The following is a 144,179-nucleotide window of genomic DNA, read 5'->3' as shown; positions in this document are numbered from 1 at the left end:
GAGTGTATTAATGCTGGCAAAGCACAGCAAAGCATCTGTGCACAATGTAGGCAATCACCACTAACACAGACAGATAAAGCTGGAGTAGTACAGCTCCCTTCATACCTCCACCTACACATTACCCACTACTCCTCCTAACATGATACGATATGGTTTTATGTGAAATAAGCTCTGAACCTGCATCATTGTGTTCCTCTCACAAGCTGATGTACAGATTCATAATTCATGCAGAATGTGCCAAATAGTAACACGTAAATTAAGCTCATGCAGGCCGCTAAGTTCAAAACCAAGTCTCTATGTATGAAACTTGGTATGTGTTTCAGGTTTTTCCAAAGCTGGGGTAGGAGCTGGCCGTATTAATATGTGGAAAACCAGCATGAAGAGCAAGAGCATTAACCTGTAGAGTCTCAGGTATTAGTCGAGGGAATCTCAATGATTATTCAAATGGTTGTGTGAGTCGGAAAAGGAAAAGGAAGAACTGGAAAGAAGGGGAAAGAAGCAGTGTTTGCTTTTGGAGGCCTGCTAACATTTGGCCCCTCTTTCTCTTTTCATCAGACCATGTTATTGTCAGTCCATAGCCAAGGTTACCCAGAGTTGCCAGGGACTGGGAGCGACTGTGTTACGCGTGTAATTTATTTGAGAGGGAAAAGCTCTGCCTCGGCAAACGTGATGCTAATTTGAACTGGTAGAGGTGAAGGTGGCAGTTGCGTAATAACAAGTACAGGCCAGAAATTACAATGTCAGGATTTTTGGTTAACATTGAGTTGACTTAACTGCATTAGATGAATCTCAAGAAGATGTTAAGTGAAACTTATTTCAGATTGTTTCAGCTTGTCCTGGTCTTAGAAAAAACACACCAGGATTAAGTAACTACAGTGCATAACAGCCCTAAAACTAAATCGGTCATATTAACAGGGCTGTAACTATACGTTTTCATTATCAATTGATTTTTCTGACTAATTGACTAATCCTTAACTCGATAAAATGCCAGGAAGAACTGGTGAAACATTTTCTGTTGATCGCACATTATCTCTATCTATTGTGAGGAACAAAAAGCAACCAATGTCTCCCATCTACTACACACATGAACACAACCATTATCTATCTAACCATTATCAACACCTGATCAGTTTAACAGAGCCAGTGGGTAAACACACGGAGGCTGGATTCAATTATTAAATCCAGAAGCTCAAATGACCACAAGCAATCTCACTGGACAGCACACCGACACACAGGTGCATCGTGCCCATTTTCCTATCTGAATTATTCACAACGGACACTCAAGCCAACTGTCCTCGCTGAAGAAGAAAGGAATTATGGGTAGGCTGGGGAGGCCTGTTTTGGAGTCCCTTTTGTTGAGTGCAGGCTGTGTGAAGGGAATGTGTGCTTGAATTTGGACTCAATTAGCTGCTTCACCTCAAACAAGAACTTCACACCTAGCTGGCTGCTCTGTGGTTCCTGTCGTGGCGGAGCGGCCGTCTAGTGTTAAACAACACCGGACCAAATGGGATAACGCTGAGGCCACTGACATTATCGCAAGCTTCATAAATGAACTAATTCAAACTATCATATACATTAGCTGACCTCGCTCATTACAGAGACGTGGATTGTGGGTTCGGTGTAGGGTTCAAACCAGAGATATCAGGGGCTGTTGCATACTGGCTCATTAAAACAAACCCAATAAAAGTTTCATTTCCAAAAATATCTAAATAAAACGGAAGCAATGACCCATTAAGAGTTCCTGTCCTAAGCTAAAACAAAACAGTGAGATAAAGCAGGAGAAATATTGTGGAGAAAGATAGCAGCACACACAACATCATGCAGCAACAACACACGTGCACGGCCATATCTGTGCACAGAAATATCTCACTAAATCTCTCTATATGTTGAAAGCCAAGGCAATTGAAGAGGATGACGATAAGCAGCAGGAGTGATTCACACGTGCACATTATAACCATCTAATAGACAGCCGTCTGTTAATGAAAGCCAGCAACGGGAGGGCAGTGACGTCAAAGCTACTCACCATAGGAGACGGGGACAGGGCTATGTTGCCTATGGAGGCTTTGAGCTCGTCGACCGAGGGCACAGACGCTACGCGATCGGACTTCAGCGGCTTGATCTTGACTTTGAATTTTTTCCTGTGGTCCTCCTCTCCTTCCGACTCATCCGAGGAAAAGAAGTGGGGCTTCTTGATGGTAGGCGGTAGTGCAGCGTCAAGGTTTCCAACCTTAAATCAATGTTGTCCAGGATTTGCAAAACTTAAAATGTGGTGCACGCCTAGCAACAGAATCAAGTTAGAAACAGGGATATTTGATTATATAGATTTTTTTTTTTGCACTGATTTGGCAGACTCAGCTGAATTTGAGAGGGGATTAAATACATTCCCCTGAGAATGACATCACATACAAACTGATCTCCTTTCAGTGTGCACCAATTTAACAAATCCTTTACTGGATTTGGAAGCAATCCGTGTTTTGGTGAGCCGAGGTAACTTAGCAGAGAAAAACAAGACATGAATCCTGTCAAATGACAAATCAATCAGTGCAGAGGATATCTCCCTCTTCGGACTCCTCCTCAGGTCTGAGGCTGTAGCCTTCATCATCCACCTCAGGAGAGTTCTGGAACACAAATAGTGACCGTGTGTGAATATCTTTAAATGTTTGTCTGATGTCATCAGTAACACACGACTGTGATATTAGTTGTATGCCAATAAAATGCTCACAGACAAAAATGATCACAAATGTGCCAATAGCACACACATTTTTCAATGAAATGGATCAATATACACTCATTCAATGCAGATGAAAACAGGGCGACAAAGCTGAATCACTGTTTAAAAATCAACATAAAATAATAATCCTATCACTCACATATCTGTCCCAGTCGATATCTCCGTAGAAGCCATTAGGGGCCCCGTTGGTCTTCTTCTGAGACTGAGAGGAGAGAGACACTTTGATTAAAATCCCATCAGACAGTGAAGGTACAGTATATCCTGCTCTACCGCTGGATGTGTTTCTATGTTAGCTACCGTCACACAGATCCATATTTTCCTCTCACAGGCCCTTATTTGTTCTCTGTTTTCGCCGCTTGGTCACTAATGATTGGATAATGATGATGATCATTGTTATTATCCCAACATGCTGCTAATCGTCCATCAGTGCTGGATAATATTTCAAGATTTAAAGCTCTTCAAGCTTCTCCAAAAGGACTAAGGGGAGATATCCTGTTGCCCCTTTCCCCCCCTCAAAGCCTCCTCAGAGAGACTGCTAATGAAACTATAGCTGAAACAGCAACACTGGAGGCTGACTGATGAGTTGAAGAACGTAGTGTGATGTCTATAAGCAGTCTAAACTCTCGACTATATACTAACTATTCTAGAGACTAATCTAAAAAGGACTAGGGATTAGAGGTCAGTACCGATTCAACCTCTTGGGGTTCCTGGCAAGTAAAAAGAACACAGGAAATAAATAATGAACTCAAAATCACCAGTCTTGATTTCCTCTAGTTACACACATGTAGAGTGAATAGTAATTTACAAATGAAATAATTGGCTGTTATTGAATATCTTCGGTTACTTACACCGCTGTCTCTGTCTGGGGACCCCCTGTGAGGATTTAAAGAAGCAGAGAGAAGAAAGGACAGCATGAAATTCACTTAACGTGTGAGCTCTTCATTTCAAATCAAGTGCTTTGCTAATTATTCAAGCCAAAAATATTTTAAAAGGGGGTATTCAGGGGAAACCTTTTCACGGCACGCTAGCATACCCACACATTCATTCACTCATATGTCACAGCACACAAAGAAAGCGTCTCATGCACACTTACAAATTGGCTAAACATCCCTGGAAAACTATCACCATCACAGAGAATCTGCAAGCTGACCAAGTACTTGATAAGTGATCTAACTGATCAATTAAGTCTTATTTTGATCCTGCTGTATTTGCATAATTTCAGAACATTTCTGCCATGATTTAACAGAAATAACATTGGCTGTGTGCAAACAAGCAATGTCACAAGCACTGGATATTATATGCTCGTTGTGTGTACGTATGTATGGAATCAGCTCTGATCCACTGTTATTTGACTAGACTACCAGCAACACTTTCCACCTTATATACGTTATCTTTCTCCTGAAAATACATTTTTAATTTAGATGTTTCTGTTTGGATTTTTCCGGACACCAGGAAAAGGGACGAGGACTTACGTTGAGTCATTATCTTTCTCTTTCTTCCGTATCCCAAAGGCCTTCCTGGTACGCTTTTTCAATCCTGAGGAAAAGAAAAAGGGGGAATCATTGCACAAAGAGACACCAAAGGGATAACTAAAAGGCGGTGTCTGTGGGTGGGTTAAAGGGCAGATGGGGTCAGCTGTGCTGCATCTATCATCCGGGAGATTAAAGACAATGTTTTTATGTATTATTGAGTGACTGGCTGCATCGCGTGAAGGCACACACCGTCTTTCCAATCTGAAAATGTGTTCATGGTCATCGCAAACAGACAGACAGCCTTGCAATCCACAAGGCGTCTTTTTGGAATGAAAAAATCATTAGAGCTGTGAAAATCAATGAGCCTAGAATTTGACAAGAATAGCTGAAGCGAGCCGATGAGGAACCCGTTATAGGTCACACGGTTGATAATATACAAAACTTCAATAAATAATGGTACAGAAAGCGTGGGAGATCTCTTATGTACCCATTCAACAAGGCTCACCAAGGCAACGGATCAACAGCTGCTCTAATGGAGCTGCTCACTGACCAACAATACAAATGATGACTGTGTTGTTAAAGCAACAAGTAAGTGTGTTTTAGCCTTAAGTCAACAAACTGTGTAGTGTTCAGCACAGATTTGCAGATATGGTTTGTGTGTCCTTGCTTGCCAAATTGTCTTATTCAACAACAACTCAAGCTTCGCAGCTCTATCAGGGTGTACTCCAGACGGCATCGACAACAGTTGTTTACAGCAAATGGTTTGTCAAAAAAAATCAACTCCAATGCCATTGTATTGAACTACAGGATGGCACTATAGTACCGTTTGATATGATACACTTCTCCTAAAGACCTAATTCCAGCTTTGATAGAGATCTAGTATGTTTCATTTGATCAATCGTACTGTACAATTATCCCAACCAAACACAACCCAAATGCTCCCGGCTTATTCTTACCCCATATGAAAGCCCAGTTGTCCCCCTCCATTTCTTTCCTGATAATTCCTCGACTCTCATTCTTCCTCGTCCGGTCGTGAACTCACCACATCATCTCATGACCGATCTCTTCCTCATACCACATGCAGGGACACACTGAGCCTCAGAGCAGGAACCTGATGCTACATCTTGCTAGCACACGAGGTATCATGATCCTGTTCCTAATCTGTCTGGTACTCAAATTCAACACCACTGACTTCACTCATTAATTAATTAAAGACAAATGTCATCACTTGTACCAACTGATGAATTCTCTTTACTACTTTAATATTTGGATCAGCACGGCTGCAGATAAAGTGGCAAAATCGATCCAGAGTGGCCTGCTGGCCATGAGGAGTCTCACCCGGAACCATCGTCTCATTGATCCCGCTCCCTTATTCCATCGTGCATCCTGTAGACGGCTATTGTCACAGCTCAAATAAAAGTCCAACTTCAGAGGAAAAGCACTCGCATACATACAAACATGCACACAGAATGATTAAATATTCACAAATACAAAGGATTGGCCCTAGAAGGTAGACTCACATCTCCCTGCAGCTATTTTAAAAGCATATGCAGAGACATGCAAACACCTCGAGAAAGAGAGCTTGATGAATATTCAAGGGCACTATAGGCGATCAGCAAGTGTTTCTATAAAAGCCTCACTAGAGACGGTGGGTAAAATTAAATAAACGTATATGTGAGATGCATAAAAACATGGTTTCCTTGTGTGTGTAATTGAGGGTGGAAAACACTTGCTTTATAAGAAGCTGTTCTTTTTTTTGTGAGAAAATCTTGACGGCCAAATGGCCCCTTCAGATTTATTCATGATCAGAAACAATCAATTCAGTTTCAATTCAGTTTGCAAATTGTCCGAGGTCATGTTTCAAGATTCTGGATCACTCTCTACGTTTTATCTTTAGGTTAACACCATTTCCTATAGTGATATGTCAGTGCAACACTTTGAAATATCAATAATAAAATGAAGAGCAAATGTGGCCTTAAGCAAGGCAATGCAAAACAAGGAGCAATACTTGTTTTCAGTATCTTTTTAAGAACAATACACGTGTGGCGAGGGTGCTTGAACTGGGTGCTTGTGAGTAAAAGTATGTGTTGTTTGGTCATTCTGTTCGATTTTACAGACACAAATTAAATGTGCTCACGTGCAGACACCTCCTCCCGATAACTGAGATCAAGTTTTATCCCCAAAGTACTGAAGGTTCCATTTTTGTGAAGCCGGACGAAAGGTTTGTCCTTTCATTATGTGGCTTGACTGATCGTGGTGAGGCATCTGATGGAAGTCGCAGCGTGAGGACAGTGTGCTTTCTCGGCCTATGGGACGGGAGCTTTAATTGTTCCTTCAACAGCTGTTCTGCAAAGCGAACGAAGTTTCATCACTTCAGTTACAGTTATTTATTGTGATGCCAGTCAGAAGTGCAAACTTTTCCTTGTTAGTGCCACCTGGTATCTGGTTCTTCCAGATTATCCATCCATTAAAGCAACTTGCGCAATGGCAGCGTATTCTTTTTCACAACTCATTGCCTATTTTTTGTAATTTGTCAGAAGCAAAAATAAATTCCATTTTTTTCCCCATTGACATTTTGTTTCAGGCTTGGGTTGATCTTCAGTCTTTATTAAATAGCTTTCAAGATTTCTTGCCCCTCTACGGAACCTCTCTTCTTTATTTTTTGTCTTCTTCAGGTCATGTTTCCCTCTCCTGTAAATCCAGCATTGCCCCCAAGCAAGAGCTGACAGCTTTATAGATGTGCTAATGAAAGAGCATTTTGTTCAGACGGGACAGTGCTCACATGGCAGCTGTGCCCCGTCTACAGAAAGTATGCGTTCTGCATTAGTTGAGATTAAAACCTGAATTATTATTTCACTTTTTACTTTTCAATTTTACTATTTACAACAATTTCTTCTTTTTCTCCCATAATATATATATATTATATATTAAAATAATGTAATACATGTATGTAATAGACTACAAGCCCGTGTTTAAAGTACAGCAGGACCCAAATCTGTGTGGATGACGATGTGAAAGATTACACGAATGTGTATGGCAGGGGTTAATTAACGGAGAAGGAAAGAACACAGCGAGTGGCACACACTGTTTAATGACTTAATGGCTTCCGTTCCGAGGGATGCTAGCACAAGTGCTAACATAATTAGTGGTCTCTTCTCAAGACACAGTAATGTGATTCTCGGACAAGCCAAAGGACATGAAGCAAAACAAGACAGGACACTGCCAAACCTAAACAAAAGAGATAAATACATGACAACTGAAGAGCAACAGCACACTGACCAGAGCTAGACATTCAAACGTTTTGCTCTGGAAGGAAAAAAGGTTATTTTTCTAGCCAAAATAATGTGTATGTGGTCTCTTAAAAGAGTTCAGGATAATCTTGGAGGAGTTGGAAGCTAACTTTAGAAAAGGTCCCGAGAAGTGGAAACAAACTCACAACAGGAGGAACACCACCCAAAGCAGCACTGTGTGTTATTTGTATAACTCAGTGAGGTCCACCCTTCAACCTACAGAAAGAGGCTGGCTTTAATAAAAAGGTCCACTTTGAAACACAGCAATTACAGAATACCTTTCTCCCATTATTAAATTGAGCACAAGTCCACAAGAGCTCATTCCAAGCCAGAGAAAAATAACTTACACTGCACTCCTCTGATTACAAAGCTTTTAAAGAAATACTTAAAACCTAGGCTGTCTAGGCCATCTGTCAACCACGGAACTCAAATAAGACCTTTAGATGTCCTATATTGTAGCATGTCCATCTGTGTTTGGTGGTTAATTCTGTCATTATAGATCCATTGATGAACAAAGCAGCAGTTGGTTATCTCTGAGAAACCAAAAACTAAATTGAACACTGCAATCCCATATAAAGATTCGATTTTCGAGGTAAACTATTCTAAAATCTCAAGTCTCATCAAGTTAAACTTCCTGCAGCATCTCTCGAATGAATCAACTAATGTTGTTTTCCTATTGCTTTAAATCAGTCAAGTCTTAAACTAAGAGCTGCGCTTGCGTCTCTGCACTGCAGCTATTGTGTGATTGTGATTTTAGTGTGGGCTTGCCTATGTCTGCTTCTGCCAGGGATAGCCATTGCATTAGCCTATAAGCTACATTAGCCTCAGAGCCAGAGAACTAAACTGGAAGGGACACCTTGCTCTAGACACATACGCACAAAAACGTGCATCACACACCCATTTTGGTAAAAATTGTGATGTTCATGGCTATAAAATACTATGTTAGGTATGAAAGCATCAGATTAACTTCCAGATTTTGTGACCGATTGTAAACTCTCATTTGTTGTAATATTACAAGTGAATCTAAGAGAGCTAAACACACTTTCTAAATCTAATTCAGTGCCTGTATAATCTATATTTCACTCTAAAAGTGGATGAAAAAGCGTTTATTATCCCGTCTAGTATGCATGTCAGAGCACGCTCAGGTGGGAGAACGGCATGAGAGAATTAAAAAGTGTGAAGACGGTGCGTTGGGTTGTTATGGGTGTTGAGTCAAGCTGTTGACTAAGCTCGAGGAGAAGCATGTGGATCCACTGACAGGCACGCAGACAAGGAGTCAAGTAATTAGTAGAACAGGACGAAGGCTGGCGGGCACATAAACAAGCAGATATTTAAAAAAAGAAACGCAGACAGACAGGGTGTGAGAAACAGTACAGTAAGTAGACAAGGAGACAGCACGCACTGAGACAGGCATACTGACATCCTGTCGACAAACAGAGAGTTAGACAGACATATTGCAAACGCAAGGTTTAAAAGGCTTTTTCGTTGGAATGACTCATCCAATCCTGCTGGCCTTGAGAGGCAGGAGGAGGAGGCAGGTGAGCAGAGAAAAGCTGCTCAGGACTGCCAGATACACTAACAATGACCTCCCAATGCCGCAACGATGCTGAGACAGAAAAATGCTCTAATTTCACGAGGAGACACGTGATGTGCAGCCTCCATCTTATGTTATGCACTGTTTCTGCAGACCTGCGTCTCAAAAACTGAAGTTTATCGTTAAAAGAGGCTGCAAAAAAAACATAAGCTTCTATACAGCAGCTACAGTGAGACACACTCACAACAAGCCTTTCAATATGAAGCTACGATTTCATTCATGTAGAGAGATGTCAGCTAATTTCATAAAGACAAACACAGTTTCATGGAATGCAACACAAACAAGGCAATGGGAGTCACAACATATCTCTACTGGCACAGGAAGGAAGAAAGTAATTTAGTCAACCTCTCCCACCTACATGTTCTATACTAGTCACCACTTCTCAAACCTTTCTGTCCCTAAGCTAAATATGGAGGAAGAATTTGACAGAAGAGGCCGAGAGGAGAGAACCCCCCCCCCCCCCCCCCCCCCCCATTGTCTCATTACCTGGCAGCACAAACAGAAAGCTAGGCCATGGACCGCCATTACCTTCAGCCTCACTGTGTGTTTCAGTGAAAGAGTCTGTGTCAGTGTGGCAGAGGAAAGACAAAGAGAGGGTGTCAGTTTGCGTTTGTGCTTGTGGATGCTAAAATTAGGCCTCGACTGTACTGTCCAGGTGGCTGCACTGTGAGCCATCAACTGTAACAACGTGCCCATCGCATACACAAACACACACACAACGAATTAGATGGTACATGTCGGTTTTGATGCACAGATGCACCCTTTGGAAAAATAGAAAGAAAAAAAAAAGAGAGATGTTTCATCAAGTGACGTCACCATCCTCTTAAGGAAAGTGGGTCAGGGCCAGAAACCATATAGCAGCGTGCCGACAGTGCAGAGATGAACAAAAGATGTTTGAGAATGAAGATGATGCATCAATCTGTGCATTCTATACCTACAATTTCATCTATTTAAGCTTTTTTTGTTTTCCATGGACAGATAAATAAATAGAAGTATTTAATGAACTAATATATATTTGATTAATTATCTAGCCGGTGAAGTGGAAATAGTAAAAGCTGCAACCACAGGTTCACAGAGCCCAATCTGATAATTTCAGATTGCTTGTTTTTTTCTGACTAAAATAGAGAAGTCAGTTGAAAAAAGGTTGTTCTGCAACAATTTTAATTATTGATTAATTAAGTCATTTTGAAACAATAATAGCAAAATACACAAACCACCATTTTTCAATGAGAATCTTTGATAGTTTTCTACATTTTCTGTAATAGCGAACGCAACAATTTGGTTATTTTGATTGGAGAAAAAAAAGCTATTTAAATACGTCAGTTTGGGCTTTGGCAAAGTGTGTTTGGTATATTTCACAGTTTTAGGATTAACAAGCAATTCATCCGTTAATCGTGAAATTCATTGGCAGATTAATCAATAATGACAATAACTTATAGTTGCAAGCCTGGCAGGAACCACTCAATATTTGGCTTTTGTGATTGACAACTGATATTAACTATTAATTTAATACCAGAATTGTCCCATAATCACAAAATGATTGTATTGCTGCTTCAGAGTAATGTCCCATATTATAGCATGCCGTAAGATTATACGCTGCACTCTCTTGTTCCACCCCCCCCCCCCCCCCCCCCCCCCCCCCCCCCCCCCGATCATTGTGTATCATCTCACCCTCCCTCACTTCTGGCTCTATAAACAGCCAGCACTCACGGTTCCCATCCCCCAGCTCCAAATAGCATCCACCAAGGCCTGTGTGGCAAATGACCCTGCTGCCAAGCCAACAAAGTGGCTTTTAACATGGATTTTTGGCACAAAGACACAAGGAGAAGATTTTTTTTCCACCATGTCCATTTATCGACACAAGATTTTCATAGATCAGAGAGGCAGATATGGGAACCAAGTGGCCTCTCCGCCTCCAGCTGGTGCTCAAAGCGCTCCCCCTCATGTCACAGTTTGATACTGCTATGATTTCCTAAAACTCGTCACATATAAACATCAAATGAATCGTTATTTCTTACTGGATGAAGTGATTCATAATGAAGCAATGTGTTCAATGCGTGACAGTTTGCAAGATTGAATTAAAGATACACGCTGTGAAAGTTTAGGCATATTTCTCAGAGCATTAGCAAATCACAAATTTAGGCTCTTGAGAACCAGCGGGCAGTATTGCTCCAAGCGCTTTTAAAAACACCCATAGTTCAATGTTTTGCCATTTATAGTGCAATGTTTTCTATATCAACTAAAAAGTAGTTTGAAACGTCTAAACTTTACACTAACCACAATTTGATGGTGGCACATTGTTGGTGGGCAACAGTTTTTTTTGTAATACAAGCTCCTTCAAGTGTCTCCGGGTTGTCAAAAAACCCTATTGGGCCTCCAACTCTCCCCTGGAGACAAGTCCCCAGCTATTTCAGTCATGTCCTCCTATCAAAACATATCACCACTGAGGGGCGAAAATAAAATGTGAAAAAACCCTCCCTTCTTCTTTCATCTGCATTAATATGACAGTACCCAGAAATGTCATTTGCCAGATACATAACCATAGGAAGATGAAAATGGCAAGGCGAGAAAGGCTTTTTTTTTTTTATGCATGCTGCATTTTATAGCCTGCACATTGCACTGCACATTACCTGCACATTGGTTTAGGTTTGGAGTAGCGTTTATCACTTTGTATAGGGCAGCAGCCATTCAACAGACGCTGTAGAGAAATAAGGCCATTAGTCATGTATGGGTGACTTTTCCCAAATACAGACTGGCCTCTATCGCCAGCATGCTGTGTGCTCGCTAAATGGACCTGCTGTCCCTTATTCCTCATGAGTTTCCACAAAGATGCACAATACTAACATGGCAAAGATTTTGAGTATTCAGAAATGCACTTACTAAATAAATACACGACCCTTTCTTGCACAATCCAACATCATGAAATGAGTAGAAAAATACTTTGATGGTTACCAGTAAGGTGGGAGACTGGCTAAAGATCAGCCTTCAAAAGATCATTTGCCAGAAAAGTTTTCTTGCCTCATACAACCAAACTTTTATCATTACACAAAACGCAAGACTGCTACAATTAATTCATTGCATGAATAAGATGGACTGTGGCTCCAAATTCACCTAAAAGTTAACTGTTGACCTTCAAGCTAATTCAATTGAATGTGTCTTTTTTATGCTGTAGATATACCTTCAAGTTTTCTGACTTAAACCTTGCTCTCTAGCATGAGCCTCTGCAGACGACGCGCGAGCTCCGAGCCTGAACGCCTTTACACTCTATGCGCTGCATTATTCTCCAAAACGCCAGAGGGCGTACAAACAAAATGAACTGTGGGGAATCAAAAAGACAATGAGTGTAACCCATAGATATGCCCCTAGATTAGGTGTAACCGGCAAAACGCCATAAACTAACCTCCCCAATGACGAGGAGGGTTTGTAATTATCTGTCAACACATATCTTATTCACCCGAGCCCAGTTACACAAATTCAGAGGTGCAGGGCCAAGCGCCGCGAAAACTACGAATCCCACGTGCCGGCCATGATTACCTAATTTTCTGGCACGCGCACCTCGCGCCGGCTAAGGCGACTATAAACTAAACTGAGTTCATAGTGATTCAGCCTGGCTTAGTTATAATCACATATCGATCAAGAGTCCCCTGGATGTAGTTTTCTAAGGTCAAGTGCACAATATAATCTACATTAAAGGGACTAGATCGCTGCATAGAGGACAGTACAGTATATGGTAAAGTAAGGAGATGCAACTACAACGACAGCACAACTCAGACTGCTGAGTGCTAACAGTAAACCACACAAACTTTGCTAATACTGCTGATCTCACTGACGGAATCAATGGCCCAGAATGTAGCTCCATGGTGTTTTCGACAACATACAACACTAAAGTTTGGATTAACAACCCTCAAAATATACCACCACAATACTGGTTCATATAAATTTGGTGTATATATTTACATAATATTGAAGTAAAAACCTATTTTTCCACTACTTGTGTAGATTATCTATGATATGTCTAGTATTTACCTTTATTTGTCCAGCTCTGTTATCCTTGTCCCTATAGCTGTGCAGTAGATCAAGATAGATGCAAAAAACTGAATCAAATTCCTTGAGTATGCACATGTACTTTTCAAATAAAGTATTAAACACTACGGGTCACCTTGATTCACAGAATGCAATCTAAGACCGTGGAAAAGCAGATATGCTAAATATATAAAATGACTCAGCTGAGATTTTTTTCCCCATTTTAATATCAAATGCAGTGATTCAAAGTAAATGAGCCAAAAGCCAAAATACATTGTGGGTGTAAAATGAAGTGTGATTCACAGATAAGAGGATGGATTTCTTTTTCTTCAAATCTGTGATCTGTGTTTGCACCGAGTATGAACTCTCTATTGTATTGAGAAGGAGATGGAGGAGGAAGGATGGAGGATCTGTGGTGAGAAAACATTTCTCTCTCTCACACACACACACACACACACGCACACACACACACCTACACTTACATACGAAGCAAACACAAGCCCACATTTGATATGAGTCACTGGTTAATCAATTTTACAGAGCAGACTGGCGAATAATGATTAAGAATAAACAGCTACTAAACAGAGCCGTTCACACACTTTCATGAAATAATATAAGGATGTTTCGTACATCTTGCAGTCTGAAAGTGTTGGGCAACATTTCAAGTTTGTCCTGAGGGTGGATGGTCTATAGGTTCAGAAGGATAGGCCATAATGTGTTCTCCTGTATCTCCTGGAGAGCATCTTTGTCCTCTGAAAATGGCCCAAAAAACTGGTGACATATTTGTGCATGTTGTCATGACGAAGAAGACTTAACATGAATGTGCAATGGCAGTATCCATCCATTATCCATAACAGCTTATCGTATTCAGGGTCGCGGGAGGGGGGATCCCAGCTGGGCGAAGGCACCCTGGACAGGTGGCCAGACTATCACAGGGCCCGACACATAGAGATAGACAACCATTCACATTCACACCTAAAGGCAATTTAGAGTCATCAATTATCCTAAGATGCATGTTTATGGACTGTGGGAGGAACCCGGTGAAAACCCACACTGACCCGGGGCAATAGCAATATGTGTATTGGGCCTGGGTAGTTTGGCAAGATGAAACGTCAGAGGGACACTGAAATCATCCTTTGGGGAATATGAATACCAGATTTAGAGTTTATCTGGCCTGCAGTTATTGTACCCAAGTGCTGAATGCACAGACTACCTGAACCAATGACCTTTCTGAGGCGTCACCACTACTGTAGTAAAAAGAGTAGAATAAGGTAAACGCAAAGAGCTTGAGTATGTTCATACAAGCTTATTGGTGAGTTTTGTCACAAAACACTATGAAGCCCCAGTGGAGTATGTCGCTGGCCACATTAACAACAGTATACAGATTAGAACACACAGTGGGGAGAGCAAGGAACACCAAGCAATCCTATGGAGATATTGTGCCATTTACGGAGCATTAGCATCAAATATCGAGTTTCCTTACCAACATCGATAAATGTTATCAAGTAGAGAAGCTGCAACTTGTTGCATCAATTACATCAGTATTATGCATCAGTCTCCACCCACTGTACGAATGGATCAACCTGAGTAAATACTGCAGTTTGAGTATTCTTTGCCCACCTTCACTGCTCCGATTGTAAAACTTGTCCGTTATGGTGCGACTTGACATAAAAAAACAAGCCCGCATTTTACAATAGCGAAACAGTAGGTTCTGCTCCAGAAACTCTGCTTCCACTCTAAGTTACACCCATTGAACATTTCCTGTTTGATCCCCAGCACAGCTTTATATTAAAGTTCCATAAAGTAGGTATATGTGTGTGTGACTTGGTAGATATAATCCTGGGAATTTGTCTTGCCAGTGTACTGTACGGGCAGCCTTCTCAATGCCAAATGCCTTTTCTGTCAGCCAATGTACCAAGTAACCAATCCAGTTAACGGCTTTGAGTACACCTGATAAACTCTTGCAAAAACTGGAGCTGGGAATTGACTTATAACAGAGGGATGAACTGATCATTCATTAAATCACACATGTTGCAAAGAAGTTTAGCAACCTTTTCACTTAACTCTCTCCAACCTGCCCTTTTTGATTCCTGCTTTCCTGTTCCCTTTATTCTTCTACTCGATGTGTTTGCCTGTCTATAGGTGTGCACATGCAAGTGATGGGAAAGCAGAGTTTATTTAATTAACTGCCTCTCCTCCCACAAGTCCCGTTAGTAAGACAAGCCCATTCACTAAAGCTCCTCATAGGTCAGCACTGCTGCAATACTCTGCAAAGAGCAGATCGACTGAGCACTTCAGAGTCTCTAGAGACACACTCCTTAAAGCCCACTCACCAAATTTCACTTTCTGTATGGACAATTTGTTTTGACGACAAAATATTTGCTGGTTACAGCTTCTCTTATTCAAGAGGAAATTCGGCTCGGATGTTCGAGTAAAAGGACACTTTTGGCTTTGGTAGCTTAGTTGGGATGATTGGTATCTGCCAATTTTTGTTGACATTTTAGGACCACTTGCACAATTAACTGCCGGAACAGTGACAGTGAGTCCCAGTGTTTGTGCCCCACAGGGGGCGCTGCTACCACCGTTAGCTGTTAGCACCGTTAGCTATTAGCACCGTTAGCTGTTAGCCACCAGCTCAGCAGTAGCCATGTTGAGAGCCATGAGGAGACAATCCCTCAATCATAAATATGCTCTGAATTCCAAATTTAGCACCTTCAGGTGTTTATGGGAGATCCAATATGTTCAAGGAACCCTCAACAACTGGTGCTGCTACTACCGGGGATCTTTCCAGCAACTTTCCAATTGCTTCACAGGATTATTCATTTTCTGTCTCCCCGAATGCTTTGTGTGGGTTAGTTCAATACAAAGTCCTTGTACTTCGAGAGACAAAGGGGAGAGAGTACAGCAGGATTACAACTAAAAAAAGATGAATGAGGCTGTAACTGAGAGAGACATAGCAGAGGGACGTGGACAGACTCCGGCAACACTTTCCTCTGGGCACTGCTTTCTCAGACATCTTTTCAATGACCATACCAGCTATATCATTCTGCTACAACTATGCTCTGTTTGCTAGTGAGAAAGACATGTGAATAGGTGTACATGTGATGTGAGAGAGAGGGAACGAAACACAGGCACAGAGGAGACAGTAGATTGGCAGTCAGATTATGAAAATGCCAAGAATGAAAAGTTTCCACATTTGTGTGTGTGTGTGTGTGTGTGTGTGTGTGTGTGTGTGTGTGTGTGTGTGTGTGTGTGTGTGGGGGGGGGGGTCTTGTCCAGAGGAGGCTTGATGGAAAATTGATATGTATCAGAAGCTCAGATGCAGCTTGGACTCGTCCTGCTTCCTTGTGCCTCGGGGGAGCACAGGAAATTACTTTGTTTGAAGAAAAAAAAAAATTATTTAAATGAGGACAGAAAAAGGAGGATGGAATGAGAGAAGGAAACATAAAACAGTGTCAACGCTGCACACTCTGGAGAGACACAGAAGTGACCAGCCTTATGTGAAAATGGATGAGATCAGCAACAAATGTTTTATCTTCGTCTCCATCTCTTGTTTCTCTCATTGAGGTAGGATCAAAAAAAAAAAAAACCTAACCCTGGCCCAAATTCCTGTGGATTACATCAGCCTTATTCCCTCCCAAAAATCTAATCTCAGTTCATTTTGGTTAAGGCAGGCCGCTGGCTCCACCCCTGCCCTTTTCACACCCAGATTATAGGTTTGGTCAGCTTCTGGTTGCCAAAGGAATGTCCTGACTGTCAATGGTTGTGTATGGTTCTATCTATGGGCTTATTAAAAACCTCTGACTCCATCTTCTCACGGTCACAGGCCTCAAATAAAGAACCACTGACATCATCAAAAGGTGGAGTGCTGTTTGTCTGTAAAAGGAGAGGAGGGGTAGCGAAAGTGAGAGTGACACTCAGAAGATGAGAGGCAGAAAGAGAGAGGGGATGTGGAGAAACACGATGAACCACGAGATCTGGAACCACTTTGAGAGAACACACCATCAATTCCAGTGTCACTATAATAGCCAGCGATCTGGTGTTATGGAAAATCTTACATAACCTGCGGGTTGACAAAAGCTACAGACTGTATCTACCCTCATGGTGTAGGTAGATACAGTCTGCTCCTGAAGATATAATCTCAATATGTTATGTCTGGTTGTGTCAACACACCACGTGCAGCATATGTAAAGGCACAACTTTAAATTATGACTCATGAACTGTTTTTCTCTCATCCTTATCCTGCCATTTTTGACAGTATAGGAACATGCAAAAAGTCACAGAAATAGGTTCAAGATAACGATAAATGGTAAAAGAATACAAATGTTCAAACACATATTTTCCTTCATTTAGTGAAGCTTACAGATTGTGCAGCACCTGCTCTGTACATGTCTCAATTGGGACAACATATCTTTGCCAGTATGTGCTGCTAACCTTGTGTACACATGTCGCATGGTGCAAAAGGTACTGGGGGGAAAAAAGACATTGTTCCTCGTGACTGCATTTTATGTAACACGCTGGTACTTCTAATACAACAAAAGGGGGCCATTGCAGAAGAATCCTGCTCCAGCTGCTGCACCAAAGTAATGCAAAATGGAGGACTTTGTGACTCTACTGTATTTCAAGCAGCTGTACTGAAGCAGTCGCATGCATGCGCGCGCACACACACACACACACACACACACACACACACACACACACACACACACACACACACACAATAATGGCACAGAAGCTGCAGAATTGACGTGCTCCAATGAGACAGTATAGGGATCAGAACAGCTGGATTACACACTGCTGCCCACTCCCTCTCTGGCTCACACTGTGATTAAAAATAATCTGAAACACCCTGTGTCGTATTGCTGATGTTTTGGAAGAGTTTCAATTTTAGCTCAAAGAAACGATGCAGAAGGCATGCTTTCTAAATATTTTATTGAGGAACGAAAGAGATGATTATAGCTTTGCAGATAGCCTTCATGTATTTGTGTTAAATGCAAATCAACGTCAAACAACTTTAAAGACGACACGTTCTTTTGATGTCTAAAGGTCTTTTTTTAGAAAGCCCAAGCTCGATTCATGAGAAATGAGACAGGAAGGGATTCTTATTCCTGCATCCAGTTTTATTTATTTCTCCCTCCTCTCTTACTGTTGATTTCTCCTGTACTGTCTGGCAAAGCACCACAGTGTCAAGTAATGTTGGTTTCCAGGTTATTTTGGTAATTCTTCAACCTGAGTAAACAGTGCTGTGTAAACTGATGTATTTTGAAGTACATTGATATCAATCTGTCTTGTTTTTGTCTCTAGTCTATTGTTGTTTGTTACTTCATCAGTCTGTCACTTCTCCAATCTGTCTACAAAGGTCCTATATATGACATTCAGAACATTCATATAGCTGCAAATAAGCCATGTAAAGATATAGAGAGAATATACGGTTGTCGTTGTTGAACCGTTCGTGCCGTATGAACCTTAAGCTGCTTTGCTCCTTTAAAACAATGCAACTATCTGATGAAACAGAATAAAAAATGGACTCTGGGATGACATCAATGGAGCGTTGCAGGGATGAGTTATTTTTTGGAAATCAACCCCAGAAGTTAGCATCCCATTGGTTCCCTCCACAACAAGCCAATGGGATTTTTCTATTGGATTTTGGGGTATAATATACTCTCTGGCAAACACATGTTTATGATACTTAAACTTAAACAAATGAACACCACTGATATCATTTTTCAAGCGTAAATGCAATCACCAGAAATGAAGAGTTAACGCTATAAAAAAAAAAAACGCACCACGGCTGCATGAGCGCACACAAATAAGTCTGTAAAGGCGGACTAGTCGGCATGTTTTGTAGACTCATTTAGCCACTTGTTAGAAACTGCCTTTCATAGGATTTAAAATTCACAAGAGGGGTATTTACTGACATATCTTATATTGTAGAACAAAAACTTAAAATCTCTTAAGCTTCTGTTAACAGCACTCCTTATTTCAGTCATCTAACCAAAAACCAAAAACTCAAATCTGGGTTTAATGACTCGTTCCTGCAGCACTCAATGTGTACAAAGACAAAACATTAGAAGGCATTACTAATGTCATATCACACTACACGATCCACTCTGTCTTTTGACGTCACATGACACAGCATGGCTATGAGGTAGTTCACCCTCAACTGGAGGGACACTTAAAAACACTGACATTATTGAGTCACTTGAAGGCTGCACTTACAACCGACGTTTAGCTTTTTCCCTATTACTCCTATCAATACTTCCAGGCAGACAGAATTAATTCTTCCACTTATCACATAGTAGAAATGAATCAGTTTGAGCTTTTTGTTCATGACAGTGCTTAGTTATTATACAACCACACAAAGAATACAAGTAATTGGAATCATGACAGGTTAGAGGAACAGTCTGGGGGTGAAAGTGGAGGAACTCCTCCGAGGTTGTTTTCACGGCAAGCTGTGAAAACAATTACTGCTCAGACAAACTGTAACACTGTATGTCAAAGACCAAAAACACCACAGCTGAGGTGCAGCGGGGTTACAAAGTGCACCCCCCATAAGAGCAACAGTTCTCAGGACAAAAGTCCAGAAGAGAAGACTTCCTCTCGATCCTCCCCTGTTGGGAATATCAAAAATCCTTTGCGGCCATCTTCCACTATAGACACAGTTCAGTACTCCTCAGCAGTGTCTTACAGTGGGACCACAGATGACAGGTGCTTTGTGCCGTGTGGTTTAGTTTCACTGATGTGCAGTTTTCCCTCTGTACCTCTAACTCCCATGTCTCCCTGCCTCCCTTTTCTCTCCCCCTCTGCCTCTCTCTCTCGCTGATCTGGTGAAAATCAATGGCTCCTCTATTCGGTGGAAGGTCTGACGTCTGCTAATGAAATCCTATCTGCTTTGAGTCAACCATCTGATAGCTTAATGTATCTCCCACACACACACACAAACATGCACACCTTTATGGACACAACACATTTCTGTAAACATAAATGTGTTGTGTGCAGAAGTAAACCCTGATAATTGTGGTCACATTCAAATTAAACTGCACATATTAAATTGACAGCAAAACACACGCATTCCGTCAGTGAATGGAGTGGCTGGTTGGCTGGTTTGCTTACTTAAAAATTGTACACTTATGGACACATCAAAGTAACATTTTTATTTGTCAAAAACGGCATAGTACTCATGTAAAATATGTAAAATAAAAAAAGGAGTTGAGATTAATTGACTGCGGAATGTCCGTAACTCGCGTGAGCCATCACATCACCTCACCAGCGTTTCATTTACCGTTTCTGAGACAGAGCAGAGTCAGGGACGACAAACTTGTCACCCACGACCCATATGCACACATGATCAAAACGACTGCTTAATACTCCAAGATACAAGTTACATAGGTAGAGGACCAGTGATCGTCTAGTGATGTCTTAAAGGTCAATGACAATGACCGTAACATGAACCTAACACAGTCACACTAATTGGTGCATGCTATTGTTAACACATTGAATTCCAAAGTATTAAAATACTCTTGCAGGCAAGAATACAGAGGGATTTTTCTTCAGCTCTTTCACACAAGCCTGAATGTTAACCAGGCCTGCAGCAGCCTAATGTACACAGAGAGTACAGACACGTAAAGCCGCACACCAACACAAACAGAAACTGTCCACGCAAACAGCGCGAGCCCGAAAACATGCCACGCACAGCTGGCGAGAGACGTCTACAAATGCTGCACTCCTCTCTTTAATCACATCCTCAAAACACTCAGTGCATCCCTCTTTCACAAATCACATTTCTCTTTCCCTTAATACCTCCATCTCTCTTTTTGTCTCTCTCTCTCTCTCTCTCGGCAACATTTCAATCCCTCCCTCATGACAACATCTCTCAACCCAACCAGTATCAATCCATACGCTGCTAATCTCTTCCTGTAGCTGGGTCTCTGCGTCACTGTGCAAGTGCATCCTCTGCTGATTTGAACTGACATCTGTTTGCACTGGTCTGGCTTGTAGCCATGCAGTACAAACACGCACACACACAGAGTGCTAGATCCAGACACATCCACAGATATGGCAAAGAGGGGATTTGTCTCACACACACACATGGACAAATACAACGCCAAATTCCCTATTAAAACTAGTGCTGAAAGATAATATTTATGAAATGGAAGGAAGTAATGAAGGGACATGAAAACTGAAGCCTAAGCCTCTTGTATTTCATGGCCTGTTTTGTTCTACCCACTCTGTCTTTCTTACTCCTACAGATGGCCAGGTTGAAAATACTTCAGCTAAAACATCCATGCAGGTTTTAATGTCAATTTCTTTCTTTAGTCAAAATCTAGGATGAAACTGAGTTAAAATAAAAAGATGAGATGCTATTTTCTTCACCTAGAAATGCAATGTAGACAAGACTTGTTATGGTTTGAGAAACAGGGAAATAATACTCAATTTATCATTCATCTGCATTTTGTACTCTTCTAATTCTGCCTCACAGTATTTTCACATGTAACCCATCGTAGAACTAACTAAAGGTAGATGATGGGCATCTCATTCGAAAGCATATGGTAAGTCAGTGTAACTATTTTCCAGCCACATGTGCTGTTTTGTATTACATTAAATGTTTTAAGATCCTAATATCACTACTAGTTACAACAAGTCATTGCGACAGCACCAAGAACTCAGTTCACAACTTTTGAATAGGTAAAGAAAATGTCTGGTTTTAAATAATGAAAACAATGCTGATTCAACATCATACTCGACTGTCTGTATGTCATTAAATATATTACATAAACGCATGTTTTCTTTTTCCTCATATTCTCTTTCAGTATACAAGACATCAAGAAGATGACATCCTGAGAGACCTGAAGATATCCACCATGTGAATACACGTCATCAACAACGAGGGTGGAGAAGCTGGACGTTATGATGACAATGACATTAATGCTGAAGGAGTAATCGTTCAACATTGGATCCGTAGCCCGAGCTCGTTACAATGAGGCCAGGAGTCACCTATGCAGTATACACGTGAATTCATTCAGAAAGTGCTCTTGCTTTCCCCCAAAGCACTCGGAGCAAAGACCAAAATCAGTGGTGGACGGGTGGATGTCTTGTTAAGCTGCATTATTATTTCTGGTTTGGGGGTGACATAGAACATTTACTATGATGTGAAATGCAGCTTGAGGAGATGTTGCAAGCTGAAGAAAGTGTGTTGGACTGTAGTATTAACACTAGTGTGAACCCCGGACATACATGCTTGTTTTTGTGAGACTCTGGGTATTGTTTTCACTCAATGCATCCTTTTGATGTACATGTTCGCTGTCTTGCAGCTATGGTACTGGCGCATGTTTTTTTTATTATAGCAATGGCTATGTGAGTAAATGTCCTGCATTCAAAGCCTTACTTAAGTAAAAGTGTTATTGTGTTATTCGCATCAAAATGTACTTAAAGTAAGTACAAGTATTGATTATGCAGTAAAATGTTCCCGGTCAGTGTTTTACGATCATATATGATGTGTCTGGATTAATACTACTGCTGCTTTAATGCATATATTGCATTTTACTGCTGTAGATGTTTTGAACTCCTTTAATCTACAGCAACACAACATATTCTATAAGATCATCAGATGGTTGTAGTGCAAGTTCAAAACATAAATTTTTTTAGATAAAGTTGAAAATTATTTGTTTGCTTCATTTGTGTAAACATGGAATTTATTGAAAGTTAAGATACTAATAGCTAAAAATGTTTAATTAAATCAAACCTAATTTTAGTTTGTAGAAATTAAACCATTAAATTGATTTGATGAACAAAAAAAGGTTAATAATAATAATGCATTTTAGTATCCTGAACATGAGTCAACTTTACTCAAAATAGTTGAGGAAAAATTAGGAATATAAATCAACTGAATTAACTTAAAAAATGAATTAAAGTCAACTTAAAAAATATATCTGGATTTAGATAATTCAATTGCGTGCACTTACCTAAATAAAATTAATTAAATACAACAAATCATTGTTTGTGTGTGAGTGGGTACTCTAAAATGTGTGTTCTGATTTTTAGTCACACAAATAAAGAAGAAAAAGACCACACAAATGTAATCCATATTAATAAGATATTCATGTTACTTCATTAATCAAGTAGAGTTGAATGAGATTAAGCCAAGCACTAACAATCATCTTGGGAGCTGAATACATTAGGCAGCGAAGCACATTAATATTATATGGCCAAATAAATTCAACTTCCCTCGGGGGTTTCCCTGCCACCGCGTCTATCCACGCCTCCTTCCATAATGTAAAAGAAAGTGCTGGAGGACAAGGTGCAGGAAAGGACAAAAGGACGGGACATAAAAAACAAAACTCAGGGGATGAAAAGAGAGAAGGAACTTTTAGGAAAGAAAGGTACTCGGGTGGAGAAGGGTGGCATGAGGCAGAAGATGGTGGGAACAGCAGACGTAGAAAAGAGACGCTGTGTGATGGTAAAATGGATCTATGTGGCATCATACATGCATGCACCTCAACAGCACGACACAACTTGGCATCAGCAAAGCAGTGCATTTAGTAAACCATCCCCCAAGCAGTTGATTTTGTTTACCTGTACACACAAGACTGTTGACAGAAATGAGGATGTGCCTAAGGCTGCCATTTTGAACATAGATTCACATCCAGACACAGAAAAGAAAAGACACGGGGTAGAATAAAATCATAACAAAACAAAAATAAACCTAGGACTCCAAGTCTACGCAGCCCCCATTAATAATTTATTAATCCCCCTTCCCACCACATGAGCGGATCAAACTCCATAAATGCCACAATCGAGGAAGTGACTCAACAAAATACATGATTGTACTGTGCTGCCCTCTCACTCCGGGGCTCTGACACACATTGCTGCTCTCTGTGTATCTCTTCCTCTCTCACGCTATCCTACTTGGACATTTTAACTCACTTCATCTCCCTTTCTATCTCCACCCCTCCTCATTTTGTTTATCTGCTTCTTCCTGCCAATGGCTGTCTAGGGGATTCTTCGCTCTCCCAGCTTGTGTCAGCATCTTTCTCTGTGTGTCTCTCTCTCTCTTTGTCTGTCTCCTCTAATTGGGTACTGTACATTGCTCTCCTTGTTGCACTGCTATGAACTCTGTTCAAGACACTTTTATGAAAGCAGTATTTTCTTTATGTGCGTGTGCCTCAGGACTTGGAGAGAAAGACAGGGAGACCTTGTAATACTCAAAGTTAGGCTCACAGAGGATCTAGGCTGTGACCTGAATTCATTCTTGTGGTGTGTGTGAAAGGACACACAGATGATGAATCGGTCAAACAGCCGCAAGACAAGTCCGTCTCTTACGTTAAAACTAGAGCCACTGATTAAATCAGACCACACATCTTTGACAGCAAATCACCGACTGTTCTGACAGCAGGCTCCTCTAATCTCTGCGTAGGCCTTGTCAGGGTGAAAAAAGCATCCCTAGTCTGTTAGCCAACAGTGTGTGCTACCTTCAGTTTGTTATTATTGTGCTATGTGTAACATTTCAATTTAACTAAACCAGTAGGCACCGATGGGATATGAAGCAACTGCTGCATGGAAAAATATTTTCAAAAGTATGAAAACATTGTTTAGTCAAGGAAAAATGCTCTGCCGAATAACGTGCGGTGCACCGATTTACTATATAGTGCTTTTCATTTTTAATTCCTCTACACCATTAAAGCATGATCCTTTACAAACGTACAAATACGGTTTAAACAGTCCTTCTTTATCTGATGACATTTCAGCGAAGACATTTTTCAAAATGAATCCACTTCATACTTCATTCAAGAAAGACGTTTGATTACGCTGTAGGATAACCTCATCTTCCCCCAGCTGCCACTAGATTACACAAACATGTCTGTTTATCTGGCTTTGAATCTTGGGCATCATTACATAGGCTTATCGATGTGTGTGTGCGCGTGTGTGTCCACAAAAAGCAAAAGATGGGATTTGGAGGGCTGTTGTGAGGATGTTGTTGTGCTTCTGTGTTCATGAATGAATATGGTGTTAGGAGGACCGTGAACGAGACCGAGCGGATTGATTTTGATGGCATTCCCTTTGTCTTCTCCTCTCCTGTCTCTGTCCCTGCATGTCTTTGTTGTGGGAAAGTTCATTTGGGTCTCTGTCAAACTTATTGTCAAGCAGAGTCACAACGGACACATTCTATTGCAACATATTCAACATAGAAGACACACAAAAACATGCACTTTGATGACTGAACAGACATCTACAGGCACACGTTTTTCATGCGAGCATTGTCCGATGTTGGCGTTAACATCTGTGCACAGACTTACGTTATTATTAGGAACCGCCAGTGACTCAGCCTTCTCACTTCACTCAGTTATACGAACTAATGTCAGAAGTAGGCTCGTCTATCACCGCTCTATCCTTTATACGGATTTCAATCAACACAGTCTCACATTAGTTTGTACACAGCTGAAAATCATGAAGGCATTTCATTATTATATTTTATGTTATACATCAATGGTTTGGCTGTCTTAGTCTTCAAAATAGGAACAAACTCTGTTGAAGCTCCGTTTTCACCTACTGGTGCTATCCTTACTGACCATCAGCACCTGCTCGTATTGAGGGTCAGCTCAAAAGGCCCCAAACATCTTTTACATGTGGAATGATTGTCCTTTGTTCCATCTGCTACTTGTTTTTTAAACAAAATAGAACTCTGGATGTCATGTCACTCATTGCATCTTGTTCCTTCATGTTTTATGGTGACAAGGTAGGCGATATGGATTTTGCACTGTGTTGTGTTTGATGTATTGTGTGTATTTGTTTGGACTACTGATTGTAAAGAATTGCCTCGGGGCCATTAACGTTTATTACAACCTGACACACACATGTACTACAATCACAATCACATGTTATCAAAGCAGCAACATGCCAGTCTTACTGCGCTCCATTGAAGGGATTTCCACAAATATACAGAATGAGTGTATTGAGAGGGGACCCCTATGAACCCTTTGCACCCTTGGTTATACCTTCATAACACAACAATTGATAACCCACAACTAGCTCTCTTCAAAAACACCATGGCACACAATAAACACGTAAACAATTTGTAAGACTAATAATTGTACATTTTCAAATTTAAACTGCCCAACAGCATGCTGGGTAACGTTATAGCTGCCAGCTAGTAGCATAAGAGTCTGTTTACAGCTGGGAGAGGCTCCGTTGCTACTGCTTATACAAAACAGAAAAGAGAGATGGAGGATGAAGAAAAAGAGACAGCGATGCGCCAGAAATTGTGCCCAAGACAGAGAACTGTCTGTTGTTTGGAAGTTTTTGCATTCTGATTTCTTCATATATTGCATAATATTGTGAAGCCAAGCAAATCCTATCGGGAGGCGAAGTCCCGCCCCTTCCGGTGCCCCCCATGTGACCCAATTTAGGAAAAACTAGGCAATGACGATAGACGAATATTTTTTCGATCCCGTTTGAATTGTGCCATGGATTACACATATGATGTTTGTCAATTTAAAAGATAATTTTGCAAGTCAAGAAACTCGCAGTTTGTCATAGATTTGTATCATTACATTTTCTGTAAAACGACTCCGTGAACTAGTCTCACACAACTGTGTCCCCAACACTGCCGTTACCTTGGCTTGCTAGGTAGCTTAGCTATGTTCCATGCATAAATGTAACGTTACTCTTTTTATCGTCCAATAAGTGAAAGAACGAGCATTGTTTCAATTGACTAACATTAAATGTGTACTCCGTGGCACAATTCAAACGGGATCAAAAAGTTATTCTTTGAGGTTGACTTGAGGTACATATTTTTTCCAAAATGAGGTGCCATGGTGGTTCTTCGCCTCTCTATAGTAATCAAAGCCTTCAATACATGATGGCATTAAAATGTTTTATATACTCCTGACGGTAGAATAAGCCAATATAAACCCATACAAAGGCCAAGTCATGCAAAACTAAATAAATATGATATACCGTGAAACCGCCAGTATATTAAAAGGTTTTATGATACAAATTTGTGGTCATACTATCCAGCACTAAGACTGTGCATGGCTGTGTCTATGGAGAACCAGATTAAAACCAATACCAGGAGAAGCCTTTCATATTCACAGACGGCGCTCTGCTTCATTCCAGCCTGAGATTTCTGCTTGGCCACTAAGGGCTTTGTGCAAGGCATCAGTCCACATGAGTTATGTGTTTGGGCCAATGGCAAGACATTAAATTACTCATTTGGGTCTGCAACGGGAGCAGCGTACTATCATTACATAGAGGTCTTCATGAGGAAACAAATACCATCAACAATGTTTTCACAAACGTGTACAGACCTGGTGCAACATCCTTCAGGCTTTTGTGCCCACATCAACCCACCAAAAACCTATTTATTCACAAATCAATGAAAATGTGCACTTGGGAGTCTCTGCCCAGCTCATTACCAAAACAGACATGAGTCAGCCTCGTGGTTGTTACCCAGGAAACCATATGGCAGCAGGGTCCTGAGTCAGACCAGAGATGTGACTATTTGACATCACTGATCATTCTCCAAGGCTTCTCCAAGTCATAGGGTAATGTTTTTGAGGTAATACAAAGACACTGGAAGGCTAGAACAGTTGCATGTTTTTGTATGATCTGCCTGAACTAAATATCACCTCCACATTCCACTAAAGTAAAATGACTTTGACAACATTTCAGATGTTTGAAATGTTTGAAATGTTATGAATGAGTGAGTTTGTGTTGCAGACAAGAACATCCCCCTGATGCAGCTCATGACTTTGTAAGAGATACATTGGAAGATATACTATGAACCCCAACCCTATTTTGCTAAAGCCAGCAGGCCTTAAGCAAAAGAAGTTGATAATGGTGATGGGTTAATGTTGAACTGTAGTCCAAGTGCTGACACTGGACCTATAAGAAACACACACTGGTACACTCCACAGAGATCTCAGCAGCAGTATCACAGCATATCAGCTTTCATTACAACTCGTTTGAATGAGATGATCTTTTATGTTGAGATGCTTTTGACAAGCTGAGTCAGTGGATATGACCCTGCATGCTTGTATGCCATGAGCTGAGCCAGATAGACAGGGAATTTAGAACTCAATTGAGTTTTAGTTTTATCATAACAAAAAACATATAATCGTACCGATACAATTAGATTGGATCAAATAAGCAAATGATCATCACGTTTCATATCAAGTCAGGTAATAGACCGTTAAAGAAAAGAAGTGAAGTTCATCATATGGCCTTGCGTCCTCTCAGCATTCCAGTCAAGGGTTTATCCAAGTTTCAGCCAGGCAAGCTCTAAGTACTGGGCCTCCCTGTGACAGTCCGATTCCTACGAGGATTAACAAGACTACAAATCTGAAGCCCTGCGAGTGGCCCGCGAGAGGCTGCAGTGTTCATTACAACCCACGAAACACTAAAGAAATACTAACTTAGAGCTTTGTCACTGCCGGGACTACGATGTTAACTTTCTCCTTATGATGGTGCTACAGGAAATACCATGGGATCATTAAAATCAAAAGAGTTTTCCCCATTGGGAGCATCAGTGTGCACAGCTAATTATATTTATGAGGGTTTTTTTGTGCACATAGTGTATAATTTGGCCTGAAGGTATAACAATAGGTAATGTCCAAAATGCAAAATGTCATGGCAGTCCTTCTGTCACAGTTAGATCTCGTATTATTGTGCAAAGGGAAGTTTAAGCTTGTTGCTTCAGTGCTAGATAAAATGTCAGAGGGTCACTAAAGCATTACTGGACATTAAGAAAGAGTAGTCACTGTCACCCTATTTTGTTTATAAGAGATACACTCTTATACATTTAGAAATGTAATCTATTTAAACGTCACTATTTAAACGTCTGTGCCTCCTCCATGTAGCTCCTACACTCAAAGTCAAATGGGATCAGAAATCCCATCCTGCACCAGTGTGATTACCATGAGGAGAGTAAATTACTGGTGAAACCACACAAGTGCAGGAGTAGAGAAATCCATACTGGAGATTTGTTACATAAAAGGACATATTTCTAGTAATGATGTATACACTGTGCACAACATTCATAGCAAGTGATCATGGTAAGTGCTGGTAGATCGTTATGTAAATTATAGGGGGGGGGGGGGGGGGGGGGGGGGCTTTCAAAGAAAAACACGGCACAGAAAGCAAAAATGTTGATGTTTTATTTTCAGATTTACTGTAGGTAATTTGCCTTATTATGATCAATTATCTGGAGGTCACAGTTCAGCACAACATCCCCGTTTGTATTCACTATAGTGTGTCTAGAGGGAAGGGGGTTGTCATCACCAATACTAATACTACCTCTCTCCATTTGAACTAAAATTAGGAATTGACCCCATGTCTACTTCCCTGTGCATTACCCAGGGACAGCCATGCTGGCCATGAAATGGGGCTTTAAAAAGCAGAGCTGACCAGGATTAGCATCCAATTTTAACACCTGACTGTAATCCTGCCCTCCCACAGTCCATGCTAAGCCTGTGCTAGCCATGCTAATGGACGCTATTTTTTTCTTCTGAACTGTTACCCAACAACTTGGCTCGTGACAAACGCAGTGAATGACAGGACAGCACACTTGCAGTGGAGGGGGGGGGGGGGGGGGGGAGCAGCAGATCAGCTCTTCATTTCTTACTGTTGAAGTGAAGTTGGAGAATTCTTGACACTGAAAAAAATACTTATTGCTGGATCAATATGTTCTGTGGCAGTACCGTTATAGTTATATAAAACTAATAAAACAACACTGTACCTAGATTACCAATCAACACATTGTTAGACCAGACCCCTATCAGTATTACTGATCAACTCTGTACAGCTAAGGTTTGCCATCAAGACAAATACTGAGTCATAAACCAAATAGCAAAGGTAAAACACTGAATCACTTTGGGTTAATCATTAACTACTGACTTTAGTGTTATCTGATATGATCACCCTGTGAGATCCTTTATTCACATTTATCTATGGTGCATCTGTACCTGCAGTCACCATGAGCATATTAGACATTATTGTGCATACGGTGGCTCCTTACTACAAATACAGCTTGGCAGAAAGGGTGCAGCCTGTCAGTTATCATCGAAATTATAACCTACTGAGCAGTTTATAGTTTGTACAATGACGTGTTTGTAACAGCGACGCTGTTATGGTTGCGGTCACTACAACCTGTTACAGACCGTCAGGCAGACTGTTGCCTTCTTCATCATATACTGTACATACTGTTATAAAAACATAGTGTATCAGCCCCTTCAACTGATCAAAATGTAATTCATTCAATTTAAATACAGATCTCTGACTTCACATAGCAGGTCAGTGATCACAGACCTTTATTTAGCGTGCTTGGGCAGTTAACAATGGGAACAGACATGAAGAATGCTTCAAGTCATTGTCTCCAACCAACAAGAACATAATAATGAGACCTGTGAGATGGTCTACACTCCTCCACTAGCTGGCATGGTCGTAATGATATCATTACAGCCAATACTGTAAAACTTGGAGATGTTGTCCAAAAAACACAAGATCACATCACCCTCTATGACATCTTTACAGAAACATGCACATTGCTTCAGGCCAGTAGGCTCAGCATTTGATATAAACAAAACTGGATTAGTAATCTGAATTATACATTATACTGTTGGAAACGTACAATCTGAGAGCCGTCACCTCATAATCAATATATAGGTTCCAGCCTGCCCTTCAAATCCACTCCTACCTTGATGACATGGCACCATGTTACTATGACATGATACAACATTCTCTGGTGTGAGATCGCCAACAGCCCACAACACATGACTGGGCAGCAGTAACATCATTCCTTTCCAAAAAACACCGATAGAAAGACACACACACATACACAAACAACCAAATGAGATTGAGCTAATGTGATTCTTCCTCAGCAGCAGACAGACACACCGGCATGGAGTTAATTTGCTAAATGCACCGGAATAAAAATAAATGCTCGAGTGACATCGTGAAGCTGTTTTGGAGCATGGACAAAAACTATCCACTCTAAGGAAACGAACGAAACTGCAGAGGGTAAATATTGTAAGCAATAATGACCTACACATATTTCCCCATGTTCACTGCCTCAAAACGTTGCCTGTGTATCATCGCGGGCTATGGGAGCTTACATAATCCAAGGTTGATTTAGTAAGAGTCAACGTATTTAGGTTGTTCTGGTCAAACAAATGGCAAGTGGTCGTTCACATAGGACGCCTGAACCACTTTAACGATAAGAAATAAGAGATATCGTATGAAACAGACGGATGGATGGAGGCTTTCGTGTGCCAGCTGCAGAGCTGTAGGGATTCATCCCTCAATCACTGGCCTTCCCCCCGGATGATGTCATCAATTAAAGGGACATGAAACTAAAACAATCATCAGTTCTCTTCTTCCTCACTACACTCAACCCGACAGAGGTGGATCAGTGCAGCTATGGGTGGGTGTGAATGTGTGTACGCACCCACCGGTACAGATGTACAATCCACACGCGAGTGCCGGGTAAAAATGGCAATGTAGTGTGAGCAGATACACAGCAGAGTCATACGGTGCCGTGAGTGTGTATGCGTGTGTGTCAGTGCATGTGTTTCAGGGAACACCATACAAAGAGAATTTATACAAGTGAGCCAGCTGGGCACATAAGCCCTCCTGCACAATAAATCCAAATAATCCTTTACCATGGGAAGCGGGAAAAAGGGGGGTGGGGGGGTACTCATACATACACACACTCACAAAAGGTATACACGGTTCAATTAGCCTCGCCATTGTGCCTCTGTGGTAGACATTCAGTGGCTGTGCCCTTTTCCTAAGAATAACATGCAAGTCACCAGAATGTATGCACTCAAAATAGCAGGGCAGCTCATGACATTTGAACCTCTCAAAGACACACACGCTTGCCAGTGGATGAAGCGCTGTTGGACAAGGACATGAAGGGGGATTACCCTGAATAACAACAGAAAAGGGGACAGCATAAGAATAAAATAAAAAAATGAAATCATCTTACCTTCCATCATGGTTGCAGATTTGCATTCCTCTATCTCCAAAGAGCCTGAAATGAAAGCAGGAGGCGTGGGGAGGGGGTGAAGACAAGAAGCCCCCGGTTACCAGAGAGATACAGTAGAATTGATGGGCAGCAGAGCTGCCGTGTGCATGTGGCTAACGCCCTAGCTAACTGTGAGCCTCCGACACCCCCAGACGTCGCCTGTCAACTAGCCCAGGAAGGAGAGAGAGAGAGAGAGAGATACAGAGAGAGATAGAAAGAGAGAGACAGGAGAGAGGAGGGGTAGGGGCCTGGCCGGGCTAGCTGCCGATCAGAGCTGGGGCTTAAGCCATGGATGCTGCTGCTGCGGCGGCTCTAACCTACACATTCAGTGGAGGATGCTGAGAGGTGTGTGTGGGGGGGGCAAAGCTAACTGGAGGAAAAAAAAATAATAGAGGCAGGGAGGCGGAGAGACAGAGGGAGGGAGGGTTATGTGTGTGTATGTGTGTTTGTATGTGCAGGGGGAGGTGGTAGTGTTGAGGAGAGGCGGAGTCAGTTTGCTGAGGTCAGAGATGGTCTCAGCCAATCCCTGCAGCACTTTGTGGCGTCACATGGCTTACAGCTTGAATCTCCTGACACCATGGCCCAAGAGAACTATACATTAGTAACCGCCTTTGCTTGACAAATACTCGTGCGCATACACTCAATACACAAAGGTGTTTACACATCCAAATAGAGGCACAGAAAAAGCCAGCGGACATGTCCAGAGTAAAAACACACACACACACACACACACACACACACACACCCCTCCCCTGCACCCTACCTTATGTCGGTGCAGTATGAGTCGAGCCTGCTCAGCGGTGAATGACATTAATTTTTTGCTCGAGAAGAGAGTAACGTGCAGGTGTGAGCCAAGTGACAGCCCATGCTGAGGACATACACAGACTCTATAACAAGCACTGCACAAAATGTTTTGCCCTGTACCCTCCTGCAGAGTGACTATTCCTGTAGTAGCTGTTTGTGTGTGGCTGCCTGTGATCCGCCCTCCTTGGAATAAGGTGTAGTTTCCCTCTGCCCTCCCTCTCTCGTCCCACCTTCCCCTCTCTCTCTCTCTCTCTCTCTCTCTCTCTGCCAGTCTGTTTCACTCCGCTGCCCTTTTCTGCCTCTGTGCTTTCCCACTGCACCGGGACCGGGATCGATCAGCGTGACGTCATGTCAACGCAGGCTGCAACTGCAACCAGCGAGCAGGAAGGGCCGATGACAGAGCAGCCTCTGGAGAGGGGTGTGCGCTTGTGTTTGTGTGTGTGTGTGTGTGCTGATTAATTTTCTATGAGAGGGTGCAGAGAGAGAGAGAAAGAGAGGGAGGGAGGGAGGGAGGGGGTGAATGTTTATGTGGAGAAACCAAAGAGCAGAGGAGACTGACAATTAGGCAAACCTACAACAACAACAACAACAACAACAAATGAAACACTAAAGTGATACTTTACAAAACTAGTAATCAGGAAATGGAATAGGAATGATGCAGCAAGGGATTTGATTGTTATTGGTATTAGTTCTCTATTATATAGTATATTATTTGTATTGTTTTTTTTATAGTAGTAGTCATCTCAGTATTGTGTATTAGTATTAAGGGGCAGTACACCAATTTTAGATACTTTAGATACACATTACATTTACATTATGGGGCAGGCTACTCCTCCCAAAACATATAAGCCTATACCTCATTTGGAGACAATAAACATTGTCTCCAAATACATTTTTGTATTTATATATATATATATATATATATATATATATATATATATATGCTTCTGTTTTGAGTGGAGAATCCCTTTCAATTTTGTAATATCATAATATAATACCATCATTGCTGTCAGGATTTTTCAGTACTTTCAGTAATTTACATTTATATTAAGTAACAAATATTCTTTTTATGTATTAAGACAAACATAAGTTTCCTCATATTAAAATCCAATGTATTTATTCTGTTTTGCAAGGTCAGACAAATAATACAAAATGTAAGATTAAATAAAGAATAAAAAGCAAAAGGTAAGTACAAAAAACAACTATATATATAATAATGTAAACTATAATTACATTTTTAAAAATAAATCATGTGTGTGTGTCGGGGGAATGTTATGGGGTTATTTTTTAGGAAGTCCATCTTCAGGAACTCCTTATCTACTTGAAGTCTATGGGTTTTCCTGAAATTGTAAATGTAATGTAATATTTTCCACAGAAAGAAAACTTATTAGTAGTAATTTTCAGCAATAGCTGAGATTTGGTAATTGTGAATTGTTTCCTAATATTACCCAGTAAGTCTGATCTGCAAGCGACCATATATAGAGAACGTGACTTTTCACTGCTGGTTGATAAGGACTTTCTAAAGCCACTGCTCTGTGTATTCCTTTCTCAGGAGGAGTGAGATTGTCAATTTGTGTGACTGTGCCAAAAGTCGGGTGAACATTCCCATGGACGCCCAGTATTCAGCGGGTCTGTCTGTCTGTAGTCATGCTGTAAGACTCTCCGTGCTCAATGAATCCTCCCAGTTATCTTTAAGCCCATGTGATGGTGACTCCCTCCCTCCAAATCTGGCTCTCTCTCATTCATCACTTCTTCCCTTTTCATGTACCGATTTCTCCCTTTTCCCTTTTTGTTTTGTCAAGCTGCCTCTATGTGGCTCATTCTGTCACTTGCCTCCTCCCTCCTTTCATCCCTCTGTCTTTCCTTGCCCAGCTCCTCGGTTTTAACAGCCAGCAGATGCTCCCCAAAGAGAGGGTACCCCGCCCTCCCACCCTGCCTGCTGCTTTAACTCCCTTCCCCCTTGTCCATGCCTCTCCCCCTCACTCCAGAGCTGTATTTTGTGACTTCCCTGCCCTCTCACCCTTTTGATTATTTCCTGCCGCCTCCCCTTCTTTTGTCTTCTTATCTACCTCATCTTTTTTGTTCTCTCCACATCTCTATTTCCCATCACTTTCCCTCTCCTACATTCTTCTACATTACTTGTCTCACACCTTGCTCACTCCCTTGGCTGCAAGACAACAAGCATCTTCTCCTGCACTGCCATCTAGTGTCCACTGAGAATCATGAAAGATATTTACCATTGTGCTGGTCTTGAGGCCTTACTGCTGAGGAGTTAATATATTGTGGATATTTGCTCAGTGTACTGTAGTACCATCAATATACTGTACTGGGCACATCTGTGGCAAGTAGGCTGATATTTGACCGTACAAATAAAAAGATCTGTAAATTGATTGTGCAGCTGACAGATGCTGCCATGCCAGCTAGTGTAGAATAAAGGAGGAGGAAGGGAGGCGGATTTGCTATATAAAGCCTAATACTCTGTAAGCTCTGTTTTGGAGCTGCCTGAATAAAGACACACTTATGTCATTTACTATGGAGAGGATTGGACAGTTACACCCTCACTACGGTACTGCGGGTAAAAAGGACATTTTCTGCATAATTACCAGAGAGGTGCCATTTAGGACCACCTGCATGAGGTTTTTACAACGCTCTTTAAAAAAAGGTATACATCCCATTCATATGCATGTCGATATTGTCCAAACTGCAAAAATCCAATTATATTTAAATATACTACAAAATACCTCCATTGATACAATGTTTGGTCTGCGTCACTGTATGTGAAAGCACCTTAACAAATGCAAAAAACATTCACCTTTTGAGAAAAAAATGAACATGTGGTATCTTGAGGGTTGTGATTAAACTTTATATTTAACTTTATAATTTATAAATAAAAAAATATAAAGAAAATGACATCAATGGTGTGTAATAGGGTTCAGTTAACATTTCTTGAATTATAAGATTTTAACATACAAACATAAAGATAATATCTAAGAGGTGTATCTAAAGTAGTACATTTTAAAATCAACAGGTTATATTCAGCCTTTGCTTTTACTTTAAGTACATTTTGTTACATACAGGCACAGATTTATAAAGAAAAATGGTCAAATTTAGTACACCATTGCTATATCGCTCTTTGTGTTTTATGTCGGCATATTTTCAGTTTTGTTTATAATAAAGAAAAGAAAAAAAGTTGATTTGCTTTAACAATGAATGAGGGTTCATAACATGTGCTATTGTGAGTGATTTATGGAATAATGGGGTGAGATGGATGAAAATATAATGATAAATAAAATAACTTCAACTTTGAACTACAGTGAAATGGCATTAAACAGAATGCAGCCACAACCAAAATTCTTGTCAGTGCACCTCAACTAACATAAATGTCATATGACACTTACTATTAACCCCTGAACTCAGAGTCAGAAGTTCAAAAACTACAAATCGGGAAACATCTCTCTTTATGTCACTAAGTAAAAATGAACATTAATATATCCTCACAAAACTTCAGGCTGCCTGTCTCTCTTGTTCTATCTAAATGACAAGTTGTGTATCAGAATGTCCCTGATGCACCTTCTGAGAGGACACACTGCACAGTAAACATGCAAACACACAGCATACACACAAAGGCGTAAAAAGCACACAAACAACCATATCCACATGTTATGGCTATAAAATATCAGTCAGGTCAAGAGAAAATCAAAGGGTTAATGGCTACATATAGTGCATGCAGCCAAATGTACACACTTACTTCTAGTAAAAGTCCATACACTCACACAAAACACATTTCACCACAGGGATCAGATAATCTAGAGCAAACCCCTTGAGAAAAACTGGGAAAGAAAAGTGACCTATATCTCTTATTTTCAGGTACGCTGACAATCTCTGTTCTCATTGCTGAGGAGTTGCTATACTGTACTGACTTGTCAAGAAAAGGGTTTTACCTGCTGTACCTGCAATGATGCGAAACCAGCCGGTACACAACTCCTCGGCCATTGAAAGCTCTGTCCATGGACTCCCTCGCTCTCACCCCAGCCAGACTGAGGGATGAAGGGAGAAGACGAACAGAGGACGAAGATGATTCACTGGAAATTATCAACGGGGGAGACGAGAACGAGGAGCAACCCCGGACGCTGTCGGACTGAGCTGCACAGAGGACATGCACGTATACACTGATGCCAGCGCATAAATTAAGAACTGCAAGTGCACCGGCGAAGGCATGCATACGACCACACGGGATCACAACATGTGTCACAGTAGGCCAAATCAGCCATTGAAAGTCAACATGTCCTTTACTGCAGTACAGGCACGTGCACACACACACGCACGCACGCACACACTTTTACAAGTGTTTACCAAAACTGAGTAAGCATGGGTGCCATTTTTAGTCACCTTATATTTTGAGTAATTAAGATGCAGTTAAATGTTACAACAAAAATGAATTGAAAATGAATCGGAGTGCTTCAGTGTATTTCTCACCACTGACGTTTGCTATCCTGAATGATCCACTGTGTTTGATTAAGTATTATTTTTTTTAATATAAGATAGTACACTAATCATTAGATGTCATACATGACATTTAACACTGGCAATTACAGGTGAACTGGACCAAAAATGAGTTGATATATTTCCCAACAAGAACCCAAAAATGACGCGCTGTTGGCGCCATCTACTGCTCTGTTTAACACAGTGCACTTCTCCCTCCTACACGGTGTACCTCTCCCACGCCTCCATCTCTGATCCATTTCTACAGCTGCTCTCAGCATCCTTTTCCAACAACAGCAAAGCATAACTGTCTCAAGCATCAGCAGTACCACATAGACACAAACACGTGTTCATTCAACACAGAGAAAGGAAGGAATCCAGGTAATCTACATGATCTATTTTTGAGTTCCCACTATCCAGATGCAGCATCTGCACAATCACATTCAATTCTTTGGATTTCAATTTTATTTGAATAGCCCAATATAGCAAATTACAAATTTGCCTCAGAGGGCTTTACAATCTGTACAACATTCAGACCGGTTCACTGCAATGCTAATCCCAGTGTACGCTGTGACAGTCAGGTCGTTAAACTATGAGCACGATACCTGCAGTGGCACCAACGACATTTCACTTCATTGTCATATTCAAGCGCTTTGCTCCCCGTTCTCTCGTCCTTATCTCAGTGAGACACTCTCTCCTAAGAGCAGCGCAGTCTCCCTGGCATTTAGACAGACACTTACTATTCAGAAATAGACTATGGGCAAGGATGCCCTTATTTCTGGCACATTTCATACGCTTCCCAGATGGCAGAAACTTGTGAAAAGCGAGCCTGTTTACTTCAAAAACAGCAGATAAAAAAAAAAGACAAAGCATATCTTCTTTCTCTGTCCCTAAGCCATCCACCTCTCTTGTTCCCTCTCTCCCACCCTGCTCATGCCTTTCGCCTGTGGGGTGCAGTGTTGCTCTAGGCTGGCAACAGTTCTTCAGTGATGTCTCTCCGCATCTGCTTGCGGGTCCACAATTGTTTTCACCACCAGCAAAAACCCGCAGCACAAACTCAAATGGGTCATCACTCTGCTACTGTGGAAATGCAGCTAAGAAGGCAACGCTGCATCTAGCAGCAAACTGCCGTTATCATCTGGCAAGTGAAGAAGCACTGGGAGTGGAGGAGGAGGTAGTGATGCCTCTACATTCATCAAATGTGGCTAGAATTCCCTCCTCGGTTTCTACATAAAAATAGCAAACTTGCAAAAACTGTGCTCTTGCCTTTGCACCAGTAACAGCTGCCAGTCTGTTGATCAATTGATGAGACAAATCAGCAAAATAAAATAAATAAATGGCAATTGCGATACACGACTACTTATCAAATGAAAGTATCAAACCTTTCCTGTGTCAAAATGTGCTGCTTTAAATGAACTACCGTACGTTTTCTGGCTCATGGTCAGAAAAAAATAAGTAAGCTGGATACAAAGTTGGGCTTTAGGAATGACAGTTTAAAGACCAAACCATTAACACGTCATATACACAATAATCAAAAGATACGGTATTTTATCCTTACGCAGGTGATCATAGGCTGCAGGCCAAAACAGGACTAGTTAAACAAAAAGGGATGCAGCAATGCAGTTCCATCTCTTGCCACAGATGCTGAGGTAAACATGATGATGACCCTAAATCAGTGCTACAGGTGCAAAGCACTGAGCAGCAGGGAAAGCTCAGGTAAACCACATCCCAAGTCTCTTAATTCTCATTTCCTCGCTCCTCGCTTGAACCGGAAGTTGTTCTGCGCCGCCATATTGACGGCCGTCCCAAAGCTCTTATTTAGCTCTGAGGATCGAGGATGGAGGAGGGAGGAGGGATCTCTGAGGAGCCATGAGCGAGGACCCACAAGAACAGACTTACAGGAAGTCTTTTAACGGCCGACACGCCCCCTCATTGTTCATCAGTCATGTGATTGGACGCTGCAGCCGATCGGACTGATGAGATTTTTTTCAACATGTAAACAGTGAAGACGGATCACAGATTAAACTCAAGCTTTATATTTGATTCGTTTTCTGATTCAACATCTGGTTTAAATAAATGTTCATTGTAGACTGAACAACAAAAGGACCACAAACAATTTTCTTCATTTATTCGAAAGATTTGTGTTTTCATGATCTGAACTTTTATTATGGAAACAATTAAAGTCAGAGGGAACTGGAGAGACAAAACACACACACATATATATATATATATATATATATATATATATATATATATATATATATATATATATAGAGAGAGAGAGAGAGAGAGAGAGAGAGAGAGACAGAGACAGAGAGCTGGAGAGGCGAAACACTTTTTACATCATTTATCATCATTTTATTCAGTCACGTGAGGCTGTTCATTCCTGATTGTCGGGTTTGATGAGTTTTATCATTTAAGAGAAACAATAATCATATTCTGGGTTATTTAATATCGACGTCACAATCTGAATTTCAAAACGTACAGACGCAAATAATTCATAAATAAGACGATCACATTCCGCCGGTAGAAATCGATCCTGCGCTTATGAACAGAACACAGGACACAGTTTGTTAACAGACTACAGAGAGAAACACCTCTACAGTGGTGATTACTGTGTCTTTATTAGTTATTAGTAATATTAGTTACTATTATTAAGCACAGTGATCATGTGTACAGACACAAACTTATCAAAAGTCTCTCCAGCTGTTAAAGCCGACTGACAGCTGATCCAGCTGTGATCAGCTGATCCTCCGTCATCAGAAACAGACGTCGCTTCACGTGACACAACTGAGGAAAGGACGTCTCATGTATCTTAAAACATATTTCCTCGTTCCTCTCTCCTCGCATGGTTTCCTCCATGCATCCCTGGTGGGAGGGACTAAGACGCAAGGAAAGGACCCAAGTGAGGGAAACGGGGATGCAATTAAGAGACTTGGGATGTACCCCATGACCTGGTGTGAACCAAGCCAACAGGAAGAGAGCGGATCATCAGGTTCACTCGCAGCTAGCCAACACACTGACACACCCGCTAGCAGTAAATATGTTATTGATTCATGCCCTTCTCTTATGTTTTGTCATCTTTCACTAAACACCATCTATTATTATCATTATTGGATTCATGATGAATCAATATTGTGTCTAAACTGGGTTTTAACGGATGCATTCATGCCATTAGTTTGACTTCCATAGGGCATGTTTTTGCATTGATGCCTTGCTATTGTTTCCTTTGTCAAGTAAACCCTTACATGTGACTCACAACCTTGAGGTATATCAACACGGCGAATGACTTTTACCGATATGAAGCCTCTCATTAAACGTCATCTCTATATTGGGACGTCCCTGGGCTCATGTTGCAGTGGTCACGTCTCATGTCCCAAGGCTTCATGCCATTTCCTGCATACTGCCGAAGCAACATCCTCCACCCTGCTCCAATTCTCTCCACCCCCAAAGCGCCTTGATGAGGGACGCTGATTAAGCAGCGGTACTTAAATGTACACAAACAGCCACCCACAGATTAGCCAGCAGTGAGTGCAGTCAAACCAAAACAACTCGCTCTCCACTCAGCGGTAGGGGAAGGCACGCCGGGCGGTAAGGAGTGGCTGTGGCAGCGTGCCATGTCGAGAGCCTACGTGCCATCCAGCCACTCATGATACTCTGTCTGTTAGTACTGCCAGGCAGACACACTGTTCTCTGTCAGTACCCCACTTACTGCCCTGCCCCGGGGGCGCAGGCACGCACAGACACACTACATCAAGCATCGAGGTTTTCTGTGTACCGGTAATTAGCACCCACTTCCTAATTACTTGATGCTGCTGAGGAGGCTGGCTGTCCGCTCAGAGGTGGATTTGGATTTACTCTGATTCCACTGGGGGGATTATTTGGATTCATAGCTTTATGTTCTCATAGCAAGAGATGGGAGTTGGTAGGGACAATATAATCAGGGCAAATAGTACTGCTGTGTTACATTTCAGGTGCCAGGTCAGGCATTGGGCCAGTGGTCAGTTAGTTAGCTACATATCAAGTGTTGTAGCAGCATAGCATATATAGACCATAGCATAGGTCACATTGGAAGCTATTCAGTCAGACTTTGTACCGGCCATCCTAAACCAGTTAAAAGTGGGCTGGTCATTGTATGACTACATTCACATTCCCCATTACCTCCCTGCCCTGTAGCACCAATTTAATAACAAATACGGTCAAGCTGGACTATTCCCTGACCTCAAACCCCATCCAGAGTCAAACCCTGTAAAAAAGCCCCCTCTGAAAAACCAGGTCCTCCAGGGGATGGAAAAGATGAGCTCATCCCTCTGATACTGGGCCGGTCTGGTCTGTGGTCTCCCTAATGGTCTCCAGGATGTCAACACCGGTCCAATAAGTCCCACTTACTCACTCAAATTAATTACCATTTCCACATGGGGTCCAAGCCTAAATAAACGGAGCCCAAACTTGCTATACAATCAGCTATAAACAGTGGAGAAGTTTAAATTAGGCCATTCCCAAGAGTACCGGCCTTTGCTTGGACAGCGTGGCTGAGACGATGGAGCCAGATGAACTCACTGCAGGGAGTTTCAAAGGAGTATTTTAAAGACGACACAAATAGCACAGGCACGGGTTCTACAGTGCCAAATAGCTCCTCCGTATAATTCAAACACACAATAGTAATACTATGATAGATATGTTTAACTTGATATTATTTTTTGGGGACAGTTTGACTTTGTTTATCTGGTATAAAGAACACATTAAGCTGAATGAGCTAAGGTGGGAACAGAAAACCCCATATCGGAGTTAGTTTTGGACAAAATTGGAGAATAACTTGCCTCGCTTACTGGCAAGCTCTTGGTTGGCTGGACACCCACGAGAATGTTGCTAATATAGGTTATGTGTGTGTGTGTGCGCGCTATGACGTGCCAGTAGGAGCCCAGATAGGCCTCCCAATGACGCATTTAATACTGAACCCATAATTAATGAGGCATCTTAAAATAGGAGTGTAGATATTTAAGATGTGCTCTGACAAGCAGTGAGAACAATGAAGCTGCTTCTGACATAATACAGAAGGTCATGAGGCAGATTCAAGTCGTGTTGTAGGATGTTTAGGTTGTCTTTACTATGATTCACAAAATGACCATGTGATCATGGTTTACCTGTTCCGGTTGGTTACTGTTCTCCCTCTCTTTACAGGCTTTGAAACTAAATGCAGTGAACCCAAATAAAACCGGGCACAATTCATTAACTCACCACACTCCCTGAGTCAGGAGGGTAGAGGATCGGTGACGCAACAGGAATCTTCCAAGGCGGCGCAAAATATGTGAAAGTGTGTTTTTGCATAATGCGAGTGTAATGTGTGGGAGTTGATGGGTAAGCCTTGAAGTAGACAGCGATTCTTTTAGCATATTTTAGCTCAGTGTTTACTGTCATTTCAATAGATCGGTAACACTGAGCGCCTCACTTAAGATGAGTGCAATTAATCAGTTACAGTTATGGGAATCACGCGAATACTCCCACAATAGCCCCAAAATACTAAATGGTTTTGAGATGTAATAACTGGTACCTCTGAGCTCTGCAACTAATGATTGTTTTATTGTGTTACAGTACATGTAGCATAGCAACATTGCGCTCTAGTGTGTATGTATATACACATATATATAGACTGCAATGTGGCCTTCTGGTCTGCGCTATGTTGAGGTGTACTAAGAGGACCCACTTGGGAGTATGTGCATGTAGGGCATGCCCACATATGCCAACACATAAAATATTGGAGCTGACACATCAAAGGCCTTCCCACCATGCTGGAGCTGACTCTTCTCCCGAATGCAGTAGCAGCAGCGGATAATATACAAATATATATCCAATATCAATGTGCATGTACATACAAGTAGAAGCATCACTACTACACATAAGGCACAACATGCCTTGCTCTCTGTTAGTCATTGCTGACTTCTTTCACACCGTCTCCTCAGCGTCATATAATAAAGCATATGTTCTCACCCACATACACACTGCTCACGCAAATCCCTCACACACTTCCAGTAAACTCTCTGCCTTAAAATCAGCAGCCTTCATGGCGCTGACGGACGCAAAAATACTACACTTCATTTTGTAATTCCTTTTTTTTTACTTCGGCAAATTACATATTGATTTTCTAATCACACCTACCTCAAAGTGAAAAATTAAATATTGATATCATCTGATGAAGGAAATTGTAGTCCCAAGATGTTCTGCCCTTTCCCTTTAGGACCTTTAGCCAGCTACTGTTGCACAGTTAAGTCCATTTGTGACCTGCAACACACAAAAAACATAATGTCTTCAACTTAAAACATGAAAGGGTTGGCTGGCCAAGTGGTTGGTGTTTTCCTGAGCATGCAGACAGGCCTGAATGACTGATACTCTGAGGAAATACTTTAAATACATTAGCACATACTGCGAGGCTTCCCCCATGAACAATCCAAGGCAAAAGAAAAAAGCAGCATGAATGACTCACCCCGTCTCCAACAGCAATAACAACACATTCTTTATTTAACCATGTGAGTCGGCTGAGGATAGATTCTTACCTCTAGACTTATTTCCATTTGCTCAAACATTCAGGGGAGATTTGGGGCCCAGGGAGATAATACACAAAAGACTATCACACTTGCTGTAGGTGTGGATGTGTGCTGCAGGTGTCTCTGGGTGACATCTATTCAATTTCATGACACAGATGAGTCCCAAAAGGTAGACTCTATGTCAGCATTGGCCTTTCAAGGTTCAGGGCTGATTTTAGAAAGTAGATGGCGTTTTGAGCCATTTTACAACCATGAAATGCAGATTTTTAGAAATGTCAGTATTAACACCCGTATTGATATGTTGCATATGTGATATCATTTAGTTTAAAGCTCACAAAACAGGTTTAAGTGCAGACTTCAACAGGTCTGTGCTCACTGCATGTCTCCCCCCACACTAGGGCAAAACAACAGCTGAATATGTTTTATAGTATTCATAGAAGTAAATGTTAAATGTATTGTAAAAAGTTAAATGTGGAATACTTAATTCTTATCAAAGGCTCTGCTAGTTTACAGATTTGATACAATTTTTTAATAATTTGTCTCCAATGTGTCCCCCCGTGCTGCAGAGTGATACGAGACACAGTACTATCTGCATGGGGAGAGTCCAGAATTCATTGTCTAATGATGCTGCATTTGAGGGTTTTCACAGCTCAACACAGGAAACAAGGATCAGAAACTTTCCCAGGCTGAATTCCCAGACAAAGTAAAACTGAGACCTCATTCCTCACTCATCACTCTCAGGCTTGGCAATCCTTCCTCTCCCCCACAGCTTTTCCCATATATTACGAACCTCTACATAAACTCACTCTACTTGAACTCTCACACGTGCAATAGGCCTCTGGGATATAATAGTTGTTCCAACACAATACCCCCAAGCCCAGAGCTACGTCTAATATCTGTACTGAGCTTTTGTAAACTGTAAAGTCTGTCTTAAAAGAATTGTCAGGGGTAAATTTGTACTAAAAACACTGCAACTTTGGAAGATATCTACTTGTTAGACAATGTTGGAATGGAAGCCAGACTCAACTCAGGTGCAGCGCCATGTGAATCATCACATGCAACAACACGGGTTTGATTTAACTAACACAATTAAAGGACTATATTCTGATTGGGCACAACCATCACATGCTGATGTGGCAGTCTGGCCACTGATCTTTTGAATCAACCCTCCCCAGGCATCAATGCCACAGTTCATAGAAAACATACTCCGTGTAATTAATCAAACTGATTATTAATTTCCCAAACATATGATCATTATTGTTCCATGGTGCCAAACATCATGATGCAGTGAGCTTTGCCTATGGACCTAAATTAATTGACTTGAATACACTTGCGTCAAAACATAATTTCTCAGCTGTTTCAGATGACAAAAGCTGATTACCGTAGTCTTGTATCCCCGACTCGTTCCCCTACTCCCTACTCCAGCCCTCGGTTGCGTAATAAACTTAAATTTGCTGGTTCGTTGTCTTCATTGTGTTTTCAGTATTGTCAAGGGTTCCATGATTTGAGGCTGCCTGTGTTAGGATGACTTGTGTACCCAAAAGCATTCTTTCATAAAAACCATGAAGACTGATCAGAAACCAATGTTGTACATTTGGAGTCCATGATCGTGATTTTAAAGCCACGTGTAAATATCAATAGTGTTATACTGATTGGGCTGATTCATACACCTGCACATCCCCCCAAATAGCGACAAATAGCACTCATAATTATCCGGATCCCCATTTTAATCAAAAATGTGCTTGTCTGAATCCCAAGATATTCAATTTACTATATAGAAAGCTAAGAAAATCAACACATTTTCACATGAGAAAGCTTGAATTTTTACATTTTTCACCATTTTATTTCAAGATGACTTGTCAATTGATATATACCAACACTGTTGCAAATTAAAATACTCTTCATCAACTTAATTGAGTTATCGTTTCAGTCCTAATAATATATGATATGTTTGGATTGTGTTGCCAAAACACTCACACACAGGCCTGATAACATACTACCTAAAGCTGGGTACCTTGAGAGCAATAATAGTAGCTTAGTGAGTATACTGTATTTAAGTTATAAACTTTAGCAGCATGAATTTGTGCGTCTGAGAGTGTGTGTGTGTGTGTCTGTACCTGCTGTACGAGACGTTGGCGATCTTATACAGCGAAATGTCTCCAAATTGTTTCTCAGTATTCATCTCAAGCACAGTTGCCATGGTAACCTGTTCGACAGAGGCAACTTGGTCATCCCTGTGATAGGATGTGAGAGGAAAAACCCTGTCACAATCCTACTTCACTGCATCTCCTGTTTGCTGCCTCTCTCTCTCTCTCTCTCTCTCTCTCTCTCTCTCTCTCTCTCTCTCTCTCTCTCTCTCTTATATTCTCACTTACACACATGAACTCACCCTAATCGATTTGTTAGGGATCACCATGGAGCAGCTTAATTGCAGTAAAGTTTGCCTGATTAACGAGAGAAATCTATGACAATCTTTAACGTCTTTAAGTACAAATCCACAAGATCCTAATTTGTTTATTTTATTTATATTTATCTTTTGGAGGGGGTGGGGGTCTTTTTGCTATACAGTTATTGCTGTTTCTTCCTGCTTCATCTTTCACTTACCTCTTGTCAATCAAGCAGTGTGGTCCATATTGAGATGTACTTTTACTTAAATTTTGAGTTTGAGTTCCTCTTTTCTTTAACTCAGAACTATGATGATACATGAAACTCACCACTTCATGCTGTGCCCCGCAGTGAGGATTGATCCATCATGTCCACGATGTCTTGACTTGACCCACAACCTTTACCCAGGTTAGTTTGTTTGTTAACATTTGCTCTTCTCCTCTCATCGGTGAGGCCAGACCAGGCCACTGCACATCGTCAGTCCTACCTGTCGGAACAAATCAGAGCTGAGTTAGATAATTGTGGCAAAGGAAGGGGGGCAGAAATAATACATAATATGAGAAAAGAAGATATAGCACACGTTTGGGGTGCAAGAAGTAGAGGGAAAAAAGGAGTCATAGGCAGCCAAACATAGACCTAAATGCATTTTGTTGTCTTGAGTTTATTTCACTCTCATATTGTTATAGCATGTATGACAATAACATAGATCTACAGACACACTATCTGAAAATATTAGCATGGAACACAAAACCCAAAAATATACCAGCGACATTTGTAGCACTGATACTTTGGAGTTTATTGTTGAAATTCTATTGTATTTGTTGTTCTGTGTGGCCTGCAAGTGACACCTATTGCATGTTTTTCTGTCCTGGACTCTGTTGCACTTCCTGATATTTTTCCTCATTTACTTTTCCCGTAAAAGTGTTAAAGTCCATTTGATAGAGAGTGTCGCTGGCAACACCAGCCTTCTATATTGGTTGTAATACATTTAAAAAACATCAAAAATATTATTTTAGATGTGTTCTTAAACAAGATGATCCAGGTTCAAGCCCTGTAGCTGACCTGAGTGTGTGTATCATCTAATATAAATGCTCTGAATCACAGGAGATTACTGGAACGGCATTATAGTGCAGGAGAACAAGTGAAGGACACACGCATGTGTGTGTCATCACACAAGCTAGCACGCAAGTCAAAGAATTGTTCCCATGTGCCGCAGACCTCTGGTTTGGGAAGAGTGCGTGAGAGCAACAAATGATTTATAAAGTTTAGAGTAATAGTACCAAAGGGCTTAGTGACACAGCTGTGGAAGAAGCAGAGAAAAGGGAAACAGAAACGACTGTTAAATTGGTCACGCTACGGAAAATAACACATTCCTCACTCTAGCTGTCAGTAAGGTTGTTTTTTTACTCTACTTGTTTCTACGGAGTGAGCAATTGAGACGATTACTCACTGTGGTTTATGTTTGTTCATGTCACTGATTCAGAGAAAGAGTTTTAATAGTTATTTTCAATGGACTTGTCCGGGGCAGGCAGGTCACACTGCTTTTAACTTCTTCCACTGGGTTGAAGTTGGTCACAGTCAGTGCTTTTTATTTAGGTCATGAATCTGTGGAAGCATAAAGGGCTGTTGATGTCACTTGCGGTGCTAGAATGTCTCTTAACATACTTAGTAGTTTGTGTGTGTGAATGTCCTCGTTGGGTTTGTGGCGTATGTCTGTGGCCTGTGTCTTAACATTCAGCACTGAGCAAATCCGATCATCAATGGTTTCAATCATTCATCTTTGCCCTGGCTGTTCCCAGAGGTGTATAAACCTTTGACTGATTGATTTAAGCTAAACTGGACTTTATAATACCTGTGCTGCAGTGAGACGTTTAGTAAACTGATGACCCTGTCTCGACACTATGTTGTTGTGTGCAAACTGTAACTGTTTCCTCGGATCATGATGACCACACAAAGCTTTTCCAGGAAGGGAGAACATGTTTCTCTCAGTAACAAGGTGTTGGCTGTGGAGCTCTCAACCCCAACCTCCACCACCCCCCTGCTCCAGACTGGGTAAAATGAGATCCCTATTTATCCAGTGTAATCTTGGATGTACTGCGGCATGTTTGTGAGCACCACTGACTGTCTCTGCAGACATTACCAGTGCTCTGGTTACATATAGAAGTGGTGGCTTATTTCCCTGAAGCGCTTCCAGCTGTGTCCACCTGTTCTCGGACTCGCCAAGGTTCTTTAAACAGGCTATCAGTGGTGTTTCTCTGCACCCTCAGCCACTACATCATCTCTCCTTTAATTAGCTCAGGGGATATAATTAGCCACATGTATCCATCATAAGACTGATTTACTTGCTGCAGCCTCGAGGGACCCAAGAGAGACGTCATGTTGCCTTTAACCTGGAAAACCACTGTAACAACAATTTTATTTGTTCCTCATTATCAAAAGTGGTCTCATTTTGAAAAATACTAATAGTAATATTTTTCTTAACAAAATGATCTGGCAGTCCCGTCAGCCCGATAACTCTTAATGCAAATCAAAATCATTGCCAAGCATGTCATTTTTACCTCTGGGAGGAGCAGCGTCACTATTTAACCCAGTTGGCCCTACAGTCGGCTATAAAACCACAATGACGCAAAAGCTGGAGCCACATAATTTGCCTTAAAAGAGAGGATAACTAACCCTTTGTGGCCATAAGAAATGAAGGATGTTACATTAAGCTTACACAGAAAAAAATGGATACTGAAGATTGAATGTAGGCTATTGTGTGATCTCTCACTTCGATCAGATTCCTTAATTTAGCCACTCTATGTCAAGCTATAGAATCAGTGCAAGGTGTGAATTCCTGCACACAGACAGCAGTGGGTCCCCTTGTTGTTAATGCAGGTTGATGCAGGACTTTTTCTTAGTTTACATGCCTAATGACTTGACATCAAAGAAAGGAAAAGTTCAATGTTAATGTAGCCCCATACTTACATGCCCCATACAAGTGTATATCCAGTATGCATCATCTTACATCTTACATGTTGTTTTTATTGGCAGGTTTTCATATCACCGTGGGCTGTCATTCTACAGATAGCTTTAAAACGCTATTAACATGAGAAGAATGAAACCCAGTTTAATTGATGCACATACCCTTATATAATGACATTCATATTGACACCCAAATTTTCATCAGATTTATTTTATTTATTGCGAGCCGCTCACCCAGCTCGTGTTCACGGTTGACATAGCTCAGTGACCATCCAGTGTGTTTTTGCTTTTGGAGTTGGTTTACCACTAAATATTGGGAGGAGAAAATTTGCTTTGTAACGTCCCCCAACTGCAATTAAGCGCTTGAAGCTTTTAAAGTAGTAGAAAACAGTTCACATGCAAAGCATCTTGCTTTGTCTTGAGATAGGAAAATAAGTTTCACTTTTGTTTAAGCAAAGATGTCTTTTAGGCTGAAAATACCAGCACAGTTCTTCGTAGCTTCACAGAATAAAGACTCTAAGAAATCCGCATTTGTCACTGCACCATTGTCAAATAACAATGTGTGGGCTCAGAAACCTTAAATTTGAATTAACTGACATCTCAATGAGGCTTTGGTCTATTCAGCAGGAGTTATATCAGCTGCACTCCACCTCTGCCTCTATCTCCTCCATGCGTCTCTCTGTCCTCTTGTCAAATTATCAAACTTTAAATGTGCCCTAATTGTTACACCAGGTTCAAATCTGACTGCACAAAACGTTTACCTGTGTTTTTAAGACTTGGTAAAAAGAACCACACTCTTATAAATAAGAGTGCAATTAGTGTAAAATACATTTTCTCCGGTGTGGAGAGATAAGACTCTTATTTCAAGAATTTGCAAGAAAGGAGTGGCTGTATCTTACAGCTATGGTTGATCATTAACCTGGGAAATATTTAAGAGGGAGTTTGTATTGGAAAGAGGTCAAATGCTCTCCACACTGGCATATTTGTTGGCTTATTTTTCAAAAGAAATGAATATGTGGAGATGAGTGATTCATGAAGGGCACACACCCACACCTTTCTTTCCCATCTCTCTCATTCATTCCCCATTGTAATAGATACAATGGGGAATTTTTCAACCTTAAGCCAATTCCCTATTTTCTCCCAAGCTAACCATTTCCTTTCCTTGACTGAAAATATCCCCCATCTACTTTGTGCCACACAGGGGACGAGTTAAGTGGTGTCATTTTCCTCGACTAGTGGGAAATGCTTTGCTCTTTTTTTAGTGTCATTAGATAACTTAGACATCCCCGTGGACCTCCATGCCTCTGTAATGGAGTGACAAGGGAGGCCACCTGTCCCATAGTCTCTCTCTGTCTCTTTCTTCCATCTATCTTTCCTTCGTCATATGCTCGCAAGTAGTTTCATCGAATCAAATCTTTTGCTTTTACTAGGTTATGTCAGAGGCAAGATGAGATGAGACAGTGGGATGTGAGTAGGACATAGAGATGTAGGGAATAAGAGGAGTTTGGAAAATATTTGAGTAGAGGAGGCATGTAAATAAAGATACAACCTAAAAGATGAGAATATTAAATGAGAGGACCACAAAGAGGGGGAATAAGATGATAGACTCTTCACTCATGAGGCTCTTTTACATCAAGGTGGATACAAGGGTTAGACAGCCTCAGAGCTCTTATCGTGTGTCAAAATGAAATCAGATATGAAGGGTCATGGATTGAAATGACACAAGCCTCTTACTATGTCGTTAAGATTTTTTTAAATGACATTTGAATGATCCCTTTCCAGACAGCAGTTTACAAATAGCCACTAAGGAGTTTGGAGAAGGAACCCAACATTAATTATGTTTGGGATATTCTAATATACTAATTTGTTATTACCTAAATACTCATATCCAGTTTTTAAACTGCGTCTCTAAACTCTTTCGCTAAAAAGCCAACAGAAATTTTATTAGACTGTAACACCTGCGATCACTTTGCAAAAATAGCCTCATTACGTTTTTTTTATAGACGGAAGTTGCTGCGGTAAAGACGGTAAATAGGCAATTACTGGCATTAGCATTAGCAATAAATGTTGTTTTCCATGGGATTTTCCCCAAAGACTATTAGAGCCTATAAACCCTCCAGTCAAACCAGTTATTTGTGGAAAATGACGGGCTAACAGAATATTCCTGGAAATATTGCTTCATCCAGCCTTTTTGCCTTCTCATGCTGGACTAATAAGCATAATAAACCAACTTAATGTTGGAGCAATAAAACAACTATCAGCATCTGCATCCTTCCTGAGGAATCACTAGGAGGTACTGTAAAAGAACAGGAGTCAGTTGAGGTTGAAACCAGAAAGCATTCACAAAGTTCATACATTTACTGGGGATGCTCTCCTAAATTTATTATTTACATTTTTACTCTGGATCTGGAGTAGCGTCAAAATACACCTGGAGATTCATAATCATGCTAATTGGCAAAGATTTACGGTTTGGAGGATACCTAAATCGAAAAGGAATATTAAAGCCTTGTATTAATTATTTTGCGTACCATTTCAGTTGAGTCAGACTCATGACCACTGAGTTATGTTTAGTTATTTAAATGTGTGCTGCTGTTGCACCACTGGAAGGTGCATTGCCATAACATTTCGCAAGAATTGATCTGCACCACATTTAATTAGTTTCTACTTAGCTGATGGTCACAGCTTGTGCCTGTAGAAATATAATAGGAGTAGAGTAGGTTTTGAGATATTGTGCAAGTAACTCACAAATATGCAGCGACTGAAAGCATGAACTCCTTGGTAGAGGTCATCAATTTTAAAGTTTGTATCTTGTATTTTTTTCAAAACATTTCTGGTCTGTCTCGCTTGATTTGCTTGTAATTCAGGTAGTCTGTAGTGTGTGTGTGTGTGTGTGTGTGTGTGTACCTTCAACACATGCAAAAATGAGCGCTATGTTTATTTGCGTTTTTTGAGTGTATGAAGGCAGTTTGTCTCATCAGAGTGTGGGCAGTGGTGGTGAGTCTGTGTCAAACTGTGTTCCCGTCTCAGCACATTGGAGCTGCGACCTCTGTGATGATGCAGGAAATGCAGTGACACCAAAAAGAATAGAGTAGTCTATAGCTCAGATGTACTAATATCAATTAATTCTACTTTAGTTTCCAGCAACGTCCTGAGGTTTGAGGTTGATGGGTTTTATTTTGTCTCACAGGATGGGTCAGGGTCCACTGACTAAGTCAGCCTCTTGTTTGTTTGATGTAACTGATGTAGAAACTTTAAATGGTGTTATGTTGCAGCCAAATATCTTAGTTGTTACTTTGCATATGTTTGCAGTGTTGTTTGGTCTGTAAATTAGTTAACAGCTCTTTGATCAGGTTGGACGTCAGCAGCAGCACAGACCTCTAGCAGGGATTTTAGCCTACTTTTAATCTTTTTTCAACACAGAAAACAGGTGCTCAGTCTACAGTTTCGTATTGGGACACAGCCTTATGAAACATTACAAACATGTGGGAACCCACCAGAAGAAGAAATACATTTTTCATCCCCAGAGAAAAGAAAACTAGGCTGTGAGGGAGAAAAAACCACAGAAACCGAAGAAATACATTCATGCCTTTCTTTATAAAAAAGGTACTTTTAGATTTATTTTTTTAACCCAACATACAATATATTGCCATATGTGCGTGTGTACATAATAGCCCAAGTCATGAGCTAATCCGATCCTTGGTGTACCTGAAAGATAATAGTGTTTGATCAGACACCGTGCAAAAGTCATGTAGAATAGCATGTCATCGAAAAGATAAGAAAAATACAAGTTTTACTGAAATTATCTAATTTGGATGAATTTGAGTGTGAATGCTGCCTCTTCTTGGTATTGGAGATTAAAGGTGTTGAAAATACTGCAGCAAGCCACAAAAGAAGGTGCGCTGGATCCCCTGGCATATGACATGAACCTCAAGGCATGACTATCCAGCACTGATTACCGCTTTCTGACATTTCACCTGAAACTCAATGGGTTTTTCAGTTCATATTTGTTTAAAGTGTTGAAAAATAAATTAGCTTCATGAATAAAATTATTTTGCCACATATATTACTGGTTGAGAAACCTTTTTTTTTTTTTTTTTTTATATCTAATTTGAATTCTGTCCATCTGTACCCTCCCTGATTACCATCACTGAGGTGCCCTTGAGCAAGGCTCTTAACCTGGAGGAGCCGGAGTTGCTCAGTAGCCAGCAGATGTGACTGTGGTTGTACTGGAAAGCTTCCAGATGTCAATGTGTATGTGATCAGGGTGTCCGCGCTCCTAAAAAAGAGAGCGTTGCCCTCAGTGAAACTTCATCCTCAATAGATAAAAGGTGAAAAAAAATACCAATGGTCGCACAGAAAAATGCAGAGAGGTGACGTTTTTATTATTACAGAATATTAATGTGATTTGAGAATTTGTGCATCTTGTTTGGCTATAGTTGCAGAGAGCAGTCCACTTGCAAAAACAGATATCTCCAGTTGCGCTCTATAATCAATATATCTTTTTTCAGATAATAGCAGTCAAAAACATTGGATGGCTAGAAAATAAGCGTGCCTTAAATTAACCATAACCAGCTTTCACAGGCGTCTTAATGGGACTTCAACTGGTGAAGTGACATCCATAGAGTGTAAAAAGTTTACAGTGTCAAGACATTATTATGATTCAATAATTTACTGGCAAAATGCATGTGTCCACATGTCATGCAGTTATTCAAATAAGTTCCTTGTGTTGTCTGAATAATAGGTTGTCTTCCCAGAATATACTGCATTATACTGTTTAGTTGTTCTGTTAAAACCCTGTCAATGAGTGCAATTTAACATTTGTTTTGTGTTTTGTGTTGACAGTATCTATTTAAAAATAATAGGTTGTTACTGTTGAAATCCTGCTGTTAATTGACTGCAATAATTTACAGTGTGCTATGAGGGAGAAAAATAAAGCAGAAACAGAAGCAATATATTCATGCTTTGCTTTTAATCACTTAATAGAAAAAGTATTTCAGATGTATTTTGGAACACAATATACAATATAATACCATACATCGTGTGAAACATTTAATAACCTACCAATTGGCAGACTTGAACATATTATTGACAATAAAATAAAAAAAAAACACCTCTCATGCAGATAGTGCTAAATCTGGCTAACCATTTGGACACAACTAGGACCAAAAAAAGCTTGAACATAGATAAACAATGTTAATACTGACAAATTTGAATTTCAAAACTGCTAACAAGTTTGGTCAGAAAGACTTCACACATTAGCACAATCAATTACATACGATCATGTTTTGTTGTTAACTTCAGAACGATTCACGTCAGTGCCGGGCGTATTGTAGCATGCTACCAATACCGTCCCTGTGTTATCTACTTTTACATGAAGTGCGTTAAGTGTAAAAGGAGTGCTTTGTGTTTGTCCGTCGTATCCTGTATCTATCTGGCCTCATATATCAGCAATCTGCATTCAAATGCTGGATGGAGAAGCTTAAGTTGTGACAAGCCTCTGAGAGAAGGCTTCTGTGTTACTTAGCTAGCTTGCACGTATCCTATATCCAAGCCTATGCAGTTTAACATGTCCTCTATGTTGCCTCTGGGTTACCAAATTGCTGTTGTCAGATGGAAATCTTGTAGCTTCAAAAACTCAGTTGGACCAAAATAGTCTTCCATAAGAAAAAAGATCCAAGAAACAAAATGAGGACATTCCATGTCCTCGTTTCAAATTCTGGCTATTATCTCAGAAATGTAAGATGAAATTGAATTGAGAGAAACTTACATTTTCAGAAATGCAAAAAAAATATTGTGATATTAATTAAGATTTCAAAGTGATGCCAAAGAGAGAACGTTTTTGGTTTAATATTCATGCATAATAAGCTGAATATAATGTTTTTCATTTTCTTGTGAAAATTTAAAAAAGGCTATTTTGGAGTTACAAGGTTCTAATGTGACAACAACACCATGTCTCTTTAGCTGCTGCTCTGCTGGGCACTCAAAACATTGTGCGGGTATATACTTAGATATATTTATATATATATTTATATATATATATATATAAAAACAATATATAATACATATATAAAAAGACTCTAATCCAGAGTCTTCTACACATTAGACACCACCACTTCCAGGTAATGCAAGTGCATATAAATTAAAATATATTTTACACTGAACCAGTATTTCTTATTTACAAGCTTAAAGTATAGAATAAATACACACTGTTATAAACAGCAAAAAGGACCAGCTTGAGCTCCTAGCAACAAACAGTAGAGACAAAGGCGTGGAGTGATGGGGGTAAGGCCTGATGACAAAGTCAACACATCCAAACGCACACACAAACACAAAACCTTCCATACATACATACTGCACACAAACGATTGCCACTTAAGCATGCTGGAGTGAAATTAGATGAAGTACCTTCGAGTATATCAGTAAACCAATATGAAAATGGAGAGGTGTGATTATAGATGCAACTAAAACATCCACAAAAAATTGTTGTGGAAATGTGAGGTCTGCACACCATTTTCCAACTATCTTCAGAAACAATAATAGTTTTTTTTTTGGTTTTGTTTTAAAACTAGAGCACCTAATTATTCCTCTTTTTTTCCAAAGCGTACAGTCTGCCATGCTGAATCCAGCAATTCCACCAGACCCCAATAACCCGACTGTCCTCGAAACCCAATACAGTCTAGGGGGAGGGGGAAGAATTCAAATGACGTCAATGAGCTGAGGCAGCACTTGAGGGATTTTTTTATGGTGAGGACGAAATAGCCGACCTGATTGTTTTGGGGTGGGTCCGTGGAGCCCAGAAGGGTTTGTAAACCATGTGAATAGTGGTGCTGATGAGGGTCTGAGAGCGCCTTTCAGACAGGCAGCTGTAAGAGGACCTTTAATCATCTGGCCTGATTGCAGAGGGGCAGGGGGGGGGGCGTTACATCAGACGGGTCCGGGGTCGGGACCTGTTCCATATAACAGGATTATTAAGACTGCAGCATACCTATGGGCTAAAAATAGACTCACCACTGGTGTGCATTTTGTCCTTGGCAGACTTCATTTCTGACTTTATCATGGATCTAGGCAGCAGCTTGGTGTCATAGGCTTTTTTCTTATATTTCTGCTGATTTTATCTGGTCTTACATGGTAGGTTATCAGGGTTTGAACTTGAATAACTTATTGTACAAATCAAATGTCCCAATGAGTTTACACTGAAATTCTAGAGTGAATATCTGACCACACAGTTCCATTTCTATGGTTGAGCATTTAGCATTAAAAGTCAAGTTTTGGTGTGAAAAGGTAGGAAGCCCAAAATGGTCTGCAGACCATTCCAATGGAAAAGAGAAAAGGTGATGTATGAAGGGATGGAGTATGAAAATAGATGCTGTATTTCAGTGTGACAATCATTGACCGACATCTGAAATAGAAAGCAACATGTAACATGAACCTTGAGTGAACATAAGCGTTTGAAATCCACATGTAAAACATTGTGCTCGGGTTGAATAACAAATGTGACAAAATGTGCGTATAATGTGTGTGTTTATGTTTCTCTATTCAGATGAGTTTGTCCAAGAGTTGTTTGTCGACGTTTGTTTGGATTTCTCTATTGCCCAATACATGGAAGACTGTTCTCTTTTTAACATACAAAAAAGATTTTGCTCCTTCAGATAAAAAAAAAAACATTTCACAGATATACTAGAGTGTTCAATAAATAAAAAAACTATTATAAAGACAATAGTAAAAAAGGCACACGAAAGTCCTTTGACAAATGGTACAGGAAAAAAGTAAACACTTTCTCTTGCTATACAAATGTGTCCCCGTCAGTAGATCTTACTCTATGCTACTTCTAGATCATATCATATTTGTAAAAAAAGCCTTAAGGTACAAAACTTCTCTCAGTAGTGTCAATGTCCATTTATTAATGCCAGTCCAGAAAAGAAAAGTAACCATTTTCCAAACTGGCCAAAATCCTTCAAGTTCCACCCTCAGTCTCGCCTGTCCACCAAGACTAAAATGTTCGCAGTAACTATTTCCTGAGAACTCTGAAGCCGCCTCACCGAAACTGTCCGTCCGTGTCTAGCTTCAAACACCCAAGTGCAAGACGCCCCTGTGCGGGACCTAACTAAGCCCTTGCTTCTGTGGGCTTATTAAAAAGCACAGCTGCAAGAGGATCTCCCCTCTTTTGCCAAAAACTTTCAAATCACCATGTGAGCCTGATGAAGAAAGCCCTATGTGTCTGTGGGCGACGCCTCGTGTGTCACGATCTCTATTGCTGGCTCCATCATGCGGCCTTCCTCGAGCTCCTGACCGTCCAAATAGTCCAGGGGAGGAGAATGAGAATCTCCTAGACTGTCCTCCTCCTCTTCTAACTCTTCCTCGTCGTCTTCCTCCCCTTCGCCATTTTTCTCTATTCCATTCAAGTCCTCCTCCTCCAAGGTGAGCTCAAATTGAAACTTTTCCCCGCCTCCCTGCCCTCCAGTCCCTCCACTGTGTCCGTGCGTACCCTGGTCGTAGAAGGGCGGGGAGGGACTCTGGGGGATCATGCTTTGGTACCAGTTCCTGTTGTCCTCCAGCGTGTCCAGAATGTCCTGGGCGTCAGGGTGAACCAGATCGGCCCAGGTCTCCCACAGAGGGTGCACGATGTAGTCGATGAAACCCACCTGGAAAGGAGTAAGGAGTCAAATAAGAACTGGAGATTCTTTTAACGTATTGATACAAACATAATGCCCATATTTCTTTCTATGTCCTTTATTGCCTACCTGGCTCTTCTCCACTGATGCTGTGTGTTTATCACACATAGGACTGATCTCCATTCCCCTCTCCCTCTCTCTGTCTCCCTGGTGGAAGAACTCATCCATTATCCGATCAGTCCACTGACGATACAGCTCCAGGGACTTGGTGGGGTTACTCAGGTCAGCACAGTGTACCATGTTACGCAGCACCTACAAATAATACAGAATTGCAATTTATGAAATACTCATTTGCTTCTTATTTGGCGCATCATTTTCAGCTTTTGTTATTTCCCCAAGAAATCTTTAAATTTAGGAGAAATTAAATTCCCGTAGAACCGGCATTTGAGGCTAATTCTATAATGTCCTTTGTTATGAAAGGAGGTCAGTCTACACAACAGTCTAATAAAAAAGAAATCCAAGAAATACCATTAGAGGGGAAGTGCAGAGGGAGCACTTAAAGGTGAAAAAGAAGATGGATGGGGTGAAAAAAGGAGTGACAGTGGGGAGCAAAGGTCAGCTATGTAGGAGGCCGGCTAATGGCCATTGGCTGAGTAACCTCTGCCAGCACTGGCTATTGATCAGAGCTATTAAAAGCTGGGAAATGAGAGCTGGCGGGCTTACAGTATGTCCAATAACAAACTCACAGTCCATATAATATAAATACATTAATTAAGTTTTTTTGTTGTGACTGCTTACTCTTTTTTTAAGATGTTAAGAAATTGTTTTGCAAAAACCAAAACCTACCTGTATCCTGTCGGTGTAATTGTCCAGCAGCAGCACTCCAGAGCTCGTCACCTTCTTGGTCTCCACCATGGTCTTCAGATCAGCCAGCAGACTCATGTGTTTGGACATGTCCGTGGCCAAAACCTGAATCAAATAGAGAGGAAAACCCCATTCTCCGCATTAGGATAATTTGGAAAGGTTATGTTTTAAATTAAGATAACATTAGAGGAGCGGAGAATATGAATCAGGATATCTTACCATGTCGATGACCATCTTGCGGAGGGACTGTCGCTGCTTCTTAGAGAGGTTCTGGAAGATATCACAGTTGTCTTCCTGTAGTAGCTTGAATCCCACAGCTAAGTGATGGTTCTCCAGCACAGACTCATCGTTGTACATCAGCGCCAGCTCCGAGTCTGCAGAGGCATTACAAAGAGATTTGAGTGTTTTAGTCTTTGTCATGACTACTTCTATCTGGTTGTTTAATGCAACAATTTATATATTTTTAAAGAAGGCAACAAATGAACCGACTAAGTTCCGCGTTGAGTGATGTTTTGACTTACTGGTATTGATTAGGAATTGGTTTGATACTCCAGGATGGTCAACATCATGGATAGCTGCAGCAAAGATGGCTGCTAGGATCTCAAGATCTGTGAAGACCGCCTGTGAAAAAGAGAGAGAGGGAGGAAAAAAAGAACATTAAACTAATTAGAAGATAGAAAAAGCACCAGAAAGGACAACAGGATATGTATTAACTAACAAACTAAAGAGTATGGTGGAACAGATAACAGACCCGACCCAAGGTTTTACATGGCAACCTTCCAGAGTAGATTTAACCTTAATTTGACTCAAGAAATTAGGTTTCTGTTCCTGTCACGTTTTGCCTTTAAGAAACAGAGCAAACAATCCAGCTCCCACAATGCCAGTGAAGTGTTATTACAGATTTTTTTTTCCTCAACCAAATGACAAGCTGTCTGCCTTTCTGTAAATCTTCACTGTATCTGCTGGCTTCAGTAGCCAAAAAGATAGAGAGCCAAAAAGAGTAAATCCTGATCTGAAGACTGGGGCGTTCTGACCTGACTCTACCTCGTCAGCTACTCCAACCTGAGGAGAACTGTGAGATAATGCATGCGGGGAAAGTCTACCAAATAAGGCATGGAGGCACAAGTGTTGGAGGAAAGAAGGGAAGTTCCCAGAGTAAAGGGGGAAAAAGATGATTCAATGGAAAGAAGTTGAGCTCTTCAAAGCCGAGGTGTGGCGATCCAGGAAAGTGGCACACGGGGTTATGTAAGAGCTCACTTCTCAAGTTTAGTTGCCCCTTATTTCTGTGGATGCACACTGCTGCCCGAGTCAGAGTTGAAGGATGTACGCCACTTAGTTTTTAGTACCTCAGATCAGGGTCTTGTTACATTATCAGAGTGTCAATACTTTATAAAATGACTTACATCCAGGGCTGGAGTGGAGAGCAGGATGTGTGTGGACTGGGCTACGTCAGCAGCATGCAGGCTGTTATGGTAGGCCACATCTGAATGGTAGTGATCTTCCAATGTCATCATGTAGGCCACGAACGTATCCATGGGGATCATAAATGTCTTTAACAGGTCTCGTTCCTAGAGAAACAAACAACACCGTGATATAATTAGGATCAAGCGTGGATCATTTTAGTAGTGATCAAACAACATTTGAGTGAGTGAAGAAGAATGCACAATTCCAGACACTTCATACCTGGAAGATGGCGTACATGATGCAGGTGAGAGGCCGGTTGTGGGAGTACTCCGAAACAGTGAAGATGTTCAGACCCCACTTGTTGAGGTCCTCCAGCTCCTTGGACAACAGCTCCTCCTTGTCGGTCTTGACACCGAAGCGCGAGATACTGCTAGTGGAGAGCGAGGGCCCATGGGAGACCTTCTTGACTCCACTGATCTGCGTCATCAGCTGCTGCTTCTGCTGCTGCTTCTTCTTCTCTCGCGTCTTGGATGTCGGCGACGGGATCTCCATATCATTCTGTTTGTCTGAGGGAGGGCAAGAAATAAAGTGTCAACGTTGTGAGGAAGAAGCAGGTAACATTTCCATTTGACCTCATACAGCACGAGTCTAATAATTGTATGTGCTTCTCAATAAAAAAACGACTTCAATGCGTAGGCTGCCTGAGGACCCACTATAGAAACACCTGCAGCGGGTTAGCTCCCGAGGGATTTACTGATTCACTTATTCATTCATCATCTGTGCCTCCATTCATTTGTTCATTCATGCTGCCCTGTCCTCCACCTGCAGTTTTTCGTTCTCTCTCTCTGAGCTCCTACTGTTCATTCATCTCCGTCCCTATGCACTCCTCCCCCCCTCCCCCGTCTCTCAGCAGGTGGCTCACATTTCATCTCCTGCTCCTTTCACTCCCATAGGTCAGTCCATTGACAGACTGAGAGCTGGGGCTCCTACACAGTTAAGGCCGTTCCATAAAGACTGCCATTCAATAAGCTGCCGCATCTTTCACAGCTTTATCAAATCACTTAGTGTAGAGTGGGATTTTTACATTTGGTAATAAGTCTATTCAAACACAATTGTTCTAAAGTGAGTAAGAAGTCCAACAATACACAGAACACCTGCAAGGCCTTCATGTAATTCAAAAAAAAAAGTGTGAATACAGTTGATCTAAAAAAAAAAAACACACAGGAAACATGCCACGTTTCTTGTAATAAGAACCAGGCCCTTGTGTTTACTGCAATCACAGAAGAATTGAATGAAATCCTGCAGGGACTGGCTATCGGCACGAATGTGAGCTGCGCAGTCATCTATCAAGCCTCGGCTCAGCTCATCGCTGGCCTATCAGCCTTCCCCTGTGGAGGGTTATTCAATTACCAGCTGTAATTCAAATAATCACTTTCTCTCTCACGCACTCCCTCTTTCTCACAGTTTTCTCTGTTTTCTCTGTCTCGCTCTCTCCTCAGTCCTCCAGTGGTAATTGAGAATGGGCAATTAAGCGCTCTCAGACATGTGCTGCGTGGGAAACAAGGGGAAGAGCAATATATTGCCCTCTAATTTATTACAAGCCATCATTACCACCACTGCTGTGTCGTGTTTGTGTGGCCTATACGAGATCAGATTGTGAGACATGTCAAGTCTCCATTTTCATTCCTATCATCAATTGCTGTATCAGTAATAGCAAATGTGTAAACGCCATGCACTCTGTTACATAGATGATTTGATATGACTGATAAACTGCTCAGGGTTTTTTTTTAGCACAGTCAACATGATATCCATATATCACCAAATTATGTCTCTCTGTCGCATTTTGACCTGCAACGTGTCAACCAGTCACATTGACAGTCCTTTTTGTGTATTTTTTCTTCCCTCTGTTTACACTTTCTCTCATCTTATCATTTTTTTTCTTCTCTTTGTAGAGACTGATTTACAAAAGAAATGAAGCAGCTGAAGTAAGAATCTGTTGTTTTTTTTTGCTGTGTTCTTTCTCTCCTATTCTTCCTTCTATTTCCTGCTACTCTGTCACCTCCCACGTTCGTTTCGATTTCTTCTTCATCCTCCTCCATATGCTCTTCTGTGAGAAACGCAGGTGCAGTAGGGAGGGTGGGGGCTTTTTGGGGCCATTTTTCCCCCTCAGTGTATTGCTGCTGGCCGATCAAAGGGAATTATGACAGAATTATACTGCTAGGACAGCTGTGCTGGGGGTCAGGCACACGTCAATAGCCAGCAAGCAGTCGGCCAACAATCCTGAATGGAAAGTCAGAAATCCTGGTCTGAAATCAGCTGAAAATTAAAAACCCAGATAGTCTACAAGAATAAACGGATTGTGATTTGCGGTGGATCTAGGCTTGACCTCTGCAGAACCAGGGATATGGCAGGAAAACTTAGTTTCTCTGAGCCTGAATGGATCCTTTTTTATACTAATCTTAATAGATGGAAGGATTAAACAGTATGGCTGGTCAGCTGAGGCCAAAGCAGGCCAGCTGTGCTGTGTGCCACCTCCCCCCCCCCCCCACTCTTCATTAATGTTCACTTGTTCGTTCTTTATACCACCAGCAGGGTAATCCTGATTTCTTTATCAAAGCGATAGTCTGGATTCTTGGGGCAGCGAGATGGGGAGGGAGAGGTGGAGGGACAACAAGGTGTCCCCGCCGACAAAGATGCATTAAGACCGGGATGAGTCACCAAATCTGCCGAGCTCATCTCGCTGCCAGCAAAGGGGGTTCCTCGGTCTGTACCTCTATTTTCTCCCTCACTGCAGTCAGCTCCTCCCTCGTTTGCTTCTTCTCTGTCTCCCCTCAACCCTCCTCTCACTCTCTATGATCCGGCGGTGAGGGATCCACCAACAAACTGGATCAGGATGCCAATCGATTGGTCTATAAATATGGTCTTAACAACCTTTAAGTGCATCCTGTCTGCCTTCTTGTATCCTCTTTGTTTGTCAGTCTATATTTCTTTTAAACCATTCACTTGTCTATTAACTTTGTGCATCTGTCCTCTAGATATCATCACGCTTCTGTGGAAATATCACATTTACCAAAAGCCAACCTTTAACCCATTTGTAGAAATTGGTTGATTGTCCCGCTACAGTGACTTAAACACGTGGTTTGGGACCAGAGTTATGAAACATGTTGTGCATGTGGGTGACAAAAAAACAGAAGAAGCAATGTCTCTAAACACAAATATAAATACATATATATATTTACCTATCGCCATCTATTCTCGGATCTCGAATGTGCAACCCATGCTGACAACATCCAGTTCCAATCCACTTACTCTGATTCTGGCTAACAAGCTCCCATGTCAGTCAAATGGTACTTTTTACAGAAGCCAGCCACTTTAAACACACCTTTCTCTCTTTGAATGTACATTTCTTACTGAAATTTTTATGGCTATTTTGATCCCGATGCCATAAACATCTAGACAAAGCTTTATGGCGCAGCGTTTTATGGTACGCCCCCACAGAAAAGCCTGCAAGAGCAACTTGCACAGCAACATCATGTGCTGAACCTCCATTGCAGCAAAACAGAGAAGTGGGGATCTGTGTGAGCCACTAAATATTATGTATATTTGTATTTTTGTAATTCACTTCTAAGATTACATTTTAGTCTGTGGTTATTAAGTGTGGTTTATTAAAACCAAATTGGTGGATTTATTAGTGGGTTTTTGAGTGCATGTACACAAGACTTTCATTTACCTAGGAAGGTGTTGGAGATGAATTCAGAAACCTGATTCCCAGACCGACTCATCTCAGATAGGTGCGTCAACTCCCGATTCAACATTCTCTTGAACTGCAAGAGAGAAATAGGAAGAGGAGGGGGGAGAGAGAAAATAAATGTCGTCAGTTTCCACTGAGGGAAAACCTGGAAGAAATTATGGCAAAAGATTACATGGAAAATACAGGAGTATCCAGTTTTATACCACCAGCCCTAGAATATTATTTAACAACAGCGTGAAATCTGGGTGGGGGACACATGTTATTACCCCCCACATTTTCCCTGAAATCAATTAGGCTGCGGATTATTATTTGTTTTACCAGTGGGGAAGCCATCACCTTTTCATACTCCTCAATTCACCCCGGGCAACCAATTTACAGTTTTATTACACTGAATCACATTTCTTGGCCTATTCAGCTGTTTCATTTGCATCAGTGTGCAAGAATTTCAATTATGTCAACAGGAAAATTTGCACACAGCTCCTTACATTCATCTTTGTAACAACATATGACGATTTTCATGTAGTTTTCAATCATTATGAACCGTTTTAAAACGATGAAATAGTTCTGCGAGACTGATGCATTTAACAGTACACGGAGACCCAAGCACTGCAGTAGCAGCTGCTTATGACAGGCATGCGCGTACACACACACATACAGACTAACACACATATACAGACACACAGAGCTCTGCAGAGGGCTCAAGATGGAGACCGAGCCACAAAACACCATTCTGTCAGACCACCCTCATCATGATGGAAATAACTTTTGGTGCAGTTAGGACAGCCACTGTAAGCTCCACAAAACCATTAATAAAATAATAAAAAATTGAAAATTGAATTTCTATGGAACTGGCCCTTAATGCAACAGAAGCACAGCACAGAGAGGTACAACGAAATGGGAACGTTATTCCGACAAGCTACGTAGATAAGCGCCACACACCTTAATGTAACCCCAAGACACCGACAGCAGGTAATTGGCTTCAGGCATTTTGGACCCCGTTTTCTCGTTCCTACACAAAGCCAGAACTGTAATCCAATGGAAATAAAAAGAGGGAGGCGAACAGGAATATTTCAGCGCCAAAAAGGACAAAAGATCCCTTCTTCTCTCCTCTTGTTATTCACTTCTCAGCAGCTAAGAGAGCAGCTTGATGATGTCTTACTCTCCCTCTCGGCAGCAGAAAAAGGCCAGCTCTGAGTCTCCATGTCTGGGGATGGATGCAAGGGTAGATGGATAGATAGATGTAGGAAAAAGTAAGCGCTGTAGCCAGGCTAGGAGAGGAGGAGATCCAACAGACTCGGTGGTTCGGCTGGAGCAGCAGCAGCTGGAGCCGTGAGCTGGGGACTCTCAGTGCACTGATGAATTATAGAGGAGCGAGGAAGGGAGGAGGGGCAAATAACAACGATGGAGACAGGAGAAGGAGGAGAAGGAGGAGGGAGTGAGGCAACGATGTTCATCTGACTGGAGGGGGGGTTCCTCCACTGGATTTGTCTTGCTTTGCTGCTCTCACCGTAGCGCTCACTCCCCCCCTCCTACCCTGCTTCTCTCTCTTCGTCTCTTTTTGGTTCCCTCCCTCCTCCGTCTCTCCTTCCCCTGCTGTAGTCTGCCAGCCCCAGCAACGCGCTCTATTCAGAACACACGATTTGACAGAAAGTGGGGAGAAGGGGGGGAGCCCTAATTACAGCTGGGCATATATACATGAGGTTGTGGAGGGATGTTTGAGTGGCTGACATATAATATTCATACTTGGATTCCAGATGTAACATTTCCTCTCTTCTCTTGTTTTCCAGCTCTGCCACCACTGCATATCCATCCAATCATCTTTATTTCTCAGCCCCTGTAATTCCCTCTTAAAGGCATTTTATTTTATAAAGTCAGCCAATGTGAAGGAATGTCATGGAGCCATACAGCTATGCCGTCCCTCTACAGTAAAACAATGAGGGTGGATAGAGGGGATGGGGCACGTTTTAAAGAGTGTGAATGAGACTGTATTTCTATGGCCATTATCTCTATTATCATCCTCTCCCTCTTTTGAGTATTCTGTTGTCTCCTGACATCCCAAGTGTGGCGACCATTGTGGAGAACTCATAAGCCTGTTCATTATCCGCACCCCATAATATTATTAGATGCTATCAGGGTGTCTGTGGAAGGCAATTTTTAACTGCGAGACAACCAGAGAGTGGTAAGGAGGAAAAAAGAAAAAGGACAGATGGGAGATAATTGCATCCTTCCCCAATTTAGGTGACAACAGCTCACGTTTTTTTTCTCTCTCTGCCTGTAAGTTAGAGTGTGTATGCCAATTACCAGAACACCGCAACGCCATGGCAACAGCATCAGCCAGCCAGGGCTGTTTTGAAAGGAGAAGGAGAGAGAAGAGAGGAGAGGCTTCCCCTTTCCCTTCCCAGGCAGACATGCAGTGAAGCTGCTGAGCTGTCACGAGGACACACCACACACATCGCCTCTGCTCGCATCCACCGATCCCCCCCCCCCCCCCCCCCCCTCCTCTCCCCTCTCCTCCTCTCCTCCTCTCCACTCCGTCTCTCCCTCACTCTCGACCACTTACATGTCAATTTCTCTCTCGGCTGCCACTTGCCAACACAGTCATCAATCTCTCTCTCTGTCTGCCTCGCTGGCAGAATCAATGGGCTGTCCTTGGAGCAGGTGTTGATACTGCTGCAGTGTACAAGGCTAGGGCCACCTGACTGGAATGTACTGTTACATCAGTACCAACGGCCAATTGCGATGGCGCCATATGTGATTTTTGTCAATTTTGTCACGACTTTTGTTTGTGAAACCCCTCGAGGATGGCTGCAAGGCTTTGCTAATGAGAAAATATCCATAGTTCTTGTCGCTTCAGAGCCAATCCATGGGAAACTGTAAACAGAAGTTCCCAGAGAACCTCTCAGTCTGATGTGTTTGTGTGCGTGTACGAGTTCGGAAAGATGAGGGGGAGATCAAAGCTTCCCTGAGAGGATCCCGGATTATCCTCCCACTGAAGGAAAGAACCAGAAGCAGGGAGGTGGGATGCAGGAAATGAAGGAAAAAAATAAAAAGAGAAACCGAGGAGGCAGCTCTTTATATAATAGCTCACTGCATAATATATAAAGAAACCAGAAATAACAGGAGGGGATGTCTCTCTGCAATGTGTTGAAGAGCTATGCTTCCCCAGAGGCTAGAAGAAATGCCTCAGTGCGCACACACACACACACACACACACACACACACACACACACACATACACACACACACACACACACACACACACACACACACACACACACACACACACACACACACACAGCAGCAGCAGCCTACGAATGCTATTATCAACATTTAAGCACAGTTGATGCTCACTTGTCACATGCATGTTTTACACACTCATTCCCATATGTTTCCTTATGATTGTGTTATTACCATTGTGTACTTAATTTATTCTTCATTCAGGGGCAGAGGGGAATCCTCTTTACCTCCTACTGACACTGTGGCGCTGGAGGAATATCGGTCTCTCGGAGCTCTGTGGGTGTCTCTTTCCAACATACTGTATTATTTCACCCATTCGCTTCTTACCATCCTCGAGCGGTTCTGTTTTTTCTCTGCGTCAAAGATTTAACAGTTTTTAACCTCATGTGGTAGATTTTTCGCATTTCTAAATTGCCACTGTTGGAAATGCTTTAAATGACTAAAATTGCCAAATAAGGCCTGAATCATAAGTCCAGAGTCTAAATTCTTCGCTTCAAATAACATCCATCTGGAGTGGTTGAGTTTGAAGTTGTGCCTTTAAGCCACTAGTGGGTGCACTACGCTCTGTCTGCTGTAGATCAGCCTGCTCAGTTTTCAGAGAGTATTGACCTCTTAACCCTGCAGCAACAGAAATGCACAACTTGGATAAACCTGATTAAATCCAATTTTACTATCAAATGCAAACAAATGTTATCAGGAAGTCTTAACGAATGATGGAAGTGTGAATGATAGAAGTTTTGAAGAACAAAGGAATTACACTATGAGGCCACATCATCGTTATATCAATTGATCAAGATAATCACATATTTGCGGTACGCAGCGTAGCTGACTGTGACCTACGTAATCCTTCCTTCTAAACCAGCAAACTTGCAGTGCTTGTGGTTTATCTCTAGCAATGATATGACGCAGGCTGGTAACATCGATGCAATGGCAAAGACCCACAGTGACATACCTCTGTAAAGATCAGCGAACCTAACTACGTATGAACCGTACGTTGGATGAAGCTACAGACAACTCTGAGAGACGGTCTGACAACCTCTCTTTTCCTCTGACTCACTCGCTCATGCTAGTGTGTGTCTGTATGAGAAAGACTGCATTCACGTGTCTCTGAACCTTCGCAGTAGGATGTTAAAAAAAAAAAGAACTGTCAGCTTTAAAAACCAGAGACAAAAAAAAGGGAGAGATAAAAGTAAGAAAACTATTTCTCAGCTGAACGATTCACTCCCATCACTCCCAGCTGTGCAAGGCCTCAGAGTCAGATGTGGTGTACCACACCATTTTTTGGCTTGAGGAGAACAGTGAGCAGGCTGCGCAACTGTGCTTACTTAAGCTCTGGTTGCTTCGAAAGCAGAAGCGCCCCGTGTAAAATACCACAGAATCAGTGTTACACCAACAAACATGAAATTATTGTATCACCAAAACCTCTACTACATTATCCAACACTCAAATGAATGCACAAACCATATGGAAAGCAACATTTTATCATATTAATAATAGTAGTGGCATGTTTCCCCCTAAACTTGGGGAAAAATTCCATACAAGATTTGCCTTACTCTGCGTCCCATTAAGCAGCATCTAATGACTTTGCCACTACCTTACTGTCACCTATAGGTCACTTAATAACCTGGGATGAAATCAGTTATACATTGTTCCAAGAGGAACAAACCAGCAGCTGCAATAGATAGTCTCTAGAATATCCATATTTTCCTTCGATCTGCACACCCTGGGAGAAAAGTTAAAGTAATCCCACAAACTAAAGTAGTAACTGGACAAAAAGACAACCGAACAATCCAGAAACAAACATTCCATATATTCTGCACTGAAATAAACTTTGATCTTTAGGGCAAAGGATGACAAGAGGTCTCACAATACAACCACATATCTGTGTAGTCACATCTGAATTCAGCATCACATGGACAAAGATTCTCAAAAGCAAAAAATGAATGCACCACTGCCTCTTGCACGAAGTGGTGCAAGCAACTAAAAAAAATCAACAAGTAAAAGAGGACATAGCTCTTAACATTAAAAACATACACTTCGGTATTAAACAGCAAAAGAAACTCAACATCACATGCTGTGAAAAGGAAGAAAATCCTAAAGCACACTTTCAGCATCAGCAGTTTAAATTCCTCTGACGATGACCACTTTAAACAACACCAAAGGACAAAAAGGAGCAACTGAAACTTTGTGTTTAACAAAAACTTTACCCACAGCATGTGAAATTCACACCATGTTAAACTTCTGTGGCTAAACAAGCCACAGAAGTTTAGCACTCAAAGTCTACACACAACAAAGAATCCTAAAGTCCATTAAGATACCAAAAAAGTAAAACTCTTAATGTCTAACTACAAAACAAATCAAAGAAAACTCACCTTTCTCCAACCATTTAGCTTCCCTAACTTCCTCTCTTTCTTGTCAAAGCAGCAGGCTCCCATGTTGCTGTGTGAAGAGTGCAGAGCAGAGTGGGGCTGTCGTCCGTTAAAGTGTCTGTCTCAGTCTGACTGCAGCATGAGTAAAAGGACCAAGCCTTGGCTCTCTGATGCTGGGAAACGGCGAAGTTCTAGTGACTCACTTTGGTCTTCAAAGTCTGACTAGGCTTTACCTCACACCCTGTGTATGTGGAGCAATGACTGATAGAGAGTGTGTGTGCGTGTGTGTGTGTGTGAGACAACTCTGCCTCATACACACTCCCTCTCGGGGGTAGTCCCGCCTCTTGCGCCTCTTTGCTTGCTGTTCTGCAGCCAGTAATCACAGCTCTGAGGTTTACACTGTCAATATCACGCTGATAACTCTGATGGGTACAACACTTCCTGTTTTGATGAGCACAGTGGATTTTCTTGAAGTTAGTAGTCAGTCGCAGATGTGTTGTTTTTTTTGTATTCGTACACACGCTATGTGGAAACAAGGCCTCAATGTGGTGTTCTACAAACAGTCCCGAACCCTAAGATAAAAAAGCTGCAGATCCTCTCATTCAGAAGCTGGGACCATCAGTTATTTCCACTGATTGTTTATTCTGTTGATTATTTTAGATTAATACATTTTTTGCCTAGTTTACAATAGTGAAAAATAACTTCTCGAATTCCAAAATCCAAGGTGTGATCAAATAGTCCCAAATTCCAAAAGATATACATTATGCCATGATATAAAACAGTGATTTTTAAAAGCCGAAAATCTTCACGTTTGATAAACTGGCAGCAGTGGATATATATTTTTGCTTGATTAATGACTTCAGCAATTAATGTTTCCAAAATGTTTCTGCTAATTGACCAATGGATTACTTAACAGATGGTCTACAACCTCGACAGAGAGGAATAATCCAACTGGCCTTGACTCGGCTTCGTCAGCCATATATACAGGGAGGACAGCCACGTACTGTAACCCTCAGCAGCGACAGCCTGGACTTCACCTTGAAGGTTCAGCAGCAGCCTCTCGAATCTTCCCTCCCTTCATACTCTTGCCACAGCTTGAATAACAGTTTTTCCATCCTAAACACAACAGGTAGTCAAGGGATCACAATGACTGATTGGCATGTTCTTGTTAATAAAAAACAGGTTGAGTGTAACACGTCACATGGCAAAGAGGCAGCAGTTGCGTAATGTTTTAGTTTATGGTGAAAACAAGGCTAGGTGCAATATTGCCTAGACATGAATGGTATTAACCTATTGTTAATATGGGCACGTGGTCACATACGCACTCGAACACACGCAGACACAGACAGCTCATGCATACAAGACAGACATGTTTGATGGAGGAGTCCTTATCAGATGATTACGTGTCAGGACGCATTCATCCACTTGCCAAAGTTACATTAGTGGGAGAGGGTCATGACACACCATAAGCAGATTGTGCCACCTGATAATGATTCACTGTAGATCAGTCACTCCTAACCTCTCTCAACAAAAACTCACATGACGACTGGCTGCATCTTTAAAGAAAGAAATCGGCGTTTACATTATTCTTTCAGGTCAAATGGTTTGAGATATTCTGTTTTCTAAGTAGAAGAATAGAAAAATCAATCTGCCAAAGTCAAACTACTGTCAACCGCTAATGGAGGTGAGTCCTATACTGTATTTAGATAGAACTGTGCTTTTATTAGTCCATAGTTGGGAAATTTTGGAATTTCTCAAGTTGGGGAGGCTCATAAAATCACCTGCAGATAAGGTTTTGCTCAATCCTGCCAATTCTTTCTGTGATTGCACGAGTGCTAAAATTACAGTCTTAAGTGACATCATTTGTCCCACAAGTCCACAAATGTAGGGTTGATATAAGCCAGCAGCTTTATCCCATTTATGAACATAGTACAAAAGATTTGTGACTTTTTATTATTTTAGGAAACCCTTAGACTCATTCTATTGTAACAGATATACTGTCGTACTGTTTCCTCTCTCTAATCTCTGTCTCTCTCCCGAGTTCTGCCGTCCTCTAGCCTCATCGACTTTTAAATGTCTGTTTGTTTAAGTGGTTAATAGTATTTATTCAGTGGTACTCGTATGTCTGAACTGAAACCAGGCCAGCTGACTGTCAACGCTCCATGTGTGTCCAGATGACGACAGCAATGGGAAAAATAAACACGACCATTAACCATCCAAACGGACATGATGGGATGTCTATTGTCGTCTGGAGAGAGAACGGGGGATCAGGAAGGAGACAGGAAAAGAGAGTCACTCTGCCCAGGGGTCTGCATGGATCCCTCACACACACACACACACACACACACACACACACACACACACACACACACACACACACACACACACACACACACACATTCTCTCTCTTCCTAGTTTATTGTTTTTGACCCACTGCGGGATCCCTCGCATCCTGTTGTCCAATTTTATGAGAAATAACAAGCTTATCCTCTTGGCTTGCTTGACTAACTGTTTTCAGGCTCTCTTACAGCTGCCACTCACGCTAGCTTTCCGTATATTTCATTGCCACAGGCAAATCATACCAAGTTCAAGTATTGAAAGTTTTGAGTCAACAAAAAAGGTGAAATCTGTGGCTTCCTATAAACTGTCCCATTCTACAGCAGTCTAAGGTATCATTTCAAATGTGAGCTATAACAAAGATGGTCGTGCATCCAGTCTCATGGGAAGTCATTTTACTGTTATAGTAAAGGATATATTATAGGAACTGCACACAGGACTTTCAAGATGGTATCCAGCTACTTGAATGAGAATTGTTCGCTCAGTGCTTTTGTATTATACATTTTTAAAGTAGACCATGAATATTTAATATTTGCCGAACTTTGCTTTCGCCAACTTCTGGTTCTAACATAAAAAAGCAGGAACTAGACCTGGTGCACATCACATACAATCGGCAACAGAATAAATAGAATAACCAGTGGGCAGTGAAAAGTTCTTTGACAGGAACGATGGAAAGAGCGCAACAAAAACCACTAGCGACACCAAACCATTTCCTCTTGTCCAATTGACCATTTTTGCATTTCAAAATGTAAAAAGAAAATTCAGATAGCTGTAACAGTGCCACCATCAGGAAGTGTGTTCACATTATATATCCTGCAGCATAGTGGGTGAGACTGGACAGAATGTTTTTTAGTAGTGAGAGAAAACAAAAAAAATAAACTTATCATGCAGATTAGGGAATTAGCAATTCTTAGATATGTGTACAGATAAGGAGTTATAGTACAAAGACAGCAGAGTCAATCAAGTGATAAGTATTAATCAGCCAAATATTGTTGTGTATTACGATCTGTCAGTGAGTAATATGGTGTCACTAAAAGAAAGAACCAGGAACTGAGCCTTGGTGCACATCACTCACAATGAACGACGCAGACGCAACAGAATAACCAGTGGACAGTGAAAAGTTGTTGAAGATGAAAGGAGGGCCACAGCGGGCCAAGACACTAAAAACACAGTTCCATTTGTCCGACCATTTTTGCACAAAGAGAAGAAAGAAACATAGCAGACATTAATGGAGTTGGGTGATGGTTTAATCAGCTGACGAGTATCATCCAGTCTTTCTAACCTGACAGTGTTCATGCCAACACGTCTTACTGCTGCAGCAGCTAACAAACCAACCTCTTCTTTCTGTGCATGTGAGGACTTTTTTCCAGGTCATGCTAAGTTCATGTATGTTTACAGCTTCAGTGTCTCTGGATTGTGAACACTGTCGTTCATGTGTTTATTATGCTGAAGGACTAATGCTTCTTGCAGAGTCCCTTGCTGCTCAGATATGAGAGCTCCTCAAAGAGCCTTTTCTGTGAAAACATTTGCAATGAATGGAACTTTTTTTTTAAATGTTTCTGATTGAAATAAAATAAAGGCGACATTAGCCTTGTGCCCCTGAACATTTTCCCCACTAATGAAGAAGAAGAATGGAATGATGAACAATAGCAAACAGCCTCTCCTACCTTGTTAGAGGCCATGTCGCTGACAGAGCGGTAGGTCTGGATGGTCTCCAGCTGGTCCAGACACCAGTCCAACTCCTCCATCGTCTCCATGGCCAGCTTCTGGTACGCCTCATCTGTCAACAAGCAGCCGGCACACAGAGACACACAGTCAGAACAGAAGGCGCACATGGAGCCCGAGCGCTGCCTTGCCACTCCCAGGCAACATCCACCCACGGGTCCTCCTCTGGGCGCCTGCTGCTGCTGCTGCTGCTGCTGAGGGAGGGGAATGGCCAGAGGTGGCACCCGGCTGCAGCGCTCCTTCATGATCAGGAGGTGTAGCTGTGAGGAGCTAGAGCGACTCACAGCTGTCAAAAGGAAAGCTAGGCCTTGCTCTGTCACACACTCAACTTTTCTCTCTGTGAGTATTTGTGTGTGAGACGCCTCGCTGCACACACAGACGCACTTTACCCTCCTCACAGGAAGCAAACAGACACCTGTAAATCTACACACGTATGCGCACACATAAGCTTTTATCATGCCGAAACAAAAATGTTGTGTTAACTATGAATGAATTTTCTGCTCTCTCTGACAATCATATGTACACAAATACATACTTAAATGTAAAGCAACTGATTAATCAGTGTAATCATATCTTATTACTGACTGTGGACCGATAACTGCACTCCACAGATAGTGATACTGTTTTGTTTGACCAGGAGTTGAGACAGAAACATGAAAATGGGCCAATCAGTCTTTGGTGGGGCATGCGTCCATGCAGAGTTGAGAACATTTGTCATTTTTGTCTGGTGCATAAAGGGTAACAGCTGCTGTAAAGACATGTGTGGTTACTGTTTTGCAGTGTGTACAGAGCAGGTCAAAGGCCCAACCACAGTACAGATACAAATGTAGCCCGGAGACAAATTTACAGGAAATGGCTTATGTATCAATTTTACCAGAAATTAACAATATTTCCGTAACATTTAGCAACAGTCACTGTGTGTACTGTATGCTAGCGTGTGATTATGCCCTGTGCTGTCTTTTCTTTCAAAAACATGTGTTTTTAAAGTAATATATACTGTATTATAATTATTACATTTGTTGAATTACGGCTGCAACTACTGATTTCTTTCAGTATCGATGAATCTGCCAAGTATCTTCTCTCGGAACTGATTGATCATTAGTCAATAAAATGTCAGAAAACAGTGAAAAAAGGTCATGTTTACAAATGTCATGTTTAGTCCAAAACCCCAAAACATTCAGTTTAGGATTAAGGCGAAGAAAAGCAGCAAATCTTTACACTGTTTGGCATTTTTGCAAGAAAAATAGATTATTTGAATAGTTAGCTCGCTAGCTCTAAAAAGTGATTGTAGTGCAACAAATGTAATAAATAGAAATGGTATCTAAAACACAACCTAACACTATTAAATAAAATGAAAGGAGTGTGACAAAGAATGTTGGCGTGTCGTGCTAAAACCGTCGTATTCAAGCCGGGATAACATCTACAAGTCTGATAAACCCTTATGTCACAGTAACCATGATTATCAATTTAGTGAGGGACTTTTTCTTTGAAATTGAAATGAAGCTCCAGCGTAAATTCAGTCAGTAAGACTATACTCTTGCACGCCTAAGCCCGTAGTTCATTTCACATACATCTGCCATTAACTCCTCATGCATGCTCGCTCATATTTTCCTCGCCGTCATTGTTCAGGGCTGTCAATCATGATATCAGCTGCTTAGATCAGCTGGTCTCCTCTATCCAATAGCACAAAAACACAAATACATTGATAGCCTATCATCTAGCTGCTGTCTCTTTTAAATATGATTGTCCATCTACCTCTAATACGTTCATGCTGCCGTTACGCGCTCCACCACTTCCCCATCTTTGCCCAGTCTTCGCAGATTCATCTGCTTCATCAACTCATCATTCCATCAACCTTTTAACTTTTGTTCAACTGACTTGTCTCTCCTTAATAAAATTACTATTTACACTACAAAGTGCCTATGACCAGGTATAGAGAAAAGTGTGTTGTAGCCACTGCTGAAATATTCCAACCCTGTTCCTGTGGCTGAACTGTGTTATTCAGACAACTACAACTGTAAGTCAAGGTTGGAAAGCAGAGGGTGTGCGATGAGATGGCCAGTGGGGCTGAGCTGACACACACACACACACACACACACACACACACACACACACACACACACACACACTCTGCTGCCTCTGCATTGTGTATACTCTGGGTCTCCTAGCTGCCGAGCACAACATGGCAGCAGAGTGTGCACTGTGGCAACCTTAGCGTGGTCACGTAGAATGTGTCCCCTGCTCTGATCTCCTCGCCATCAAAGACATGAGCCTGTTTGCTCTCCCAAACATGAGAGGCACCTGGCGCTCTGCCCACAGCCTTCCTTCACTCTGAAGAGGGGAGTGAGAGAAAGAGAGGGAATGTGTGTACGTGTGTGTGCATGTGTGTTTGTGTTCAGTTTAACTAGCAAGCTTCTGATGTCAAAACTGCTTACACTCAACTGAGATGTTTCTTCCCCGAATTCTCAACACACTTGAGGTGGTTTGTGTTTTTGAAGAGCATAGAAAGGTCCTTTTCCCTCAAACAGTTTTCTCTTTTGAACTTTTAAACTTTGCTGAGACAGAAAGTAACATATATGTGGCCTTAGCTACCGTCTGGATACGGACTCATGAAACTCATTATTCTATACTTATGAGGATCAAACGTGTAAGAATCATTATCGAGTAAAGTGAGGGAGTTTTTTTGGCTTTTCTGGTGAATGGCAGTCGCGAGCATTACTCTCTCACCACTGAATTATCAGTTCATCAGATGCGCAATTGTGTGTTAAAAGTATCTGATTCTTTGATCAAAAAAACGAGTGGTACAACAACTTAAGAAGAGAAGTTGACTACAACTGTAGAGGAATATTTCAATGAGAAATTTCCAATTACAGAGCTTAAAATTCCAGACTGCTTAAAAAGAGTGTAAAATAAAGACTGCTTTGTAAAAGCCCGATAATACATTCGGCTGAATCAGTCAGCTTTTAGATGGGTCGACGTTAGATGAATTCAGCAATCATGGCACAGTGTTGTGATCCCTTTTCGCAACAGTTAGAGGTGCTCTGTTGAGTTGTTGTGCTCTTGCACTAGTTTTTCGTCTTTTTGCAAGTGCATGCTGGTAACACACAGTCTTGCCAACACTATTCAACAGATCTACAGGTGTGGGTAATGCGCCAAGAAATGCAGCAAATGCAGGGAAGACTGCAAGATAGCCAACATGGATGTAAACAATGCTTTTTTAATGTACGTTTCATTAGGAAGGGAAAGCATTCAACACTATTTAGACCTCAAGGAGACATACAATGCTGTTAGGCATTGGAAATTTGCTATAGCTCAGACTGGCTCTTCGCCATAGCAGCAGTCACTGTAGTATTTAGAGCCATTCACTATATCAAACTGACAGAAACATGACTTTAAGTTGTATATAAGTAATATTTTTACAAAACTAGATTGAGTTACAGCTCAGGGCAAGAGGCTGCTGATGTGATCAACAGAAATTTGGTTTGGCATGACGTGTGTTTATGTGTGTGGTTGTGAGGCTGCATTCAGGGGTAAAACTCAATTGCTAGATGTATTACTTGAGCTCTTGAGCTCTTCATGACTTTGATTTCAAAACCTACAAAATGGGTACAGTGCTGTAAAATGTGGTTTAGGGAGTCAGGACCTAAAATCTGGTCACATGCCAACTTCTTGTGGGTCCCCACATACTAAATCCATTCTCTAGGTATAGGTGCCAGATCCACTTAACTTCAGTCTTACTCTGATCCCTGCCCAGCGAGCAAACAAAGCCAATAACAGTTACCACCCGTCAAACAAAAAACAAAGATCAACATGCTAAGCATGGAGGCATTGACTTTATTATGATCAAATCTAATCAAGTCAATGCTTTAAATACTTCACTTCAGAGGTCAATGGGATGTAAATGACCATAGAGTAAACACAACCCAGTCTCTGTTTTTATTCTGCAGATAAAAGACAGATGAGTCAAACTAAATCATTGCAAGACGTGAACCGGCTCCACTGTTCCTGAGTCAACCTTAATGCTAATTGAATGATGGTAAAATCCCATGACAATTTGTACACAGTTCTGTAGACAAGATTATTGAAACAATAGAAATGCCTGTAAAGGGCGACAAACTCTAAAAGGATTAGTCTCAAAACTTTCCAAGAATTATTAGAGGGTGGTGCTGGAAACCACATCGAGGGATATCTGCCTTGATTTTTAGCCAAACTAGTCTAAATAATTATATATATAGTTTACTATAGTACTAGTTTTTTATGCCTAGAAGGAAGAAGAGATATAGAAATTACAGTTAAAATTCCCTGATTTTTACCAACAAATGCATGTTCTATATTCTCACTTGTTTTCAACAGAAGAAGCATGTTAGCTGCATACCATTAATTACTTTAGTCACAGAAGTCTGCTCTGTGTACTCTCATGGCCTCAGATGGACCAAGGGAAACAGCGTTCAAAAGCCAACACACATACACACTAGCACAACAATGTCAGAGGGGATTTCCACCGCCCCCACCCTGACATAAGGACCTTTCTGATCAGAGCTGAGACCTACAGTGCCTGTCCCACAGCGGCAGACAGGAAAACACACAGATACACATGTACACTCCAGTCAGACACACCAGTGGACCAACATTAACTGAAATATTAACATCAAACATGTACTTTCCAGCTGAGGGAGGCAGGGGTATGAGGATATAAGAGAGCAGCTCTCTCTCTCTTGATTCAATATTCAGTTCAGTTTAAGCCCAACAGGCATGATAAGATACAGCATTTTCAACACAAAGTTAACTTTACCACTAACAACAGCAAAAGATAAAACAGACCAAACAGCAACACAAACACATTGTCGACAATTGTCAGCTGAAACCCTTTAGTACCAACACAATAAAATGTGTGGATGTTTTCTGTGAATATGTACAGAGGTACGAGCAGATAGAGGTGGACTAAAAAAGACGATCGATCACAATATACACACATAATAAAAAATATGACCTTATTGAATGAGCTGTCTGGTGAATATTATTATGTGTCTCCATTCACAACTCTTTGGTTGTTTTTTCTTTGATTGCCTCTCAGATTAAAGATGAAAGAGAGCAAGTGATGCGCTTCAGTTTTTAATCCCAATAGGAATTGTATTATTGGTATGGTGTGGTTCATTACTTAATATGTCAAAATCCTCCAATATCTGTTTCATTTCAGTGATAGAGAATTTGTAAATGTCTGTTGCTCTTTCAATTTGTTGAGGCAGGACTTTATCGGAGACATCTTCTTCAAAGAAGCAGGTGCACGCACACACCTAAAACCTAGTACCTATACAGCGCATGGCATATGTTGCTATCAGATTATATAAAGAGGATGCCAGACCAGAGGACTTAAAGCAGTGTGTGTGTGTGTGTGTGTGTGTGTGTGTGTGTGTGTGAGAGACAGCTGCATCTGTCATCCTCTCGTGGGGATAGTCAGTTTCCTGCCTGTGATGGGATGCTAGCTGCAGCAGAGTCGGAGGGCTGCAGCTCATTATCAGCAGCCAAAAATATATATGGCATTGTGAACAGGACAAGATGTCATCCGTTCATACCAATTTCGGCTTTTAATTTATCGAGTAAGCATTCATGATGTTAACGTGTTGTGAAGGGTGAGGTGCCACATTTCCCGTGAAGCGGCGTGAACACGCCCCAAACACACAAAGAGAAACCAGACTTTGACGTAGGCCGATTGGCAGCGGTGCCAGGTTCCTGAATGAGAGAGTCAGAGGATGAGCCATCCCTTTGTGACATCTATTACTTTACAAGAAACAGAAACCAGCTTGATCTGAAACCCTCTGCGCCGTTGCACAACACTTCCTATCAAAGATCAGAGATGGTATGGCGAGGGGGCTGTTGTAGCGCTGCTTTCCCACTTCTTACAAGCCAAATGATGAATTCACATGTACAGCATTGCCAAATCCACTATTGACTTGAAGTATTGCGAAAAGAGGGAAGAAGGGTGGTGGAGCAGTTATGTGGCCCCGAAACGTTTGTTGATTGAAACATTTCTGTAAATTGGTTTCCGAGAATAAATGACATCATGACTCTGTGTTTTATTAGAGCTCATTTATCTGATTTACAGGGAGGCGGAATACAAATAATGTCTCAATAGATGGCATCAGGATTTTGCTGCCCTGTGGTTGTGAATTATAAACAGAAGGGAGCAAAATAATGGACTTTTTGGAGGATTTACACATGCTTCACCACTTATGAATTTACAGCTTCAGTGGAGCCATGACGGGTAAATGTAGCGCTCTGGGATGTGGTGTCGGTAAAACATACTGGTGCCTTTTTCATGTGGTGGCCGTCCAGAAGCAGCACTGTGACACATTTGAGACGCTGACTCACAGATTAAGAATTCTGATGTTTTGTAATGAGGTAATTAGGCGAAAGCAGAACTGCTTCAAGTTTTCATACGTGTCCCATTTAGTCACAGCTTTGTATATTGACGGCTTGCATTTTTTCTGCTGCAGATACTTGAAATACTCTGCAGAGGGAAATTAAATTGAGGAAGCTGAGCAAAATTTCAGATTTGTATTTATCTCTGCTCTTAGCTCTTCTCAACCTTTTCAGCATTGCGGTGTGTTTTACTATTGTTTTGACTAAGTTTGTATTGTTTCGTCTAACTTCTTAAGATGTCACCTTGGCCTGGTCTCCCTTGGATGTTACCAAACTCAAAAGGAGGTTCTTGTAAAATAACAGTTTGACATGTTGGAAAATACATTTATTTACTTTCTTGCTGAAAGCTCAATGAGAAAATTGACACCACACTCATGTCTGTTCATGAAGTATCTAAATGTCTAATTATTCCTTTAAAGTAAGGTTGTATACATTCAACAAAGAAAAAACAAAATTGTGATGACAATTAGCTTCTTTTATGGCCACTCAGCAGGAAATGTTTGCGCAGCTGTTTGCAGGTGAGCTTGTGGTCTTGGTGTTGTTAAAGTTGTTGTTTCTGGTGTAGCAACAGGGGGCACATTCATGTCACTTCTGACTCGAGGCTCTTCTGCTTGTATTTAAACTGTAATAAAGTCGGTTTCGACCACAAAACTTGTTAAGTGCTTTGACTGGGTTACATGTAACAACCATACATGTGTGCTGATGTGCATGTCAGACCTCTTTATGGTTCTTGCTGGCTCTTGTCACGTCATTCTCTTTGGACACAGTGATCCCTGAATTTTACATAACATACTGCACTGTACACATGTACACATTCCTGTCTGATATACTGTAGAACTCAGTGGAAAAGCAACAGGGAAAGCCATAAATCCAAGTAGCATGCAACAACTCCCAACAGTGATACCAGATCCCTTGCAGAATCCTTGGAATAACAGCAGAAAATAATTGCTGTGTTAATCAAACTGTCTAAATCCAGGTATAGTGAGAAAAATGAAAGTTCAGGTTTTGAAAATGTTTAAGATTGTACAGGAGTTCATGATAATAAAAGCCCACATCATTTTGGATGTGACTCTTAAACCCATTGAACAGGAGGTTTGGGTGATTTTAATCCTGCCTGGAGTGCATATGTGAGTGATTTTTCTCCCCTAGTAATAATTTCAGTCGCAGGAGGCTGTTGTATTTAGTTTCATCAGCACAGACATTCATTTTTTTATCGTTGCATTTTTATGTGCACAAAATAAGGCTGTAACTATAAGGCTGTATATAGTAGATATTTTCATTATCAATTAATTATTTTCTGTAAAGTGTCAGAAAACAGTGAAAATGCAGTTTCCTAAAGTCAAAGGTGAAGTCTTCACGTGTTTAGTTTTGCCCTACAAACAGGCAAGAAACACTGATATTCAGTTCACAATGACATAAAACACAGAAATTAGAAACTTCTGACGATTGAAAAAAGTTTACTAGCAACTATCAAAATAGTTGCTAATTAATTTAGTGTCCATTGACTAATTAATTCAGCACAGAGAGCTACATTCCACTGATTGTGAAGAATTGGACTTCTATGGAACTAACTCGCTCTGTAAATCTGCGGTGGCTAAAATGTCATATTAAATGATTAATTTAAACACTGAGGAGCATGGGAAATATTTTAGTACTGGATATTAATCCAGTCCAAATGGGGCTTCAGTCATATTCAGGCCTATTTTGTCAAATTTTAACTATGATCTCTGCTTATTTTGTTTTAGATGGCTTAACTGTTGAAAACATGATTCACACATGTACAATTTATTTAAACACAGAGGGATTAATGCATGTAGGAGGTGAATGTGAGGAGCACAGTGTACGGACTGATCTGAGCTCAGAGACAGGGGTCTGTAGGTTCACTGTCTTACATACAGTCTTCACTGCTATCTGACTGCTCGTCATGTTCTGGTGTAAACATCTTAAATGTTTTGTTTCTACATCTCTCTCCGATAATACAGACGGACGTCAATGAGGCTGATTGTCCGTCCTATCAGCAACTCTGTGGACTTGTGAGGGTAACACTGTCCTGTCCTTGAGCTGCTCTCTTCCTCACTCCCTCCATCTGTTTTGACTCCGCGCTCATAAACTCTCACATATTCTTTTCCCACCTTTCGCTCCTTCTCACCACAGTGTCTCGCTCTCTCGCCCTCCGCTTCTATAGGCTCAAACATGTGTACACTCATACGCACAAACACACAGCAACAGAGCAGGCTTTGTATGTGTTACCTGAGTTGAACTCCCACATTGAAAGCAACAGTACTGACTGTGCTGAATGGGCCTCGTTGTCCTACTGGACTGGCATTTGCCCCTCGGGTTGATTAGCATAGATCAGAGAAGCCATGAACCCAGTTAGCCAAACTTCTGTCGCTGTTGTTGATGCTTTTTTTTCTCTTTAGGTTTCAAAGTGCTGTCTAGAGTTACGATCACAGAGGTTTACTGTTGGTGCGGGGGTGGATCTGATGTCAGGGGTGAGGACGAACGTCTCTAACATCTTCAGGAAAACATCTGCTAAGTCAGAATGGGCCAACATGCAGCTGCTGCTGCTGCTGCTGGACACGACTCAGCTTCAAAGTCAGAGAAAAAAGTTCGACCACATAGTGAGTCAAACTCAATGTCAATGAAAAGTGAACTGATTCCTCCTCTTTGCTGCATATACATTTTAGACATGTAGCCATAGATCCCTAAATTACAAACAAAACCACTATGTTCTCACTCTCACATAGTGGTATGAGATTTTTGCTTTTATGTGCCAGTTTTTTAGATATCCATTCCTAAGATTTATGTCAGAAAAATGGGAGAGAAAGGAATGGCATTCATGGTGATCAAAACATAACAAACACTTCTTTCTGTTTCTCTGGATAATCCACAAAACTCACTGTCAAACCTGGAACTACTTTACACCATAGTAATAGTTCCTTCATGGTTAGATCTGGGGATGATCTAGAAAGATGTTGCTGTTAATGCATTTAAATGCTGGATTTTAATGCTTTGAGCCTCACAAACAAAATTCCACTCGCCTCCACATATGCTTATTTCCAAAAATTTCAAACTACTCCTTTAAATAGCAAAACCAACAAATTCAGAAGCCAGTGCCGCCATAAGAAGAGTGTGTTGAGAGATATATAGGGTGAATAAATGGAATCTGAATCTGAAGTAACATGGTGACTTGACATGGAGAAGATACGGTCTCATCTCACCAAAGAAAGTAAGCTGAACCTACACTTTGACTTACTTCATTTTAGGATTTCTGAGTAGACCTACTGGATTGTTAGATGGAATGTATTACCTCATTATGCTCCAATGACACACAGTGTGTTACTCTAATGTCACAAGGCGGGTCAAAGAGCAGGGGGTCCAGGAGACACGGACACACAGATCATTTTTAATGTTTTGCCCAGGGAGACGTCTTTGTGGATGGAGTATAAAACTGGCCTTTGTTACATTGAATGGTCTACGTTGTTGTTATAAATGAGACAAATTAGGTATTTAGGCTGCCAAACTTTTCCTGCAGGAACGATCAGTATACTTATTTTACATCCTTAAAATATGCAGTCGTGCAGTTTCTTCTTTCTAAACCACGGCTTAGATCACTTTTAAAGGTTTTGATATCTAATAATGAGGAAGTAAACAACCTCAATGGGCTAATGTGCAACTAGACGAGCCCAATCCGCATGTCGTGCTTCCTCTGTTTCTTTTGGCTTTGATATCTGAATGTCATTTTTTTGAGCCCAATCAAGAAATCATTTTAATCCCAACACTTTTACAGCTGTTGCCAAGAAAAACATGACTGTCTTATTTACATTATCTTGACCGCATTTAGCGTGAAGGCCTTGAAAACGGAGCTAAGCAGGTCAGGAGGCAGCAGGCCTGATGAGCGGAGCGAGGGAAGCCACCAGAGGGCTTCTGCGACGAAGGGGTTTGCGTGCGACGAAGAATCAGAGTCTCCAGTAACATATGAGACAAACCTCAAACAACCTTGAACAGCATGCCTCCTCATGATGGGTAAGCATGGTCTGTCTCTGTGTACATGTGTGTGTGTGTGTGTGTGTGTGTGTGTGTGTGTGTGTGTGTGTGTGTGTGTGTGTGTGTGTGTGTGTGTGTGTGTGCATCTCAGTCCACACACTTGTACACACAACAAAATCTAATTGAGCCAATAAAGACTGTTGGCACTGGTGAGCAGGCAAAACCAGATTACGTGTGTTTGACCATATTGGAGAAATGAAACTTCCTGATTGAATAAAGATTAAATACAAGTTCCCCCAAAGTAACATCAAAATAAGCATGTGGCATTCACGGTCTAACGGCAGTTTCAGAAAAAAACTAAAAAATATATGGATCCTGCCTCTGACAAAAAATCTGCAACATTACCGCAGAGTAATGATAACCAAACCATGGTTTGCCTGTTTTGTGTCTTTGTTGATAATAATCAGGAGGATTCTAATTGAAATGGGGGTATTTTAATGTTGAAGTCCTTTTGAAAAGGCGGCTTTCTGTGCTATTCCACAAAGAGGTGGTGGTGTTTTTTGGCGGGGAAGGGGGGGGGGGGGGTCCAAATGCTTCCCAAATACCCAAACAAAAGAGCCGGTCTGTGAAGCAGAGAGCGTTTAAATCCATCTGCGCTGAGCTGAACAGGCCTGCTGGCAAGGGAATACTTCAGGGGAAGGGCAGCCGTCTACTTTATGACTGTGCTGACGTCAATGGCATAATTCAAATACTTGCAGAGTGCATGCTTCCAGCTTTCTGAACCTGCACTCTCTCTCTGTGGCAGGCCTCAGCTAAAACCCGGCCTGGAATTGGACAAATTAAAACAACAACAACTGGAACGGAGTCATGTCAGGCTGAAACAGCACACCACCACATGGTACTCGTTAGCTAGCCCTTCAATCGTCAAAAAGGCAAGTGACAGATAGACACATCTTTGGAAAATGAGTTGTATAGTTGCTAACAGAGACTGAAATATTACTTTGGTGCAGACTTTTGGAACTTTAACTGATTGAATGGAAAAGTGTCCTATTATCAGGAAGCGTATATATGTGTTCATAGTTTTTATAAGTGAAAAAAGGAAGCGGATAACCAAAATGAAATCAATTAAACCCCCTTCTATGAAGAGCTATTCTCTTTTACTGAAAGAGGGAAGTGACACTGATTTTGTGTGGAGTGACGCATGTGTTGGTGGCACTGTGTAAATGATTTTCAGTGCCTACAAATGAACACACTCAAACACATACACAGTATTTCGAGTTGGCACATCTGTCAGCTGAAAAGTGATTAATTGTCACACTGGCTTTTCTTTTGCAAGGTAGCTGTTGCATCAAATGTGCTAAAGCATTTGCAACAAACTAACAACATGATTAGAAAACAAAAAGAACAAACAAATGAGCTCAACTTCCCCAAAGACACCAATCCTGATACATTTACAGTATTAATATTTTCAAGTGCTCTATCATAAATCGATTTGAGACACATCTGTAGGTTTAATGTGGTGCACAATTACAGCTGTTTTCCTCTGACGTGAAGCTCAATATGTCAGCTTGCAAAGCAGGTATGAACAAAGGTGATTAAAAGTCATGGCCTGATATGACATTTGTGGTCTTTATGTTCCTCGTTGGCCTCAAACTCAGTCAACCAATCTCACTCTGTGGACACAGAGAGACTGTTGAAAGGTTTGTTTACAAGCTGGAAAATGCAACAGACCTGACATTTGCAGCGATGCTAATCTTATTTTGACATTTGAAGTGACGTTAATCTTATTTTGAAATGAGAACTTATGTTTCTAACAACTGATAAAGTACCAAATCAACAAGTAGAATCAAACATGAAGTGGAATAACTGTTAGCATCAACATAACTCCAACCCTTTCATCAGCCCTCTACACAAACACAAACACACACACACACACACACAAGTGGGTCTTTTCCCAAAACTCAGCACTGGATCTCCCCTGGCTTGGAGCCAAGGGGAGTCTGTGCCAGCGGGTATAGAGAGCTTTGAGTAGAGTAAATACGTGGCACTGCAGCTTCTTTCTGACACAGGAGACGTGTTAAGCGGGGGCCAGGCCTGTGGTTTCTGGCCACGTTTCAACACCAGGATTACTTACCATTACCATAACAGAAGCTACACGTCTGACTTTTAAAAGCTCTTCGGGGACAAAGAGACATTACATGTGATGCTCACTTTTTGGAAACATATTCCTTCTCGTTGTTCAGTGAGACCCCAGTAGATGGGTGGTTGTGCCATCTATTCTGAAACCCACCAGAAGTCACTGTGTATGGAAACCTCGAACCCTCTTTAACCCTCTTAGGGCACCTGACTGACACCTGAGAGATTGAGGGCGAGGAGACGGTGAAATGTGACCTAATGCTGGCAGCTTTCTATATCTTATTTGAGTCGACACAGCTGTCAACACTCACTGACACACACACACACACACGCACACGCACACACAAACACAACGTGAATAATATAATGCACACATGCGGAGATATTTTTTTAAAGGAATATTTTCAGTTTGTTACAAGTTGGTTCTAACGTTGTACTCACCAAAGTAATTTGAAAGATCTAGGAACAGGGCGACATCGCTCTAAGAAAGTCCAAGACAACAAGGCAACAAACAGGTTGTCAGACAGGTTGTTAACAAGCCAACATGATTAGCCAGATGATCTGAAACACTTTATTTTCAAGTAAAAGCAAAAGTGAGTGTGTTCTTAACGCAGGCGGTTGTGTAAAACCTATATATGATCAGCTGGCTGCTCATGTTCCTGTCCACTGCCGGACGTCTTTTTTGCAATGTCAAACGTTCCCAGACCTCAATTAACTTGTAAAAATGACAAAACAATCACCAAACGTCACACTAAATAACCAAATAATACAGGTTAGGTTCGCGCAATTGGATGTTTTCTTCTCATCCCAAACTGCATGAATACCACTAACTCTGAAATACATTTTTTCATGTGTGCAGATATTTATGAAACTGTCTTCATGAACAGAGGATTGGTGATCAAGGGTAATACATTATTTGGCCCTTTAACATTTTCATTTTGTAATGAATGTTACAGCTTGGGATGCTACAGTAACTTCATGCTAACTGGCTATTGATTGGATAATACAAAAGATGTTTCCTAGCAATCAATTTACACACGACATAAGCTAAGACATTTCATAACTATTTTCATTCATTCATTCAGTTTTATTCTAGCATTTATTGGTGCTAATGTAGAATAAAACTGCTTAGTACAACCCAATCCAGGAGGCAAGCTTCTATCAGGAGTAAGGGTAAAGAGATCATAAATGCCCATTTCATTTACCTTCTCATCGCATGCAACAATAGGAAATAGAGGCTGCCAACCGAAAACAAAAACCTTTCCATAAGACACTCTCAAACACTGCGGTTAGGCAAATTCACTACCATCAGCTTATTGACATCAAATAATCTTATGCAATTATCAAGATCAAGAAAAGCAATGCAAGAAAAGCAATGCAAGAAAAGCACAAAACCACTACCGAGAGAAAGACAAATAGAAAGTCTAAAGGACAAAAAGAGGAGGAGTTGCGTTGACATACAAGCGTGTCTTTCCATGACAATGTGGTAATGAGCTTAGAAACTTGAATAACCCTTTCAGGTGAATATCAGGGCTGGAAAACAAAAACCTTTTCTTCTGTTTTGGGAGGGGTGCCATTCCTCCGTGTTTACCAACGCACTCATTCCCCCAAACAGATGAAACTCTGTTGAGATGCTGGGCACGATTATTTCTGGACAGGTCTTCCCTCTCTCTGCCTCCAATACTGACGTTGAAGAGATTTAACACAGCATTTCCTTCAGAGCTGCAAGAATTAGTTGTTTTGTCAATGTTTTTACCTACAGAAAAGGAAACTGCAACTATGTTTGATAATTGACCCTTTTGATTAACAATTTAATTAAATATATATATTGCAAATAAATTTAAGACTGTTGGTTAGATAAAACAAGACTACAGATGATGAAAATAGGTGTTAGTTGCTAATGTTCTACCAGCTGTTTTTACATCTTTTACATTTACATCTGCAGGTTTTTTTTAACGAAAAATCACTGTAGGAAATCTTAAATAGCCCCTTTGTCAATCATGAGGTCCTAAAAGTTGTAAAATGCACTAATGGCAGAAAGGTTAGAAAAGTTGCTATGAGGTTGAGATTTAATTAATAAGTTTAAATCTTTTTTTTTTTTTTTTACAGCTTGGTCTCCACAACAAGTAAAAACAAGCTTTTTTTTCTCCCCACTGACAGACTGACGATATGGCCTCCAGTAAGTTGTGAGTAAGAGGACTGCCATTGAGGCGAGCTTACGCTGTTACGCATTCACACACAAACACTTACTTTAACCTGTATGATACAGACGCACCGGTAGAAATTATTAATGACGTCACCTTGTCTCCAAGAGTCAGATCGTATAAACAACGGTCATATCTAAGCAGAGCGGGAGAGCAGGCGGTTTTGAGGAGGGCTGTGATATTCCTCACCTGCTCTCTGAGAGCAAACATACAGCTATGTCACCCACAAACACAGTGATGGCAGGCTCTCATCCCATACAGGTAGGCTCACAACTTCACCTGGTGATGCAAGGTGGGCAAACAAGGAGTCAGTAAACACACACACTTGTGGACATGAATACACAGTGGGACGTGCATTTGACAGAGTAGCCATGCATACACATTACATTTCAATGTAGCGAGTCAGTGTTTTTGGCAGAGAACAGTCAAAGTAGAGAGAGAGAGAGAGAGAGAGAGAGAGAGGACACTTTGATGGCTGTTGTTTAATACTGGGCCATGGTTCCTGCTCTTATCTGAACTCTGGAAGCGTTTCCAGGGTATTTCTCTTTGTGTGACACATCGTGGAGATGATGGTAATAATAATGTTTGGACAGGCATTGTGGCTGCTCGGAAGGTTCAGCATGGATGGAAATGAAGGGAAGGTAGCCAACTCTCTCATTGTGTCTTTTTCCTTCTCAGGCATGTGCCACAGTCCACTGCAAATACATTTTACTGCTATGAAGAACAACAGAGCCAAGTCCTGAATGCCAATGGATTAAAAAGATTCATACAACTGTTTTCTGATCAGCCACTTCTGTAGTTCTGGGTGGCCTTAAGTACAACTGGCATTTGGATAATTCTTTTGGGTTAAAAAAGCTACTTGGTGAAGGTTAGGAGATGATCGTGGTTATGGTAAAAAGAAACCAGCATTGATCATGTAGGAAACGGCCTCTCGTGTTACAATCCCAGGCTTTACTGTTCCCAACCCCCGACCTTCCTCTCTTTTGTGGCGTTGTAACAACATCACGCTAGAGTTCTTCTGCCTTTGCTTCTAAATAAACTTTCACACGTAAACAATAAATCAAGCGTAGTTCTACCACGCCGCAGATATGGCCCTCCCAAAATAGAAATAAAGACAAAATGAGGGGTTTAGGTGGAAATGAAAGTGGTCTTACTATCCCGAAAAACAAGTCTGTGTCAAAGATATTGAGCCATGATCGGTTACAGTAAAATCATTTTCCCAGAATTATCTATGGTAAATTTATGGAGGATTCATTCAATGTAGTAAAAAGCTACAAAAGAGTTATTAAAGAAAAAATGTTTATCAGTGGGCATCATTGTCTGGGCATGTACCACATCCCAGTTTAACATCACAATATCTTGTGGTGGAATGATTAGAAGTATACTTCTGACAAAAGAAGAGCTTCAATTGTATTAACATAAAATGAGACAACCATAGTTTAAAAGAAGCAGCACTAACTCAGAGTATTCATTTCTGTGCTCTTTCTAAATCTAATTATTGTAGAAAAGCCCCAGTAGAAATACAAATCAGAAATCCTAGAACCATCATCTCAATATAACTTTAACTATTTAACTAATAACAATAACAATACCAATAGTAATACAACCGACACAGTCATTCTTAGTTCATAATGACTGACAGACCTTTAATCATCAAGTCTTGATTCTTAAAACCTAAAATCAAGCTATGAATATGCTACATCTGCAGATATTCCATCAGTTTTTAGTCATGCGTTAAAATCTTACTGTATTCCAAACATATGGTGACAGGGCAGTACTTTTTATTTACCTATTCAGAAATACAAGAACAGCAGCTTATCTTAGCTGAAGTTGTTGGCTGTATCAGTGGGAATAATGTGCAGACAAGGCTGTGAGACAGATTTGAAAGTAATAAGGCATTTAACCTGCACCAGATTGTTTTGGAGCCAAGAGTTATCCACTATTCATTTCCAATAGTGTGTTTTCGGCACTTATAGAGCCAACAATGTTCTGTTCGCTATACACAAGAGTGCAGCCCAAACTGCCCATTAGTCCAGCTCTTTGAAGCACTGTGCCACGGTGCATAGAGGAGTTATGGGAGGACACAGCTAAGAGTGGATCCTTGCCCTGAATCAAAAGGGAACACACAAAACACAAAGCATCCATTTGAGTAAAAAACGCACATCATAGCGAGGGTGTGAGAATGAGAGATGAGCACTCAATGGAGAGCAGAAGAGGATAATACATGACCCAAGGTCAATCACCTCTGAAACAGCAGGGCCCTCGTAATGAGCTGTCCCCTTCCTGACTGAGATACAGTGTTCAGTGTGTAGACACCCAAAATACAAAAATAAATAAAAAATCAATCCATTTAGATAGTATTTGGTCTAATTTACCCAGGTTTTGAGATATCTTATTGAGAATATATTACATGTGTGGTGCTGACACCATTTCTATTAAAACAATGTTACCAATCTGCTTCTCCATTAGTAGATGTTCTTTGCTTTTGTTGAATTTTTCAGATGTAATTACTCAATGCAAAACAAACAAAAAAAAAAGGTTCACCTCCATTGTGTTGGGGTGGAGGCAGACAAGCAGCTTTGTGAAGCTGAAAGGCATTAGAGTGTCTCTGATGAAGATCTACAGATACTGTGCACACACATATATACTGTACACACATCAGATATCAACAACTGGTTCATGAGTACAATATACACATTCCAATGTAGAGCAAACAGTGGGGCTCGGTCTTTTACTCATAGAGAGAGGCTGAAGCTAAACAGTCTTATCTGCAATTGCCGAAAACCATGCAGACTCTTCTCTCTTCACTGATTCTTCTGTAGTACAAAAGCCTTGTGACCAGCAGAACACCTTACATAACAACAGAAATCACTTACAGCCTCAGTCTGTTTAAACTGTGGCTATGAAGTGTTTACGCAGGTATAAAAAAAGGTTGCACTAGGTCAACATCAAGCACATTTTGTACTGTACGCTACTAATTTGTACGTATGACTGACAATGAACCTGACAACCTGAGTAGGCTACACTACTTTCCCTGTGTCCTCGTTCCACGAAATGAGTATGTAATTAAACTCCTCTGAATAAAGAATGTGAACTGTAGCTGTGTGACGTGGGTTTGCCACTACCCCGCCCCTTTTGGAGACTATAGCGGCAGGTCCTGAGTGTATTAACTCCAGTGGGAGAAGAGAACGTGAACACAGATTATGGACGATTCTTTCATTCCAGTCACCAAAGTAAATATTGGACCCATTTTTCACAAGTAACATATCTTCCGAGCATTCTGACACTGCAATGGCACTTTTCAGACAGACAAGCCTCAGGAATATAGTCTTGCAAGACCTGGCAAAGTAACTGCCCTAATTAAATTATTTACACAATAATAATAACATAATGCCACCGGCCACAGCTGTCGCCTACACTGAGGCATACAAAGTAGTTCTAATGTACTAGGATTTAACTGCCAAAAGGGAGTAAAACCTTAACACATCGTCCCTGGATTTCCCCTTTGATCTAAAGCTAAGTTAAAGAAATTTCACAAAGACAGCTTTTGAAGGGAGAGATCCCTAAAAAAAAATCAACCTCAACCTGATAGATTTAAAGAAGAAAATAAATTCAACAACTTTCTATAAAACATCCTGTGCACTAAAGCTTACATTGACAAGACTAAGAGTCTACAGCCACGCTAGCTGCTCTGTGAGGCTGTACTAAACTAATTGCTAACAACGACTTGCTAACATGCTCAAAATCACAATGCTAACATGCTGATGTTTAGCAGGAATGGTTGTGTAGCGCAGAGTTTAAGACCAAATTGTGTGAAATCAGCCTACAAGGTCCTATATGAGTTGTGAATGGAATAATAACAGAGTTTTCATGCAGGGGTTTGTGACGCAGGTCGGGCCCTGTCTGCTCTTTGTCTGCCTGTCACGCCAAAGGAACTCATTTGTCCCCGGAGAAAGATGGACGACCTGTTACAGAAAAAAAGCCTGCAGGGGGGTTTCTAAACACCTGACAGAATGTGTACATCTGTATGTATGTGTGTGTGTGTCTGTGTGTGAGGAAGTTGCTGTTGTCACAGTGGCCTGTTTCCTCATTGTCACAATCCTGCCCAGCATGGACTTCCTGCCATGGACAGAAAGATGTCTGTGTGACAAGAAAACACACACACACACACACACACACACACACACACACTTTCTCACACTTGATCCATTTACGTTCAGATAACACTCACACCCTTGTTTGTCATGCATTTACAGGTTCTGTTATGTCATCTGTACACATCAGCACACATAGCAGAGTGCATAGCTAAGTTGAATGCATTGCTGGACACAAATCTGTCCCAAAGAGGCCAAAGAGCTGGACTAATGGGCAGTTTGGGCTGCACTCTTGTATAGCGAACAGAACATTGTTGGCTCTATAAGTGCCAAAAACACACTATTGGAAATGAATAGTGGATAACTCTTGGCTCCAAAACAATCTGGTGCAGGTTAAATGCCTTATTACTTTCAAATCTGTCTCACAGCTTTGTCTGCACATTATTCCCACTGATACAGCCAACAACTTCAGCTAAGATAAACTGCTGTTCTTGTATTTCTGAAGAAGTCCCCATCCTGCCCCTCATTCAAAACATGGACGTCCTTGAGTGTCAGCAGTATACTAACAGAGGTCCTGAAGCTTTAGGAAAGGTTCAGGGTGAAGAGAACCTCATAAAACACTGCCATCATCCTTCATATAAATCACTTATATCAATGAGGCTGAATAACCACAAATTACAGCCTGAAACAGTTGAAAAAACACATCTCAAACTATTAATTGCATTAGTTTTCGATAGTATAGTACCTAATAAATAATTCAAGGGTAGGGATCAAAGAAAATATTAATTATACTAAGGCTTTGCATTTTTATAAAGTTAAATATATGATCCAGCCCTCGTCCCCACCGAAGTAATTTGTGTACAGTCCCTTAAATTGTAAAAAATAAAATTATAATCCAGATTAAATTAGGTCAGCTCAAGTAGTAAAACAGAGCGTGCCTAAAATGGTTTGATTCCAAACCCAGTGTGAAATAATTGGAAAAGGATGCTGTATCATTAGTGAATGAATAGCAGCAGCTGGAAACTAAATATGACACATTTAACATGATCCAGACTGAATTTAATAGGCTGCTGCGATCATTTTATCAGAGGCGTGTCACTACTGCCAGGAACATGTATAAAAAGTGCCAATATCCAGTCACCACAGTTTCCAATAAACAGCCTTGTACCTTTCACTGATGTAGTGCAGCTCAAAAGATCTTGTCAAAGGCCTGCAGGCTGTGTAATCATACACACACACTCTTACTGATGCCACGTAATGATAGGAGCCCTTTTGTCCCATATTTCTCAATCAGGAAGTGCAACAAAAAACCAATGAGATGCCACGTAAGAAAAAGAGAACTGTTTATCTTTCTCCCTCCGATAACAACAAAATCAGATACATAGGCTGCCTGCATAAGGCTCTACACACCATGAGGACCTTTCACACAGTCAGTCCATCATGGACAAACAAAACACACTGCCTGCACACACGTCGACTCATTGCTTGTTTACCTTGAAAAGCAGTTGCAGTAAATCAGTGGGGGAAATGATTCTACAGATAGCACAGCCTTTCCTGTCAGCTGTCCACTGTAAACAGTTCCCGTCAGAGAAACCTAAACGCTCTCACCATCACCAAAGTTCTTTCTCTAAGGTTTCACCTCCTTATCCTGCCCAGTGACTGGTCACTCTGCCTGGCAGTTTCAGTGGGGTTTTGGAAATGTTTAAAACCAATTTTTTTCATCTTTATTTAATGAAATTGCTTAAAATGTTCGCCTAAAATCTGGCTTTATAACCTTCATGCACGACCCAGGATGAGGTTGCAGTACTACGTAATATTTGGGAGTTTGCACAGTAGCCCAACTACTCTTGGACCCCCCCCCCCCCCCCCCCCCGAGGCCATTTAAGTATAGCCAGGAGCGGGAAGTGGTTAAGACGACAAGTAACACAAGACGCCCGGGGGACATAAATACTGAGACCTATTAGCTACAAACATAGAGAGAAACAGGACCAAGGATCTGTTTCTCAATACTTGGACACCTTAAGGAGAGAGCGAGAAAGAGAGAAGGGTTATGGAGGCAGAGCTTCGCTTTGACCAGCATAGAGTCGGGGTTGGAGGAAAAGGAGGGAGTCGCTGTCATGGCAACTGCTCATGTTGGCATTTGGTGGACGTGCAAAGCGGAGTGTAAGGTGAGAGACAGAGTGATAGGCTGGCAGATACTGTATCTGTGACATTTAGCCGGTACAGCCCTGCCATAATATCTCTGATTGAACAGATGCCATATCAAGACCACAAGGCTGGAAGTGGTCCAGCATTACCTCACTAACCGAGGATGGTGTGTTGCCCCCGAGGGAATGTTGATGTTGTTGTTGATCCTCCAGCTCCTCATCTTCAGCCCTCTTTCCTGTTTTCCCTGCATCATATCTTCTCAGGCACCCCTTCGCTCAGTCTTCCTCCCTTCTCAAGACAGACATTACTTCTCCTGCCCTCTCACCTCATCACTCCTCGTCTCTTCCTTTCATCCCTCCTCCTGTTCAGTCTCTCTTGTCCTCCTCAATGTGACCTCCTCGTTGCATTCCTGCACGCCTCTGTTTGGTGCAAGGAGCGCAGCGTTGTCCAAGACTTGCATTGAATATCATTCCTAACAAGATTGATGAGGTGCTTTTGATTAATTTCCCTTTGCTCTTCTCTCTGTAACCTGCTGGCACGGATGAGAGACTTATCTTATAACTGTTTCTACGTATTGATGGAATTCCATAAAAAATACTTTTTAACTAACTGTGAGTGCAGAACAACAAGCAGAAATCCGGGATAGTTTAGTCAATGCTGCTGAGAATGGGCGATGGAGGATGACACATTTGTACAACTTAAAAGTTGAGGGTAAGGCCTTTGTTACGACTGAGTTTGCAGCTCATACTATACTGGTAACTAAAACCAGAGCTCACAAGATCAGTTGAGGATCTTCTTGGATAAAAAATAAAAGTCTGAATACCAACCAATATAATTAACCCTTCACTGGTTGACTCCTGCAAACTCGCAGATAGGTCTCATGAGGAAATATTTCCCTTCCAAATTGGTATGATATAATACAATGTAACTTTTAAAGCGTGTTGTAACAGGACCAAGAGTCTGGAGCCATGCTAGCAACTCTGTTAAGCTGTACTTTGGCACAGTTGTGAGATAAATGCCAACATAAGCATGCTTACATGCTCACAGTGACAATATTAACATGCTGGTGTTTAACATGTATAATGTTTGCCATGTGCCCCATCTTAGCTTAGCAGGTCTGCATGCTAACATCTGATAACCTGCACCAAACACTAATGAGAATGCCATTAGTTTTACAGGTATTTGGTCATAAACTAAAGTATTGCACAAATTAAAATGTTGAATTTATGATAATGCTAGATTAAAAAATGAATAATTCACCCCGGAGAACATGAATACATGAACCAAATCTCATGGCAATCCATCCTCTAATTCATAGGAAAACACCAACACAATGGGAATTAAAAAGCCAACTGCATACACACACAGTGCATAATGTGAATAAGGTCGGGAGAGTTCAAGAGCCCTTTGCCTCATGTATATCCTGTATGACAGCATTTCATCACACAGGTCGACTAGACCAGGAAGTGAGGTCATAACCTTAGTGTGGTTCTCACAGCTAAATGCCGTAGAAATGTGAAAGAATATTTCCTGGCTCTGTTATGACACCATGACGATATGACCATAACAGCTGCTTTAGGTCATTGGCTCTCTATTATGTGGAATTTTATTCGCCACCTGTGCAAAGTAGACCTCACTAGCCTGTTTGTGATTGTGACGTGATAAGGGCTCTGTAATGACAAAAACCACAGTGATGAAAGACACCAAAAATGAGGACCAAATGGTGTTAAGTCTGAAACATGCATATCATTTGTAGTCAATAAAAGTTACAGGTGATATCAAATAAAAAGTGCAGATGTTTAAATTATATATAGCCATATGTGATCTAGATTACATGTGTCATCTCCACCTTTATCCTGTGACGAAAAAAAAAGTATTCCACAGTTTTTTTCCACCCAGTATGCTATAGAGTACTGCGTGGTGTGAAACTAAATCATGATACCAACACTCAAAGCAGCACTTGGTAACTTAAAAAATAACTTTTTATCATATTTGCTCAAACTGTCGCTGTACCCGGACAGTATAGCACATGAGACGGATTATCTGTGAGATTATCATCTCAAATGTTTTCTGTTCATCTGTAAAATGAGAAAGTTTGAGTTCTAGCCGGTGGGCATAACTTCAGACTACACCAAATACATAAAGATGGTCTGTCCTGATGCATTTATTAGTTTCTGAGTATGGGAAAGTAGGGAAAACAGGAAATTACCCAAAGCTACAGTATCTCTGAACAATCTCTTTAACTAAATCACACACATTTAGACTATTCTATGTGATCTTCCCTTGATAACTACTGTAGAAACTAATGCAATATTTTTCACTTCCATTCACTGAGCCTCCCCTGAAACAGTTTGGAGCCCCCCTAGGGAAACCCTAACCTCCGACTCTAAAAACATCTGACCTGGACTATAGTACAGTGTGTAATATATATATATATATATATATATATATATATATATATATATATATATATATATATATATATATATATGAGGTGCACCTGTCCTGTGTTTCATTTGTTTCATTCAAAACATGCAAGATATGCAGAAGGCTTTGCATTATTTATCAGTCTGCATAGAGATTTAGAATAAATCATTGAGTGGCCAGAGAGAGGGTGAAACAGATTCACCTGTGTCTAATACATTGGTATTGTGCAGTACTGTAGCAGGTATTTACGTATAATATATCATTGTATCAGCATGTGCATGTTTTTGCAGTGTGTGGGCACAGACAATAGGCCTTTGTCTGACTGCATCCTATTTTTCTCCTGTGGGCTGACACAGAGATTCACGCACAAACGCACAAACGCACCTCATCTACACACACGGTTGCTCATGGCTTCCGTCAAGTTACAACAGTGTAGAGACAGCAAAACAGGAACAATGAGATCTTCTCTTCCTGTCTCACACTTCCTGCCCTCCCCCTCCTCCCCCTCCAGTGACGATAAAGAGAGAGAGAGAAGGAGACAAACAGATGAATAAAAGGGAAAGATAAAAATTTAAGTGGGTGAAAAATACAGCCAGACCGAGGCTAAGCATGAATCAAATAGAGAGGGAAGGTGGCAGAGGGAGAGACAGAGGCAGGTTTGGATGTTGATATGTGTGTTTATTTGAGAGGTGGTCTGAGGCCAAATCCTGCAGACCACCAAGACATCAAGACAAAAACAAGTGGGGAGATTCTGTCGTGGGCCAGCAGTGAGTGCACACCACCAAATTACAAGCATTTGATATGAAGCATTTATCAGTGAAATCCTGCATCATTCAGGAAAGTTTTCAGGGAAAGTAAATGAAGTATAAAATGGTACTGTAGTGTCAACACTGGTGTAACTTTATATTTTCATTATTATCAACAAATCCCGTGAAGAGACCAAAAAAAAAACAATGAAAGGTCCAGTGGGCAGGATTTATGGGATGTTTTAATGTGTTTAATCACCTGAAGTTAAGAAGTGTTGTGTTGTCGTTAGCTTAGAATGATCCCTTCATATCTACGTAGGGAGCACATTCTCTTCACAAAGTCTCCCATGTTGAAATATTATACATAAACCTATGCTGTACATACTATTCATACATTAATAAAATTGTGCATACAGCTAACAATTACTTCATATCGATTCATTTACTGATTATTTTCTCGATTAAGCGTTATTTCGGTCTATAAAATGTTAGAAAATAGGCTATGGAATTTAAATGAAAAGCTGTAGAAAATGCAAAACTATTAAGAACAAATAGTGAAGTGTTTCTGAAACAAATCTTGGGCAAATAGTTACATCGTTTTTTATATTTGAGGGTTTTTAACACAACTAGTCTGGTTGCATTTATTGTAATGTAAGAACATATAATGTAAATGCAACAGTATAGGCCTGTCTCGATAATTATGCCATTGAGTTATTGTACAATACATGACCTCAATAATTCTTGCTGACCTTGATATTGCCAATTCTGTTTACATGCATATTTATTTACATACGTCACAAACATTTTAGCCAACATGATACCAGAAGAAACAGCAGGGTTTTCATTATAAGACTTGGGCATTGCGCAGAAATTGCACATTTTTGTGAAGAGAGTCTGAGAGCCCATTTTTCTTATTGTTTTAGTTATTTTATTTGTTATATATAATTAGAATATTTCACATTCCAATCACATTTCTCGTTTTGGTCTTTTCATTGGATTTGTTGATAATAATTATAAAAAAAAGTTTAAATACTATAAACTAATTTGATGTCAAACTTAGGCCAAGCTTTGCACTGGAAGAAAATAGAAGAAAGGTTTGTAGATGAGGAGGAGGAGGAGTGGGTTGTTAACTTGCAGAGTGAAGTCAAGAAAACTCAATGACGGTTTAGAAGAAAATAAATTTCATCGTAACCCACGATTTGGTGAAGACCTTGTTTGCTCTTACATAGAAAGGTAATAATGCACGTTATCAGGCTGGTTCATCATACACAGACACATACACACTTACCTAACCTCTCTTACGCACACACACACACACAAACTCAGAGCACCTGATGAGCTGCGGTTGTGAAGAAGGAAGCGAAAACTCAGTCCATCTGCTCTGACAGGAAGTCAACATAAGCCACATACAGGCATGCTGACGTCAATCAGAGCCACAGGAACACCTCCCCACACCACACACACACACACACACACACATTACTCTCAGTGATGCATATATGCCAGGATAAACACTCATTTCGAATCATGTACCTTACCAATCCAACATTTCAAAATGTCACAAAGCAAAGTTAAAATACCATTACACACTGAAATACTCTCTTACACACGTCAGTGTTTTAAAAAAAATGCTCATACTCACCACACAGACACACGCACACACACACACACACACACACACACACACACACACACACACACACACACACAGTATAAACATAAACTACTAAGTAACTAGTTGCTTCCTTTTAAACTCATACATTTCAGCCATTACACCAAGGAGCAAACAATAATTTGGTCAGTAAAGTTTGTGTAGGTGTGATTCTTTGATAAATTCAGCAAAGGACACTTGTTTAGCGAGGCTTGATTTTCACTATAGTTCTTCTTTGATGTCACAATCTGACCCAAGTTGTTTCATGTTAAACAAGTGATGATTAACTACGCTCACTGTTCTCAGTTTCATTGTTGCTCACCTCAGTCTCTTTTTACACAGCAACACATGTCACTGTTTTCAATGTTCTGCCTAGAGTGTGGGAACATCTGCCTACGTATGTGAGGTTAAAGGTTGGTTACTTCATCGTTTTATTAAAAGAAGTAACTTTATTTTTCATCAATGCCTCCCTGAATCTCCAGCGTAGTCGAATAAATGTTAGCTTGTATGCTTCTGCAAACCACGGAATGCTTTGAATGCCGACACTCTGTCAACCAAAAAATACGTTTCATAATCGGCCTCATCTCGTGCTTGCCGAAACGCACAAAACATGTGGTAGACTGGTAGATTGGTTATGTTTAGGCAACAAAAAAAAGGCACTTGTTTTCGAAAAAATATCATGGTTTATGTTAAAATAATACCGAGACAATATACTGTAACAAAAGACACGTAACAACATAAGTAATTAACAACTGCCTTACAGTCAACGTTAACTTTTGTTTTTTAGGGACACACTCAGCCCTCCCGTGGGTGAAAGTCTTGTGTTTGTTTAATTGTATGTCTTATTCAAAACACAATTGTTTTCCTGCAGTTAAAAACTAAACAGAAACATATTTGTTGGGACACACCAATCCTTTGAATGGACAGCAGAGAAGTGGATTATGAAGCAAGAGGGATTTCAGATATTTCTTTAGACTTGCTGTATACTTTTTCGCACAATGACGTAGTTCTGACCAGTAGATTCTGGGTGTAGTATCATTTTTAATTAAATTCACAAAAACATGTCCATTACATTTTTTAATCTTCAGTCAAGTGGAGCTGCATATTCAGGTCAGGCCAATTCTGAGGCCAACTGACTTGGTCCTGAAAATGCAGAAATGTCCTCACTACGATAGTTCAAACTGAAATTGATCCTCACAAAGATAGCAATACAATACCTCACACACACACACACACACACACACGCACACACCAAGGATTCACAACGGAAAAATCAAATGCATACCAAAAAGTGTGTGAAAAAACACATCTATTCTATGTGTCTGTCTGTGTGTGTGTGTGTGTTTGTCTGAAGTACCAGTTCAATTGTGTTTGAACACGGTTAATGAGCTTGATGACAAAATAGTCTGGACCACAATGTCAGAGCTGATGACAGATGGCGGAAAAAAGTGAAAGTCGTCACGTACACGAGTTCATGAGCAAAGGACGAGACGGAGGAGAGAGGCGGGGAGGGAAGAGGAGGTGAGAATAATGAGAACAAGGAAAAATGGTGGCAGAAGAATGTTCGAGCCAGATACAAGCCAGATAAAAACGCTCTTCACGCAGCTTTACAGAAGTTAGACACGTAGCAGGATATTCCTCTGAGCTTCTTACCTGGGAGACAAACTCTGGTGATCGGAGGCTGAGTGGTTGCTGCAGGAGACCTCCTGAAAGAAGGAAATACACTTACTTACTTACTTATTCTTCTTTAAATGCTTCATCCAAATAACAAATAACACTTTTCTTACAGTGAGGTAAAAGCAGACATTCAGACATTCAGGTTAAAGGTCTAATTCAACATTTTGGTAAAAACTGTTATTCACTTTTAGCAAAGAGTTAGATCAGACAATCAATGTACGGTCATTTTCTCATAGTCTCTTCTCTATATAATCAATTATTTTTGCAAACAGAGGAGTCGCCCCCTGCTGTCTAGAAAAAATGCTTTCAGACACTTCGGCATTGGTTTCACTTTTCAGACCCGGAGGTTGCTGCCTGTACTGACCGGACGGACATGAAACATCTTCTCATGTAACTTCAGGCAGAAAAGTGAATAAGCATATTTACCAAAATGGCTACTATTCCTTTAACTGTGTTCTGTGTGTGTTCAGGGAATCAACCCACAGAACATGAAATGAATCATGAATGGGGTCACTAAAAACTCAAGTTGAAACAGTTCCTGAAGCGAGATCAGACGGTAGTTATGAGTCATCAGATGCCTTTTATTAGTTTAGTTTTGGCATTGTTATTGTAATGGGGCCTTGTGCTCGTTTAGGTAGGCACATTTGTTGTTTTATAATCCCATGTTTCAGTCATATATGTCCTCGTCCTAGCATTAACATCCTGTGCAGGATCTGCAAGTCTGGGAGTCTGCAGACTGACAATTGGAAAGCGGGTTACAATTGATACTTTAACTTTCCGAAGGGACTCACTGATCATCTGCCTGATCTTCTGTGTGAAAGCAGGTCTGTGTGCATTAACATGATGCTGCTTGCCCGTCTACCTGTGTGCATGTTTTAGTCTCCGCTCTTGTCTATGTGTGGGCGTCAGAGACGAATGTAGGTCAGACAGGAATACAGCTATCTGAGTGTCTATAAATCCTTTGAAAGAGGATCTTTAGCATCTTTAGAAACAAACACACAGACACACACACGCGCACACACACTCACATAAGCCTGAGGAATAAAGGAAAAGGTGCCCTACATACATAGTGCATCTACATCTGCAGTCTCACCTCCATTGGAAGGTGATGGATTTGCTAATCTTCTCTGTTTTATATCATTGTAAACTGAATATATTTGCGTTTTAAATAACTGACGCACAAAACAAGCACACATTGATAGCGATCATGATTAGTTGAGTTTAGATTAGACTCCTGGAAATGTTTGCTTCTATTTATGTATAACTATATATATATATATATATATACATACACTTTGCAAACCACTGACTGTGAATTTTATAATTATTTTAAACTCACATAATGACAAATAGATACAAACCCTGAAGTGCACTGGTTTGAGAGAAATCTTTAAGAGCAAAACATGTACCTGTTCTAGCAGGTTTTCTGTTTTGTGTGTGTGTCTGTATCAAGCGTACACGTGAGACGCAAATGTGATGCAGTGCAGACTAAATGCAGTGGAAACAACACATCATTTAAATGCACAATGAGGCATTCAATCGGTGTGAGTAGTTGTTGTTTGTGCCGCACCACAGCAGAAAATTCCCTGAAGACACTGATGCATTAAAGCATTAAAAGAAACTATTCTTTAGTTTCTCAACTGGTTTAAAAGGAATGATGGATCTAAAATTAGAATCCCACTCTTATTTTGGCATTTATGTAATATTAAGTTTCATTCAGTTTAACCCACTGATGGAAATCTGCATTTTGTATCTATGTGTCTGTCTGTCTGTCTGTCTGTCTGTCTGTGTGTGTGTGTGTGTGTGTGGGTAAAAGGCATGTCTTGTGTTTGTTTACTAGAGTGCTTTAGCTTCTTCACTGTGAGCGCTGGGAACAGCTGTGGTGTCAGATGTCATACATCAGTCTATTTACAGCTCAATACCTCCGCCCTTTGGTGACATAGTGGACCTGCAGTATGAACATGCTGTCTAAATGAGTGATCAGCCCTCGACTTTTTGGTGACTTTAATTAAAAGCTGTGCTGAGGGTAAATTTGATGTATTTTCATTTATACTGCAAACTGTTTATATTGTTTCAGAGACTTTTTTATTTTCATTCTGCACTCGGCCACAAGGGAATCTAATAAATGTATCCCAAGAGCGTGTAAGTGGGCTTCAACTTGATTCATAACACTCTTTAGAGGTCCGCAAAACATAATAAAATATGAAGCTAACATTTTATTCTCAAGTGGCCGCTCTGAATTTTATAGTCTGCCAGAAGTATTTCCTAATGTTGTTTGGAGTCAAAGCAGGTCACTGAAGTAAGCATTTGAGAAGAAAAAAAAGCCATGTAAAAATGTTTGAATGTTGGTCTTAAATCAATTGCACTTACTTGCTGGAGGCACACTGGACATTGGTCAGTACAGTGAAGTTATTCCTCACACTACGAAGGCTTGCCAGAACCTAGAAAAGCAGAGGAAGAGGTTATTATTAGGATCCTTTATAACGTAGACAGTATATTCAAAATATTGTTTTCTGAACAGTGTGTTTTTTCGGGAATTAGTGTTGATACCAGGCTCATTTTGGTTTACAGACAGTATGATGTGTTTACCTGAGCAAAAGGCGTTACAATCAGGTCATCACCATGTCTGAGAACACACACACACAATAGAGAGAAGTAATCAGAAGCATCCTCAAATAAAAGTACACACCAACGATCAGGTTATGCTCTTGCATGAAGCTTAATTAAATGCTGAAGTGCTTTCTGCCAACTTGGTCATGGTTGTTAAAAGCAAAGAGTTAAGTAAGAACAAAAGGGAAAGACTATCATGACCCAGCCAGCCTCATTACTATAATTAACTGAAAGAGTCCAGAGAGGGAGAGGAGTATGGGAGGACGTTCATGGGTCAAACCAGGAGTCTACTGTTCTGACGGGATGTAACTTTGTAAGGCACTCACAGGGTGACCTATATTCGTATGCTCAGACAGGGCAAAATACTGAATTACTCTTCTGTAGGTTTCAAATCATTGTCATGTTGAGTCCTGTAGTAGACTCCTTAAACCCAACAACATCACTATGTATCAGATCTTCCACAGGTGGGCAGAGCTTTGACTTAAAGGTCCAGTGTGGAGCGTTTAGGGGGATCTATTAGTGGATATAATATTCATAACTATGTTTTTATGCAAGAATCGTTGTGTTTTTGTTACCTTAGAAAGAGCCCTTCATAGTGTTGCACCGCCATGTTTCTACAGTAGCTCATAATGGACAAACCAGACGTGACGTAGTTTAATGGTCAAAAGTACTACTTTGTATCTTGGCTTTATTCAACTAGATTTACATTTAGTTATGGCAGGTGATAATTCAGTATTGTTGTTAGCGACCTTTGGGTTTTAACTGCATTGTCCCGTAGAAAAAACTTGTCTTGCAGCCAAATGAAACCCAAAACACACAAACAACCTTCAACAACCTCTCAAGCTACACAAAGGCAGCCCTATACCTCACTGGTAATGTTGTTTGGGCTGTATGCAGACTCAAAATGATTTACCTGCAGACACTACTCACAGTGATGTTAAAAAAAATTCAAAATTTTATTCAAAGTTTATATGTTTCTTAAAAGGATGCTAGAACTGAACACCACTCAGTGATAAGGTCAGAGCCTTTTGTAGTAAAGATGCAAACACAACAGAGAGTATCAGGTATCCATTGAGGAAACTAAACTGAATTTGAAGTAAGGGAAGTGCATTATCAATACAGAGGTTTACTCAGCATTGTTAATTGTTTTTCATTAAACTACCATTATAGAATGGACAACAAGGTATTGTATCCTAATTTATTATTTGCTTGGTATATGTATGTATATAATATATACAGTATGTAAATCTAGGTATATAGGAATGTACATCTTCCTAGACATGTGTATATGCCACCTTCTTCTGTGCATCGTTCTTTGACTCTGGCATGTACATACTTGTGCTTTGTGTGCATGTGTGTGTCTTTTATATTTACAGTTCAGAGGCGATGGAGGAGTTTCGTGACATGGACTTGGGTGACAGATCATAGTCGCTGTCAGAGCGGTAGAGGAAGGACTCTCGGCGCTGGTTATGACCGGGGAAGTTAGTGTGAAGGACCAGACCAGAGCCGGGGGAGGCCTGGGGGTCCAGAGGGCTGCAGCTGGCGGACGGGCCATTCTCCACATCAAAACTGAAAACAGATGAACACACACTTTAAGATGTTTATTCGTCATCGCAGATTGTTTTTGTTTCTTAGCAATGTGAAACGTAGAACAATAGGCAGAGAGAGAGAAATTATTTCCAGAAAGGAGACGACTGGAGCTGGATTTAAGAATGCAAAGCAGCCTAGTGTAGGGTTTCAGGCTGCATTAGACTCAAATATTACTTTGCTACCAAACACTCCTTTTCCGACCTTTGTCTTTCTGATAAAAACATTTTTTTCATTATCGAGCGCTCTGTGGACCAAGCATGAGGAAACAAAAAGAGTAGTTTGTTCATGTATACACCCCCAACATCCCCTTCAGAGATTAGCTGCAGTCACTCACTCTCACACACGATCATGTACGGTGCAAACACACATTTATGGATGGACTTGACATGACCGGGCAAGAAAGGGCAGAGTGACACGCTCGAGTGCACCCTGTTCATTAGCTGATGGACATTAGTAAGAGTGATGCTCCTACATTCACGAGGAGGAGAACGTGGGGGAACGAGGAGAAGGATCTCATTAGGCCATCATCAAAGAAGAGACGAGGAGGAGGACATCACTTGAAGGACATTTTTTATGGCTGTGGTGCGTCTTCCGGTCAAACAAACAACTGTGAGATGTGTTGCATGTGTGACATTTTCCACAGCAGTTTGAGTTTTTGCAGGTCTCAATGTTTTATCACTTTGTTCTGCCTTGATGGCCACTACTTCCTCTTCTGTATAGTAAACACACACCAGCAGAGAAGGTGCTGGTTACACGACAAACTTAAAGTCCCCCTCCACCCAAAAATGTTTTGCTTATTGTTGCTTCATTTTGATGTTTGATCTTCACTGAGTAGAATGATTTAAAAAAAGAGCTCTGAAACTGTGAAAATGTGAAACTTCCAGCACCTATACACTAAGATTGGACTTTCACAATATTTCCATATTTATAGATTCTGCATTTTGGATTTATTCAAAGCATACAGTATATGTTGAAATGTCTGGAGAAGAAGAGAAATATACAATAATTACTGTAAACTCTGAAAGACTTATTTCTGATATTTTTCCAACTAAATATCCAGTCTGTGGAAAGGTCACAAATATTTTTTTGTTCAGTTATTTAGTGTATTTGTCTTGTATCACTGCGCCAACCCCACTCCTCTTCTGTTTAGTATAATGAAATCAGGGATGGAAAACACATCAGTTCGTCTTTACAAGAAGACCTACCAGGCATAGATGAAAAGCTCTCATGAACAGGCTGCTGCTGCACCTCTTATATTACACTGTGATAAAGATGATTGAAACAGGCTTTTATTTTGATGAAAATGTTCTGACTTACTGCTTCGTGTACTGTGCATATTACATTTCACCGCATATGGATGGTGTGCCTTAGTACAGGCCCCTGTGGCAACTCGTTATAACCGGTGACTCTCTACATTATGCCGTTTGTAGGGTATATGGGACTGGATGGGTGGGATTTCTAATGTTTATTTTTACCCCAGGAAAAAGGGGAAAGTGAGTGAAGGGTGAAGGGATGTCTTTTACACAAACGATGGGAATCTGGTCCAAACAAAAACAATGACGTGTACAACATCAGAGATAAAACCTCAATCTGTAAAACGAGTCACAGACAGTTCAAACCGCTTTACAGAAGGGTGACATGACAGGAAATAAACGAGACAGACGGGACAATAAATAAGGAAAGGGCTCAAAGTGCACAAACCACAAAGTCTAAACTTATTAAACCAGAAGAAAACAAGTCTCAGTAGTTTTAAGATGCTTTTTGAAAACGTGCAAATCTGGATTCTATTACACTTTGTGTGAGGCTGATACAAAGTCGAGCGGCAACAACAGCAAAAACGCTGTCCTTCAAAAAGCCAGAAGTCCCTGTTCTGAAAAGCAGAGGCTCCTCCCAGGAGAGAGAGGGCTAAACAACGCCTGACCTTCAGCCCTTGAATGTAGAAAATGAACTGATTAGATTGATTAGGGATTATCATTTTCTGAGTTTCTTAAAATATGTTAAGAAGCCAAAAGACAATACGCAAAACTGTGAATTAAAACGTTGGGGGACAAGCACAGGGTTTCTATGGATTACAACACGGCTTTGAAACAACGATTGGGGTCGCTAACTTTGGATGCCGTTAGTAAGCCACGCTGGTAAATTACGAATGAAATGCTGTATTCATTGTAATCGCTTCACCAAACAATGGAAAGGTTGATGTGCGCATATTAATAGAATGTTTGACAAAAGGAAATGGAAAATGTAGTTAATTTAGCAATCTCAAAGTTAGAGTAATGTGTGAACCAAGTAACGTGTTTGTTAAAAGCTTACATGGTGGGAAAGCTATAGAATGATGCTAAAACATGACTTGAATTAAGATACAGTGAGGGGTTTCTCTTGTTGTAAAGTGTCTGTACTGCAAGGCCGATATTGCGTGACACAGCAGGTCTACATTTCCATGTGGCATGTTAAAATAAACCATGTTTGTGTTGAATTACGACACGGGGTCCACATATGGATCAGTAATAGAAAACAGGAGGGAATACAGAAATCTGAGAAAGTTGAATATGCTAAATATGTGCACAAATACAGCCTCTCAATGACATGAGGAACACAGAAAAGGCTTGGATAGCACTGGCTGAGGAAGAGAAACAGCACCCCTCCTGTTTTCTGTGAATTATGACGCGGTGCTACAATTAGTGCAAGCGTTTGCTATGCAGAATTTCCTGTTAAATGTTCTGTTTCATAACATATCATGATGCACTGAAACTAAAAAGAGGAATGAACACAAAGGTTGAAAGGTGAATGAACAGCGTCTGTGTGCATGTGTTATATATGCACACGCATGCATGCCCGCACTGTCCACCACGTATTGGACGGTTGACTGCTCTGCCCTCAGGTCAATCCACTGGCTTTGTGTGTTGTGATCACGTGTGGAGAAGACTAATTCTGGAGTCAGCGCAGGCAAGTCTAGTCATCCACAACACGCACATCTAACAACTGTCTGACGTTTTTCTCTTGTGTTCTATAGAAGCTAAAGAGCATCACATTAACTCAGTAGATGGAGGTGTTATGCTGTACCAAGAAAATTCTAAAGGATAACATTTTCAAGTCAAAACCTTACTTAAGTAAAAGAATAGAAGTAATATCAGCAAAATGGACTTCAAATATCAAAAGTAAAAGTATTTATTAATGCAGGAAACGGCCCCTGTGACTGATATATTATCATTCATTGGTCGTTGGTTTTGATGCATTAATGTGGCATAATTATCTACATTAGACACATCATTCAAAACTAAAACCCTGTGTGTGTGTTATTTGCTAAACACAGCTACTGAAATACCTACACTCAATTATCAAGCCCCTGCGCCCATAACGCACCTGTGAAAACACCTGTAATCAATTAGATCGCTTAGAACTTAGAGGTTGAACACTGTTAATATGATTCAGGTTTGCTCTTTGGTGGAAGTAAATTTAAAGTAAACGTTTAACACGGACAGACTTACGACTCCCTTGTGTCTGGGTGACTGATGCCCAAGTCTGTGGTCTACTTTGGTCCCCATGTAGCACTGACTCAAACTCCCATCATTTCCCATGGAAAATACAGCTAAATAAGTTAAACTATTTGATCTTGAAAAGCCATTCTTGGTCTTTGGAAATAATCTAAAATGAAAAGGTCAAACTAGCTTTTCTGAACAGCATCTCTTTTTACAAATGTATTTGCTGAATGAAGAGTACTCAGTAGACCTCTGAGCGTTGATTATTTCATTACATAAACAAAACAAAAACAGGCTTATAATGACTGTAGAAAAAAAGGAACATTCATCTTATGGCTGTGCTTGAACCCTGGTGTGCTTAACAGGACAAAGGAGGGATGTCCAAGAATTTAGCCTTCAAAATACAACACAAAGACAGACCTTGGGAACAAAGACACTTTTCTATGGGGGTGTCCTGGTGGTTTAGGGGATTAGCGTATTTGTCTGGGAAACCAGTCTCACTCATACTACCACCCCATGCTTTCTCTTTAAAGTTCATGTACAGAACAACATGGACATCAGCACTCAAATCTCACACGTACTCTATATCTTAACGTAGACAAATGCAAAATGAATGTTCTTGCTCAGTCAATTAGAAGCACGGCGTCTGTTCAAAGAGAAACAAGGACTGCTGAGAGATCAAGAGAACCAGAGGCCAAATGCTTTATTTCAGTCACGAGCTTCCTCGTAAGAAGGGAAATAATCAGTCAAACCAGCATGAGCAAAAGCGTCACCGGGCTCCATGACGCACGTTTGTGTTTATATGTTTTTACAGGATGGCATTTCATCTGTATACCTTCCAAAGAACTACTCGGGACACCGATTCCTTGGGGATGTACATTTTCCAACTAATCATGATCATTATGGTACCGCACAGGCTGAGACAGTTCTGCTTTTCACCAACGCAATCAGGAAGCCCTTCCTCTGGTCCTAAAATGATTTGCTAGGATGACACAACATTCCTTTCCCATGATCCAGCTGCATCTGTCCGACTGACGACCAGACTGACTGAGTGATGGACTTGCCCAAAGGTTTATTGACAAACGGACAAGTAGAGAGTTTCTCTGATTATTTTAGGTTTATTTTAGTTTATCAACATTAGCTTCTGCAGTAGCTATGGGTTCAGTCCTCCATACAATTAAAATCCACGAAGACTAAGACAATATTAGAAAGGAAGATGAGTGTACTCACTAATACTCTGCTTACATATGCAATTGATTCTCTAATACTGTTTGGTAACTTGTTCCTTTCTACAGAGGCCCGGTACACAACTGTATATGTTCCTCGCCAGATCTGGATCTTATTTTCAGGGCCAGGTGCAGTTAAAGAAAATCTCCATCTGACCAAGAACTATACTGGATTATAGTCAGTCAACATGTCGGAGATGTGCTGGGAAGCTAAATCATTTTGTGCTTTAAAGACTATACTTACTTGATTCTGCATTGCAGCTGTCCAAAAAGTCAGAATATTATTGGACTGTAATTTTACCTCAGCAATCTTTACAACGCTGAAGATAATTCTTATGAAACTTGACAAAACAAAATAAAAGCAGTTTACCACTGAAAAACAAATCAGATCGTGTCAGAAAAAAATACAATAGATTCAAAGTACTTCCCAATAATGGTCGCAACATCACAGATTGCATCGGGTCGGTGATTTGCAGGTCAAGATACATCTACATGTGTATTTAAAACTGAACTTTAAAGAGAAGTCTGTTACATATGCACACATTGACATATATTTATTTAAATGCTTCAATGTAAGCAAGAGGTCACGTTTCAAACAAATACAGGCACATATTAAACGAGACATGACGATGTATTTTAGCCTGCAAATCAGAAACTGTGTTTACTGGGATTTCTTTCTTTTACTTGAACGTTGAACTGTCCTCTATCATGAACACCTCTCACTGCTGACCTGCGTAAAATACAAAGCAGGAAACTAAAACTCCACAGTGTGTTAAGAAGAAACAGACACTTCGTTCGTAAAACGCTCGTAAAGAGGGAGCCACAGAGTGCCACAGACAGGGAGAGAGAGAGTTATACTTTGAATTAATCTCCTCCTTCCTGTGTGTAATGGTGAGGAGAAACCAGTCACCATTTGTCTGTTTCGTTGTGCAAACAGAGGGGCCATGGCAACGCCTCCCGTTTGTCCTTAGCAGAGGTTGAACTATTATTTCTTGAATGTGAGTTTGTTCTGTTATTACATCAGCATTGTTACTAATGCTAATGTTGTGGCTTGAAAAAAATTACAGATTAAATCTGTTCCACTACATCATTCGTAGGACTTCTGGTCATAATGTATCAGAGACAAACGGGACTGAAGCCGGGGGAAATGGAGAGAGATGTCCGGGACAAGCAGTGGGTCCAAAAGAGACCTTTCTGAGTAAGCAGCTGGCTCAGTGAAATATGCAAAAGCTTTGAAATGCCCCACATGAAGGACGATGAAGTGATTGAGCGATCCCATCAGAACAAGAAAAAACAGCAGCTGAAATGTTATGCTCAAAAAGATTGCAGCAACATTTCCCTGCATGAATCTGCAGCAGAGGTATCTTAAAATAGGTTAATAACCCGAGCTAGTCTAAACATGCACATGCTGAAGCAGTGCCTTTCTGACACATGAGCTTAAGTCTCTGGAGCAAAGGGTACAACTTCAGCAACCGAGGACATCTCAATGTTAAAGGACATTTATCTCGTCATCATTGTCAAACACTGATCTATTCCCACATCTAGTCTGAACACATCAGTGTGTCTACCATTACCCAGCATGGGAATGTTTAACCACACTAATGAAAACTTCAACCGCCAGAATTATAGCCCTAACCTTTGATTTATAAAAACAAGCATTCCATTAAGTTAAAACCATGCTGAGAATCAAATATGTCCTCTGGCCTTTTCTAATCTGCGACCAAAAAAAAAAGGATGAAAACTCAGGAATCCAAGTAGACACAGCATTTATTAATGGAAATTAGGCCACTAACCTATTTAGGCGCCGATTCATTATACATGCACATTTAGGTACAACGTCATCTAGCAGATGCTCTCATTTAAGAATTATTTACAGTCTAAATACAAAGCCGCACGTCACACGGTTTCAGGAAACACAAAGCAGAACTGGCCAAAAGATGAGATGTAAAAGTTAATGATGATGATGGAACAGGGGCTGATGCACACTTGAAAGAGAGAGGAACTGAAATGAACTTATACCTGGGAGGAAGACAAAGATAGCATGAGTGAAAAGTATGGAAAACATTCCTGTGCTGGCAAGTTACAGTGTGGCATCTCTTTTCCATTACATCCCCTGGTCTGCACAGAGTCAAGCTACCCCCGGTCACAGTCCCGAACTTCTCTCTGTTGCTCTCATTGAACTGAGTGCTGGAACTACAACTCCATTAAACTTTCTATTTAGTGAAGCTAATTATTTTAGGAAGATGGACTTCATTGAGTCACCATCTTCTTGATCCTTGTGATCCTCCCAGCAATCCGTACCATCTCGTTATCATTTTCATCATTCTCATCGTTGCAATAATCACCATTATCAACATCAAACCCATGACACAGCCACGGCGGCTAATTTCAACTTTAGCCAGTCATTTAGAAATCAAAAGCCCCCCGACCACATAAACTACGGCAAAGTCACGAGTCCTCGCTACATTTTTCTGGAAGTAAAGTGCACTGCAAATAAAATACTGCCAAACCACAAACTCTACAACACAGTGCTGAACCCCGCCCATGGGCGAGCAAGCACAAAACACTGTTATTCAAAGTCCTGCGCTGGAAAGGAAAACAAATGGGTCACCAAAGTGAAAAGAAATTTTGGTTTAAAACACTGATGTCGATTTAACATGTAATGAAATATAAGATGAAGGATGAAGAGGATGAAGAGGTCTTGCTTGCAGTTTGAAACAGATATAGACGATGAGGAAGTTTAGGGTTATTTTGCCAACAACTGTGACTAAATAAACTCTATTTAAGCCACATGTTTAGTGTGTTTTTGTTTTGACCAATTACAAGCTAGTTACAGGGAACACTGCTCCTCTCCATTGCCCTAAAGGGCTCCCTATTGTAAAAACACTCAGATAGCAGCATGAATAGCTGTGAGTGCTTCTAATTTGTTTATTTGCACTCAAACAATGTTTCCACAAATCAATAGTTTGGGTTTTAATCGTGAAAAAAGTCCTCACTACAGAACCGATTTTGGTCCGAGATGATGTGAGGTAACTTTGCTCTGACAAGTAGTGAAGGGTGACAATGACTAAATGGACCCAGCACCCAGGAAAACCTTCTGTGCAGATTAAAGGGGCTCTGATCTTTGTTATTATGACATAGGAATCCCGGTCACTGGCAAAATATTTGGTTAAGCTCATCTCCTGTCCTAGCTGTGGAGTGAGAAACACTCCCTGACACACACATATATTAGCTAATTCATGCACACCAATGTACCATGAAAGGGCAGCTGCATTTGTGTAAATATGTCATAAGCTTTGTACAAACAAAAGCACATAGAGGAGCATTAATGGAGTAATTACCCCCTGGTGCTCACGTGGGCCTTGAGTACCTGTCTAATGATTCGAACATGCAGCACAGTACAGTACACCATCTGTGAACTTCTGCTTTCTTCAGTGCAGTCCAGTACTTTCCACAGGAAACCCTTAGTCACAGAGGTGAATCCACCCGACCAGCGGTGGATGTCTACAGAGCTCAACGTCTGCACACGTCCATGATACAAATCCAACGAAATTTGCCACCAGGGCTATTTAGTTTTCAAAGATTAAAGAAACATTCAGCATTACTTTTGTGCATGTTGAGAAAAGTATTAGCTATACTGCAGTACAGATCACATGACACCAACTTCTCAAAATGTCTCATTAAACTTTATGTTGTTGGACTATTTCAATAAACTGTTAAAGTGTCTGGTTGTTTTCCTGCTCTAATCCATTGTGATGACGTCCCCTAAACATGCCAGCAGTTCCAGCCAGCAGCCTGACGTGTCTCCAGCTGAGCCTGAATACCCACAGTCCTCTTGGGGGGAGACCCAGCCTAGTTTTTCACACTCGGTTATTTCTTTCTCGACTCAAACATTAAAAGAGTCTGCACTCTTATTCTGCTGCTTATTTTCAAGGTTTTTTGCAGTTTTATCAAAAAAAAACAATTTTAATCCTAAATTGGGGGACTTAAACAAATTATTTATTCTTTTCACTTAACAGTTGTACTTTATTACAATCCACCTTGGAAGGGAATACGCTGTATCGTAGCTGTTTATAGATGTACTGGGTGTTCTATTACAACTGATCGTATATGGAAATAAATTGTCAGACTAAGCAGGTGAGATGAGACAGATAATGCACCAATGTGCTTGTATCTCACGTGAGTAGTAAAATAAACAGCTGGAGGTTGATTCTCATCCTCGAGCCTGTATGTCCTTCATGAGGGAAGGAGTTAGTTTTATTTCGGGCCAGTGTATAGTAGAAGTAGGTGGCATCCAGCGGTCCCTTTTAAAGACTGCAGTAATGTGAGCCGCAGAGTGCAAAACTGTGGAAACTCACCTCGCTCAGAGGCCATCCTTACTATTATAATACACCTTTAGCAGCAACAGAAGCCAGACGGCGGCTAGTGTTACCATGTTTTTGAATCTCACATTACCACAGTTTCACAAGCATGTGGGAGGACTGCAGTGGCCTTCAGGTAACTTGAAAATGCGAAAAGGCTCTCACAAGAGCCACGTTTAGTTTGTCGGTTCTTGGTTACTAAACATGGCGATGCAACATGGCGGACTCCATGAAGAGGCCCCGCTCTTTTGAAGATATGAAGGGCTCATTCTAAGCTAACTGAAACATAAGGATTCTTAGTTTCAGGTGATTATACATTAATAAAAACATAATAATAAATAGTATATTAAAATCTTGCTTATAGATCCCTCCAAATCCCCACTGGCTCTTTAAATCATGGCACAAACTTCAGTATTATTTATGCATGAAAAATAAACACATTTTTGACAACGATGAATTTTTGCTCGGCGTTCAAAGAAAATAAGTGATGGCCCTGTATGATGAGACATTCAATGCATATTTTATAAAGCAATATTGTTTAAGACACGACATCATTATAGTCTACTAAAACTGTCCTTCTTTCCCAACTCATTCCCTTCTTTGATGTCTATCCTCCAGTGATGGTTGGCTGCATGCTGCTTTAAGGACAATAACACCAAACAAGTTTTTAAAGGAGCGCGGTGGTGCAGAGTTACGACAGTTTCCTATTTATTCACCACATGGGCTTGAGTCATGCAGTACGTTTTAGTTGGCAATGCTTCGATATGTCTGGGGAAGTTATTAAAAATATGTATATATTTTTGTACTTGAAGACACTTTAAATGATATGAAACATTTAAGTCATCTGTTCCCAACCTTTTGGGCTTGTGATTCTTTATAGACAAGCACTCGTTACAACGTTGGATTTCAAATGAAGAGTGATGTTCACTTCTGAGATTGTTTCAATTGTTCAAATGTAAAACTTTCCAGTGCTTCACTAGAAAGAAAGAAAACACATTATTATTTTAGCTATGTGCTGTCTCTGGTAGGCATTCCCAGTAATTATGATGTAGGAAGAAATAGGCTCTAGTGTTCAAAACATAAACTGATGTGGTCTAACAATAAATCCTGCTAGTCAACAAAGCCATAATCTGCCCCTTCAATGCTATGATGTGTGTGGGATTTTTTTTTGAAGATATATCCTTTGGTTCCTCTGGTTGTGTCTCACAGACCAGACTCTTCACACTGTGGCTAAAAATAAAATAATGATAATAAACAAATTCATCTGAACATTTCCAGACTCTTTTGCATGGCTAACTGCTCGACTCTTGGAACGGCAATAACACAGCATGCAGCCTATTGAAAACATCGCTCTGCTGAAACTGTTGCCCTGCGAAAAAAACCATCAAGTCTACTTGGATTTTGTCACCCAAACATGTGATATAACGTGCATACAACCACATCCTATCTGAGGATTACTATAATGATGAGGAACACATGAGAGGATTGCTTGATGTATGGGAAATAGGAAGTAAGACAACACATATGCTGAAAGGGAAGGAGTTCAGGGACTCTACAAAACTACAAGACTTAAACAACTTAGTGAAGAGGTTTTTTTTTTTTTAAATAAGACAACTTTACATGAAAGAAACAATTCAGCTATTGGAGGTGAGTAAGAAGCTGAAAATGACAACCTCAAAACCGAAACAAGATAAAACACTGAAAGGACAGATTCAAGTGTGAGAGAGAATACAGTATGTGTGTGTGTGTGTGTGGTTGAGTGGGTCATCTGTGAGTCCTGACCTGTGAGCATGGTTGGCGGCGTGGAGTTTCCTGATGACTTCCTCACTGAAGTCAAAATGAACCCTTGCTCTGGCACAGGGTGAACGCCGGTACATCTCCCTGACACACACGCGCACTCATGCACACACTACGCGGCGCATACCATCACATACGCAACCACAAACACAGCAACTAAATCGACTAACACACCCAGAGTGTTGGCAACACATTTTCACACACAGACCCAGAATTCAGTATTAACGTCACACACTACCATACACACGTGTCAAGTCAGTAGCATTACTGATAACTGCATGCATACACACCTCTCATACACAAAACTCACAGACTTTATCACACAACTTCAAATGAAAACCATCAAATTAATCTATCGGTTACTGCAAAACAAGCATCATCACACACGTTCAGCTCTACATAAATAGCAATCCACCACACAGTACATGACAGTTACATATAAAGCCTCTGTTTAAAAAGTTACTCAGCAGGTTATTCATCAGTCTTGCCCTCCTCGGCACAAATGAAAGCAACAAACAGGCATCCAAACACCTTCTCCACACATTTGATCTCAAGTCACACACAGCAGCAACATAAGCAGTGGTCCATACGTCACATCACGGAGCTGTTTAAGCCCTTGTTCACACTCTCCACTCTCTCTGCGCTCTCTTTGCGGACTCTTCTCTTTGTCACAGGCTACACTTCCTCCCCGTGGTGTGTGCGTGTGTGTGTGTGTGTGTGTGTGTGTGTGTGATTGTGTGTGTATGGAGATCTGTTCCCTTCAGCACGGCCCAGCAGAGCAAGGAGGAACACCCAAGTCCTGGACTGGAGTGGCTGGAGTGGAGTCATAATTCATCCATCACTCACAGCCTTGATAGCTATAATTAGCACGGTGTATGGAAAATGTTCAGAAGCACACCAGCTACACACACACACACACACACACACACACACACACACACACACACACACACACACACACGTTACTCAAAATATAAACCAACTAAACTGTATATGTACCCCTGCTGTATTGTATACACTATGATGATTCAAGAGAGTATATTTTTCATGAAATGGCTCAACAAGATGAATCAGGATTTACATTGATATCATAGAATTACATAGTAATCGTTTTCCCCAGTAATTCATGATTTATGATGCAGACAATGAAGGTCCGATGACTGATTTTGTTAAAACTGTTTTTTGACTTTTTTATTTTGCAATTATCAAATGTATACACAGCTTATATAAATAAGCTGTGTATACATTATACATATATAAATGTCAGAGTTGTATGCAAGACACAATAATAAAAACGACAACACTTAACTGTAAGTTGCCTTATTTAGCCCACAGTTATTTACACAGTAGTCATGAAAACCAGACTGACTGACAACTGCTGGAGCTCTTAGTTTGCATCCTTGTCATTTACTTGGAAATGATTCAGAAAGATGACATATAACCCATGCACTTAACCAAACATTTAATGGGAGGAGTCGAGTCACAGAGGCCAAAACCGAATAACTATTACGTTCCCACACTGCAGCTCGTCCCACTGCTCCACAATACACACAGAGATTAGAAATGGTAGAGGCGGAAGATGTGGTAGCCACAGGGCTATTTGTATCCTACACAACAATGGCAATGGCATTCCTCCTTAATGTGCTCCAGAGGAAGAAGAAGAAGATATAGAAAGAGCTCCTCTGCAGACATCACCTGGTACACCAGTGGGAGCTGGTACAGATTGTTATAACACTGACTTGCAATTGATCATGGCTGTGAATGTATGTTCTTGGGTGCTGCTGAGAATCATGTTGTTCTGTTTCTGTTTTGTTTTTTGCAAACAGCAAATGTGTATCATTGTAGCAAAATATACAGCCATGGATAATTTGTCGTTTAAAGATAAACATCCAATATAAACCTAAAATGTTATTTGGAGACACAACTCTAGATCTAATTCTGTGGTGTTACAATTGGTGCCGCTGTAATTCATTGATTTATTCCAACACACAGTGGCATTATAATAAACAACACATTGGTGACATGACAGATACTACCACATGTATCACCTGTTCTGATTATAGGGCTTAAGGAAGTATGTTATTGTCAAATCTGTTGATGAAACCAAAACACATGCCACCCAGTGAAACTATTCACTCTTGGGCAGGGCACCTTTACTTCCTGTAGTCTAACAGCATTAAAGAGATCATTCTGTATTCTGGCCTGTTCAGTCCTCTTATGCTCCAAAACAACTACCGCTGTTGATGGATAAAACCATAGACTGTATAAACTCCTTCTAAGTCAAATGAGGCAGGACCCATCTATGAACATCAGAGGGCATCATTTCACTCCACAGAAAAAGAAAACTAGTTTTTCAGGCCTGCTTCCACAAGATGGCAGTGTGTAACTGCATCATATAACCTCCAGTTAAAGCACGATACTCACATTTACAGGATGTGGGTGCTGTAGAGCAAGCCGAGGAGCAACTTGAGGTTCAGTGTCACGCTCAAGGACCCTTCGACATACGGACAGGAGGAGCCGGGGATCAAGTGACCCGCTATATCTCCTGAGCCACAGCCGCCCCAAATATGTAAACATAGTTCCTTTAAATGTTGTTTCACATTGGATGAAAAGATGATAGTTGTAAGGCAGCCACAAAGTTAATGTGACAACATCCTATTAGTGAATCAGGGTGATAGCTAGGTGTGCTCTGGATACTCAACAAGATGCTAAGGAATCAATATGTGTAAACCCTTAACTAAGTCTTCACTTCGACTAATTTCGATGCAATTACCTCCTTTTATGTAACTGGAACCCTGTTTTTGATTCATGTCGGCATCATTTATCTTATTGTAACACATTATTTTTGGGAGATCATGGATGCCTGGAACTTGTAAATGTGCAACACCACTGCAGCTTTAACAGGGTGAAGAGATAACCATAATTAAACATCGATCAGACATCCATTTGACGGCTTAAGAGCAGCCTGTCACATTGTCGCTGGCAGAAGGCTGCTCTGGCTCGTCCTTGTGATTTAAATCGATATCACACTGCAGATGAGACGACCGAAAAAAAGACAAACTTTAGCACAATGTCTTTTGTCTCGGTCTACCAGAAAGAAAGACTGCAAATGGAATCTCAGATATATTTGACAGAACCTGACAGGCACAACATCACCTTTGACATGAAAGCTGTCTCTGTCATACAAACACACACACACAATCACATTAAATCAAGATCAAACAGCAGGCATGATCCCTGAAAGCTATTTAAATATATCTTCTAAAAATTGAATAAGGGAGTAAGAGGGTCAGGACTGACAGAAAGACAAGTTCACAAGACAGAGTCTGACAATGTGAAAGATAAGACGTGGTTTTAAGGACTGGGGAACAAAAGGATTCATATAAGAATCTAAATTTCCATCCTCTCTGATTCTGAATCAGATTTAGAAAGAAGTACGCCACTTTAAAAAAAAGACAAGAAAGAACTGTGAATTGCAAGTGCAGTGCAGTAAAGCTTCTAGCTATGATGACACGTAGAAATATGATTCTAACCAGCCTGATCTTCAGTGCGACTATACATATTGTCTTGTGATCTGTTGCATCTGTATCACTGCAGATACTGACCTCATGATGCAACAGGAGTATCGGACAGAGGTCACGATCCCCAATAAATACTGCTTCTTCATCAATGTTGATATTAAATGTACTGTTTCCACTATCACTTAGATTCATTTAGTCATTGTGGGCTGCAAGCTAAATATTAAGAATCGGAACAGGGAGAGAAAAAGTCAGTTCGGCACATCTTCACAACTCATGTTTGACCTCAGTGACTCTCAGAAAACATGCAGCACCACGGTACAGAACTGGTTAACTTGGTACATCTATATATTCTGATGCCGAATCGTTCTACTGTCCCTAAACAGTCACATACTTGCAGGTTAATGGAGCACAAATATACATTTTTTCCTTTTCGATTTTGCAGGGACAATAAAACAGCAATTGACACAACAGATTAGCACGGCTTTCTTCCTGCTTCCGGTCAAGTGTGGCAGGGCATCCCTCAATTAAAACATGTATTTATGTAACCTTCCACTTAGCGAGGAGAGTCCTCCACAGATGCGAGTGTGATTTCATGTGGAGTGACACTTTGTAGTGGAGCAGAGGAGGACCCTGTTTCGGAAGACTCTTCGGTCTTCATGTCACTTTCATAGTGTTGGTGACGGTGATAAATCATCCCAGTGATAAAATGACCCTGATATCTAGTGCAGGTGCATTTTTGTTATTGCAAAGGTTAGCCCCCCAACTGCTCCTTAGATTACACCGCGCGGTCTGATTTTGTCGATTTATGTTCACTTTAACATCATCCAGGTGAGGTGATTATTGAGTTGCCACGGAAACGGTGAGCACAAGAAACACACAAAGGTCTCTGAGGTCTGACTATAGCACGAGGATCACAGCCGACACTTCAGTCATCCAATCTTTGCACTTGACATATTACTCGTAGCTTCCAGTGGCCTCCATTCAAACTGACAGAAGAGACAAGAAAGGGAAGAGATGAGGTCAAAAAGGAGATAATAAGCCCTTATCTACCAGCTGCCATATTCGATTTTCAGATTTCAGAGGGAGAATTTGAGATCAACGGGTGTCTGTCCTGCTGGTCTCACCGCAACCTAGCTGTCCCGATCTCCCCACCCTCTCGCTCTGTATAAATCTAATTCCCCTCTCTGAGAAAGAGGGCACTGCAGTCAGCCGCTCTGTGATTAACCTAATCCCCTGATCGCGAGCAGAGCTCTTCTCAGTGCCAACACCACACCATGTTTGGTGTCAGCAGCACTCACACTGTGATGACCAGGGGCACACTCTCAAAAAATTGTGTGGTTTTAAAGCAGTGGAGAACAGAAAATCACTACTAAATATACCATCAAAAGCCATAAAAGCGCACAAAGAGAGCAACAGTAGAACATATAGCTTGACTAAAAGAACAACACCGATGCTTGTGATAATGCCATTTGAATTGAAATTGAATTAAAGTCTGAGATGAAGGAGTTTCAGGTGAACCTGCATGATTTCGTCTGGTTTTGCGTGGAATCCGACCCAGTGGCACCAATGACAGGCATTAAGAATAACTACTGTGCCAATCTTCTCGCTGATGGTCTCGTCTACTTATGTAGGTCACATAGAGGCAGCAGGATTCAATTTGAGACTGTTTCATAACCAGTCAAAGTAACAGTCATGTAAAGCAAAAATACCACAATGTGAAAAATATCTATTACAAGTTAAAGATACAGATTTTTACAAAATGCTTAATGTAATAAATTGCCTTTGCTCTCGAGTATTTAGTAAAGTAACATAATTACACTTACAGTGAGTAATATGTAATGACTATAGTAACTTGCCAAACACTGGTGGTGAAATAGTTTTTTTTATCTGGATATGGATATGTTTTTATATCATATGTACGTAAGTTAGCTGACATTGGTGGAAATGTCTGTGTAGCTGGTAATAAAAGAGACAGAGAGAAAGGAAAAAGAGAAAAATAGCTTCCTCACATAGCAAATATGTTCACATGCAAAAGTACACACACACACACACACACACACAAAAGTATGGCTGAATAGTTCAGATGAACAAATTACAGTTATTTATCACCAATTACAACAGCTATTATCTATAAGTAAACATGATGATCGGCAGGATTTAAGTTTCTATCAACAAAATGAGGAAATGTTAATTAATATATTTGGCATGTCGCAAAAATGTTGATGCTGATCATTTCGATAAAATGTTCATTGACATAGCACTTGGTTACAGTTAAGGAAAGATCATCTAGGTGTAGGTTTAGTAATTAGTAACATTTAACCAAAACTTTTCTAAAACTTATCCAAATTGTTTTTGTTGCCTCAACCACAGACTTCAGGAACCCCGGTCTCTTGTGTCAACGTGCTGTGCTTTGTGTGGCGACCACCTGACCACCTCCCTGCGACAGACCTGATCTATATGAAAGTGTCCGAAAATAACGTCTGTTAGGACTTGACGCTATATAAATAAATACAATTTAATTTGATTGAACTGACTCCAGTGCAGTTCATAAGTACATCCCTTCATTCAAAGAAAACGTTGCTTCTGACATAATCCAGGCAAAGGATTACGTTTGTCACCACAACTCGACAGGCAAAACAATTTAGTGACATATAAACTTTATTTCTCAGAGACTCAAATTGCCTTAACATTCAACTAACACATTCACACTCACCCACACTGTGAGGGCAACGGCAACAAAGCTGCGTGCCCACTTTTTTACTTCACATTTTCACATACCAAACCCAGGAGTGACGACGGTAGCAAAAGGGGCTGATGGGAAAATCCAGACTGGATGTCATCATCTTGGTTACTCTTGTGATCAAAAATAAAATTTGTTTTTTGTTTGTTTATTGTTCTCTGCAAGTCTCAACTCAATAACTTACTTGATTTGATTCACAGATTATGAAAGTGTAAGACGGTATTATTGAACCAATCTTCTCAAGAAGTAGCCGTCACACAGACGCTGCATCCTGGAGTCCTGCTCTGGATCGTCTCAGGACAGTTTCAGGAATTCATCGGGATAACATCAGCACTGGGCACTTGAAAACTTGCTCTTGGCTTGCAAAAAAAAAAACAACTCCATGTTTATTCCAGTCGCCTCCCAGGTACTGCAGGTCAGCAGTTTCAGCAAATTGGATGAGACAGAAAGTGAGTTCCAGTCAATTCAAAAAATCCTCATTCAGCCAAAACCTTTCTAAATTAAAAAGGCCAGCATTTAAAAACCAAGTCCAGACAAAATACTTCAATCAGACAAAAACGGACAGAAAAATGATGATGTTCTTCCTTCATAAAAAGACGTATAATCCTCCGACCCAGTGTTGATCACAGCATCTGTTCCATGTCAGTTTTCCTCCGAGCGTCCAGAGCGACGCTTCACGTCTCCGCCTGTCCCTGTCCTGCTGAAATTGATGCTGTTCCACTTTCTAGTCTCTGCCTCAGTTCAGGTCTGCTGGCCCACGTACAGGTCACATTTCATGGATGTGATCTTTGGTCCCCCAGCCCCGAGAAACCAAGGAATATCTTTGCATGGGCCAAAACAACAATCTGGCTTTCTTGGACACGTCTGTCACATTCAATTATTCCAGTTGAACTTTTTTTGATTTAATATAATAAAGAAAGAATTTTTGAATTCCTCAGAACCTCCGCCTGTACTGTGCGTCCTACTTCATCCTTGACGCCAACCACAAGTCAAAGCAAGATTAACAACAACAATTTTAATCTAATCTGGAACAACAAAGATGGAAGAGTTGATAAAATAGTTAAGCCTTAATGTTGTGACAAGCTGCTGTAAGACATTTCTTATATTTTTCTGTGAAAGAGCAAGCATGCATCATCAATTTTGAATAGTGGCAACTGTATAAGCCTTCCTTCACCTACTGTACACAACACTTTATCAGCTCCAGAGCAATTCAATTAAACATAAGTTGCTTTCTTTTCATTAAAATAACAGCCCAGCAGTAACGCAATCACCCTCTTTGGCAACAACATGCAAAAAGAATCGTATTCTTGTTGGTTTCCCTTCTTGTGTTACCCGAGTACTTCCTTCATAGCACTCTCTGTGTCACAACAGACATTTCTGTCTCACTGTACGTGCCGATTGTACCTGCATAGGGTCTGATTACAGAGAGTGGCGGCACACGGTACAAGCTGATAAGGACTGCAGCAACAACTCCAGCTCGCATCGAGACACACAATCCACCGCTTTTGAAAGCAACACGCATCGAGAGCTGCACGTTTCAAAAAGCCAACACTGCTGGATGATGTGACAGCTTGACACTTGAGACTGAATGTAGCATTCAGCAAACTGCAGATGAATACAAAATCTGTTTTTACACTGGTGCCCACTTTACTAGTCCATTCAAAGTGCCTCTATAAAACAGCATGTGAAACTGCCTTGCAACAAGTGGGTTCGAAGGCACTTGACTCGTGGCTCTGTGTGGTCGGCCATTGTTTGCTTTGAAAGCTGGTACTTTTCCCTGCATGTTTGGTGAGCTCAGGAAATGATTCTTTGAAAGAATGTATATAGAGTTAGCAGGAAAAGCTTTTTGTTTGATGAACTGACTGACGGATCAAGTACGATTTATATTAGGCAATATTTTTGATAATCAGTAATACAAAGGTGTTTTTTTCTGATTGATCTCTTCCTCTGCATCAGATATCAGTAATCATTTAATGTCCAACTGTGTCCAAGTGTTTTGATTCTTAAACCCTCACCGTCTAAATAAATGAGAATGGCATTCAGTCCATTATTTGAATTGAAGTACATCTTGCTAACAACCTATGGCTAAAGTAAGCATCACAAAGCTCCAACAAACTTAACAAATTGGACTGGGAGTAACATGAAAGCTGAGAAAAGCCTGATGTCCAGGGTATCCTGGTAGTTCACCTGGTAAAGCGTAAACCCTACCACAGCAGCCCAGGTTCACAGCCTTGTGCTGCATCTCGTCCCTCCTCCTTTCTTGTCAACTGTCAGCTATAAGACAAGAAAAGCCCAAAAAATAATAAATTGCTGGTGCTGCCAAACCAACTGAGAATCAACATGCAACACTGCAGCGCCGTGTAGCTTTTAGTCTCTTTAGCTTATTGCTTTGCTTTTCCAGCCGACTCATCAACAAACAGCAGAAGGCTCAAGCAAACACATGACAGATGAAGAAATTGAAGTGTGTTTCAGCTTAAACTGTACACACATGAGGCCTCTCAGCCTTGGACTTTAACTATTAGGACAAATATCTATCCTTCTCATGCAGTTACATTACTAACAAACTGAAATGAAACCAGCCAATAGACCCCTAACATTTAAAAACCAAATACTGTATTTCTCTGCCCCTGTCTTTAGTTCAGCTAACTCCTATACACACACACACACACACACACACACACACACACACACACACACACACACACACACACACACACACACACACACACACACTCACACACACAGTCTCAAAGCCAGGCGATAACTCATCCCGAAACAAAGACAGGCAATGACAGAAAATATTACTCATCCTGAATATTCTACAACCATACAGTATTCAGACAAAAACACACCGACTTAAAATACCCCTTAGCTGGGGAATTCTTCAAACACATGAACATGAGAGAGAGATGGAAGAAACAGAGACAAAAGCACTGAGGTGAGAGACATTTCCATGGCAACCACATTCGTAAGCCTGACTCCACCAATGAGCTGTGACCTCATAGTAAGCCCAGGGATTCACAATACACCCGAGGCCATGATCGTGTTCTAGTAATAGCAAGAGTTTCCAGTAATAGTTTCCTGTTACTTTTTGCATTTGATTTCATTTTAACGTATTTCCCCGTATGTGCAGGTATATTTTGTTTCAAACATAATTAAGCTATTCTGTTTTACTCTCAAAAAGGAAGTAATATGACGATCAGTATGTGCCTCTGAATTTAAATGAAGCCATGTTTGAGAGTGTGTGTTGGCTGGCCATGTGAAAGGATTTAGTCATGTAGAAGACAAACCAGGCAGACTGTTGTGATAAGGGATTAGACGGCAGAGAGCTGTGGAAATGATCATTGATATGAATGACTCATTGGCTGGATGGTGAGCAAAGCAGGTGAGAAAAGAGCAGAGGATAACTCCCTAAATATGACAGGCCTCTCATTCCTTTTGTCTTTGTTAAGCCTGACACTGTCCAAGCTGGTGTCAACACTTGTATGCTGTTGCATACTCATGCTTTTTATTTATTCTGTATCAAATAGCACTGGTGCAATATAGACATCAATTCCCATCACAGAGACGGATTCAAGAAATTCTCTATTCACCAGCACATAATGTAATGGAGGTCAGGACTTTGGGTCACTATGAAGTGGCAGTATTCATTTCAATGAATGAACATCTTTTTATCTCTCCATTATATTAAATCCGTCATTTAGGCCATCTCTATAAAAAAAAGTGTATTAGACTTGTGAAGGAAATTGAATGGAGGTCCTTTTTAATATTTGAGCAAACGTAACTGCAGAGTAAATAAAGTGAGTGCATTTAAATACCAGCAGTAGGTATTAATGAGTAAATTACCATTTAAGGTACTATTGATGAAACGATAATCCCTTCGTATTACTGCTGTCAGGTCAAATAGAAAGATGCTGCTCAGCTCGCTGCCACCACCGCCACCGCTGCGGTGAGTGCCAATGCACGTCACAGCCGTCATCGTCCTCTGGGCTCCATTTCTTCATGGTTCCCCCCAGCGGTCCGCATTGAGCTCACTCTGCTCTCGCTTTCGTTGTCTTTAATTTATGCTTTGCAGGGAGCGAAACAAAATATTTAGCCTCAACACCAAAACTAAATCTATACTCTCCTTCCTCCCCAATTAAAATAGTCTTCATCTATATGTGAGATGGCTGAGTGCAATGCATTGAATGTTCAAAACACTAAAAGAACAGATGAGTGAATCCAGCTAAAAGCTACTACAGTGCCGTGTGTTGGTTTTCCTTTTTTTGCATCCATATGACCAGAGGAAGACATGATGAAGATAAAGAAACTGTTTAGTTGGAGAAGGTTTAGTTTTTACTACCTGTGAATAGGAATAAGTCTAAATATGTAATAATTAGACGACTATCTGCATTGTCTCTTGTAGCTCTAAACTGGAATCACAATGCGGCTCTGATGCATTATGTCCTTGACACATAAAACACACACTCATGTCCAACACAAAGGCCACCACTGACATCACCACAACTTCAATGTAATTATCACCAGCGCTCCGTATGGGTCGCTGTCTTACCTTACATGAGCATCATGTACGCGACAGCGTCACGCACGTGGTTACCCGCAAGCATCGCTGCATGGTTGCCATGGCCGACGGTCACAATAGCTTCCTGTATCTCTGTCTCTTCTCTTTTTCTTCAAGTCATTTTTTTTTCTTCCCCCTTTTTCTCTTCTGTTGAAACGCCTCAACGATTCTCTTTCTTTTTCCAGCCGTCTGGTCAATAGTGTTTATCCCCACTTATAAACTGTTTTAAATCCTCCATTTTTTTATAAGTTATGCCATGCTACGGTCTCTTTTTTATCATCTATAGTGTCAATGTGTGCATCTGTTTCTGTGTTCTGCCCCTTACCTGCGTCTATCCTTGTGTCTCAGAGATGAGCAGCGTATCATGCGATGGCTTCCAACCAGGGCGTTTGGCCTATTTTCGTCTTGTCTGAGTTTGTCTCCCACAAATAACAACAGCTAAATGGGCCACTTGGGATATTGCTTCCTTCTCTTGAGTTCTTTCTTTGAGGTGATTTTTATTCTGTCTGAATTGAATCAGCACTTAGTATAACAATGATCTGAAACATCATGGCTTGTATACTTCCAATATAATTTTGGACCAGAGCCAAAGCTCTCTATCCTTATCCATCTACCATCTTATCCTGTGTAAGGTCGCAGGGGGAATGCATTGGGCAAGAGGTAGGTCGCTTTCTTTTAAAGGGCTTGTACACAAACAACACATTCACACCTGCAGGTAATTTAGAGATCTGACAATCAGTTGGAGCCTCCTTTCCAGCACCGTGGTACACACTTTCCCTAGAGGCTGAGCCGTGTGATACCCTGATAATTTGAGCACACCCTCCAGTCTTCTTTTAAAAGTCAGGAACCACTGGGATTGTAGGTCTTTATTTTATTAGCAAAGCCGGAATAATGACATCACAGACTTCAGCCTAGGTCTACTGTAGCAGTCTGTATATAATCATCCAGCTATGGTGCCTTGTTGCTACTGCAGAGCTTGGACCACCTCGGGATCTGGCATTAGAGAAATGGGCAAACCTCAGTTGTAGCAGCATGTGACAGTCCGCTTCACAAACTCCTCCTTCATCTGCCTGACAATTGCTCTATTCAATGTCATCAGTTTCCCAATATCTGCTGAGAAGAGCTTGGGCATCAACTTCCCTCCCTCTTTCCCAAGTCCTTCTGCGTGGCCTCTCCAAACACACTTTCACACCCTTTTCACAAGTTTTTGTTTCCACAAGAACAGAAGCTGCAGTCATTCAGGGCTCCTGAAATCTTTCTTCTCATTGAGGAAACCACTGGACTCCTTCAGCCTGACATCCTTCTGAGGTTTCTCAGGTTTCCACAACAACAAGCACCAACCAGCTACAACTCCAAGCATTCACATCCCCAATTGAATAGAATTTCATGTTCCAAACCTCCGGCTGGACACAGAAAACGATCGTTGAAGCTTTAAAGGCAGATGTTCTGAGTTTGTCTTTAACGTCTTTCTGAAGGATCATCTTCCACCACGTGACAACCTACCTAATGTTTCAACACTGTGTTCCTTGCACAAAAGCCAATACCACTCGTCGTACGAAGAATGTTTCACAGTGCCGAGGAAGATGTTGCTGTTTGAACAATAATATTAATGCAAACAAGATATGAGCACACATTAACCTACAAGAGTCTAGGCCAAAGAATCACATTAGAAGCTGTGGGCTTTTGCTCGCCTGGAGGTTTCACATTATCCTGAGTCATGGACCAGTGACATCACTGGTGACACCAATGTAAAGGGATCTATGTGTGTTTGCGTGCAATTCCTGTGTGCCGGGGGGGGGGGGGCTCCTCTTTCAATGCAACCATTGTGTAGCCCTGTCCCACAGAGCCTTAAGGGTATGACGGTAGAATAACATTCACACCCCCTGCAGGTGCACACACACACACAAACCGCACGGTCTGCAACCTGAGTCTAGGAATCAGATTCCAGCCTCTGTTCTATACACACACACAAACACACTAGTCTCTCTGCCAAACACACAGGGGCCTCCATCTCACATTAGGCCTGAGAAGCATTGACAGAGAGCCATATAATTCATATGACACCAGCACCACATGGGAGCAGACTAGAAGGAAACCTACGTCATACTGGTTTACAAGACAGGCCAGTCTGTTGGCAGCTTCGGCACACAGGAGAACAGACCTCTTTCTCTTCTTCCACCCCTCCTCTGCTCTGCTTGTCCTCCACCTCTCCATGCCTCATACTGTTTCTGCACTCTCATCCGCTCTTCTCTCTCTGTCACTCTATCATCTACCCTGTCCTCTCACCTTACCATCCAGGATTTCTCCTGCTGTATTATTTAATAGGAAAGAGTGCTTGATGTTTGCGCAACTTTTAAGTGACGCTACACCACAGGAAGAGAGAGCAAACGTGCCACTTAAGACCAAAAGTTGAGAGCAATAGAAGAAGAAGCCTTCAACATGTGATCAAGAGAATCATTTTACCGTGCCATCCTGTCTTACTGAAAATCACTTGCATGAATCATTGGCTCTAATCATGGTTTGCTCACAGTGCGACACGTCACAGGTGTCCCAACCATATGGCAAGTCGGCATTCACACCTAGTCATCCTCAAGAGGAGAGAGGATGAGCCCAATGAGACCAATGGTGGAGCAACTCTATGTAGGCGAGGATTGTATCACTTCTTTGCTGCCGCCTATAAGTCTGTATACTTTGCAAAAGCATCCCGACAGCCTTCTGACAAAACCCAGCCTCAAAGACTTACAAAGCCCTACACAGCAAGGAATCAGTGGTCTGAAGGGGTGAGAGAAGAGATGGGAAAAGAAAGGGGATGGGAGGGAGACAGAAAGCAATGAAAAGGAGAGACGAAAGAGAATGAATGTGATAGTAAGCAGATGTAAAAAAAAGGAAGCAAAAGAGCTTCCAATAAGCAAAAGGATCAAAAGGATTTGAAAAAAAGAACCATGCACTGTCTTCCGTAAAGCTCGTCCAGCTGAGTCACTCACTGCAGAGCAACAACAGAGCTGAGCCACCTCTGGTCTGCCCTGCATTCATTTCACAGCGCAGGCTCTGATCAATTATCAAACAAGCACAGTCACAGTCACTATAGCAGCTGTGAGGCTCGCACCAACACCGCTGCCTAACAAGCCAAAATTCATACAGTAGCAGGCACATGCTCATGCGTCACACTGCATCAGCATGTCGCAGAGCTGACTGGGGCACATTCCTAAGCTTGTACACAAACTTTGAAAGGATTTATTTTGACAAAGTTTATTTTTAGAGCATCAACGTTCAATAATAAAACATTAATAGTAAGCATAACCTTCTTCTCTGGAAAGCTACATCAAAAGGCTTTCAGTGGTATGCAACATAGAAATTCCCAGTGGTGCTGGTGGTGGTGATTATATTTTATAGCATATGGACTGCAGTAGCAGATTAAAAGATTCCTATCACTCGTAATCTACTCGTAGCACACAGCATTCACACGCTAACAGATACAAAGCTATGAGGCATAACAGACACAAATAATTTGTGACTTTCACTCATCATTTAATGATGCCATGGGCTCTAATGAATTAATTGACATGTGCAGCCGCTCAGTGACTGTACGGTACCGACAACAGCACTTGACATAACAGCTGCATAACGAGGCTGAATGTATGCACTCGCTGTCCTTTAATCCATAGTGCAGTGGGGTAGACGGTGTAATGTAATTCTCAGACCAGTGTTGTGCCATGATGCAGCAGACTCCATCACACAAAAAGCAATTTAAATGGCTGTGACTGTGCAAGTGCTCTTTTCTCTGTAGTCTCCGAGCTTTAATGAGCCACGGAGATAACCTAGTGCTAGATTAACAACCCAAACCGCCAAACTCCTGCCAAGGGACTCGCAGTGTGTAAGACAATAAACACTCCACATTAATACCCACATAACTACACTGATACTACCTACTATGCCTAAACACTACAAATCAAGCCCTCTTCACGCTTAGTTTGTTCCACTTGAGCAAAGGGAAGAGGCACAGGCAGTAAAGAGAATTGCATGAGTGCTTTTAATGCAGATCAGCAGGGACCAAAAACATGCATTGTCACTCTAGGACAGCTTTCACATCTTAAGAATTCTTGTTTTGTGTTTAAATTGCTTTCAGTGTCTCGCCGTATAGGATACATTTGGAGTAAGTGACAAAAGTGGATGTATTAAAAAAAGATGTGACTAATGTACCAAGGTTGGGAAGCTGAAAACAATTTATCCAAGTGGCAGGGGCACTCTGTCACCCTCTCACCGTCACCTGTGTCCACGACGTCAGGGGTAAAGGGAAAAGGGACGTTGGGTCGAAAAGGGACTTCATCTGCTGCAGGGGTGTTTGATTTGATTTATCTAAATGTGGACCTCTAAAAGGCTAGCTTTCACAAGCCCAAAAAGTAAAGGTCCACCAGCACTCAATTGGATTTAACAGCAATAAATTTAATAACAGCCATAACATTAGGAAGGTGGCTTGTTGGGGGAAAACTGGAGTAAATCAGAGCTATTAGGCTGTTAGAGAACATCACCTGGGCCAAACTAAATGTCAATTCTGTGTTGTGAGTTCTATTTAATGTAATAAAACTGCAAACCTTCGTACTGTACGTGTGCATATAAGATCATTTTGGCCTTTTGCAACTTGGGTCTCATTTTCTCAGCCATCATTCCTGACAGTAATAATGGTTTCAGTGCAATAAGACAAGCAGAGGCATTTGTGGAAAAGTCCTTATCGCTGTCTGTACAATTGCCTTCTCTGTTGTCACTTTCAGACATCAGGTGGCTGCCGTCTGACCTCTTGTTTCTTTCCCCTTCTGGCTTCGTTCTAGCGATGTTGCTGTGTTACAAGGTCTTAGCAATTACTTTGATGTGTAAAATGTTAGCAGAACCAATAGAAATGATGAACTACAAAAATAAGACCCAAGATGTAGTAATTGTCCTAATAAATATATTAGTGTATGATCATCATTTTTAAAAAAAACATCTGATCTTGTGAGAACAATACTAGGACATTTAATGGCAGGTAGGATTCATTTAAGCCTATTTATAAACAGCATATCATTCCCAACCATGTCTTCATGTGACGTCATATCAAGAACACATCGCATGAGTCACTGCTACTGCATGTGGTTGTCAGGCTTCTTTTTGCACGTGAAAATCAGACAAGACAGAATCTCGGTCTAGAAATGTTCCACACTGGTGTTGGAGTAAGAAGTTTGGACACCGGCAAAGGCACTCTGACTGTCTGCCATCTCAACTGTTTACCAGATCCAAGTACATGTCACTATTTCAAGCAGGATGATTTCAGCACTAACCTAGACTGAAAAACCAGAGCTAGAGGACAAACAAATGCACTACTGTCTGCTTGCTGCTGCCCCAAATCCAGCACCCAGTCTGGTTGAGTGGTTTGTGATGACAGATGGAGTCAGAGAGAGAGAGAGAGAGAGAGAGAGAGCGAGAGAGAGAGAGAGAGAGAGGCTCATAACCCCTCTGGGACATATTTAGGTGATCAAAATGACAACAGTAAACAAGTCTGTAATTAAAAGCTCATCTCTTTTTGTCTCCCTGGTGGCAGGAAGTGGATTGCTTTCTCCACAAGTCAGGATGATTTACTCCAAGAGCTACAAAGCCACTAACATTTTCAGCTATTCATAGCAGATGAGAGGAAGTCTACATCAACCGCTGTTCTAAATTTGTCTGCTGCGCCTCAGATCAATTCCTGCGAGATTCTCAGCTGCTGATTAGCGATTGTCTTCTGTTGCCATGATTTGGGCGACAGTGTCACAAGTTGAGTTTGAACTTCATGAGGAAGTGAGTTTGATTGGAAACCCTTCAACTGTGGCAAAATGACAACGGGGATAATTTCATTATTGCTGTGGTTGGCATCATCCCCGTCATCACCCTCACCACCATGACCCTCTTCAATGACCTCAAATAATTACTGTCATTGTCATTATTAACCCTCATTACACCAATTAAGGCTGTTCATAGTCAATGGCATATATCATTTGCGTCCACTCCGGTTTCATCACCCTCAACAATCGCTGCATGTTGATGAGCAAGAGGTGCGAGAAGAGTCAGTGAGATAAATGTGTTCGTGGGAACCAACCAGTGTGCGTCCGTGTGTGTGCGCTACTTGTGTTCCAGAGGGGTCTGTTGTTTTCGCTCAACACTCTCCGCCTGGACTCCTCACAAGGAGCACCACAAGGACGTTGGCAGATGGCGAGCGTTGGCAGGGGCTCGTTACCCAGTTGCCGTACACCGACTGCCAGCAGGCAGAGCAGCCCACAGCCACAGGGAGGCTTTTTAGGCCACACACACTTGACACAAGGTGCTGGCAGACAGTTCAACCTTAAACGCACTGCAGGAGCACTTATAAATACATGCAGGCACACACTAGTTACTACACGCGTAGACACGTAGCCCAGATTGTGAGGTAGCCAAGACTCGCTGTGTTATAATTCATTTTGGGTCTTGTGTGACTTTTCTAGGCCAGTGGTTGTAAAAGTGGAGTCTGGGATCCCCCAGGTCGTGAATGAGAGAGAGAGAGGGGGGTTCTCCAACAAAATGAGGAATACTCTACTAGTAAATTCTTTAGAATATGTCAAGTAATAGTGATCATGTCTGTCCGGGTTTCTTATTTCTTCTTCTTCTGCTATTTTCTTTCTTTCTTACACTTGTATGTTTTTTCATGAATACTTTCTTTTTCCTGTCATGATTTCAATGTGCATGCAGAAACAGCCCTTAGGCAGCCAACCGGAAACAGACAGGTTACCGCGAGGCAAAGTATCATGGGAGTAAAGTTTAAAAAAAATTATTTTGAATTATCTTAGTTAGAGAAAATCTTAGTTTTCCATGTATATGAAAGGACCCAAAGTGAACACTATATGGACTATTTAATAACTATAAGCTAATTATTTGCATAGGAATGGTTCTGTCCCAAGTTTTTAAATCCATGTAAGCGGATGATCACTGTAACTGTGATCATCATAGGCGGTTTCCACTAATCCACAAGCCAAAAACAAATCTACCCATCAAATGGGACATCATGTCCTATTACAGGATTGTTTTGAGGTCTGCAGCCTGAAATAGAAATATTTGAGCAAGGTGCCTCAAAATTGTACTTTAATATTTCCAGTCACTATTTTCCATCATTAGTCTTTTTTATGTGAAACCTTTAAAATCACAATTCATTCAGGTGCACTTGATATGTATGACAAAAACAGAAAAGTTTAAGGTTTTACTTAAAATGGCCCATTCTGATGTCCAGCCAATCATCTTGTTGCTTTGGAAGCAGTAACTAGGGCCCTTTTGTTTGGACATGAGGAAGAAGGGCCAGAGCAAGAGCCAATTCAATTTCCTGATGATCAAAGAGTCAGAGGATTGCTACTGAGGGGAAGGTGGAAGGAAATTGTGTGTGTGTGTGTGTGTGTGTGTGTGTGTGTGTGTGTGTGTGTGTGTGTGTGTGTGTGTGTGTGTGTGTGTGTGTGTGTGTGTGCAAGAAAATGAATACCTTAGCGAGACGTATTTGGATTCCAATTAATTTTCGATTAGCTTCCTGGATTTGTATCAGCAAGTTTGTAAATCCATTTTCTTGTTGCTTGACACTCCAGTTCACCAGCATGTTTGTTGTTCATGTTAATGTCGTTAATGCTTATTTACTTCTTCCAAACTGAGAGAAATGATTCAGATGATTGAGTGAATGTAGCCTGACTGAGAGAAAATACTGGAGTTCTAGCAGCCGGGGGTTTGAAAAGCTGAATACTGCACTGTGGAGGTTTGTTGGAATTTGGTGGACTTGTTGCTAAAACTCTGAAGCGTTCTCACTTCAATTTTAAACGACTCATCTTTTGAGAGGAGCTACAGGGCAGCCACGGGCTAGCGCAACTTTAGTGTAGTAGTTACACCTGCAGACTGAGTTAAGGTGATTTTCTTAAGAAAAGATTAGGAGACATGAGTTTTGAAAGAAAAGGAAGCCTAACATCATTCTCATGTTAATTCCAAGCTCAGTTGATTTAAATGGTTTTGTAGATGACGGAAGATTGACTCGGAGCGACCCTCACTGACTGTTTAATGGGATAAAAGTTGTTCAAGTTGATGCCATTTGAGGGAAGGACAATTGTTAGCCTTGTCTGCAAAGATATTGTACCAATCGAATTACAAAACAGACAGAACAATTCGTTAACTTAAATGACTTCTTCATAACAATTCTGCTCATAACCTGTCTTTACAAACAGTATAAAACCTCCGATATTAAAAACATAACACCCACTGCTGGGAAGGGTAGAAGCCATGAAACACTATACCTGCCAACCTGTTATCGCGACACATTACCTACTAACCCTCCGTCCATCTCACCCCCATCACCCCACATACATACACACACACACACACACACTCATGCTAAACCCCACGGTTCCTGATCAGGTTGTTACCATGGGGACCGAGCAGTAGCAGTCTCCGTGGACAGAATAAAATAAAAGAGGGTCCCGCTCTCTGTATTTCACCGTTGTGAGGGCGCGCACACACACACACACACACACACACACACACACAAATTCATCCACATCTGTCGCCCTGACAAACACAATAACACTCACAGAGCTGACACACACAACGATGCTGTTCAGTGATTATTCCCTCAGGGGCAAGAAGGTTCACCAGGATGCCTGTGAACAGTGTGGAAACCATCCGTCTCCTCAACTTCATCCCATGTTTGCCTCCTTGGTGATCACCGCCTGGCTACTTACATGTCACCTGTCACACTGAGAGACAGTGGACAGGGGGGGAGAGGGGGAGTGTGTGTGCGTTCATGTTTGCAGGAGGAGAAAGAAAAGGGTCCCTCACAAAATATTTAATGTTTCTGTTATGGAAAATTTACTTCATTTTATGGCATTATGCGCCACCCCAAATCCCAGAGGACAAACACACAGTTACAAGGTGGTTAGTGTTTGAACAGTGTATAAGCCCTGTGTGTCGCAACTAAGGCTCCATACAAGACCATTGATGACCAGCCATGTCTGATTTTATGCCTCATTACCCCTGCGGGTACACACACACACACACACACACACACACTGCTTGATGTGTGTTCAAATATGCTGGCAGATACATACAGATGAGGAGGAAAGCCTGTTCAGGACACACAGATCTCCTGATACAAATTCTGATACAAACTAATAATCTGATAACAGTACGTTATTTCAGTTTGTGAAATACTCATGAAATTGAGATCTAGTGATTTGTGTACGTGGAATCACAAGACTTTCAACCACGAGACCGGCGTTTGAGACCGAGTGTCTCAAAGCGCTGCTGATGCTTTGTGACAGTTTTCTTCAAACTAAGTGGTTTTGTTGCCTAAAACTTACATTAGTCGTGCTGAGCGTCACATGTACACGAATCAATTGATTCAATTTTCATGACTATCTCACAAACTGTTGGGAGATTGAGTTTGTTTATTTTCTTAAGATTGAAATCTCCTGAACTTATGGGATCTTTGTTCTATAATGTTTCATGAGTGTTATTAGTATATGAAAGTAATTATTGCAATATTAATAAGAATATTTTCTGATATGGATAGATAATCACAATACAGTAAGTCAATGCAAAATCACATATATCTAAATGTTCAAAGCAATAAACTCTGTTCCAATATCAGGCACTACATGAGACTTTGTGTGAATCAGCTCACCCTACCTCTACCTACCAATTTCTGGTGGATGAGTCCCATCTGGCCAACACCCTATCTGTTTAATATTATATATATTTGTTTTTATCAGTAGAGGATCAATTACCAATTCAGAGAATCCGACCGCTGCATCAGAAGCAAAGGAATAGGTAATAGTAAGCATGCAGACATGTGTCCTGTTAAGCAGAATAAAATCTGGCAAACCAGTAAACACTCTGGAACATCTCACCTATTAATTTGGGCAGAATAAAACATCGGGAGGCTGCTTTGTCAAACACACACACACACACACCATACTCACTGATACAAGTAATTTGGGAACATTATGGACAAAGTATTTGCATATGCTAAACACACACAAACCATTAATTCTATAAAATTGTACCAAAGCCTAAAGAAGGTGTGCGCACATGCTTGTGTTTATATAACGTAGCAGCACGCACACCTCTCGCGCTGGTAATGCTGCACCCCCACGACTTTACATCAACCAAATCCCAGCAACATCCTGCGTCACTGCTGACAGAGGATGCAAATTCTCCTAACATTACACAAAAACACATGCAAAGAGAGATACAGAGAGAGAGAAACGCAGGGAGCCCAAACAACCCAAAAATAACTGGTAACCACTAAAATAAAACCTACCAGGGGGGATCATATACTTCATTCACACATGTCAATTGGGCTCTTTCCTGTGAGGATCCAGATAATTAATACTCTACTACACACACACACGAGTACTGGGTCCCCTCAAGCAGGTCTGAGAGGAGAAAAAAAGTGTTTTCATTCTGTGCTTAGTTAGCCTTTCCAGCCCGTTATCACCACTCTGCTTGCCTTGCTTCCAGCTTGCTGCCAGGGCACGGCCACCGTGCACAGCCATTAACACCTTTCATAAAGCAGCAGACTCTAAATGACTCTGCAGTGTCTTACACACAACCTTGCATGTCCTTTATGTTAATCTTACAGGTTAGCTTCTACAAACAGGTTTAATATGTTTGACCTGATAACAGTCTGGTATATTTATTCATGTATTTACTCAACTAAGTTTCCCACATGATGACATTGTATCACACTGTTCATGAATAAAACGATTTACTGTCTCTGGGCCAAAAACTGGACTGTTGACCAGCAGCATTACGGTGCCCAAAAATGTCACATTTCAGTTTAGGGAGAGTTGACTGTAAAGAGACATGAGGAGGTTTATTTGGTGGTTCAAGATGCCCCGAAATAGAAGTGATAAAATGGAAGAAATAGTCAAGGAGAAACAACTACTGGGCTAAAAGAGTCAAGAATGTAGACCTATAGGGACGGTAAATATGATAAGAGTTCACGCCCCTCACTAGTGACCTCAAAAACAATTAGTCATTTGCAAGGTAAATTAAAGGAAAGCAAGCTGATCCCTGATGTATATATAGATTGCATGCTCCAGTTCTTCAGTGAGAGCGCTAATGCATGAATTTTGGCAATGAGCAAAATTAAAGAAAATCTTTGATTTTTAAAATGTACAGACTGGAGAAGGTCTTTAAGGGGTTCAGATTCAGGACTAGAGCAACACACTAAAGACACGATTTGAGCAAATCTATTACTAAGAGATTGCCTCCACACAGCTCTCAACATGGTGATGGCTGAGCCAGCAGCTAGCAGCTAACAGGCTAACAGTGTAAACAATGGCAATGGAACGCTGTCTGTCGGGCCGGCGTTGTCAGCGGTTTATCCATATGTGAGCAATGCATAGCTGCAGCCATTAGCTAACCATGGGGCAACCACACTGGGACTCACATGCACTAACATGCACGCGCAGCCGGACTGACGACGTAAACAACACAGAGAAGCTCGGATTACAACACACAAAGGGAGGGAAAGCGACTTCATTCTCTGCTCAGGACAACATTGCTCTAATATATCTTTATAGAGCAAATAGTTGTTTGCTGCTATGTTAATGCTCTGAATGTCGTATAGAGAACCTTTAAACACCTATAAACTAGGGACTGACCACATAATCTTACTTCTGGTACCGTCATAAATTAATTAACTAAGCAATTTAAATATCCAATAGCACATAGACCGTCTCATGTTTGTTTTCTTAATAAAGCAAAAACATACACTGTGTGCTGGTTCCAATTTGTTACTTTGAAACAATTTATTTTTACCTTAACTTACTGACTAAACTAAGTTTATACTGACTGAAAATGTAGTTCAGCTTTGTGTCTGATGGTTTTGGGTTAATTGTTTTGGACTGGTTATGTCTTGTCATATTGGCAACAAATCCAGACATTAACGTACTGTCATTCATCTAGAGTGCATGCATCAGTGAAATGTGACAATACTAAGCAGCCTGTAATTTTACATTAACCAGTAATAAGTCCACCCTTCATGTAAACAGAGGTTAGCCAAACATCTGTAGTGAAAACAGTTAGATGGACTATTGATGGAAGTTCCGTAACTAAAAGAGAGGGAAGGTCACATCATCATGACTGTCATCAAAGAGACGCCGCAATTCTTCATCTTATCTGCAGAATTATCTGAATAATTCCTCTTGCAGCTCGAGCAAGTGATATAAACTGTGGGGTTTGATGGTGTCGTGGCGGCTCATATGACTCAGGCACATACTGTGTACCCGCCAATCTGGCATGTCACATGTCATTACGCCTCCCTCCCATCTTTCCTGTCCGTCTTTGCTAACAACTACCAGAGACAGCAGGGACAGAGAGAAAAACAAGTGCAATGTAGGTAGGCAGGACAGCAGGCTTTTTCATTCTTGGGGCATAGCACTCACTGTGAGACAGACAAGCACGAACAGAAGAGTGGAGGAGCAGGAAATACATAAGCTGCCGCCACCCAGTCCCTCCTGGCCACTGTCAATTCTATATCCCTCTATTGATTTCAATTAAGATAACTGTTATTAAGCAGCATGCACGACATGAAGTTGATAAACCGGTCGAGCAAATGTAGTGCACTGATGGATTGGAGTGGAAAGCGGTATATTGAAGGGAGCCCATTGTTGCTTAGAGGGCCGGAGGTGGAAATGGGAGGAAATAGAGTGAGAAAGAGGGAGATTGGATGAAATATCCTCTAGGCTCCACCACAAAGTAGCAGCAGGTAATTTGTGTTGAGATTGACAATCCGTTTCATAGACTCGCTCGTAGTCTGAGTGAAGTCTAAGTGTCAAGTGACAGATGAGACAAGAGGATTTTCCCTTAAATCCTGTTTATTTAATCTCCTTTTTTTTTATACATCACTGCTGTCTTATATATATGTATATATATAAAATAAAATAATCAAAGCACCTTTAAGTTAAGTTTAAGTTTTAAGTTTCAGAAAGTTTATTTTTGTCTGCTAAAAAATGCGTAATTGTCGAGCTAAAAGCAAATCTCATCTTCTTAATAATAACAACAAATAAAGTTGCTCAGTATGGATTCTTCCTTGTGCCCATTATGTGTGTTTGTGCCAGCGATTAGAAATATTTTTTGTGGAGACGTGAATAATGGATGCATCATGCATCAGAGAGGAAAATAAAAGCCCATGTTTCCTTTGAATTAGTGATGACTACAATGCAGACTCCACTCTGCTGTGTGTGACACATGAACAGCAGAGGAATAAGGAAGGAGCCGAATGCAATAAAATACCAGGGGGAGAAGAAAAAGGGAGCTTTGTGCATAACAGGCAGGAGGAGAGGTGTAGTGCAGAAAGCAGAGCCAAAGAAGAATGAAAGTATTTAATTATCCCATGTGGCAGGTAAATACATGGGCACACGCTTAATAACAAATTACAAATAAACATATGCATTATCACATACACACACGTAAAAAGTAAGACACTACTAGCTTGAGAAAAAAACTTTTTTACTTGAAAAGTGTTTAACAAACAATTAAACATCACTATCAGTGCCAATATAAGAAAAGAAAAGAATAAACGGGGAATTCAAAACTGGGAGAGAAAGCTGTTTCAAAGGCAAAGCTTGACATTTTGAGAAATACGCTTTTTGCTTTCTTGCCTTGCTTATCTTGTTTTGTTTTAGTTAGTTTTTTGGGTTTCCTTAATGCATAGATAAATAGCGACAGTAGCGACATGACAAGAAACGAGGAGAGAGAGAGAGAGAGAAAATAGGAATGACATGCAACAAAGATCCCTAGCCAGATGCAAACCGGGGACGCTAACGATTCACGGTCAGCGCCTTAACTCAAAGCCCACCAAGGTGCCCCATCTTGTTTGTTTATACAAAAAAAAATGAAAATGACAATTTGTGGTTTTAGAGGACTTATGTGCAGGACTACTTGGCTCCACAGTTACTTTTTGGAGTCTTGTTGTCAGTGAGGGGTTGCCACAAATCGTTTTTACACTTTACTTTTTGTTCAGATTAACACTAAAACAATAGAGGTCTCTGTATACCTTAAACTACCAACAGGTAAAACATTAGAATGCATTGATACTAAAGCTACAAAGTTCATTTATTTATCAATCTACAAACAGGGTAGTGAAGCAGCAGGAGGGGATGCAATCTGAAGTCAAAGTGGTGACATGTAAGAGAAGGCCACTACAGAATATTAATAAACTGACAGTTTTTGACATTATCTTTGATTTACAGGTGCACACACACCAACGCATCAAGCAGGACGTGCCACTACATCTGTATGACCTATGTCATTCTTTTACTGCCAATGAGTTCAGTCAAGAAACTGTAAGAGTCTGAAGTGCTGATGAAAAATGAAGCAATGTTAGATTTCAAGAACTTCTCGGCACAAAAACATGGTATGGCACCTTCAACACTCCTTTTCTCCCTAATCTATTAATCTGTTATTTGGCCAAACTAGGATTACACACACAGGGATAAAGGTAAAGTAGTGGTGTATTTTGTCAACATTCTGTTTGTACTGTTGTATTTGTATTGTATTTTTGCCTCTAGAACTGAACTTTTCTGAAGCTAAGGCGGCTTTATGCTTCATTTGAAAAGGATAAAAAAATGTCTTCTACGTCATGTTCACATAGACATTTCAAAGGTTTTGTGAGGCTACACAGCTTATTGCTGGTCACAGTAGAGCTGCAAATGATAAGAGTACTAATCAGTCTTTTCATTAACTTGCTGGCCACGGGGAACTAAATTAAATTGTGTCTTATAATATCTCTCTGAAGGCTGAAGAATATTAGGCCACCCAAAATGACAAAAACAAGATCTTCAGAGATAAGTTTAAAACTAAACAGGAAGCTTTCTTTTTTTTCACATTGGTGTTTTATTCCATGCATTATTGAGACAATGTGTTTCATGTGTGTGGATGTAAGAGTGTTTACGTTAATTTCTATCATCACCTGCCCTGTAGTCTGACCAGCTGTTCATGGCTCCCCTGTGGTTCTGTACAACTGACCTTCAAATGCCAGGCTCATTGGCTGAGAGCTCGGTGCCTTCTGGTATAATCTGAAAGGTTACATATGAAAGTGGAAACAAAGAAATGTAGGAGGGCTCCTGTAAGACTTGCAGTCAACGGGCTGATGGGGACCCAAACAAAGCAAGAAGACAGAGAAAGACAAAAACATGTATACAGTTGCACAGAGACAAGAGAGTAGTGCAGAGAGTCCTGCAAAAGTTCCTCAAGAGAATATTTAGAATAAAGTATGATCAAACTCCAGTGCAGCAGACAATACACAGGGAGACAACTGGACCTCATTGTTACTTTTTGACTTTCACTGTTTTCTAGTGTTTTCTACTCTGCACACAAAAAGTTTAAAAAAATACATTCATGCCAACATTTGACAACTCATGCGTCACATTTCTGAGGCTCTCTTTGAGGGTAGCCTCACTACATTAGGTTTAATTAGAAGTGCATGGATTAGTTTTAAGGTTGATACACGTAGAAAAGAAGGTACACACTTGGACAGTATAGAGTACTGGCAGCACAGAATGATCCCATTGTAAAAAAGAAAAAAACGAAGGAGTGTTTGTTCCTCGTTAACTTCTCTATGAAGTTCAAAATATATTTCACAAATCTATATATTTTCCACCCTAACATCAACCTATAGGCTCTGTGTACAGTATACTGTACCTCCCTATGAGTGTGTTTATCTGCACATCTCTGTGTGTGTTTCCACCGCCACCTGGAATGTTTTCCTATATGAAGTCTCACCCACATGCCACTGAGTTATGATGTTTACATCAAGTAGAAAACTATAGTAAACAGAAAGGCCCCTTCCAGGCTGTCTTAAGCTGGCCTCGGCAAATCCACTTAGTCCACAGACCACAGACTGCCTAATAGGTGGCTGGGATTAAGGCTGGTCAATGGTCCAGTTGTGTGTTCAGAAATAATAGTCGTTATAGCAGCATTGGCTGTGTTAATTAAACCATCTGAAATCTTAATAAACTGTAATACTGTACTATTTTTGGTCTCAAGGGGGCAGGGGAACTCCAAAACTACAGACGCAGAGCCCTGACATATCACACACTTTAGATGGAAGTAAATTATATAGCCAAATTGTCAACTGGAAATCCTGCAGCACATTGTGGCTATTATTGTGAGGAAGAACCTCTGAGAGAAATAACTTGCCATGTGAAATGCTGCATTCGTCCCTATTAAGTTCCTTTTTTTCCATCGAGGGGATTGCACAGCACACAAATAAATGGCTGCTCACGTTGTTGATCTTTGCTCTATTCTTTTACTATTATGCAGCTGAGAAATCTGTAAGGGTCAATAGTGGATATGAATACCTATTCACTCTACTCACATTCTGGGTGTAGGGAACCAGAATCATTAAGGACGTCAGACCAGTTTATGAAAAGGCCTCTCACAGTTTGTGTGTGTATAAATCAATGTGACACTAACTAAACAAACGCTGCTGGAGAGCAGGGATAATGAACAGAAAGGGACTAAAGGCAAACTGAGTCTAAATCATGGGACAGACATGATGGAGAGAGAGAGAGAGAAAGAGAGAAATCAGGTGAAAAACAGCATGAAAGACATGCCAAATGTTACCAGTTACACAGCATAACAAGAGCAGACCTGGGTTAAATGGTATTTCTTCATGTTCATCTTAGCCTTTTTAGCCCTCAACAGTTTAAAACTCTATTGCGAGATTGACAACTTGACAAAAACTATGTAAAACCGGTACACTTGTTCTCAGTAACAGCAGTGTTTTCCCACAGTCCGCTATCATGTTTCTCTCGCTTCCAATATCGGATGCTCTCAAATTCAACCGTGGTGTTCTGTCGGGAGATGCAGTGACTTAAACTAGGTAAGAGTAAAAGAGCTATGTGTAAGAGAAAGTCTGCTAGCCGCCTGGCTAATTTATGCATTGTAAAATGCCATAAGCTGAAGCTGCTGATAGTGGCTAATAGGGGTGGCTTTCTCTGGCGCAGTCGCCAAGTCAGCGACACTGACAGCCCATTCCTTCAGGCCTCCCTCCAAAGCCACTCTCCAAAATGAAAGCCCTCTAAAATGTCATATACAAGCTGTGTTTCCTCTAAATTCATATTAGTCTACTCAGTTGATAACACTGGTATGATCACACATCAAAGGGTTCAATTTAAACAGTAAT

The 144,179-nt window shown here is 41.0% G+C and overlaps 2 protein-coding genes across 5 annotated transcripts in view; both read right to left on the bottom strand.

Moving 5' to 3' along the window:
- Window positions 1-5,551, bottom strand: part of sgip1a (SH3GL interacting endocytic adaptor 1a) — a 25,950-nt gene extending 20,399 nt beyond the window's left edge. The window contains exons 1-6 of the mRNA XM_076087797.1: window positions 5,542-5,551; window positions 4,204-4,267; window positions 3,580-3,604; window positions 2,871-2,933; window positions 2,555-2,618; window positions 2,024-2,202 (exon numbers count right to left, since the gene is read on the bottom strand). Coding sequence (XP_075943912.1) covers window positions 2,024-2,202; window positions 2,555-2,618; window positions 2,871-2,933; window positions 3,580-3,604; window positions 4,204-4,267; window positions 5,542-5,551 — 405 coding nt within the window. The remainder of the gene's footprint in view (window positions 1-2,023; window positions 2,203-2,554; window positions 2,619-2,870; window positions 2,934-3,579; window positions 3,605-4,203; window positions 4,268-5,541) is intronic.
- Window positions 5,552-54,257: 48,706 nt separating this feature from the next.
- Window positions 54,258-124,384, bottom strand: pde4ba (phosphodiesterase 4B, cAMP-specific a). Of its 4 annotated transcripts, none has more exons than XM_076088318.1 (14): window positions 122,454-124,384; window positions 105,079-105,273; window positions 103,684-103,720; window positions 103,465-103,535; window positions 101,071-101,123; window positions 73,547-73,659; window positions 63,916-64,009; window positions 60,465-60,751; window positions 60,185-60,349; window positions 59,303-59,402; window positions 59,001-59,155; window positions 58,764-58,886; window positions 58,047-58,229; window positions 54,258-57,947 (listed from the first exon to the last, which is right to left on the bottom strand). In XM_076088318.1, exons 1-14 carry the CDS (start codon window positions 122,516-122,518, stop codon window positions 57,516-57,518), a joined length of 2,073 nt encoding a protein of 690 aa, XP_075944433.1. In that variant the 5' UTR covers window positions 122,519-124,384; the 3' UTR covers window positions 54,258-57,515. The 4 variants fall into 4 exon arrangements, with proteins under 4 accessions (XP_075944433.1, XP_075944431.1, XP_075944434.1 ...); XM_076088316.1 differs by lacking the exon at window positions 122,454-124,384 and adding an exon at window positions 116,140-117,040; XM_076088319.1 differs by lacking the exon at window positions 122,454-124,384 and adding an exon at window positions 86,589-86,628 and having other exon boundaries at window positions 105,079-105,180.
- Window positions 124,385-144,179: the final 19,795 nt, after the last annotated feature.

This window comes from Anarhichas minor, unplaced genomic scaffold (genome assembly GCF_050575085.1).
Source record: "Anarhichas minor isolate MPS153535 unplaced genomic scaffold, ASM5057508v1 ptg000010l, whole genome shotgun sequence".
Lineage (NCBI taxonomy): Eukaryota > Metazoa > Chordata > Actinopteri > Perciformes > Anarhichadidae > Anarhichas > Anarhichas minor.
This window is presented reverse-complemented; position numbering and strand designations above follow the sequence as displayed.

What these genes read in the sequence shown, in the direction of transcription:
- pde4ba (XM_076088316.1), bottom strand. Translation starts at nt 116,234, where the DNA reads ATGTACCGGCGTTCACCCTGTGCCAGAGCAAGGGTTCATTTTGACTTC. An exon ending in TCCTCCATCGCCTCTGAACT is followed by an intron (nt 103,721 to 105,078) that starts GTAAATATAAAA and finishes GTGTGTTCTCAG; the next exon opens with ACATGGTGATGACCTGATTG. An exon ending in TTGTAACGCCTTTTGCTCAG is followed by an intron (nt 103,536 to 103,683) that starts GTAAACACATCA and finishes CTGCTTTTCTAG; the next exon opens with GTTCTGGCAAGCCTTCGTAG.